This window comes from Diabrotica virgifera, chromosome 1 (genome assembly GCF_917563875.1).
Source record: "Diabrotica virgifera virgifera chromosome 1, PGI_DIABVI_V3a".
In the NCBI taxonomy this organism is placed as follows: domain Eukaryota; kingdom Metazoa; phylum Arthropoda; class Insecta; order Coleoptera; family Chrysomelidae; genus Diabrotica; species Diabrotica virgifera.
Window position 1 is genome coordinate 315,439,963 of NC_065443.1, and position 117,929 is coordinate 315,557,891.

The 117,929-nt window shown below is 33.2% G+C and overlaps 2 protein-coding genes and 1 long non-coding RNA gene across 7 annotated transcripts; 2 read left to right on the forward strand and 1 right to left on the reverse strand.

Moving 5' to 3' along the window:
• Nucleotides 1-5,121: 5,121 nt before the first annotated feature.
• LOC126886405 (ATP-binding cassette sub-family C member 10) lies at nucleotides 5,122-67,130 on the forward strand. Its single transcript, XM_050653340.1, has 21 exons — nucleotides 5,122-5,296; nucleotides 9,574-9,784; nucleotides 13,332-13,777; nucleotides 15,314-15,569; nucleotides 15,793-16,038; nucleotides 18,855-19,078; nucleotides 20,147-20,384; nucleotides 28,599-28,867; nucleotides 31,372-31,620; nucleotides 34,016-34,133; nucleotides 34,272-34,430; nucleotides 36,617-36,880; nucleotides 46,592-46,886; nucleotides 51,445-51,691; nucleotides 51,904-52,036; nucleotides 55,316-55,489; nucleotides 56,155-56,361; nucleotides 60,471-60,693; nucleotides 61,941-62,132; nucleotides 65,051-65,294; nucleotides 66,822-67,130. Exons 2-21 carry the CDS (start codon nucleotides 9,604-9,606, stop codon nucleotides 67,062-67,064), a joined length of 4,608 nt encoding a protein of 1,535 aa, XP_050509297.1. The 5' UTR covers nucleotides 5,122-5,296; nucleotides 9,574-9,603; the 3' UTR covers nucleotides 67,065-67,130.
• A 759-nt stretch (nucleotides 67,131-67,889) lies between these two features.
• LOC126879236 (BAG family molecular chaperone regulator 2) lies at nucleotides 67,890-97,151 on the reverse strand. Of its 5 annotated transcripts, none has more exons than XM_050642288.1 (4): nucleotides 96,862-97,151; nucleotides 88,813-89,037; nucleotides 88,296-88,516; nucleotides 67,890-75,309 (listed from the first exon to the last, which is right to left on the reverse strand). In XM_050642288.1, the coding sequence occupies exons 1-4, from the start codon at nucleotides 96,893-96,895 to the stop codon at nucleotides 75,169-75,171; spliced, it is 621 nt and encodes a 206-aa protein (XP_050498245.1). In that variant the 5' UTR covers nucleotides 96,896-97,151; the 3' UTR covers nucleotides 67,890-75,168. The 5 variants fall into 5 exon arrangements, with proteins under 5 accessions (XP_050498245.1, XP_050498244.1, XP_050498246.1 ...); XM_050642287.1 differs by having other exon boundaries at nucleotides 88,296-88,522; XM_050642289.1 differs by having other exon boundaries at nucleotides 88,296-88,522; nucleotides 96,874-97,089.
• A 12,353-nt stretch (nucleotides 97,152-109,504) lies between these two features.
• LOC126879237 (uncharacterized) lies at nucleotides 109,505-112,464 on the forward strand. Its single transcript, XR_007696010.1, has 3 exons — nucleotides 109,505-109,956; nucleotides 110,514-110,667; nucleotides 112,286-112,464. It is a non-coding gene; the product is annotated as an uncharacterized LOC126879237 (long non-coding RNA).
• Nucleotides 112,465-117,929: the final 5,465 nt, after the last annotated feature.

Here is a 117,929-nt window from a genome sequence, read left to right on the forward strand (position 1 = left end):
TTATTTATCAATAATTAAATAATTTGGTGACAGTGACATAAATCTTTTTTGTTATGAGTGTCTTGAAGATATGAAAATTTGTATGTACAAAGAGGACCGGAATTAAAAGGTATCTAATGGTTCAAAGATTAAAATCCTGTTGTTTATAACTCTGTCGCAAATGCCGGTCAAATTTGACCGGTTATACCTGGAATCACTCCTCGCAATTCAATTTGTTTTTCTTCGAAAAGGACACAGAAGCCGTGCTCTTTTCAACAGCGTTAACTTAATTTAATTTAATCTAATATTTTCTGAGGGGTTCTATTTGTTTATAAGCCAAAAAATTGTTTCTTTATAACATTCCTGAGACCGCTCAAATGGTCCAATTTCAATCCTGTAAGGTACGTTGAATAGGTATAGTGCTTTTTTATATGAAAATCATAGTTATTCTGGTGTATCATAATCTTTCTGGTTATTATTTCGACCGAAATTTTTTAATTAACATTTTAATTATTGCTAAACTATTGGTTAGATTGTCGCCGGTCTCCTGATATACAGAGAGGGGCTAAATTATGGAATAAATTCATTTTCTCTAAAATGGACGATTTTAGAGAAAAATCCCGAAACAGGTCGATTTTTATTTTTAAATTAAATTTCTTGGCATATATTTCAAACTAGTGACGTCATCCATCCGAGCGTGATGACGTAATTATTTTTTTAAATAAATATGGGTTCGTGTTGTAGCTCATTTACAAAGGCGTTCAATTCTCTATTCAGTATTATAAACATTAATATCAATATTTATACAGGGAGGCCAAAAAAAATTTTGAATTAAATTAATTGACGCAAGAAGAAGAATGCATGTAATTTATTTAACTCAAAATACATTCTATTGCTGTCAGAAAATAGAAAAAAATGTTTATTTTGCAAATAAACATTGCTTTTAGCTTAAATTAAAAGTTCAAACTGCCAATAGGTAGGAGGGAGGCTGTTTGTGATTTAATTTAAGCGAAAAGAAATGTTTATTTGTGAAATAAACCTTTTTTTCTATTTTCTGACAGCAGTACAATGTATTTTGAGTTAAATAAATTACATACATTCTTCTTTTTGCGCCAATTAATTTAATTCAAAATTTTTTTTGGCAACCCTGTATAAATACCTAATGATATTAATGTTTATATTACTGAATAGAGAATTAAACGCCCTTTCAAATGACCTACCACACGACCCCTATTCCCATTAACAAAATTATCGATTACGTCATCACGCTCAGATGGATGACGTCACTAGTATGAAATATATGCCAAAAAATTGTAATTTAAAAATAAAAATCGACCTCTTTCGGGATTTTGCTCCAAAATCGTCCGTTTTAAAGAAATTAATTTATTCCATAATTTAGCCCCTCTGTATAATCTACTATAATAAATCTTTCATGTCTTCAATTATTTAATTATTGATAAATAATTAGGTACTTCCCTAAAATTTTAATTGAAAATGGCAGATTTTTTGGAAAAACTCGGATTTTCTGAGTAAAATTTTTGTTGAAGGAAATCGGAAAAAAAATAATTTTGTGCAGAACTAAATTACGGTGAATTTTTATTTGAGTGTTTTTGGCTCAAAGGAAAAATTATAGGAGTTACAGACCACTAATTGAAAAAAAAGAAGATTTAGGAGTGCTAATTTGTTTATAAATAAAATAACACACTTTCTGCGGACTTGTCATACCCCATATTACTAATATATGCAATCTTAAGATTCGATTTTAGCAATAAAATAGCTGGTAAATAATTTTTCCCAAAAATGGTATTATTTCGATAATTTTCCCAGACTATCAACAAAATCCAAGAAACCGAAGCGCCAACCCAAATTCTGAGCAGTCTCAACATGATAAGGTTAATATCCCCAAGAATCGCTATACTCTCCGGCTGTCATGGCGGTGTCGAAATAAAATTGCGACTGTCGAAATGAATTAGAATCAGGCCCCTGATTCTAAATCAAATTTCGACCAAAAACAAGTCGCTTTCAATATGGCGACTGTCGAAATTATTTGACACGGAGATGAATGAATGGCCAAAAGCGAGGTTAGGTTTAGTTTAGATGTGTTTTGTTTATTTCTTGCAAGGAAAACTAAATCAAAAGGTATTATAATATAGCTGGGTTTAATTGAAATTTGCTTGTTTTGAGGAATTAGATAGAATAGTATTAAATTAGAAATATAATAATTGAGAATGTCCACAACATGAATCATCAACTCAATGAAAGATGTGAGGTAATAATCTGGGAAAATTAGTAAAAAACAAGGAAAATTAATTACCAGCTATTTTATTGCTGGACATGCTGCAATCAAATCTTAAGATTTCCTATATTAGTAATATAGCTGTGCAAAGTCCACAGAAAGTGTGCTATTTTGTTTATAAACAAATTAGCGCTCCGAAATCTTTTTTTTTATTATTGCTCTATAACTCCGAAAATTTTAACTTTAAACCAATACACTCACATAAAAATTGACAGTAATTTAATTCTGCACATTGATAATTTATTCCAATTTCCTTCGACGGAAATTTTCTTCGGAAAATTCGGGTTTTCCAAACAAAATCTTTAATTTTCAACTAAAATTTGAGGGAAGTAATTATTTATCAATAATTAAATAATTTGGTGACAGTGACATAAATCTTTTTTGTTATGAGTGTCTTGAAGATATGAAAATTTGTATGTACAAAGAGGACCGGAATTAAAAGGTATCTAATGGTTCAAAGATTAAAATCCTGTTGTTTATAACTCTGTCGCAAATGCCGGTCAAATTTGACCGGTTATACCTGGAATCACTCCTCGCAATTCAATTTGTTTTTCTTCGAAAAGGACACAGAAGCCGTGCTCTTTTCAACAGCGTTAACTTAATTTAATTTAATCTAATATTTTCTGAGGGGTTCTATTTGTTTATAAGCCAAAAAATTGTTTCTTTATAACATTCCTGAGATCGCTCAAATGGTCCAATTTCAATCCTGTAAGGTACGTTGAATAGGTATAGTGCTTTTTTATATGAAAATCATAGTTATTCTGGTGTATCATAATCTTTCTGGTTATTATTTCGACCGAAATTTTTTAATTAACATTTTAATTATTGCTAAACTATTGGTTAGATTGTCGCCGGTCTCCTGATATACAGAGAGGGGCTAAATTATGGAATAAATTCATTTTCTCTAAAATGGACGATTTTAGAGAAAAATCCCGAAACAGGTCGATTTTTATTTTTAAATTAAATTTCTTGGCATATATTTCAAACTAGTGACGTCATCCATCCGAGCGTGATGACGTAATTATTTTTTAAATAGGAATATGGGTTCGTGTTGTAGCTCATTTACAAAGGCGTTCAATTCTCTATTCAGTATTATAAACATTAATATCAATATTTATACAGGGAGGCCAAAAAAAATTTTGAATTAAATTAATTGACGCAAGAAGAAGAATGCATGTAATTTATTTAACTCAAAATACATTCTATTGCTGTCAGAAAATAGAAAAAAATGTTTATTTTGCAAATAAACATTGCTTTTAGCTTAAATTAAAAGTTCAAACTGCCAATAGGTAGGAGGGAGGCTGTTTATGATTTAATTTAAGCGAAAAGAAATGTTTATTGGTGAAATAAACCTTTTTTTCTATTTTCTGACAGCAGTACAATGTATTTTGAGTTAAATAAATTACATACATTCTTCTTTTTGCGCCAATTAATTTAATTCAAAATTTTTTTTGGCAACCCTGTATAAATACCTAATGATATTAATGTTTATATTACTGAATAGAGAATTAAACGCCCTTTCAAATGACCTACCACACGACCCCTATTCCCATTAACAAAATTATCGATTACGTCATCACGCTCAGATGGATGACGTCACTAGTATGAAATATATGCCAAAAATTGTAATTGAAAAATAAAAATCGACCTCTTTCGGGATTTTGCTCCAAAATCGTCCGTTTTAAAGAAATGAATTTATTCCATAATTTAGCCCCTCTGTATAATCTACTATAATAAATCTTTCATGTCTTCAATTATTTAATTATTGGTAAATAATTATTTACTTCCCTAAAATTTTAATTGAAAATGGCAGATTTTTTGGAAAAACTCGGATTTTCTGAGTAAAATTTTTGTTGAAGGAAATCGGAAAAAAAATAACTTTGTGCAGAACTAAATTACGGTGAATTTTTATTTGAGTGTTTTTGGCTCAAAGGAAAAATTATAGGAGTTACAGACCACTAATTGAAAAAAAAAAAGAAGATTTAGGAGTGCTAATTTGTTTATAAATAAAATAACACACTTTCTGCGGACTTGTCATACCCCTTATTACTAATATATGCAATCTTAAGATTCGATTTTAGCAATAAAATAGCTGGTAAATAATTTTTCCCAAAAATGGTATTTTTTCGATAATTTTCCCAGACTATCAACAAAATCCAAGAAACCGAAGCGCCAACCCAAATTCTGAGCAGTCTCAACATGATAAGGTTAATATCCTTAGTTGCTGTCATGGCGGTGTCGAAATGAAATTGCGACTGTCGAAATGAATTAGAATCAGACCCCAGAGATTTTGATCATCGACGTATCTTTGGGGTATTGTTATGCATTGAGTATTTAAAATAAAAACATGAAATGTATTTAAAATGAAGAATTTGTGTACGGTAAATGTTTTATTAAGTTGCTCATATTACGTACATACGTTTCAATACATACATATGTTTTTATTACGAATTTTAGATGATGATTTACTTTATTTTTTATGAAATTTTAACCTTCAACGAACACCCACCACTGGCAACCCATTGTTATTTTTGACGTGACCGCCATGTTTCTGGTGACAAACAAACCAAAAACTGGCTTCACTTTTGGAACGTGTGTTTTAAATGAGTGTTACCCGTCCTCTCTTTTTTCCTTGTCTAAGGGTTATATCAATAACGTATGACGTAGATATATCAATATTATGTGACACATGACAGAAGCTCGAAACAAATGACTGTGAATGAAAAGCCCTATTGGGGAAAACTGAAGACAAATCGTTTTATCATTTTCTGAACACTAGTGGCATCTATCGGTCGTATTACGACTTAAATAGTTCACAAAATTTCGAATTGGGGGCACCACTTTGAAAACATGTCACGTCACTGTCACTGTCACATCAATCAGCTCAGCTGTTTTGTTTTACTTTTACTTTTACTAATTAATTATTAACTAATAATAATAAGTATTGAGGTAATAATGTGACACATAGTAGTTATAACTGAAATTAAGAAACAAAGAAAAGCCATTGCTTGGGACTTCCAGGTATGATTATTACTAATTATTATTACCGTCATTTAAAATCTAACCTATAGGATAATAATTGCTTCATTATCAATATATTAAAAATAATTATTGTCTAATACCTATAGATGAAGAAAAATTACGTATCATTTTAAAAGGTGTGTTTTATTGTACATTTCTTAATGTTAAATAGTACAGGAAATTTATTTTTCAAAGAAAGTGGTTTATCTGTTTGCATTGTTGTTACTTGTTACATCTGTACCTACTTCTTGCAAAAAGAAAGAATTTTTGGTTTTGTGGGTAAACATTTATCAGCAGTTACTAAACTGGATGTACCTAATACAGTATTGGACTCTGACATCGTCATCCCTGGCGTTCACTCCTGTCTCTGGAAACTCTTCTCCATGCTCTAACTCCAATAGATTTTAAACCATCCTCTAAGTTGTCCTGATACCTAAGTCTTGGTCTTTTTCTGCCTCATTATCCAATCAGCCCTCTGGTCAAAATTTTTCTGAGTGTTGCACCTTCCTCTTTCCAGATAACATGCCCTATCCGTTTACAGCAGGCTACCTTAACGAATTTTACAACTTCAGGTCCCTGAAATTATTTCTATACAACTCAAAGTTGCAATTTCCGCACCACAAAACTTGCTCTTCTTTTCCTCCACATATTCTTCTTAGGAGTTTTCACTTGAAACATTTAAGCAGTTACAGATTCTTCTATGTAACTGACCACATATCTACTCCATATGTTGTCACTGGTCTTAAGTATTAGTGTTTTATACAAGGTCTGTTTAATTTTTCTGGGTAGTTTTGAGCCATTTCTCTTCTAAAGCGATATTAGTGGTATCTTTAGTCAACAGCGAGCCTAGGCATGTAAAGGTGTTCACACCTTCCAGTTCTAAATAATCAATTATTATTCTTCTAGGTGGCTGGTTGCTTGACCTAGTAGGTACAACACTTATATTTGGTATTTTGGGTCACTATAGTTTACATATACTCCCCACCCTATATTATCAAACTAGTACATTGATGGCCAATTGCTCAATACTGTAAATAATATCAAGGACTTGGGGATTTTACTAGATAAGTCTCTTTGTTGCAATACTCATATCAATGTTATTGTTATTCAAACATCTCTAAAAATGTTGTGTTTCGTAAAAAGAACAACTAGTGAATTTACAAACTTATCCAGTATTAGAGTTCTTTACTTCTCCTTCGTAACGTCTCACCTCGAGTATTGCTCTTCAGTGTGGTCTCCACACTACTTGGTCTACATGAGAAAACTTGAACAAGTTCAAAATAATTTATTCTGTTATATTGCCTTTAAGCTTCATATTTATCAGGATTACTCTATATGGCAACATCAAATGCAGGTGTCTTCTCTTGCGAGTCGGAAAAAACAAAGAGACCTTTACTATTATTCAGTATCTTAAATGGTGTAAGCTGTTGTTCTCAACTTCATCATAAGATTGGACTGTTTGTACGACCTTGCTCCACTAAACAAGTGCGCATATTTCATGTACCCTTTTATAGATTTAATTATTCACTTTTTTCATTCATACCCATAGTCTTGAATCTATCTAACTCCCTTCACGATTTACAACTTTTTGACTACTCCATCAGTCATTTTAATAGCAATTTACAACGGTTTAACTCTTAAACGCCCAACCTTATGTAGGTTTCATGTATGCCCAAGGGTGGATAAAAAATGTCCACCTCGAAAATAGCTAATATATTTATTGAGAGTGGTTACAAATGTTAGAATAGGATTAAACATAAGAATCTTATTCTTAATAAACACAGCATTTTGCTAAAATAATAATATATACGATGTACATCAAAATTATTATATTAGTAAAAGTGAGTAATTCAGATTTGTCGATTTTCTCCACATTCTTCCCTTCAGTGTCCTCATTAGTGTGGCAGATAATTATGTCGATTATGTAATTATACGTCAATAATTTTGTGGATTATGTTCCTGCCAACGAGAAATCATAATATAGAAACCTTTATTAACAAGTTTTACAAAGGGTGGACATTTTGTGTCCACCCATATTTAACTCAAATATTACTTTTATTTTTAAAAATATCGGTAGAACCAAATTAACATTCAATAAAGTGTTGTCTTTTTAACAATAAATAATTTTTGAAAAATTTTGGAACACCTAATAAATATGCTACAAGGGAATAAGCATTAGGTGGAGATTTTTTACCCACCCTTGGGCATTTAAGGGTTAATATTTGAGTGAAACGTCTTTAATTTGTTTTTATGTTGTTTTCCTCTGTATAGACCAAATTTCTTATGTATAGTATTTTTACTACAAAAGCGATATTACGTAGGTCAAAATTTTTGACGTAAGAGAACTGTCAAAACATTAGAATGTGACTTTTCATTATTGCCATATTTATAATAAATAGAGAGAGAGAGAGAGAAAGAGAGAGACTATATGTTTATTGTCTAAGAAAAAATCTTGTTGACAAACACTGTTTAAGAGTTTTAAATAAATAAATTAAATTAAAATATGACTAAATATGAAATATAACACATAACACATTTACTTTATATAACAACTACAAAATATGTAGTATTGTCAAAAATAAAAATAAAAACAAACTACAAGCTGTAAAACTAAATCACAAACAATAATGAAAAACAAATTGACAAAAAAAAAAAAAAAAAAAAAAATATATACACAAGATCACAAATACATCAGCTCCAATGGTCCTCAAAAAATTCTGTCAGATCATAATAGGCCCTCTTAGCGAGCAGTCTATCTAATGAATTTCTAAACTTTCTAATAGTTTCCAAATTTTTTATTTCACTAGGTAGTTTATTAAAAATTTTGATGCCGTTAAAAATAAATGAGTCTTTGACTAGTGTGCTTCTAGGTGTAATCAAAGCTAAATTGCTAGCAAATCGTCCAGATCGATTATTATTTTCATATAGATGTTTATTCTTAAAAATAATGCTTGCCGTTTCCAAAATGAAAAGAGATACAAGTGTAAGGATACTGTGTAATAAATAAAGGTTTACACGTTTCTCTAGAATTTACCTGGCACAACAGGCGTACTGCCTTTTTTTGAAGCAAAAACACACTACTGAAAAGCTCCTGACTACACGCTCCCCAAAACTGAATTGCGAATCTAAGATGTGACTCTACTAGTGCAAAGTACACAGTTCTTGCTTGGGCAAAACCAAGCTCCCTTCTAGTCGACCGTATTGCATAGCATCCAGATGCAAGTTTTGAATTCAAGGCTTCGATATGCGATTTAAATTTAAGGTCAGGATCAATATTCAGGCCAAGAAACCTGACGGACAGCTGAGGTTCAAGTTCCAGATGTAATTCAGGCATAACATGTTTAAAACACAGAAGCTTGGTTTTAAAAGTGTTTAATGTCAAAAAGTTCGCCGTGCACCAATTTCCAATCATTAAGAGTCCCTACCTACAGATTGGCGTAAGACATTCAAATCTTTAGCATGCCATATAAGAGTGGTATCATCTGCATAAAGGGTGAAATGAGCAGATACATCAAGGTAGGCTAAATCGTTTATATATACCAAAAACAGAACTGGTCCCAATACCGAGCCTTGGGGCACTCCCCAAGTTACATTCATCAAGTCAGAGTCACAGTCTGTTCTAACAAACTGACTCCTACCCGACAAATATGACTCCATCCAACTCAGTGACTTATCTTTAATTCCGTAGTGTTTAAGCTTCTGCAGCAGCAAACCATGATTGACACAGTCAAAAGCCTTCGTCAAATCACAGAACACCGCCGCAACCATCTCGCCTAAATTAATATTATTGTAAGCTATCTCTAAAAAACTGAAAATCGCGTCTGTCGTGCCAGTGTTACCACGGAAACCAAACTGTTTCGGACTTAGTAGTTGGTTAACCTCTAAAAATTGTATTATGTATTGTATAATTGTAAATAAATTCTAATGTTTTGACAGTTCTCTTACGTCAAAAATTTTGACCTACGTAATATCGCTTTTGTACTAAAAATACTATAATAGTATTTGTAATCTATTGAAAAATGTAATTTATTTAAATAATGAATGGGTAATTTAAATAATGAATAATGTAATTTATTTATTTCTGCAGCATTGGGCTTGCCGTAAAATAAATAAAATAAATATGGATGTAGCAGTGGAAACAGTATAGATCTCTGTGGAACTCACTATCTTATTGTCTCATGTTTGACTTATTTATACATTTTCCCTCTGATTTATTCGCAAATATTTATCACACCACATTTTTCTATTAAATATCTTATGTAATTTGAATATTTCAGCTACCTGCAGATGGTGCCAGATGATTTAAAATGACAAGTGATGTCATAGGCCGTAATTGGAACTGGACCAGCCTCTGTGGTCCCGAAGGGTTCCAAATATGGTCACAGCAAAGACACGATTTTGGCCAGTGCTTCCAGCAACTATGTTTCCAGATCCCTGTACTTTCCCTTTTTGCAGTACTATCTTCATATTACTTTGGGCGTCAAACTGGTAAGACCAAACAAAATAATGTTTGCTCCATTACTATTGCTCCTATATTTAAGCTATAAATGTCCTCACAATGAAATTGCCTGCCACGTAAAGCCAATACTACTAAAAGAAGTTTAAGTTTTTAATCTAATAGCACATAAAATGATACCATTTTATACCCTACTAGATTAAAAATAATGGAAAACCTTCTCTGGTTACACCATCCAAGGCCTCTAAAAATGCAAGCCATACGGATTCTGAGACTATATGAAGATGAGGGAATTTTACAATTTATAATTCACATCCCATCTGCTCAGGCGGTAAATTTCCAGCGCAGAACGCTTCCCTTAGTACTCCAAATGTTGTAAATATATAAATTAAAAATGAATAAACATTTTCAATTTCTTTGCAACCCGAAACTGCAGTGGCATTATATTTTTAGTTCAATCAGAGAGCACAGTAAGCATCTCTACCGGTTTCGGGGCTTCTTAGCCCCTCATCAGGAGATACATATTATGCTCTTCTCTCTGAATGAACCAGGATAATACTCGGTGTACCGTCACGGATTGCAACGAACGAAATGGCAGGGATGCGCTAGTGACATCTGCTAGGAGTATTATCCTAGTTCGTTCAGAGAACGAAGAGAAGAAGAACCTAGAGAAGAGCATGTGTATCTCCTGATGAGGGGCTAAGAAGCCCCGAAACCGGTACAGATGCTTGCTGTGCTCTCTGATTGAACAAGAAACAGGTTGCAACGAAATTGAAAATGTTTATTCATTTTTAATTTATATATTTACTCTATTTGAAGTACTAAGGGAACCATTCTCGCTGGAAATTTACCGCTTGAGCAGATGGGATGTGAATTATAAATTGTAAAATTCCCTTATCTTCCTATAGTCTCAGAATCCGTATGGCTTGCATTTGTAGAAGCCTTGGATGGTGTAACCAGAGAAGGTTTTCCATTGTTTTTAATCTGATAGGATATAAAATGGTATCATTTTATGTGCTATTAGATTAAAAACTTAAACTTTGTTCTAGCAGATGTCGCTAGGGCATCGTTGCAATCCGTGACGACACGCGGAATATTATCCTGCACCGAGAGAAAAAAATTCTTGACATAAAGAGACTTCATTAATATTTAAGAAAGATCGACTTGGCATATTGCCTAAGAAATATATCTTTGTATTTTAAGATATAATTTTCTAAAATAATTCAAATAAATTTTAATATACCCAAAGAAATATATCTTAAACATGATTAAACTATCACTTTCTTGCAAAGTGCAAACCCATTTGTCAGAAAGAAATTATACTTGTCATAAGAATATATTTTCTTGGCATTACAAAACTCTTCTTTCTGAGCAATAATATTTCTTAGTAAGGAATATTGTTATCTTACCATTATTAATGAATGTATTTAATGTTAAGAAATATATTTCGCAGATATAATTGTATATTTAGAAGTAAGTTACATTTCTTAAAAATAAAGTGATATTACATACGGCGAAATAAATCATTCTGTTAAGGTAAATTATTCTTTGTTCGATAATAAAAACAGCATATAAAACGTTAGATATTAATACATACAAATAATTTCTCCACTCTTAAACCACTGGCTTCTATAAAATAATAAAAGGATGGAGAGACAAATCCAACTTTCTTAATTTTTCCTTCTTTTTGTTAATAGCACTTTGTATATCAGCATTTACCTAAAACAAAACCGTTATGGAGAAAGAGTAAACCTAATTTAAATAAAATTATTTTTATAAGGATATACGTACATACTTATTTTGACAAAAGGAAATACAAAAAAAAAAACAAATACACGGGCGCACATAAAAACTATTAATTTTTTGGTATAAGAACGGTAGGTATCAGTAAAACAGTCTACAATCCAAAAACATTTCTTGGCATTTCACCAAATAATAATAATCAATCATATTTAGTTCAAACATGGCTTTATTTATTCTACCATCTATGTTAATTTTTTTCTTTTTTTATATGAAATATTAATTATTTATCTGTATAATATCACACAATAGACATTGTTTAGCTAAAATAAGAAGAAAAATACAACCAATGTAAAACATTGAAGCAGACATACATTGTAATTTTATTTATTTATATAATCTGAAAAAGACAGCAAACAAATTAAGAAATTTTATTACAGGAGAGTATTATTAGTTTACATCTTAAGTTATTTTATACCTATTAACTTATTCAGTTTTCGGCAATAAAAGTTCTTAATCGTTAAGATGTTTCTTTTAGACTAACTAATATTTCTTTATGACAAATAAAGCACACGCCATATTTGATATAACGTTGAATTGTAGGATTGTATATAGAAGACGATACATTCAAGAAACATAGTATTATAGTTTATACATAAGTATACACATTTTTATAAAGGAACTTACCTGTATACAGTTCTACCATTTATGGAAGCCCCTAGTTGGTTAATAGCTCCTTTCAATATTGTTCTGAAGCTTTATATTAGATATATTATTCTCTCCGAGGTGGAAGTCGAAACGTCAATAAAATCATTTTTTAAGTTAAATTGTGGCTTATTTCCCAGTTAGAATAAGATCCTTTCTTTCAGAGTTGTCCATCAATATGCATATAAAGATACTATTAGGTTTTTTTTAGAACTACATATTGGGATATGCAACAATATTATTATTACATCTTAAATTAATCAATTTACTTTTATTTAATACCTATCTACATGTACGTACCTTCAAACCATCCCTTAGATTTTAAAGAATACCAACAAATCCAAAATTTATCTATGAAAATGAACTAATACCACGCCATCTTGTCAAACACTGAGATTAAATCACAAATAGTGAATAATGGTTACTGCGCAATTCTTTTGTGGAAGAAAATCTCTTTGCAAGTAACATTTCGGCATTAATGATAAAGTTTTTATTTAATAGCCACAGTTACTACAGAGGGTATTTCTGAAGAATTATTTCTTGTGGTTTAAAATATTTATTTAATTGCAAGAAAATTTCTTGTTCACAAATATAAATATGGATTAACTTAACATATATTTCTTATACTGCAAAATATTTGTAGTTTTCAATTTAAGAAACAAAAACTTTAGGATAAGAAAATTAAAATGTAACCATTAATGCATTTCTTAGTATTGAAGAAATTATCTGTAAGAAATTATTGAGTTGTGTTTAAAAAACTCGTTTCTTTATATGTGAAGCGGTATGTTTAAGTTAATGTGATATGGTAACTTTTAAGAAAGATAGCTCAAAGAAATCAGTGTTTTAGGAGAAAAGAAATTGTTCTCTCGGTGTTGTTCATTCAGAGAGTATTTCCTGATGAGGGGCTAAGAAGCGCCTAAACCGGTAGAGATGCTTGCTGCACTCTCTGATTGAACTAGAAATATAATGTGACTGCAGTTTCGGGTTACAACGAAATTGAAAATGTTTATTCATTTTTAAACTGCTAAAATAATTGAAACAAAAGTGAATAAATAGTCAAAAAGGAAAATTTTATAGAAAGATAGTTACTGAGCCTCCTTGCGTTCACTTAATTCACCTAATATAAATTTTTAGGTTTTGTTTCTCGAGGAAAGCTTCAAAGATACTGTATCATAACCAGAAATGTAGTAAGTCTCCTACTGATGTTCTATCCAATAATGCACGCATACAATACTATTATGACGAAAACTCCGAACAAAGAAAACGCCTCCTTTCTGGTTTGCGCAGTCCAAGCCATTTCTTGGTGTTCCCATTTCCTCTACACTGTAGGACTAAGATCGAGGTTAGGTAAAAGTCAAAGAGGTCCTACTGCAATGGGTATCGTCTGGTGTATGGTTTTCGCGATGACCATCGTATCGTTGAGAAGTGCCTACTTGGAAAATTCGCAAAGACCAACAGAGAATACCAAAATGGAGCTAGGTATTACTTTGTATTACACCGTCTTGCAGATCATTTATGCCCTTAGTTTGATACCAGGCGGTAGCACCACCACATTAAATTTTCCTGAGAGGTATACAGAGGTAAGCTTACAACAGTGATGACATATAATAGACCCAGCACTCAGCTATGCTTGCCATATAATCGCCTATCGCCATATATAAGACCTATCGCTTGAAGATATGTTTACCACTTTCGAACAGTGGTATGCTTGTTTATTTCATTACTCGATAATGAGAATAATTTGTTTTAATAAATTTTAATGAAAGAATCCTTTATAAAAAGTATATTTATTTAAAACAAATCTTAAAGGGCTACATCTGTCACAGAACGTTTCCACTCTAAGTAGACCATCATCAGTGCTGTTACAGGCATCACATGCTGAGTCACCAAAAGTACAAAGGAAAAAACCCTTTAATTATTAGCAAAATGTGTTACAATGAGATAATTGTTGAAAAATTTGATTGATGGATAAAATCCGTAAAGACATGGCCTTTGGCATTATATTATGACCCCCACAAGGCACGTAGTTTGCCTAACCCCTTAATGCACAATTTTTTTTAAAAAATACCGGCCAAAAAAATCAATTTTTTTAATGTAAAAAGAGACAATTTAGAACAATGTTTTGACAAAGAAATTAATTACAAAAATACAAATATAATCAAAATTTTTATTACAATTTTGGATTTTGATAAGATTGCAGAACATACTCAAATATTGTAATATCACACAACAATGAGCTTATTTTTGTAAACATTGACTCATTTTGTGATTACAGAAAGTAAACCTGAGTATATTGGATATTTTGGTATGATTTCTAATTTTCAGAATACATATTAGATACTTTTATAATATATTATATTGTAATATATATGTATAAATATATGTATATACCTATTATATTATAATATGTATATGTATAATATACTATATTACATTGATATTATATTTTATTTGAGTAAAATACATATATTGAAAAATGAGCGAAACAGAATATGAATATGAAGGAGATAAGTCCCTAAGTGATTAGTAGCAAAATGTTATTTTTATACTTAAATAAGTAATAATTGTTGTAGCTTACAATCCCATATAAATGACAAATATCAATAAAACGTTTGTTTTTTTTGCTCTCACATTGTTATTTTCAATTCTTGATTGCATTCGAGTGTGATAAATTAACTCGAATGCAATCAAGAATTAAAAATAACAATGTGAGAGCAAAAAAACAAACGTTTTATTGATATTTGTCAATTATAGAAACATATTATAATATAAGTCCGCTCGAATTATCTCGAGTGTGCACATTTTGGCCAGTTTAGTGTGCTCGAGTTAATTCGAGTGTGTACGTTAAGAGGTTAATTGACAATAATATTGTCGCGACCACAAAAAAGACACCTAAGTGGCATTTTACTAAAATATTAAATAAATTACTGAAAATTTTTAAATATATCAACTTTATAAAATATCGTGAATGCTTCGTAGTAAAAAAGAAAACAATAACAAAGCAAATCATGTTTGTGACTATTTATACATCATTAGATGGGGGTCTACATTATTATATTATAGGTTATTTTCGTACAAGATTGTAATTATTGTGTCTTTTATCTTATTTTCAATAGATCACAGAGCGCCAGCCCTTGATAAACGCCAATGCCTACGGCAGATTCAGTGAAGAGGGAGATCCAAACGATCTGGGGGTTGCTATGGAAGACACTAACTGGTTGTCCCGTTTATCGTTTTCCTGGGTAAAGTCTCTAGTAAACAAAGGAGTTGAAGATAAAATAGTTACATCTGACGATTTGTACGATCTACCGGACTCAATAAGTAGCGACAACAATAGTAATAGACTAGAAAATTACCTGAGGATTGAACACGGTAAGAATAAGAATATATATATTATATCTTGATTAAGATTGTTCTGAAGCTATTTTCTTGTGGCAGTATGGTTAATTTTGTGGTGGTATTTACCCTCGGTATGGGTTGGTCAGCAGAAATACACTTATTCGCCCATCAGTACTTTATTGCTAGTTAAATACAATTGATAGTACCCAGCTGATGATGACTTTATAGTACCTAACCTAAACTAATGATTTTTTAGATACGGATTCTTCCCGAGAAGTAATAGTTATTCAGCCACGCAAAAGTTCTAGTTTGTTAGCGGCGCTTCATAGATGCTACGCCTGGCAATTCTACAGCGTTGGTATCTTGAGGTTGGTAGCGGATTGTAGTAATTTTGCTGGACCAATTTTGTTGAACAAATTAGTAGACTTTATAGAAAAGAGATCTATAGATATCAAATGGGGCTATCTGTATGCTGTGCTGTTGGTGGTTAGCACTTCTATGTGTAAGTATCAAATAAGGTGTACCTACTTATAATTTAGTCGTCATATACAAAAATACCACTTAACCTCTAAAAATCATACGATCAAGCTGAATTTTGTTGAGAATGTCAAGTTTAAGGCCTCAAAAAAGATACAAAAGAATTTGCCACTCCTACCCCGGGCTTCCCCCTAAACGAGAAAAATATTACTGTCCAACAAGAAATGTAACTGAGATAATTTCGAACAAAAATGTTTATTAGTAGTTTTTGTGTAGAATGAACTGTTCTTTCCGAAACAACGCTTGGAACAACCGGCGATTTTGAATGTCAGTTACGCACGCGAAATAATTTTTTTTAATAAAGTTTGTATCAACTTAACAGTAAAAGTTTGATATCTTTTGATCAGAGTGTCCTATTGACCTACATTCAAATGCATTTTAAAGGTGAAGAGTGGAACTTTCGTATGCATTTTTTGCATTTTGCCGCAAATGAAGTCATTTTATGTAAAGCTGGTAAATAAGTAAACTGTCTTGTTGGTTCAATTCCTATATTATGAAAGAATTTTGTAATCGATTTTTAACTCATATAAATCAAAGAAAATGTTTTACACACAATTTTATAGGCAATTCTAAATATTCATTATCTATTACAAATGAATAAAAAATTTAACATGCCAGAAAGTAACGTCATTTATTGAGAAAACCATTTATTGGCAAAACCATCTATGTATTGAGAAAACTAGTAGCGCCATCTTTTGAGAAAAGTGCAATGCATCCATGTAAAATCTGTTGGATATTGCATTGCTGTTGAGTTATGAGCTATTCTGAAAATTTGAGCTCTCTGGCTAGTCGGGAAGTATGTTTAAAATCGATTAAAAGATTTTTCCCCGACAAAGTGACAGAGAAACAGACAATGAACACCGAGGTATATAAAAACGTGGTAAAAAAATGATTTCGCGTAACAAACTCAAAATCGCTGGGTGCTTCAAGCGTTGTTTCTGAAACATTTTTACGGCGTACAGATTTTTGTTAAATCGATGTTTTCCTGATCTACTTAACATCGCACTTAAGCTTACCACAAAAGTTCTAACCAACAAAATCAATAAACTAACAACTTTATCAGATGAACAACAAGCATTCAGATCCGGATGATCCTATATAGACGCCGTATTTGTACTAAGACAAATCACAGAAAAGGCCATCGAGTACTATAATATTATCTATGTTTTATAGATCTGACAAAGGCTTTGGATCGCATCCAAGTCGAAGACGTCTTACACCTACTGTATAGAAGAAACATCAATATTATACAAACCATCGAAAACATCTACTTTCATAATCGAATACAGGCAAAGATAAATGGAAAACTAACACAGTTTATACCAGTACAAAGGGGAGTCAGACAAGGTGACTCGTTAAGCCTACTGGTCTTTAATATAATAATGGGCGAAATAATACAAGCAGTACGTAATGGTCATGGTTACAGAATGGGGCACAAAGAAATCCAAATATTATGTTGTGCAGACGACGCCGCATTAATCGCCGAGACGGAATACGATCTCCACATCTTCAATACAACAGCCAAGAAATACAATATGATAATATCAGCAGAAAAAACCAAAATGTATGACAACATCTAAATACCCATTACGATGTTAAATCGAAATTGATGGGAAAAAAATAAAGCAGGAAGCAAGGTTTAGATATCTGGGAATAGATATAACTAGTTACGGAGATGTTGAAGAAGAAGTACGACAACAAAGCTTAATATCAAGTGAAGCGGCGGGATCTCTTAATGACACAATCTGGAAGAACAACAACCTACGACAAGACACAAAAGCAAGAATCTATAAAGCAGCAATTAGACCTATATTGACATACACGGCGGAGACAAGTCCTGACACATCTAAAACGAGACGACTACTAGAAACAACAGAGATGAAAATACTCCGACGAATATCAGGGAAAAGTATGTTGGATAGGGAAAGAAGCGAAAATATACGAAGAGCATGCAATGTAGAAGACACACATGGATGGTAGATGGGGGTTGTTACCCCCGATGATGGGGTTGATTAAGTTGAAACACTAATTACCGAAATATATTTATTTAAGTCACCATGTATGACAGTAACCAGTTGGTGTCGGGATGGATAATGTCTCTACTCTAACCACGTCGGTTTCTGAATAATGAATAATCCCTTTCTTTACTTTCTACGTATCTATAAATAAATCCCAATTATTTGTTATGATTGACCATACTTGAATGTGACCGTGAATTACTAATAGTAACATAATTGCTGACTCCATTGTTTTCAAAACGAGTGGCCTAGGTACATTGCAGAAGCAATGTCACCCATTTACGTAATGTAAACAGTACATGTAAATAATATTTGTTTGAGACTTTTAAAAATTAAATCGATATGGATCACTCTTATTTTTTGGATGCTAATATAAATCCTGTACAGGAGGATAAGATAGTAGGAATAGAACGAGATAAGTCACCAAATCGACGAAGAAGTATTGGCAGACCAAGAAAAAGATGGTACGGTAATTTAAACAATTTAGGAGGCTAATATTGAAGCGGAAACAGGCTTTAAGCCTACATACAAGAAAAACAAATAAGAAAAAGAATATTTTCCGTTTCCCTCCCCCTTAGAGTAGGTTTTTAGGGGATGCCAGGGGGTAAAAGATTTTTTGGGATCCTTAAATTGACATCCTTGGCAAAATTCAGTTTGTTCGTCTCGTTTTTAGACATCATATCTCTGATAAAAGGACTACAACAGTTTCATGGGTATCATGCGAATTATATTTTGATTATACTTTTGTTTCTTATTGTTTTAGCTGCTCTCTGTGATTCCCACTTTAATTTCAAGATGTCTGTGATCGGTCTCAAAATGAGGGGAGCTATAATCAATACTATATACAGGAAAACTTTATCAGTGAGATCTACGGTTTTAATGTCTAAATTATCTGTGGGGGAGATAATGAACTACATGTCTACAGATACAGACCGGATTGTTAATTCTTGTCCAAGTTTCCACGCAGTATGGAGTATACCATTCCAGGTTTGATTTTTTAATTTGAGTTTAATTTTTTAAATCTGCTCGGATCTTTTTCTTTTCAAATATTTAGGGCCGGTTGTTCGAACGCTAATCAAGAAGTTGATTATAATTAAGTCCCCTTAAGGTACTGGTACACTTTAGAAGACCAAAAATAATCATTTTTTTAAAAAAATTTTTCTCATAACGTTTATTAAAAATGAACATAAAACTTTTTACATATTAATATCTAACTCTTATAAAATACAAAAAATATATCTTTTTTCATTTATGCACGTACACTAATATTGTACAGGGCGCAAAAATCGAGGCCTCGAAAAAAAAATGATGGCGGACAGTTAATCTCAGGATTTTGATATCTGAAACAAAGAAATCGTACTGTATTTGAAAAAGGGAGGTTTCTTACGTGACAATTTGCTACAATTTGATCAAACAAGCGATTTTTTCACAAAAATTTTACAAATTTCCGTAAAATCTTTGTTTTGCGGAATTTTTCACTAACAGTGGTAAATTGTCACGTGAGTAAAATGCCGTACGATTTTTTTGTTTCAGAGATCCCAATCCTGAGATTAGCTGTCCGCCATCGAAACTACTTTTTTTCGAGGCCTTGACTTTGGCGCCCTCTACAATATTAGTGTACGTGCATAAATGAAAAAAGATATATTTTTTGTATTCTCTAAGAGTTAGTTATTACTATGTAAAAAGTTTTATGTTCATTTTTAATAAAGATTCTGAGAAAAAAATCTTGAAAAAATGCTTATTTTTGGTATTCTAAAGTGTACTAGTACCTTAACAACCATCAAATAACAACACGCCTCATTCGTACGTCAATCAGTTGATTGTAATCAATGATTAATTATTAATTAACATGACAATTATTAACATAATTGATTTATGAATCTCATAATTGTCATCAATTGTGTTTTCAGCAACCCAAACAAAGTTGAAAGTAATTACAGTTGGTGACAGTAATTAAATATTTGATAATGATCAGTTAATTCCATTTTTGATTAGCGTTCGAACAACCGGCCCTTAGTCTTATACACTATTGGCACGATTTTCATTTTCTTTCAGCTATTTGTATCCCTTTACCTTCTGTACAACCAAGTGGGCTTGGCGTTTTTAGCTGGTGTCCTGTTCAGCATAATCCTCATTCCCATAAATAAATGCATAGCGAACAAAATCGGCGATCTTAGTACCAAGATGATGGAACAAAAGGACGGCAGAGTGAAGTTGACTTCCGAAATACTCAGGGGCATCAAGGCAATCAAATTGTACGTTTGGGAACAACACTTTATAAGACTTATTACTAGTAAGTTTAAATACTATTGTATAAAACTTGTGGCGGTAATATAATTTTATCGTCTAGAGTACGCCAATGAATTAAGTTGTTTTTGTACCGTCTTGGACGATATAAAAGTCGGATCGAAAAGCCTATGGTTTGTTTTTTAACCAAGAGGAGTGATTCAAATTTACCGCGCTGTATTGCTTGTTTGTAATTGGTCCAACCGCAGGCAAGTTTACTCCACTGTTATAAAATTTTGACACTAATGACATTTATCCAATTTTGACATTAGTGACATTTCATAGGTTAATTAAGTTATATCGGCGATTTTTGTGTTTACTGTGTTATTCCTTTAATTTTTAGATTGTCACATTGTTAGTCTGCTTATACAGAGTGTCCCAAAAGTAGTGGAACGGTCGAATATTTCGCGAACTAAACATCGGATCGAAAAACTGAAAAATACGTGTTCAATCATTTTCAAAAATCTATCCAATGACATTAAACACCAACCCCCACTACACCCCCTGGAGGTGGGGTGGGGGGTAACTTTAAAATCTTAAATAGAAACCCCTAGTTTTTCTTGCAGATTGGGATTCGTTACGTAAAAGTAAGCAACTTTTATTCAAGGCATTTTTTCAGACTGTGGATAGATGGCGCTATAATTGGGAAAAACGATTTATCATGATACCATAGGTAAATTATAGAAACGGTCTAATATCTCTAGAAATACACTTCCAAATGAGAAACTAAAAAAGAGGTTTTTAATATTTTTTGAAAACCTATCGATAAACACCAAACATGACCCTCCAACCCACCCACTGGAGGTGGGGTTGAGGGGTAACTTTAAAATCTTAAATAGCAACCCCCACTTTTTATTACAGATTCGGATTGGTCATGAAAAATTAAGCAACATTTATTCGAAACATTTTTTAGAATTTTTGATAGATGGCGCTTTAATTGGCAAAATACGATTTATTAGCGCCATCTATCAGCAATTTTAAAAAATGTTTCGAATAAATGTTGCTTAATTTTTCATGACGAAATCGAATCTGCAATAAAAAGTGGGGGTTGCTATTTAAGATTTTAAATTTACCCCCCACCCCACCTCCAGGGGGCGGCTTGGAGGGCCATGGTGGCGTTTATCGATAAGTTTTCGAAAAATATTAAAAACCTCTACTTTAGTTTCTCATTTGGAAGTGTATTTCTCTAGATATTAGACAGTTTCTATAATTTACCTATGGTATCAGGCTAAATCGTTTTTTCCAATTATAGCGCCATCTATCCACAGTTCGAAAAAATGTCTTGAATAAAAGTTACTTACTTTTATGTAATGAATTAAAATCGGCAAGAAAAACTAGGGGTTTCCATTTGAGATTTTAAAGTTACCCCCCACCCCACCTCCAGGGGGTGTACCGGGGTTGGTGTTTGGTGTCATTGGATAGATTTTTGAAAATTATTGGACACGTATTTTTCAGTTTTTCGATCCGATGTTTAGTTCGCGAAATATTCGACCGTTCCACTACTTTTGGGACACCCTATATATAAAAAGCAGTTGTTTTTGGAACTCTTTAGCGACATATTAATTTAATATAATATTTATGGATTACCGTTGAGGGCCGACTAGATCAACCAAAAAGGAAGATGTATTTGGTTATTATTCTAGTGACTTTCTTGGGTGTGAATCTGTCTTTTTAGTTTACTCCTCCTGGTTAAAAAATAAACTATAGTTGATTATTATTCTTGGAGCGTTGATCGAAGAATAATAAACAACAGCGAGGTACAAGAGGTGAGTTTATGTAGGTAGTAGTTCTTGACCATTTTCCGCTGTCGTGTTGGCGAGCTAAGCGAATCCGACAGTTTTCCACTTACCTATCCTTATATGAGTGGTGATCGTATATCCCTAATATGTCTTTTCATCTGGCGAGCTGAGCGAGATTCCCTTTCTTCCCTTTCCTTATACATTTATGTCGTATTAATAAAAGCAATTCCTATTTCACGCGATCGTCAAAATCATTCATTCATGTACAAAATATCGTCACATCGGCCCGAACAGAAAGCTCAATGCGTAGATTATAAATATATTTTATTAACGAGTAATTAAGGCTAATTATCTTATCTTTTGTATGTCATGATGCCAAATAAAAAATGTCTTAAGAAAGCGAACTCTTTTCTTCGACTGATTTAGTTACCTGGCACCTGAAGCAACAACGCAACGACCGCGTTACATTGCAGTCCCTGCTCGGGCAATTATTTGGAATTTATTTGGAACTGCAAATATTTGGAATAAACGACTGCAAATATTTGGAATCAAAACATACAAAAGATAGATAATTAGCCTTAACGACGTTCTACACCTTCGGCAAAGAATTAAAGATTTGCATTAAATTTTAGTATGTTATAGTTTACTTCAAAAAACTAAGACTTGATTTTTTAAAAATTGTTTTACCGTGCCGTTTAATTATTATTAAGGGTCAAAGTTAAGTTTTAACATGGGCTCTTATGGGAATTCTTAAAAAGTTAATAACTTTACCCAAATTTACGATTTTTAATTATTTCTGCTTAAATTAAAGCTTTTTTTTGTAAGGAATAACGTATTAAAAAAATGAGGATTGTTTACCGTACCATTTATTTTTAATTTATTTATTATAATTAATTCCGTAATTTCTTCCGTAATTTCCGTAATTTATTATAATTTATTTTTATAAAGTATTACTGAAACATATGATTTGAGTATTCTGCTATAAATGCATTGTTACCAACGTTCGCTTGCATATAAGTTTCCCCCCTTTCCTCTGAGAGGCATACCCTGCAACGAAGGTGTAGAATGTCGTTAATTACTCGTTAATTTCGTTAATAAAATATATTTATAATCTACGCATTGAGCTTTCTGTTCAAGCCGATGTGACGATATTTTGTACATGAATGAATGATTTTGACGATCGCGTGAAATAGGAATTGCTTTTATTAATACGACATGAATGTATAAGGAAAGGGAAGAAAGGGAATCTCGCTCAGCTCGCCAGATGAAAAGACATATTAGGGATATACGATCATCACTCGTATAAGGATAGGTAAAAGGATAGGAAAGAGGAAAACTGTCGGATTCGCTCAGCTCGCCAACACGACAGCGAAAAATGGTCGGGAACTACTACCTACATAAACTCACCTCTTCTTTATATCGTCCAAGACGGTACAAATACACGTTTTACTTAATTCATTGGCGTACTCTAGACGATAAAATTATATTATCGTCACAAACTTTCATTAAGAAATATCATCATTATCATTTATCCCGGATCTATCCACTGGTGGATATAGGTCTCCCTCAGTCTTTTCCATGTATTTCTGTTTTGTGCTGTTTGCATCCAGTTTTTGTCGATCCGTTTTATGCCATCAGACCATCTTGTTGGCGGACGACCTCTACTTCGATATGCTTCTTGTCTTGGTCTCCAGTGTATTATTCGATGTGTCCATCTATTATCCGACATTCTAGCTATATGTCCAGCCCAGTTCCACTTTAGGGTCATAATTCTTTCTATGGCATATGTCACTCCTGTTCTTCGTCTCATTTCCTTGTTCGTAATTCGATCCCTACGAGAAATGCCTAACATTGAGCGTTTCATGGCTCTTTGGGTAACACAAATTTTATTTCATACTTTCTTGGTTATTGTTAAAGTTTCTGCACCACAAGTAAGTACTGGCAACACACACTGATCAAAGACTTTTCTTTTGAGACACATAGGCAGTTCTGACTTAAGGACATAGCTCAGCTTGCCGAATGCCACCCAAGTGAATCCTATGCGGCGGCTTAGTTCGCACGTTTGATTATCTCATGCCCTAAGTACTTACAAGAGCTGGTTTCTGCAATAGGCATGCCATCCCAAGTAACACCGAACGGGTTTATTAAGTTTTTTAAGGATGCTTTAAAACTGTAGAATAAAACTAACATTAAAACCATTTGGTTTTTAAGTAAATCTTAAGGTTGCAATAAAACCGCATTCAGCATAAAAGGGCCCACTCTGAAAGATGTCAATAAAACCAAAAATAAAAACCTTCTTAAAACTTTGTTTTCTTAAGCAACTGGTTTTAAAGCTGCTGTGAAGGTGCTTTTAAAACCATGTTAAAAGACACTTTAAGTACAGGCAGTTTTATAGCAAACTTAAAAAGGTTTCTTGAATGGAGACTTTTAGACAATTTACCATATTAAATGATTCTTTAAACCCGTATACTCTACATAGGCCAACTAATTTTACAAAATAATAAAAAGTACTTGGTTATTTCGGACAGTCAGGGTAGAAAAACACTTGCCCACCCAACTTTATTGATAATGTTAACAAAAATAGGTTTAAATAACTCCAGCGCCCTAAAATTTCTGACTTTGGCGATTAAAAAAATAAAAATAATAAAAAAATTTAAATCCAAAAATATTTATTTGAAAGAAAAATAATTTTATCTACAAGTTTAATGTTTTATTGTTAAAATAAATCGAATTTATGTCTTTAAGTCGCTTAGTTATAATTTTTATGTAAGCCTTATATTGTAATATATCATGGCTTTCAGCATCTCTAGAGAGCAATATGGCCGAAATCCAAATAAAACTATTTGGTCTATCGACATAGAATTATTAAGATCAAATGGTTTTATTTTATACCTTTTCAAGAGCATAATATCCTACATAAAAGCAAGGTTGCCTTGGAATTAAAACCTTTTAGTTTTAATGCTGCTGTCAATAATGCCACTCGGTTTTAATGTGAATCTAACCTACTAATTGCTTTTAAGAAAGCAACTTTAAAGAAAACTAAAAAAATAAGTTTAAGGCATATATTTTACTGACATAATAGTCTTGATATCAAGTAGTTTTAATAATAGGTTTTATTAGTCATATTAGGAGAATCTTTAAAACTGCAATAAAACTAAAAGGTAACAAACTAGAATCTAATAAAACCAAACAGTCCGGTAGTTCTTCATAAAACTCATTAGTTTTAAAGTGAACTGAGGATAAACCATTTTAAAACTACAATAAGACAAATTATCTGTTAAGATTAATTAGTCTTATTCGATAGTCTTATTAGATACTTTAAAACTAGTGACAAATGCTTAACAGTTTTAAAGTTGTGGCAGTATATCTACAAGGTAACTTTAAAACCATTATCTTCTTATTTACTACAATAAAACCTTTATAAACCTTAAATAAAACTAAAATGTTTTTATTGTGCTACTTGGGATTTAATAAACTCTTTTCGCTTAACATAAGATTTGTCATATTTTGTGTTTTTTTATGGTTGATTTTTAATCCAACTTGCAGAGAGGCTAGGTATAGTTTCTAGATGCTGTCAGCAAAGAGAACAATATCGTCAGCGAATCTCAAATGACTAAGTATTTCTCCGTTGACTCTTTTTTCACTCAGATTTCCGTTCTTAAACATATGAAGGGTACAGGGGAAAAAGGAGGAATGTCACTTTTATTGAATTTTTCAAGAGAGCATTTTCAAAGTTATAAGACTAATATTAATGATATGTTTTGAGATAAAAAAGATCAAGGCAGGTTTTGTTTATATTTGATTCAGAGTTGGACCACCATCTCCATATACCTATTTGAGCATCTTTATGCCTCATCAGTGAAGCTCAGAAGTCTCAACTCTGAAGGAAATACAAACAATTCTGCCAATTTAAGGCAAACCATCGCAATGCAATGAACCCACCTCTGAGACGCAACTTAGCGACATCTCTCGATATGCTTTGATAATTTAAAATGATATGTTTTGTTATATATGGTAATTTTTTTAAATCATATGTTTGGTTACACACGAAAACAATGTGTAACAATAAAAGCCTTCTTAACCAGTAACACCGTGACATTCCCTCTTCTTCTCCTGTATAGGTATTTTATTATTCCTGTTATCTCATGACATAACACATTTTTAACTAGTGTTATTTACATATAGTAAAATAAAAAATATAATAGTGTAGGAAACAAAGGTTGAACCTCGCAAAATGGACACAAGTCCGGTTTTATTTTTTGTCTGGTATATCAAGGAGTGTATATTATAAGACTAACTTTTCTTAAAAAAATTCGCCCCGAAAGGGGGTAATTTGTGGTTTTCATCCCTTTAAAGGGGGTAGTTTGTGGTTTTTGTGAAACGTAGCCCTTCCTGTACGTTTTACAAAAAAATTACTTAATAGTAAAATGAAGAGGACTATGGTTCCTACTATTTATTTCCCGACAGCATATGTCTATCACCCACCGTTTAGCGGGGGTGGCGACCCAAAGTTGACAAGTTTTTAAAAGAGATGTTTTTTAAAAAAATTATTTTTCCCTAACTGTAATGAAAATTAAGAAGAAGCCCTGGGGAGATTAATTACAAATAAGTGGCTGATTTTTTGGTATAAGTTTCATTTAAGGACAGTTGCGCATTTTTTAATTACAGGGTGTTACATTTTAAAAAACCCCTTTTTATACCATCTGATCTGCCTATGCTAGAGTAAAAAAACTTTCAGCGATTATCCATGTACTGGTGTTATTTACAAATTTCTATAATGCACCCCCATTTTTTTCCGGAACCACCCAAAAAAAGGAGAATTAATAAAGAGATTTTCTTGGAATCCTTCACACACCATGCCCTTTATTAAAATGCTTCATATATCATTTTGTGCACGTTCTTATTACCCATGCATGGACACCAAAAGCGATTTCTGAATGCAACCCCTGTAGCCAAAAAAAAAATAAATAAATGAAGTGGGGGTTTAAAAAAAAATTTTGTTTTTGGTTTTTGACCCATATGGACATATACTCCATCAATAGGGTTTTTCATAAATATATATGATTATTGCAACATCCCTGCGGAAACTACCCCTATCCTTGAAAATAAACTGCAGAAACTACCCCTATCCCTTGGAGATCATGTTTTGACGATTTTCTCATTACCTATGCATTTTTTAAAACAAAACTTATACAGGATTAAAGACCACAATTTTCTCTACAAATAAGGCCCTATGCATTTTCGTATAAGCAACCGTTACGGCACAGTGGGGCCGTAAACCTCAGAAATGTTTTGGCGGGCTCCAGTTTTTGTTTTTTTTTTCGTCACTTATTCATTTTATGGATAACGTATTTATGGAAAATAAAAGAACACACTCTCTGCTACACATTATGACCCATGCTTATTTTATTTTCTTTGCACCCTAAAGCCACAGTGGTGACCCAAAATCAATTTTTGATTATTTTCTTTATTAATTCTCCTTTTTTTTGAGGTGGTTCCGGGGAAAATATGGGGGTGCATTACACAAGTTTGTAAATAACACTAGTACATGGATAATCTCTGAAAGTTTTTTTACTCTAGCATAGGCGGTTTAGATGGTATAAAAAGGGGTTTTTTAAAATGTAACACCCTGTAATTAAAAAATTTGCAATTGCCTTAAATGAAACCTATACCAAAAAATCAGCCACTTATTTGTGATTAATTTCCGCAGGGTTTCTTCTTAATTTTCATCACAGTTAGGGGAAAATAATTTTTTTAAACATCTTTTTTAAAAATTTGTTAACTTTGGTGCACCACCTCCGCTAAACGGTGGGTGATAGACATTTGCTGTCGGGAAATAAATAGTAGAAAATATAGTTTTCTTCATTTTACTATTAAGTAAATTTTTTGCAAAACGTTTCGCAAAAAACACAAATTACCCCCTTTAAAGGGATGAAAAGGGGTGTTCCGGGGCGAATTTTTTTAAGAAAATGTTAGTCTCATAATAAGCACGTCTTGATATACCAGAAAAAAAATAAAACCGGACTTGTGTCCATTTTGCGAGGTTCAACCTCTGTTTCCTACACTATAACCTGTCTAATGAATTATTAAAACAAAAATTGAAAATTTCCTTGACATTGGAAAATTGAGGACATTCCTCCTTTTTCCCCTGTACCCTTCATATGCTTTAATATTGTTGTAAACAATTTTGGCGACATTGTGTCTCCCTGTCGCGCTCCCCGTTTTATTTTAAATGCGTTGGTCTTTTTATCTGCCAGTTTCACTCTTGCTGTCGTATTTTGATGATGTATTTGATCATGTTTATATAGCGATGATCTATACGGCACTATGTTAAGGCTTTAACATTTTTTGATGACATGGTGTCAAAATCTTTTTCGTAGTCAACAAATATAAAGACTAATGACTTGTTATATTAATTTGATATGATATTAAGAAACATCATTAAGGTAAAATGTGTCAATATATTGGAAGTTTTTGTCTAGGGCAAAGGGACGCCGAACTGAAGTACCTGAAAGGTCGTAAATACCTAGACGCCCTCTGCGTATATTTCTGGGCTACTACTCCAGTGGTCATCTCCATTTTGACGTTCGTTACTTACGTTCTGATGGGAAACAAATTGACAGCTGCCACTGTGTTTACAAGCATAGCCCTTCTGAACATGCTGGTGAGCCCTCTTAACGCTTTTCCTTGGGTACTGAATGGTTTGACTGAAGCCTGGGTGTCGTTGAAGAGGATTCAGAAGTTACTAGATGTAAGTATGCTTGCTAGGAGGATTTTTTAATTATACAATTTGGTGTAAGAAATGAAGAGACACTTAAATCAAAGAATCTCCCCCTTATTCTTTCCCCTTTTCCTGTTCCTTTCTTTTTATGCTATATGTATATCTATGTGTATATCTCCTATTTTCTCGAAGGCCTTCGTGTCTTTCGCGAATTTGCGTCAAACTACTCAATTTCATTCTTCTTCTTCTTCTTCTTCTTCTTCTTCTTCTTCTTCTTCTTCTTCTTCTTCTTCTTCTTCTTCTTCTTAACTCAGGCGAGACTCGTTAGTCTCTGGCACTTGGTCATAAGACCTTTGTACCAAACCCCGTTCTTTTCCCTAAACTTTAATAAGTCCTGTGGCCTCAACGAAGGCCAACAGTTTTCTTATTGGTAGTTTTAGGATCTCTTCTGGTTCAAACCTCATTTGACCAGTGAAGTCCTGCCTTACATCACCTAGCACACTGCAATGGCATAGTATGTGTATGGCAGTTTCTTCTTCCATTTCGCACTTTCTGCACCATGGTTCATTCACCTTACCTAGTTTGTATAGGCGATTTCTTAAACGGCAATGTCCAGTCACCATTTCAGTGACCGTTTTGATCTCTCGTTTATTGATGTTCAACAAACTGTTCGAGAGTTTTTTATCAATATTCTTGATTATTTTTTTAGTCTGGGTTTGCCCTTGAGTGGTTCTCCATTTATTTTAGTGATTCTTTATCAGCCATTTCTGAACCTCGTTTTTCATAGTATCTTTAGTGATGCCACAGAAAGGTTGTGGGCCTTCAAAAGTATCTCTCGAGCCTTGTTTCGCTAACATATCTGCTCGTTCGTTCCCATGCACCCCTTCCTGACCCGGCACCCATATTAAAGACACTTTATTGTCTTTTGCTAGGTTATTGAGGAGATCTTTGCAGTTTCTCACCAGTTTTGATTTGGTGCCGTTTGCATAGTTTGAATAGCCGATTGGCTGTCTGTGTAAATGTTGATTCTCTTAGCTTTAGGGTCTTCATCAATGATTTCATCAATGCAGGCCACCAAAGCAAGAACTTCAGCCTGGAACAACGTTGTATGTTGACCTAGGCTGTAAGATTTATTATAGTTACATGTTTACCGAAAGACTCCTGATCCAGTACCATGGGCAGTTTTAGATCCATCAGTGAACCATATTAAGTCCCCATTAATATTTGGGACTTTTTGTTCTCTAGAGGGTATAGTTGTGTTAATCTTCTCAGTGAAGATTAGTTTTGTGTCATCATATTTGAGTTCATCATAAAGATGGATTCCTCAAGTATAGTCCCAGTAATATTTGTGTGGCTATTCAATACATAATTTGGCCTCCAAGTATTGTTTGCTTTGAGTCTCAGGATGGTCATAAAGGTCACCGCCGAAATATATAATTCCAGCGGAAGGAGACCTGTAATAGCCTCTAATGAAGCCGTTCCTGCACTATTCAAGGCTCCTGTTATATTTAGAAGCGCTTGTCTTTGTAGGATGGTGAGAGTGGTCACACAAGATTGCAAAGCCACCAGAGTACTGACCCATAAGTGACTGTCGGTCGTATCACTGATGTGTACAACCAACATATCACCTTTGGTTTCAATCCCCAGGTTTTATCTACAACTCGTCTGCAGTTCCAGGAGAGTCGCTTAGCCCTATTGGTTATATTGGTAATATGAGTATTCCAATTGATTTTCGAATCCAGGGTTACCCCTTGAAACTTAACCTCATTGGTTCTGTCCAGTACCTCTCCTAATAATTTCAGCTCATTCAGTCCAGTAAGCTTCCTCTTATTTGTAAAGGCTACCAGTTTAGTTTTACAAGGGTTCACGGAGAGGTTCTCTTTCAGACACCAGTTCTCTATGTAGTGAAGGGCATATCGCGTCTGCTGGGAAATTTTCCCCTAGTTACTATTACGATATCATTTGCGAAACCCTGGACCCAGATTTATTGGGCGCCTAGCCCATGAATCAGATCATCGACAACTATGTTCCATAATGACGGTGACAATACACCGCCTTGAGGGCATCCCTTAGTTGCCCTCAGATTTATGGTATCTTCATGCGTATCTGTGGATAGCATGGATAGCATCAATTTCATTATGAGAACCTTGGCTCAATCAGCCTCAGTTCTCTCTCTCTCTTTATAAGCCTCCAATCTGTCGTCTGCTTCTCTCCCTACCACTGTTCTCTTTTATTTATATCTCCTAGACCTTTTTTCACTGCTTATCTTTTTATTCTGTATCTTTCTAGGTCTTCTATTTTATTCAAGAATCTGCTTCCAAGCAGATTTTGCTCCCTATCTCTCTCTCTCTCTCTCTCTCTCTCTCTCTCTCTCTCTCTCTCTCTCTCTCTCTATGTTTTCCGTTTTTTTACTAAGTATCTCAGTATATCTCCCTTCTTACGTTTAAATTTACATCCAATTTATCTCCCCTTCCTTTGTCACCTTCTCTCTATCCATAAAATAACAGATCAGCATTTAACTTTTATTTTTTTAGCTTCCATATATGAACCTAAATGAAATCTACGACCACAAGGAACTAGAAGATAACACAGACCAAAATACAGAAATATCCATCTCCAATGCCAGTTTCAGCTGGGAGAAAGCCACTCCCGTTGTACAAGTGCCTAAAGGAAAAGGGAAAGGAAAAAGAACGTTATCCAAAAGGGGACAAGGCGAAAGCAGTGTCCAAAGAAGAGAAACCATTATTTTCAAGCTCAGAGATATAACTTTGAAGATAAAGAAAGTAAGTAAGCAAGACGTTAAAAAAAGTAAGAGGTGTGTGTTCCGTTTATGCATGTAATATAGTAGAGACATGCCGATTTTTTTTTTATTTTTAAGTACATATTATGATGGCCTATTACTCTCTCTAGTGTTTAATTTATATAAAGAAGATCCTCCATATTTCCATTGATTTTCAACGAAAACTTTTCGTTTATAAATTCGCAAAGTCGGTGTGTTATTGCGTTGCCGTTCCTGCAATACATATAGCAGATTTATCGATGGATTCTTATGTAGTTTTGTCTTCTGAATCCAAATCTGAAAACGGCATTTCGATATCTCTAACCGTCTTCGAGATAATCGACCTCAAAGTCTAAAATGTGACGTCACAATCCTTTTATTTTCTGCCGACACACTAAACGTCATCTGAAATCGTTGCTAGTAAGTAGGCTAGTTTTTAATCTGAATTTGTTAAGCAAAGCATAGGTTATTTACATTATTTGAGTTTGACACTTCGTGAATGTCAAACTAAATTTTAAATAAAGTATTAATAAAATATCAATGAGATTTGATAGTGAATTTAATTATTATATATAATAAATACGATGTTCAAAAATATAACTTGAGTATATTTTGAAAGCAATACTTTATTAACAATTTTAAAAAGGTTTATACGAGTATACGGACTCCCCTTTAATGGGAGTACCGAGTACCTAATGATAAATGGACTGTTCCATTTGTTATGAAATGAAAATTGTTATTATAGTCAGTTCGCTAAACTCAGACACAACTGGCTAGTGATTTTAGTAGGTAATTTTTTTGTTTTTTGCCAATTTTGCCAAAATTGGCAAGATTACTAATTATTTAGTAATTACTAACTATTTAGTAATTTTTTTTTTGCCAAATTGGTAAAATTACTGACTAAAATCACTAGCCAGTTGTGTCTGAGTTAAATGAACCGACTATATGAAATGTTGTTTGGAATAAAAAATTATGGTCTGATATGTGCAATTACATTTTTCTAATGGAAAAAATATTTGAAGATTTTTCTCAAATTATGGATACCAACAACATTTTTACATTATTTTTAATTTGACGAAGAAAAGTTATTCTTCATAAAAAGCTTTTCATGGTCTAAGATTTATGATGCAACCATCATATATCAAATTTTATTAATTTTATACGAGGTATATAAAAAGTATGAATTTCGATCAAGAGTAAAGTACCCTTATAGTTCAAAACATTTAAATTAGAATGATATAATTTTTATTATATAATGATATAATTTTAATTGCACATTAAAACATAATTTTTAATTCTAAACAACTTTTCATAATAGCAATTTTCCATATTATGAATTAAAATACGTAAATAAACAAAGTTTTCGTTATGATAATGCTCGCATTTTCAGCTTGTTCCTTCTTAATTAAGAAAGAGAGGAATACAATATTTTTAATCTTAAAATGTATTTATTGTTTTTTAAGAGTCCCTCCAAAACGATAGATACACTTTTCTATGCGTTTGCACCAATTTTCGAAGTATTTTTCTACTCTGGACTTTTCAAGCCATGAATCTCTTCCGGTATCATCTTAGAACTTTCACCCGCCATTTTGTATTAGGGGAAATGAATCAATAGAAGTCACTTGGTGCAACATCGGGGAATAATTGTGGACGATTAAAATTCCATGTTTTAAGTGCTTGGGTTGTCATAATGTGTACAGGATAATTTTCAGCGGCTGTTCTTTCTCACTTATATGAAAACTTCTGACCAACAAATGATGTAACATTCAAAATTGATGCTTCCGTGATAATGTGCAGATTTTCGATGAAAATGAACTGTTTGCTTTGAGGTTCTTCAGTTTTTTATGTATTTTTATGTTGGATTTTGAGAGACCTTTCCAAAATTCATCTTGAATCGAACTTTTCTTTTTTTTTTAGATGAATTTATGTGCATTATGGGTACGGTGGGGTGTAGTAAATTGTATTTAATGAACTTGCCTTAGATTCTGGTAGTCTTAATGTTCACATATTAGTGGAAATCGATGGAAAGAAGTAACTTATGTTAAATTCGTGAATAATTGTGTATGGTCCTTAATTTCCTGTTTTAAGTACATATCTAAAAAATCAGCTTCTCGAACCGAACTGTAGGAACTTCTATGTACAATGATCAGGCTTCTACGGTTGTTGTTTCTTTAAAGTTATTCACTTTTTTGTTGAATTTTGGTTGACCTTCACGAAATTCACCTGCATTGGACTACAATCAGGCCTAAAGTCAAGAAACCATCGAAATAAGTTAGACTGGGTTTATTCTTTAAGACTCAATGTGGAAACGAACTCTTTCTATTTTAATTAATTCGACAAAAACAAAAAAAAAATATCGCACAAAACTGATGAATCAAGTTCTTTTTTCTTTCTTTTAGGGTGAATTTATTGGCATTATGGGTACAGTTGGTTGTGGTAAATCTACCCTGCTTTCCTCAATATTAGGTGAACTCGCTGTAGAATCCGGCAGTCTTGCTGTACGTCAAGTAGAAACAGGTAAGACAAAGCAACTTTTATTACATGAAGATTTAAATTTAAAAAAACAATTGTAAATATTTTTTGAGCATCTAAATACAAAACTGCTGCCCATTTTTGTTCTTCTTTCATATTTGCAAACATCTAAGTGTGTTTTAGGCTTTGGACTTGTAACACAACAACCATGGTTACAGAGAGGAACAGTTAGGGACAACATTTTGTTCGGAAAACCGTACGAAGAGAAGAAATACAAAGATATCATATTTGCTTGTGGCCTGATCGAAGATATGCAGATCTTACCATCAGGAGACAAAACAGGTAATTTCATATCAGATGTTGTTAATGGACATGGTCCATTCCCTATTTAAAATTAAGGGTTTATGTTCAGAGACATGTTAACAATAGACCAGGCTAGTTATATGCCACTCAATGCATCGGGGTGTAACGCCAATATCAAGTACGGTGGTCTAGCTATCTTTGTCTGTCGTGTGAGTGTGAGCGTATCTACCAAGAGGTGGGAGTAGTGGAACGACACAGACACAGAGGCGGCGGCCATCATATGCTAGAGAGAGAAAGCTAAGCGCCGGTAGAGAGAGATAGATAGACCACCGACCCAAACTGCTCCGCGTTACGCTATTTTTTGGAACTGGCCTAATCTACTTGTTATTATATCTATGTTTATGTTACTGGAAGAGACGATGTTGACAAATGACAGATGTCATTTTCACAACATGCAGTGAATTTAGGATATTCCTTGACGTTTGGGAGGCAAAACTGCCAAACATTGTGTTTGTTTATATTATTTGTACCATGATACTATAAATAAAGAGATAATATATTGCACATCCTGAAGAGAAGGGGAATCGTGACGTAACTGGAGACCGGCAAGTTCGTAATGTCCGATTTGGTCCGATTAGTTTGAATCGTTCACGGTTGTAAGCTAAGTGTATTTTGTATTTTATTTTTGTAAAAGTGAGATGTCTTTTATAAATAATAACACAAAAGTCGCTTAATATTATTTTGCTAATTGAATAATTTCATCACAGAATGCATACAAATCCCATTTAACTTTAACAAGAATTAAAATTCAAATTCCGGTCTCCAGTTACTTCATAATGCGCGAACTCGGACGAATTTGAGCTACAGGAAGATACTAGCTTTTTCTTTATAGTATCATGATTTGTACCACATGTTTCTTAAGTATTTTATCGTTAACAGTTTTTTAGTTGTATTTTCCGAACATTTTGTTGAAGATGTGTAGTTTTTCGTTGTAAAAGTACTTAAACGACTTTATTTAGTTTTAAGCAGTGAATAAATAAACATTAGTGCATGTAAAGTCCTTGGTATACAATACAAATGTTGCTAGTATGTAAAAGCACAAGATTGGCAAAATAAATAATATATGTCCACTTTCCCTCAAGGGGTCTGAGTTAACCTACCGTTCACACAGTTTATGGACATAATTAGTTATTTAGCATTGTTATAGGACGTTTTATAGCATTTAACAATTGTTTTTGTCTCTCAGATGATAACTTATTTAGTTGTTTTATGTTTAAAATGTAGCACTCATGGTAACCGATAAAACTGAACTTTATCATAAATACTTCACATTCCAGTCTTTAAAACAAATAAAAAATGAAGCATATTATCTTTTTAAATTAATTCTTTTAGTAAAAATGTTAAATTAATCCTTGTACAAAACAAAGAATCGCAACTGAAATGATCTAAAACACATTAAGAACTGATGGAATAATATTTATGTTTGCCTCCCAGCTGTCATATTGACTTAATTTTGACAGCATGTTGGAATGTGGTCAACTCTATATACATATAGGATGAGCTTTTTGTGCGACTTTGGCCTGATAATTTCATTGTGGCATAGAATATCGAAAAAAGTTATTTAGAAAAAATGTATAAGTATGTCGAATACATTTTTTTTTAAATATGACCTATTTATATTTTCTCAAATTTGGATTCCTCTCATAATCACTGTTTGACACTGATATACAGGGTATTTAACGGGTTATGGCCATGTTTATTTCTCTAATTTCTAGTTCAATTGTTTTTTTAAACCATCATCAAATTTATACAACGTGGTACAGTACTGTTCTTCTTGTTCTTTAAGTTCCATCTTCTATCGAAGGTTGGAAATCATCATGGCAATGCGGATCCTGTTGACTGCCGATAAATAGCTCTGCACTACTGCATTCGAACCATTCCCTTAAATTATTAAGCCAGGATGTTCTTCGTCTTCCCACATTTCGCTTTGCTCGAATTTTGCCTTGCATAATAAATTGTAATGAGTATTTTTGCCCTCTCATCACATGTCCCAAGTACTCAAATTTTCGTCTTTTGATAGTTAATATTCTTTCCGGTTTATTTCTTATCCTTCTAGTTACTTTCACGTTTGACATTCTTTGAATCCATGATATTCGTAGGATTCTTTTGTAAATCCAAAATTCAAAGTTATATTAATACATTACTACTAATAAATCTATTTACAGAAGTAGGAGATAGCGGTGGTACTCTTTCCGGGGGTCAAAAGGCTAGAATAGCCCTAGCTAGAGCGATCTACCAAGAGAAGCAGGTATATCTTTTGGACGATATTCTATCAGCAGTTGACGTCAAAGTAGGCAAACACATTTTCAATCATTGCATCATTGGACTTCTCCAAGGAAAAACTAGACTACTATGCACCCACCACGTAAAATATCTGCTGCACGCGGATAGGATTTTGTTGTTAGAAAACGGAGCTATCAAGTCAATTGGTAAGTAGTTGCATTCTATCATGTATTATTTTGAGTTACAATTGATTCACACTAGCAGTCACGGGACGATCAGATCACAGTCATAGACGGTACAGTCAAGATTGCTTCTTTGGTTTTCTAATGAAGTAACTCCCACCCACTAGCACCGTACTTCTACTTCTTTAAGTGCCGTTCCCAAATTTTAGGCGTGGGTAGCTTCCATGACTATTTGCCGATATCATTCTCGATCTTGCGCGACATGTAATAATTAATTTGCTGATGAGCCAGTCCATTGATGAAGATTTTGTAGCCATGCATATTTCTACCAATTCCACTTTTTCCGTCGATCTTTCCGTTGAGTATTAACTGCAGTATCCTGTATCTGCTACTTCTCATTATATGCCCCAGATAGATATTCAACTTTTTTTATCATTTTTATTAAGTCACCTTCGCCTTGACCTACTCTGTTTAAGACTTCTCTGTTTGAAATGCGTTGAACCCATAATATTCTGAGCATTCTACGATATGACCACATCTCGAAGGCTTCTAAGTTGTTCATCATGTTAACCTTCATGATGTTAACCTTCGTGGAACCTTCATGTTAACCTTCATCTTAACCTTCGTGGAAATTATGACTCGTTAGAATGAAATTGCAAATTTAGGAAAAAACATCATTATATCATGGATAAAGGGACACGCAGGCATTAGGGGTAACGAAATAGTAGACAGGCTAGCCAAATTCGCCCTAGAAATAGGCGAAGAACTTCCCATGAACTTACTACCCACTTCGGATATTGATATTATTAGTAGACGACACCAAAAAAAATTGACAAAGATATAATCGAAACACGAGAACTGGTAGTAATTACAAACAAATGCAGCCTGAAATTCCCATTAAAAGATGGTTTCATTCTGTATCAAATCGCCATTTCATAAGAGTCATGCTTTTACCCCCTTCATATGTACAGTTTGGGTCTCACAGAGTCACCTAACTGTGAGTGTGGAAAAGAAGGTGATCTACTACATATTCTCCTCGAATGTTCACATCAATCAGTAAATAAACAAATTTTATGATAATCTTAGGGCCGGTTGTTCGAACGCTAATCAACAATGATCATTATCAAATAATTAATTACTGTCAATGTCAACTTTAAAAACATAATTAATTACAATTCTGAGACTATAATCAATTAATATAACAATAATTAATTATTAACATAATTAATAATAAATCTCATAATTGTAATTAATTATGTTTTCAGCAACCCAAACAATGTTGACATTGACAGTTTTGGTGACAGTAATTAAATATTTGATAATGATCATTGTTGATTAGCGTTCGAACAACCGGCCCCTAATGTATTAAAAATTCCACTTCCCGTCTACATGAACAATTTGATATTTTCTGAAGATATTAATATATTAAAAACAATTTACGAACATATCAAAAACTGTAAATATAAATTGTAGCAATAAAATTTACCCTGTATTTAAGAAATTTTGTTAAAACAAAGCAGACATGTTTATTAAAACAAAACAAACATGTTTGTTTTGTTGTTATTTTTTTAAACCCTCTAGATTTAAGTAATTATTGTATATTATAATTGAAAAAAGAAAAGAACAAGAAAAAAAAAAGAGAAAAGGAAAAGCAAAAAAAAAAAAAAACTAAGATGTAAACCTCCGAGATGTTGAATCGGGTTTATGTCTTAGCGTAGTAAAAAAATAATTAATAAAAAATAATAATAAAAAAAACAAATTTACAATATAAAAAAATACAAAAAAAATAATAATTTACAAAAAAAATATTTACAACCAAAACAGTGTATTATTTAGATAATAATTGTAATATGTTAGTGTGTTATGTATTTAGAGTTAGAAATAAAGAAAAAATTCCTCTGATTGAAAAAACAAAGGGCCTAGCCGGGTAAGATGGTGAAAAGTGCCCCCAGCTCGATTTAAATTCCATATAGGCCAATTTTTAGCACATATAGAGGAACTCACTTTCTGAAATTTTTAGCCCCCTAGGTGGTCATGTGACCCCCCTAGAGCCTAATTAGGCTTTTTATGTTTTTATTTTTTATCTCAGGCGCATCAAGAGCTAGCCAAAAACTTTATTAAAAAAAGTTGTAAGTTCCAAAAAGATCTATAAGAAAAAATTTTTTTTAAATTTTTTGGCGGGAAATTCGAATTTTTAGAACAATTTTAAACTTTTAAATGAAAACAAAAATTAAGACACTCGTTTTTACGAAAATTAATTATAATGTGTATTTTTGCACAGTCTTTCACCCTGAATTTTTTCAGACTTTTAAAATTGGTGAAACGTACCTTTAAAAATAAAAAACCGCATTTTTTCAGTTTTTTTTTTTCGTATTTTGAAACAATTTTATACATATTTTTCAAAAAAGGTAACACTGTTACTAGAATAGGTAAAAAACTGAAAAATAATTGGGGTTTGCTTAATAAAAATTTTTTGTAAAGCCATCCATTTTTAAAATACAGGGCGTTGAAGAAAACAAAATTTTACACATTTTTTACGATTTTGCTGAAACTACTGGCAACATTGTAATAAAACTTGGCGGGATTTAAGAGCTGGTTATTGTGCATATTTTGACATACAATTAATGATTTGATATTCATCATTGGCTCGCATAGGGGTAATGGTCTGAACTTTTTAAAGAATAAAGATAGTACGCCACTATATACGACATACACATAGTACGACATATTTCAAATTAACAATCGTTTTTTAATTTCTCGTTCAATTTGTGACAAAAAATGTATCTTCTTATTTTTTCATACGACGCGCCATTTTTATTCAAAAAATAAAAGATCTTAACCCTTACAAAGTATTCGAACTTCTAGTAGTTTCTACATCTACATACATAATAAACTCATACATCCATTATCAAAATTAATTCGAATACTTTGGAAGCGTTAAGATATTTTATTTTTTGCAGCAAAACAGCGCGTCGTATGAAAAAATGAGAAGATAGATTTTTTAGATTTTTTATAAAGGAAAAATTGAAGACGTAATCAAAGGAATGAGACAACACAAGATATCAGTATCCGTTCTTACTGAAACAAGAAGAAAAGGTAAAGGTATAGAAGAAATTGATAATTTTATCCACATCTTCAGTGGCGTACAAAAACATCAAAGAGCTGCCAAAGGAGTATCAATCCTTATCGATAAGAGATATAAAAATAAAATAACAAATTGGGAAGCAATAAACGAGAGAATTCTGACTGTCAACTTAAACATCCATGGACACAGAACCACAGTAATAGGTATATATGCCCCTACCGAAGATACATTAATAAACGAAAAAGACGCATTCCAACAAGAGCTTGAAGACACGATTTCAAAAATCGGAGATCAACGGGAGATATTAATGATGGGCGACCTGAATGCAAGAACAGGAAGACAGAAGGACCACCTAATTGTAGGAAACTACGGGGAAGAAGTAACCAATGATAATGGAGAAAGGCTCATTAGTCTATGTCAACAATTTAACCTAAAAATTTTAAACGGCTTCTATCCCCACAAGGACATACATAAGTTCACTTGGCATCAAGAGACAAGACAACTACGATCGATTATAGACTACACTATAATAAAACAAAAATCAGAATGGAAAATCCAAGACACAAGAGTATATAGAGGTTTAGAATGCGGATCTGACCATTACCTACTAATATCTGGAATCAAAATCCTCTTCAAATATGCAATAAATGAAACATCGAAAGAAGAAAGAGTAGAAATAATCAAAGAACCCAAATACAAACTAACTGGGCTATATGACGACAGCACCAGGTTCCTATACCAGAACAGACTGGATCAAAAACTTGATCAAATTGACCTGACATGTAGCACCAATATAATTTACGACAAAATAACACTTGCGATTAAGGAAGCAGCCAGTGAAGCATTAGGCATGGAGGAGATAACAAATACCAGGAAAAATAACAGCATAGTCTGGAGCAATGAACTTGAACAACAGAAACAAATAAAACAACAGAAATATCCTAAAAGGTTAAAATCACAAAACGCATATGATAAAACCCAATACCGCCAAGAATTAATCAAATATAAAAAAATGTTAACAAAAAATGAGAACAATACCTGGGAACAGAGATGTAGGGAAGTGGAATGCCATCTAGGTGGAAGCAGATCCTCAGAAGCTTGGAGGTTCATTCGAAATCTAAGAAATGAAAACAGAAATAATACAAACCTTCAAATGATTGATTTAAAAAAATGGAAAACCCACTACAAAGAAGAACTTCAAGAAAATAGACAGGAATACATAAATACATCACCAAAGCACTACAATTTAAATGGTCAAGTCGTAGAATTAAATGACGAATTCGTTGAGAGAATGATTAAATCACTAAAAAATAAAAAAGCATGTGGTCCAGAAGGAATACCAGCGGAACTTATAAAAAATGGAACTGCAAAATTGATCAAACTAATAACCTTAATTTTCAACAACTACACAAATGGAGAAAACATACCAGAAAATTGGAAAACAGGATGGATAACCCCAATACACAAAAAGGGTAACAAGGAAGACTGCAAGAACTATCGCTGTATCACTGTAACCAGCACCTTTAGCAGATTATATGGGAAAACTTTAAAAGCTCAAATAGAAAATGGATATGCACCTATAGAGATCGAACAACAAGCAGGATTCCGAGCAGGAAGATCCTGTATCGACCACATCTTCACGCTCAACCAACTCAATGAAAAAAAAGTAGCCAGAGACAGAGAAATACATCTACTATTCGTTGATCTAACTAAGGCATATGATACCGTACCACTTTGTAAATTATGGCAAGTCCTGGAAAAATCCCCTATTAATATAACTTTAATAAAAGCAGTGCAACAATTCTATAACAATATCCAAGCAAACATAAAAATCAACAGCAGATTATTCAATAGCTTCATGGTGAATAAGGGACTACGACAGGGATGCAGCTTATCGCCAACACTGTTTAAAATCTATATAAATGAGGTCTTGCATAAGTGGCGCAAATCGTGTTCTGGAATGGGGATACAGCTAAACGACGACTCAACATTATACACACTGCATTTTGCTGACGATCAGGTGGTGATTGCCCAGGATAAAGATGATCTAATATTTATGACAAACCGGCTGTTTCGAGAATACAAAAAATGGGGCCTATACGTTAATATGAAGAAAACCAAATATATGTGTATAGGAGGACAGAAAAGTGAGTTACATCTAGAGGATGATATGGTTATCGAGCCAAGCTCTGATTATGTATACCTTGGAACGAGAATCCAACAAAGTGGAAGGACAGAATTCGAAATAGAGGAAAGAATTATGAAAGGAAAGAAGGTAATAGGAGCTTTGAACTCGCTACTTTGGTCAAAAACCATATCAAAAGAAAAGAAAACACAGCTTTATAATAGCATCTTTAAAAGCGTGGTACTGTATGGATGTGAAACCTGGCAACTGAATAAGCGAACAGAACAGAAGTTGCTTGCACTGGAAATGGACTTCTGGCGAAGATCGGCCTGCATCTCCAGAGTCTCACATATAACGAATGAACGGGTACGAGATGTTATGAATAGAAAAACAAACATAATTGAAGAAGTCCAACAAAAACAACTTTGTTGGTATGGCCATGTACAAAGAATGGAGGAACATCGACTCCCAAAGCTAATAATGGAATGGCAACCCCCGGAAAGAAGGAAAAGGGGCAGACCGAAAACAACCTGGATAAGTGGAATTCAGAAAGCCATGTCTGAGAGAGATCTTCGACCAGGAGATTGGACAGATCGACGCGGCTGGAGAATAGGAACCGGAAGGCGCAGGACGCTATAAACAGGTGTTATATATATAAGATTTTTTATTGCAAATTGAACGAGGAATTCAAAAATGATTGTTAATTTGAAATATGTCAGTGGCGTACTATCTTTTTTTCTTTGAAAAGTTCAGACCATTACCCCTATGCGCGGCAATGATGAATATTAAATCCTTAGTTGTATATCAAAACATGCACAATAACTACCTCTTAAAACCCGCCAAGTTTTATTACAATGTTGCCAGTAGTTTCGGCAAAATCGTAAAAAATATGTAAAATTTTGTTTTCTTCAACGCCCTGTATCTTGAAAATGGATGGCGTTACAAAAAATATTTATCAAACAAATCCCAATTATTTTTCAGTTTTTTACCTATTGTAGTGACAGTGTTAAATTTTTTGAAAAATATGTATAAAATTGTATCAAAAAAACGAAAAAAAAACCGAAAAAATGCGGTTTTTTATTTTTAAAGGTACGTTTCACCAATTTTAAAAATCTGAAAAAATTCAGGGTGAAAGATTGTGCAAACATACACATTATAATTAATTTTCGTAAAAACGAGTGTCTTAGTTTTTTTTTCAGATTTATTTAAAAGCTTAAAATTGTTCTAAAAATTCGAATTTCCCGCCAAAAAAATAAAAAAAAAATTCATATAGATCTTTTTAAAACTTACAACTTTTTTAAATAAAGTTTTTGGCTAGCTCTTAATGCGGCTGAGATAAAAAATAAAAACATAAAAAGCCTAATTAGGCTCTAGGGGGCTAAAAATTTCAGAAAGTGAGTTCCTCTATATGTGCTAAAAAGTGGCCTATATGGAATTTAGATTGGGTTGGGGGCACTTTTCACCATCTTACCCGGCTAGGCCCTTTGTTTGTTTTTAAAATAACAAAATGTCTGGCTTCATGATCCAGGTTTGACAGCCATATAGTAAAATAGGATACACAAGTTGTAAGTTCAGCTGAGAATTGCTCATTATTGCAACTGAGATTAATAATTTCATATATGTACATGTCTTTATTGCGCAGGTATCTTGATCTTGTTCAACTTGTAGAATTCATCGACCTGCATACTGAAGTAGACTGACAGTGATCTTTCAGGTTTGTGTGTGTGTGAAGAGGAAACAGTAGCGATCAACAGGTAGCGAAAACGCGTTCCAAGATTGCGGCTGTAATTTTGAATATTTTTTCGAGATATTTGGCACACGTATTCATAATATAATAAAGAATGGCGGTACAGAGAACAATTTGAAAAATATATTAATATGTAGAAATTACTCTGTAATTAAATACAACATTAAAAAAAAAGAGCCTGTACCGCCATTAAGAAGAACAAAAAAATACATCATCATCATCATCATCATCATTCTCTTTGCCTTATCCCTATGCGGGGTCGGCTTCCCTAATTGCATTTCTCCACACAATTCTATCTTGGGCCATATCAATGTTAATCCCCTTTACCAACATGTCCTGCCTTATCGTCTCCCCCCAGGTCTTCTTTGGTCTTCCTCTCCTACTCCTTCCAGGAATCTGCACTTCAGCTATTCTTCGTATTGGGTGGTTAACGTCTCGACGTTGAACATGACCAAACCATCTTAACCTATGCTCTCTCATTTTGGCATCAATTGGTGCCACACCTAGACTTCCCCTAATATACTAATTTCTAATTTTATCCTTCTTTGTCACTCCACTCATCCATCTAAGCATTCTCATTTCCGCCACATGCATTCGCTGTTCCTCTTTCTTTTTCACTGCCCAACATTCAGTTCCGTACATCATAGCTGGTCTTATGGCTGTTTTATAGAATTTTCCCTTCAGCCTCATTGGAATTTTTCTGTCACACAACACACCACTCGCTTCTTTCCACTTCATCCATCCAGTCCTAATTCTACTGCATGCATCTCCATCTATTTCTCCATTACTCTGCAATACCGATCCTAGGTACTTAAAACTATTGCTTTTTACAATCATTTCACCATCCAAAGATACCATTTTATTTGTAGTAGCTCCATCTTTAAATGAACATTCCAAATACTCTGTTTTTGTCCTACTAAGTTTTAAACCTTTTTCCTCCAGAGCTTGTCTCCACTGTTCCAGTTTTTGTTCTAAGTCTCTTTCACTATTTCCTACTAACACGACATCATCAGCATACATTAAGCACCATGGAATGTTACCCTGTATTTTCGCTGTTATCTGGTCCAAAACTAATGAGAATAAATACGGACTAAGCACAGAACCTTGATGCAATCCTACTTTCACATGAAATTTATCAGTCTCTCCCACACCTGTCCTAACACTAGTCGTTACTCCCTCATACATATCCCTCACAATCTTTACATATTCACCAGGGACTCCTTTCTTATTGAGTGCCCACCACAGAATCTCTCGAGGAACTCTATCATATGCTTTCTCAAGATCAATGAATACCATATGAGCGTTTGTTTCTTTACTCCTGTATTTTTCCATCAACTGCCTTATAATGAAAATTGCATCTGTTGTTGATCTACCCTGCATAAAGCCAAATTGATTCTCGGATATTTCGGTCTCTTCACGTATCCGTCTATCAATTACTCTTTCCCATATTTTCATGGTGTGGCTAAGCAGTTTTATAGCCCTGTAGTTTGTACATTGTTGTATATCTCCCTTGTTTTTGTAAACAGGTACCAGTATACTGCTTCTCCATTCGTCTGGCATTTGTCCAACTTCCATAATTCTATTAAATAGACCTGCTAGCCACCTTGTTCCTGTCTCTCCCAATGCTCTCCATACTTCCCCAGGAATATCATCTGGTCCTACCGCTTTTCCTTTCTTTATTTTTTGAAGCGCTTGAGCCACTTCCTCGTTGGTTATTTTGGTGACCATTGCTGCTACTGTCTCCGTTGACTCTACAGGCTGTCTGTCAAATTCTTCATTTAATAAGCTGTCAAAGTACTTTCTCCATCTCTTTTTGACATCCCTTTTGTGAACTAGTATTTTATTATTTTCATCTCGGATACATCTAATCTGATTAAAATCTTTTGCTTTCTTTGCTCTCTGTTTGGCTATTTTATATATCTTCGTTTCGCCTTCCCTGGTATCAAGTTGATCGTATAGGTTTGAATACGCTTCTGCTTTAGCTTTTGCTACTGCTACTTTCGCTTCCTTTTTGGCGGTCATATAGTTTTGAAGATCTATGTCCGATCTGGTTTCTTGCCACTTTTTATATAATTTTCTCTTCTCTTTTATTTTTCCTTGTACTTCATTTGACCACCACCAAGTCTCTTTATCCTCCAACTTCTTTCCTGACGTTTTCCCAAGTATTTCAATAGCCGTCTCTCTAATAATATTGGCCATTTTTCTCCAAATTGTGTTAGGGCTTCCTTTCATGTTCCAACGGGAAGCCCTAACACAATTTGGAGAAAAATGGCCATACACTCTTACACTTTTACTATTTAGAAAAATACACTTTCTTAAAATAAACTTTTTTATCCGATGCCTAGATTTTGTGTCATTTTGGAACTACTAAAATTTTTTATTTCATTAGTAGTTCCAAAATGACACAAAATCTCGGATAAAAGGCATCGGATAAAAAAGTTTATTTGAAGAAAGTGTATTTTTTTGTTCTTCTTAATGGCGATACAGGCTCGTTTTATTAATATTGTATTTAATTACATTGTAATTTCCACATATTAATATATTTTTCAAATTGGGCTCTGTACCGCCATTCTTTATTATATTACGAATACGTGTGCCAAATATCTCGAAAAAATATTCAAAATTACAGCCACAATCTTGGAACGCGTTTTGGCTACCTGTTGATCGCTACTGTATCACTATCACATTATCTTGACTTGACTAGGATTTGACTGTGAGTTGTTGATCCCGTGACTGTTGGTTTGAATCAACCTTTATTGTTTACCACGTTTATTTTAGGCAAACCTGTCGATGTACTCCGCAACATAGACGACACTTTACCCGTAGATTTAGAACTGGAGGATAGTATTCAATCTGAATATACATCGTCTGAGTGCACTCTAGAGAATAGTTTGTGCGTGGACAACGCCCAAGAAAAGGATAAGGATATCGAACTGTTCAAAGAAGTCAGCGAACGGGGTAATCTAGATTTTACTGTGATAATTTCTTACTGGAAAGGCATCAGCCACTTTGTCAGCATTTCAATACTGATTTCGATGACTTTAATGCAAGTGTCACGGAATTTCACTGACTGGTAAGTTTTGAGTTTTTACATTCTGATCAGAAATTAATTTAAATAAGTATTCTTCTTTATGTGCCTTGCCCGTTGCGGACGTTGGCTATCATCATAGCAATTTTAATTTTTTTGCGGTGTTTTTGAATAACTCAATCGATGTTAGTCCAAACCGTTGACTAAGTTTTGAAGCCATGAGTGTCTTCTTCTTCCGGGTCCACGTTTGCCTTATATTCGATCCTGTATTGTCAGTTGCAGTATACGGTATTTATCATGTCTCATAATATGACCGAGGTATTCAACTTTTCGTTTCTTAATTGTGAAAGAGATTTCTTTTTGTTTTATACCATTCTGCGCATTACCTCTACGTTGGTGGTGTGGGTCGTCCAGGATATTTTGAGGATACGTTGGTACACCCACATTTCGACTGCCTCTAGCTTTTTCATTAGTGATTCCATAGTTGTCCAGGCCTCTGCGTTGTACAGCAAGATTGGAAATACATACCATTAGACCAGGAACCGAAGCTTTTCACCTCGCAATTTTTACAGAATGGATAGATTTGATTGAAAATTTGAAAATAAGTAGTAGATAGACCAAGGATCAAAATCTATATGATGCGGAAAGGCGCTTTTACCATGGGGGTGGTTGTCACCCCATCTCGGGGGTGGAAATTTTTTATTATATTTTGACCGCAAAAGTTGATAGAAACATTCATTCTAAGCAAAAAATGTTCTATACATTTTTTTGATAAAATTAACAGTTTTCGATTTATTTGCCATCGAAAATCAATGTTTTGATAGGTATATTCATTTACGATTCACTCAATTTTTGCCGTAGAAAAAAAATTTTAAACCAAGTTCTTGAGAATTGAATAACCTACAATTTTATACTGAAACATTTTTTCGTATCTCTGATGCTAATCTTTATATTCTGAAGAAAATGGCATATTTTACCAAGCTTCAAATTTTTAAAAAAATTTTAAAGCTGTTTTTAAAAACTAATCATTCTAAGCCTGTCAAACATCTATTAATAATACATAAATAAATAAGAATGAATAAGGCCAATGACTAAAAACACCGCTAACTTACATGATTATGCTTCCAATTGGATTTCTCCTTTTTTTTTTCAAAAAAATATATTGATTTTTTAACCCTAACATTTTTAATTTTGATCCTAGAACTTTGGTAACAAAGCATTTTGTAGGTCTTTATAAGGCCTATAAGGCTATTAATATTAGTTCTTGTTAAAATCCTTAGTCGCAAAAAGAGGTGACTTTGAAAGGGTTGGTAAAGGTGGTTTTTGCATATTATTACAAGTTTTAATTGTCGATAGCTCACTCAATTTTTGCCGTAGAAAAATTTTTTGCAAACCTGGTTTTTGGAAATTAAATCGGCTACAATTTCATATTTGAACATTTTTTCGTATCTCTGATGCTAATCTTGCTATTCTGAAGAAAATGCAATTTTTTCCAAACTACAAAAATTCGTTATTTGCTTTTAACTCCATTTTTTTTAAACTATTCATTTTAAGCCGGTCAAACTTCTAGAACCTATTAATAATACATAAATAAAAAAAGTCCAAATAAGGTCCATGACTAATTTTAATTAGGGTGGTGAATAGGAGGTTGTTTCCAATCACTTTTTCGCTGAAAAAAAAAATAAGGACTGACATTATTTTCATTATAAGTTAATTAATTTTTGAGCTAGAGACTTTTTTATTTCTGGAGATAGATACTTTTAATACTTTAAATTAGTTTGAACAAGTTGTCCTCGAAAAATGCATAGTTTTCTCGTCTTTTGATTTTGAAACTACAATATTTAGCATTTTACGAAGAAGAGCCAACATATAATAAAGTATAGCTCGATTATTATTGGTCTTAAAGAAAATCTAAAAACACGTTTTTGATTATTTTTTCAAAAGGTACATTTTTGTTAAGTAAAGTTGTTTCGATAAAACGAAAACTTTTGGAGTTATTAGCACAAAACTTATTAAAAACATTGATTTTTTCGATATAAAACCTAAACTTTCGATAGCGAATAAATCGAAAACTATAAATTTTATTAAAAAAATGTATAGAATGTTTTTTGCTAAGAATGTGTGTTTTTACCAACTTTTGTGATTAAAATATAATAAAAAGAATGTGTGTGTACTTTGTACGCACGTAAGAAGATATTCTTCTATTATATAGGTAATTTCAACGAAGTAAATATACTTAACAGATTATTTGTATTTTATTTAAAAATTAAACAAACTTTCTTATCTACCACTTTCAAAAAATTTTTATTAAAACAACCAAAAATAAAAAAAAAATTAATCGCGTCGTTCCAATCTCGGAGCTAACGCCCTACCAACTACTCTAGCAAGGTCATTGCAATTGGCATGTAAGTTTCGGATATAATTACACAACATGGCGACAAATAGTGTAAAAATGTTATGCTACATAATATTTTATTATTTTACTACAGAGAAACACAAATCCAAAAACACAAGAATTATAATAAATAATACATTTACTAATAACACTAATATATTCTTTTAATGACTTATCTGCACGGATACAGATACATACTGATGTGATCTTGATTATTGATATGAGATAATATTCTTATATGTCATTTAATTTAATCAATGCATTTATAATAATCTAATTAATTTACCAGATCACATATCAATATGTTTTCAATCTCAGGGCTTTTTATAAAATTAATTACTTACTTACGTGGCTTCTAAGTATTTCTCAATGGTTCCTAATCGGGATAGGAAAGAAAAGAGTAAAATAATACACACATATGGGTTACAATTATAATCAAAATATGGTTTATTTTATTTAAATGGCAATCACTGCTTAATATTTGCTATATCTTATTATTCTTAAACATAACATTTACACATGGGAATCTTATTTCCTTTTGGTTTCCAATTGAAAGTTTTTATTAACATTTAACTATTAGGATTTATTAGCAACAATTCTATTTAAGTTTGATGAAGCTTTTCTGATATTATTGATTATGTTCTTCAATTTTAAATGTGGTATTTAATACGAAAAACCCATACATTCATGTCCAAACAAATGAGACTGACCTTTTTCTGGTGAACTGAGAATGTCCTCACACAAGACCCGTTTCCTGCTATCCTTGGCTGCGATCAAAACCTCGTCCTGGCTTCCAGTAATGTTCTCCTTTGAAAACTAGCTCGTATAGCTCCCGTTCCTGCTTCTGTCGTGATGCCGTGTTTCTACCTTTTTCGAAACTTCAATCAGCTACCGGGACACTCTTGGCTCAAGGAGGTTCTTTACTCTCGACCTGGCCTACCTCTCGTTCCACGATAGATACTCCACACTCACGGAACTATACCGGCTTTCTCACTCTCCGTACACTACCGTCTACTACTGGACTTCACTTCTCGACAGCTCAAAACATTCTGCTCTCTATTTGTCATTCATTCCCCTACTTTCTAAATATCCCTTCCAGATTCACAAATCAACCTTCCACCACCAACTCTCATTCGCAGTATTCCTCAAAACCAATTTTTAATCTTTCTAAATATGCTTAATGGATTTCAAAAAAAAATAGTTAATTCCCATTCTAAAATTACTTTCTACTATTTACAAAATTTAATGACCTATTATCTACTTCAACTGAGTCTTATTTAGCATAGGCTAATGATCGAACCTTCCGCGAACAACGATAATGACCTATTATCGATTTCACTTGAGTTTTATTTAGCATAGGCTAATGATCGAACCTTCCGCGAACAACGATAATGGTACGCGCCATTCACTTTGTTTATTCTAAGCGCATTGTCCCGAGTTTCGTTTAATCACTTCTTAAAATTAAATATAACAATTTGTTGTATACAGGTTGTTCTAAATTTATATGCCCGTGGTTGAGAAAATTGAAAATATTTTATATTAAATTGAATTCTGTTTATAATTATCAAAATTTAATTTTCATATCAAATAGAAATATAACAATACATACCTATCTTGAAAGATTAGCAAGGAACTACATACTGTCTGTGTGCGCAGGCGCGCAGATTTATGTACAATTTTACCCTCAATCGAATCGCGGCTAAAGAAGAATATCTTCAAAAATTTCCACCCCTGAGATGGGGTGGCAACCACCCCCATGGTAAAAGCGCCTTTCGGCATGATATAGATTTTGATCCTTGGACTATCCACTACTTATTCTTAAATTTTCAAGCAAATCGATCCATTCTGTAAAAATTGCGAGGTTTTGTCCTATTTTAAACTTCATTACTTGGACTACATATTAGCAGCCGTATTTTTAGAGGGAGAGATCTGTCGCAATGTGTGAATATATTTCTCATGTTGTTAAATGTTGCTTTGGCCTTTTCGAGCTGACGACTGTTCCAAGATATACATATGAGTCTACAGTCTACGTGTTGATCAATTTTCTTGAACACTTTCATTACTTGTTGCTTACTCCTATTAATGATACTAATTTTGTTTAATTTCCAAAAAACTTTTAGAGCTATAAGTCAAGTGTCATTATATAATGTCTTCGGCACTATATTTTTATTTTGAGGAACGTTTTTCTTATCTTTTTTATTATTCTAGGTGGTTAGCCAATGGTGTAACCAGCCCCGTTACCAATTCTACCAACTTAACAGTATACTTAGCGACGGCGACTGACTATATCGATTACGTAGAAGACGATGATAACATGTCAGAGTTTTTAAAAGTATACGTCGAGTTGGCGTGTGTCAATACGCTATTCACGCTAATAAGATCGTTTATATTTGCTTATGGTGGAATTCTGGCAGCTACAAAGTTTCATAAGGTGTTATTGAAGACCGTGTTACGAGTAAGTATGAAATATTCTAACTTTTGTTATAAAGAATCTTGTTTTCCGATCAAGAGGATCGCCATGTGATGTGTATTACATGAGCTGAAAGGATCGTCATGTGATGTTGGGCTAATCATGGGACGATTTTCAACATTAATAAAAAACAGAGTAAAACAATGCTTTTTTCAGCGACATTCCAGCAGTATTAATAAGAATCTTCTTAATTTTAGGCTAGATGTACATTTTTCGATGTAACACCAATAGGAAGAATCATTAATAGGTTTTCTAGCGATACCTACACTGTTGATGATTCGTTGCCGTTTATTCTTAATATATTTCTTGCGCAGTTATTCGGATTACTAGGTAAGTTGATGCTAATTATCATTTGTGTATACAGTGATGAGCGAGCTAATAATCGGCAAAATAACGCAAAAGATGGAAAACATAATACATTGTGAAGTAAAAAGAGGTGAAACAAGCAGGGGTTGAAATTATCGATATAAACGTATCAATTAACATTAAATTACATAGTTTTCCACTTCTAGACGTATCGGAGGAGTATGACAACTGTCACTGCGACAGGAGAATTTTATAAAATTGTCCTGTCACAGACGTCTAAAGGTGGGAAACTATGTAATGTAATGTTAATTTATACGTTTATATCGATAATTTCCACCTCTACTAGTTTCATCTTTTTGAAGATATTCTTCTTTAGCGGCGAATCGATTGAGGGTAAAATTGTACATGATCCGCGCGCCTGCGCACACTGACAGTATGTAGTTCTGACAGTATGTATTTCATTGCTAATCTTTCAAGATAGGTATGTATGTATCTGTAACTGTGCAAATAAGTCATTAAAAGAATATATTAGTGGTTTTAGGAAATATATTATTTATTATAATCCTTGTGTTTGTGGATTTGTGTTTCCCTGTAGTAAACTAATAAAATATTATGTAAGCATAACATTTTTACATTATATGTCGCCGTGTTGTGTAATTATATCCGAAACTTACATGTCTATTTCTAGGGCCTCGCTGGAGTAGTGGGAAATGCGTTGGCACTGAGATTGGAAGGTTGCGGGTTCAATTCCTGGGCGATTCATATTTTTTTTTATTTTTGGTTGTTTTAATAAAAATTTTTGAAGATATTCTTCTTTAGCGGCGAATCGATTGAGGGTAAAATTTGATTGATCCCCGCGCATGCGCACACCGACAGTATGGTATTAGTGGTTATACGGGCTCTGATTGGGTGTTGAAATTTTGAAATGATCTGTCACTAATTGTTCAATATGGAGGTTATCGGTAAACAAAAATATTGTATAATATTAGTTTTTATTGATGTGTGGCCAGAAATAAAATCAAATTTATAATTATAGTGACTTTTTAAATAGTTTTGAAAAGCCGCAGGTACGTAATTCTAAATGTTTCAGTTGGAAATACCTAATAGTTTCAATACCTATCTATTTGGAAAATGTAAATAAAATGATGTAGTTACCTATTAGTAGGCAACGCTTTAATTTACATAATCTGATTACGAACAAACTTTCCACAAATCTTCGTCTCATATATCGTTTTCTTACTCTATATTTTGTAGTATTTTATTTCGACAAAAATCAAACTAATAATTTTATTAAATTCATATAAATTTATGGTGTAAACGTTTAGTTTGTGTATATTCCCACATGATGTGTACGAGAGTTTGGTGCAGTTTGAAATGCCGTCAACTTTCGTACGGCGCGGTAGACGTGAAGTGGGTTCGAGCCCCAAGCAAGTTATTATTTTTTTTATAGATTTTATGATTGTAAGTATATTATTATATAATTTTTGAAGATATTCTTCTTTTTTGAAAGTGGTAGATAAGAAAGTTAGTTTGATTTTTAAATAAAATAAGTACAAATAACCTTTTAAGTATATTTACTTCGTTTAAATTACCTATTATATAATAGAAGAATATCTTCTTACGTGCGTACAAAGTACACACACACATTCTTTTTTTGAAAGTGGTAGATAAGAAAGTTAGTTTGATTTTTAAATAAAATAAGTACAAATAACCTTTTAAGTATATTTACTTCGTTTAAATTACCTATTATATAATAGAAGAATATCTTCTTACGTGCGTACAAAGTACACACACATTCTTTTTTTTTATTTTACAGTATTTTTATTATGTTTTCCATTTTTTTGCGTTATTTTGCCGTTTATTAATGCGCTCATCCCTGTATAATGTATTTTTCGCTTTCAAACGGAACTGAGGGACGTTGTACAACTAATCACTAAAATTGCTCCTAGCAGAAGATTCTGGTATCCATCATCCATAATATCGGGTGGTACGTGACGGATAATGTAGTTTTCAGTTCTACATTGGAACTGTCATATGGGAAGCGCTTATTTCACTTAAAGAGTGTGTCCGCACATACATCATAAACGGTGTGGACTGGACTTACTCTATTCCTCCAGATTTTTCGACCCTTTCTCTCCCAGCGGAGATTTTAAAGATTGTGATGTGTAGATGAACGCCTTCACGGAGACAGAAAGAAAATTACTGAGAAGAATAATCGACCAATTCAGAGTCTGTCTGCAAAAAATACGTCCTAAGTAACCTAGAAATTCATCATTCTCTTTGCCTTATCCCTATGCGGGGTCTGCTTCCCTATGCATTTCTCCACACAATTCTATCCTGGGTCATATCAATATTAATCCCCTTTACCAACATGTCCTGCCTAATCGTCTCCCCCGCGTCTTCTTTGGTCTTCCTCTCCTACTCCTTTCAGGAATCTGCACTTCAGCAATTCTTCGTATTGGGTGATTAACATCTCGACTTTGAACATGACCAAACCATTTCAACTTATGCTCTCTTATTTTGGCATTAATTGGTGCCCACCTAGACTTCCCCTAATATACTCATTTTTAATTTTATCCTTTCTTGTCACTCCACTCATCCATCTAAGCATTATCATTTCCGCTACATGAATTCGTTGTTCCTCTTCATTTTTTACTGACCAATATTCAGTTCCGTACATCATGGCTGTTTTATAGAATTTTCCTTTCAGCTTCATTGGAACGTTTCTGTCACACAACACACCACTCGCTTCCTTCCACTTCATCCATCCAGGACCTAAGTAACCTAGACCTAAGTAACCTAGACCTACCAAGCAAAAACTTTTATTCCCGCCAGCTAAACTTTTTAACTTAGCAGGCAACGAACATACACATACTACCAGATTTTGTATCTGATAGTATGTCTTAGAACTTTTCTCTGAGCAGTGCATATACCTTCCTATACCTTATTTCTATCGAGCATCTAGCCTTAGAGCTTCTTGCTTTCACATCACCATCACCTGGAATTCACCAACTATTCCAATCGAAAAAACAATGAGCAGTCAATTACACCTTCAAACGATTTGATATTGTTGCCAATTTTGTTGCATCTGTGCAACACAATTCAAAGTCATGTAATTTGAATTGATCAGTCTTCGTAATATGTACACAAAAATATCTTCTTAGGAAAAGACACCTTGAATGGACAAACAAATCAAGAAAGCAAATAAAATATAAACAGAGCCCTTTCACCACAAGTGAATCTTTAACGCAGAATAAGACCAACAGTATGTAGTTCTTGTTCTGATATTTTTTTGATTTTTAGGTTCTCTTTTTATAACGATGTACGGTTTGCCTTGGATATGTGTCTTCCTCATTCCGTTAGTACCCATATATACATATTTATTAAATCAGTACAGGATAACGTCAAGGGAACTAAAAAGGATATCTAGTGTAACGCTTTCTCCCATATATAACCATTTTAATGAAACTTTGCAAGGTAAGAATATTTTCGTAATATTATATTTAGTAAATGGCGCGGAAAAAAAAGTCTACTCAAAATCCTTTAAGTTTTTTAAGTAGGTAATAAGTGATGGTAGGTTTCTGCAACCTGTTTCGGAGTTCACAATTTATACTCCATCATCGGGCCTATGAAACTAATAACAGGATCACAGTATATTGGACATATCGATCTATAGATGTTGTAGTTAGTTTAGCCACCATAAATCCATCCTCAACCAGCTATATATTTTTAAAAGTTGTTTAAAAAGGACAAACAACAATTTAAAATTAAATAGTGGATTGACCAAAACAATACGTTACAGAATTACAATTATTGCAATTTCACGTTAGCTTCTTTTTTATCTTCGACATTTTAAAATTGGATTATAATATAATGTGATCCGGCTCGAAGGACCAATGTTTAATTTGAGTAGAAGAGTAGATCGAGAAACTTCGTTCCTCCGATGGAAATATTTGGATGTATTGATGATGACCTATATACTAGCGCTTTTAGTTTTAATGTTTAGTCTAAGAAGATTTTAAGAAGCAGAAGATTTTAATAAATAAATAAATTGCGTTAATTTAGTATTACAGTACTGTTTGTGATAGAACCTTTTCTTTTTCGCTACAAATCTTATAAATAAATTTTCGCTACTTTTTCAGGGTTGACTACAATTAGAGCGATGAGAGTGATCCACAAATTCAAACACGACAACAATCAACATCTAGAAGCTAATCTGAAAGCTCAATTCGCCAGTCAAGCGGCAGCTCGATGGCTTGGTCTTAGATTACAGTTTATAGGAGTGATCATAATTACAGGTGTTAGTTTTATTGCCGTCATTCAGCATCAGTATGATATCGCGGATCCAGGTAACTACCAATATCAATGTTATTTATCACATATCGAAGCCTCCTACGAAAAGTATAACTCCGAAAAATGCCGTTAAGAGTAGAACTTTCAATGAACGCCGCGAAAAATATTATTTTCGATTATAATATTGTGAAAGTTATAATCCCTAATAAAGTGTTAGCGAAAAATTTTATTCTTTGAAGAGTATCGGCAAAAAACGTCATTTCTGTTTGTGGGTCCACGAAAATTATAATTACTAAAAAGTTCTCAGAAATAATTGATTTCGTCGGCAGAAACAGAAAGGGAAATAATTGTTTTCGTCGGCATCTATTATGAACTAAATCTTTTTATTCTAAATATTTTGGGAATTATAATCTTCGCGGACACGCGTATAAAAAAATTGTAATCGCCAATACTTATCAAAGAGTTATTATTTTCACTGGAAATGTATTAGGTATCACATTAATCATAGGTACCAGCGATATATCAAATTTTATTGCACTATTTTTGTTTGTCCAATGTTTATGACTTGAAAAGTAATGAAAATAAACAACTTAACACGTAAGTTTGATATTTAATTAATCTTCAGACGGCCACTCACGGTACAGCGGCATCGTCCAATTTGGTCGAATTTGGTCGAATTTTGCCAATGCAAACTGGCCTTGCCTCGCAAGTTTTGAACGTTTTTTGTGTTGAGCTACCTTATTTAGATACATTTTTCGAGGAAGATCTACTTTTGATTTACTTCTCAACTCTGGTTCAGTTTCTGAGACTGTTCTCCATTTATTATAGGTCTGGATCCCGCGTATGAAAAAAAAAATGTGTGTGTACTTTGTACGCACGTAAGAAGTTATACTTCTATTATATGATTTAAACGAAATTAATATACTTTTTTTTTATATTTTGTTTAAATATTAAACTAATTTATACTTACTACTTCTCAAACATTTTTATTAGAACAGTGCCAAAAATTAAAATAATAAAAGAATAAAACACACACAAACACATTAAACAAGCCACAAATGATGTCTGAACATTAATTGTCGAAAAATTTTTTAACTAAATACGTATTTTCTGAAAATACAATTATATAATAAATATACTTACAATAATAAAATGTATTAAAAAAAACAAAAAAGAAAGTTTCTATTGGGACTCGAACCAGCGCTGATAAGAGCGGTTGGTATTGGAATTCATTCGCCTTCTCCGCTTAGCCACGGACACTATGTGTCATTATTTACGAAGATCGACTAACTAAACGGATTAAACGTGATATTTTGATATTTTGAAAATTGATCAATTTATTTTAATTTTGAATTGAAATGATTTAGAATTGAAAAAATACAACAAAACATAGAGTAAAAAACAATATATTAGGTGAATATTGATAGAAAGTTTGATGGTAATCAAATTATATAAATAAAAGTATTACATACTATGTATTTTGGCAGATCAAATAGGTAGGTTTATACCCATGATACATTAACAATTATTACGTACCTGTTGCTTTTAAAAACTATTTAAAAGTCACTTCAATATTATAAACTTTTTTGTTTCTGTCCTCACAAAAATAAAACTAATATATTATACATTTGTTTACCTTTACCTTTACCTCCAAACCACAGCTGGCATATCGGATAATTTTTGACATGTCATTTGAACATCCAATCAGAACAAAGTTATAATGCGCATGCGCCGGGCTGATAGGTTTTAACATATAAAAAAATCACCCTCTATCGCCGGTAAAGAAGTATAACTTCAAAAAGTTGATTAATAGCAAGCTGGAAATTTGTTAATAGCTTAAGGGTGTCTAGTCGGACAAACTTTGATATATAGGAACACTGGAACAGGGGAAGTTTTAGTTGTGGAACAGGTTAAACATTTGGAACGGTCAGACCACGAAAACGTCACATGTATTTTGTCCTACAGAACTTCCAATTGATTTGTTACCCTTTCATTAAACTCTCATGCAAAAATCAGACTGCTATTTATCACCTGTCATAATTCCTGTCATTTGACATGTTCTACGTGTTCCTTTCATTATAATCCCATTTGGTGATAAATAGCAGTCTGATTTTTGCATGAGAGTTTAATGAAAGGGTAACAAATCAATTGGAAGTTCTGTCGGATAAAATACATGTGACGTTTTCGTGGTCTGACCGTTCCAAATTTTTAACCTGTTCCACAATTAAAACTTCCCCTGTTCCAGTGTTCCCATATATCAAAGTTTTTCCGACTAGGCATCCTTAAGCTTGCTATTTTTAGCTTGCTATTAATCAACTTTTTTTTAATACGCGGGATCCAGACCTATTAGTTCTAAATGCCCTAGCCTTCTTAACCTCGTGGCTTTGGCTACTTGGGCTATTGCAGGCTCTTTCATATAAATACATCACCTCAGTGTTCATTCCTTTTTTGTAGAGGTCGTTTCCTTTGACTCTTGACGTTAGTGTTACAAGTTTTATTGTGCATACTCTTTACCTTTCCCATTGATAAGTGCAATTGCTTCAGATATTCGTTTTTCTCATTTTGGCTTACATGGTTTTCAACGTTTGTTTGCTGTGGTCAAGATATCTCCATCTATTCCAGTTTTACTGGACTTTTTTTGCTATTCCTCAAAATCACACAAAATACCCGGTTTTCAGGAAGTGACTTTCAAATTTTCGATTTTTGTTCTCTATATACAAATTACAAATCTAGCCATGTACAGTTACAATAATTGAATAGTTTACAGGCTTACATATCTATAGTCTGTCCCACCATGACTTTACAGTACACGAACATACGGCAATACAATCCTTATGGAGTTTTTAGCGCGGCGATGCCGATTTTCTTCAAAAGAATTTTCAATCGGACATTACCAAGGTCCTAAAAATGTTAAATTAAAACTAACCCGTTACAGTCAAGTAAAACAATATTTTTCATTGTTTTTTTGTGAGTGATAGTCATTTTCGAAAAGTAATCAGCAATTTTATAATCGATATGCGTACTTAGTAACTTTTTTTTGGTTAAGAATGTTAGAATATTCAACATTAAAAGTGGATGTTGTTCTATAATTTATGTATTGACAATTCTGAAGTAATGTCAAGAAAAATATAAAATAGATTGTCAGTCAAGTTTAAGTAAAGTTTTATATTGTCCTACCAGGTCCTACAGTTGAGAATAAATAAAGTATAATAATTGTTGATGGTCAGTTCACCTAAATTAAATTATAACAAAGAATATTAAATAAGCTTAAATTATGACTGATAACATTGTATTAAGTAACTCATTGCTTATTTAAAAAATTTGGATCCTAATTGCAGTTTATTGGGGTTCTTAATGACTGATTTCGAAAACGAAATTAATGTCATTTTAATGTGTTTACACCCTACGACAGTGGCAGTGAAAGTGAGGAAGACGGGATTATAGAAAGAAGCTATAATATATAGTTTAAATGTATTTTAATTAATTCTGTAGGTACCTACGTATTTATTAAGGTTTAATATATTTATGCGCTTAAATACATTAATATATAAATGTTTTATACAAAATTATTTTTATTTTGTTTACATAAAGGTATTTTTCGAAAAAAAATGTTGTAGAACCCCTGACAGCCACAAAATGTCAATAATATTAATTTCTAAATTATTAATAGTTATCCTATAGAAAAAAGTATGTTTGCTTAAAAGCTGTTTCTGATAAAATTTGGCATCACTGTTGGCCATAAGAACCTGTACTGTAAAGTCAAGGTGGGACGCACAATAGGAGCCATTTTTTAAAATTTTTACCTCGTTTAAACCCACTTTTTACGTCAAAAGTGACGTTAACAGTGGTGTATCTACAATAGGTTGTAAAATTAAAAAATCAAAATTATATAAATATATTTTACACAATTTAACAAAATGAATAGTATAGAAAGAAGTTTTTTTGAATAAAATGGATTATGGTCAATAGGTAACGAAAATGGGGAAGTATGGTTTTAAAATATCCATTTTATTTTAAATCTATTTTATATTAAATAATGATAAACAACAAAACACACACAAAGAAAACTTTAACTGAATATAATTGACTCATTTATTTACAATTTACATGTAGAAATACAAAGTTGCTCGAATTTTTGGTTATTCTTCTTTTTCTGTGTGTTTAGGTTTTATCGGATTGGCCATTTCGTACGCTCTGGGAATCACTGGATCACTCAGCGGCGTCGTCAACTCGTTCACGGAGACAGAGAGGGAAATGGTGGCCGTCGAACGCATCAACCAATACGTAGAATCCATTCCAATGGAAAGTAAATATTTTGTTATGGATCCTCCATTCGCTTGGCCCAGTCAAGGTGTTATCTCTTTTGAACATGTCACCTTACATTATAGGTAGGTAAATACTTCACTTATTTTCCACTTGTGTTAACAACAATTATTTATCGGCAGCTAGAACATCCTATTCAAGCTATTTTCAAACTCCTTTGCATAGAATTTTTGTGGTGCTTGTGTGTCCAACTGGTAACAGATTATGATTCTTATTTTCTCTACAATGTCAATCATGAACAATTAATAGATATTCTGCGAAAGACAGGTATTGATGACAAGGCTATTCGGATTGTGGCAAACCTATACTGGGGCAATCAGCAAGAGTAAAAATTGGTAACGAACTTACTGAAAGTGTAGAGATCAAAAGAGGTGTCCGGCAGGGGTGTATCTTATCTCCACTCCTATTCAATAGTAATTCTGAGGAAATATTTAAAAAATGTATGGAAAATGCCAATGAGGGCATAAAAATAAACGGTGAGTTAACCAACAATATAAGATATGCCGATGACACGGTGATCCTTGCCAGTAGCATAGATGAATTCTTAATGACGGTACAGGCTCCTTTTTGCAATATTTTATTTAATTATAGAGTAATTTCCACAACCTAACATATTTCTCAAATTGGGCTCTGTACCGCCATTCTTTATTATATTACGAATATGTGTGCCAAATATCTCGAAAAAATATTCAAAATTACAGCCGTAATCTTGGACCGCGTTTGTTGCTACCTGTTGATCGCTACTGTTGCCTCTTAAATGCTCTAAATTTAAAGGTATATATCATGCATAAAACCGATTTAGAGAGTCTCAAATAATAGAACCTAATTACTGCGGTAATAAATGTCTTAAGATTTATCTTAAAATTGATATAATGATTCTACATAATGACTCTTTTGATAACTGATTTACAAGTTTTGAGATTTGCATGTCTCCAATCTCGCAGCTCAATATTATGGGATTAACTCAAATATTAGGGATTGTGTAAATTGAATCTAGCACACAGGCACTAATAGGAACTTCTATTTTTCTTCTAATTAATTGATGATTTTCAGAAATTGTTGATATTTATCTCTGAATTCGGCTCAAAGGACCAAAAAATTATCTATAAATTGTTAAATAAAATAGATTGGTGAATAAATAAATTGATAGACATTCACACAGTTCTGGGTTCTGACAGACACAAAATGGATTTATAAAAAAATAACTCAAAGCTTTAAAAAAAAGCCACTTAAAGATACTCCTTAAAGCTAATAATCTGTGTGTTTATGTATAATAATAATTTCAAACTAACATTTTTATTTGCCATTTTAGGAAACATTTGCCACCATCACTGATGAATCTATCGTTCGATACCAGGCCGTACGAGAAACTTGGGGTTGTTGGTAGAACTGGCGCTGGAAAGAGCTCCATCATTTCTGTATTGTTTAATTTAGTAGATATAACTGCAGGAGTGATCACTATCGACGCAGTGGATATCAAGAAAATATCGCTTGCAACATTAAGGTAAGCGGTATTTCTACCTCGTCACTGTATAATGGTCTAAATTCTAAGAGCTAGCAACGTTTTCGAGAAAGTATTTTAAGACAGCTGATTGTTTCATATATTGTTCCCTATGCTTCCTAGATCACCGTAAATACATATCCATAAACTTATAAAAATAATAATCTATTCGTACCGCGTATGCCTAGAAAAAGGATCTGCAATCGCCTTCTGCATGTAGTCAGGTCGGTTCGGTTCTATTCCTTGGCGCGATGCGGACCCTTAAGTAGAACCGGTCCTATAATAATCCTTATACCTGATTCTTACCTAGAGGTGGGCTAAACTGAGTATTTGCGATCAAATGTAACTGATCGTGATTTTTATCTGTGATTGTGATTCAACAGAGCAACAAAATAGTCGTATTTTAAACTCTTCATTAAAAATGTCATTATAGACCATCATAAAATTCAACACGTGTTATTATTTTGTCTAGGTCATGATTATAAAATTAGGTTTGCTAGAATGCATAAAAACAATTTTATTCAAAAAGTAGTTTTTTTAATGAAAATAATATTGCATTAATAAATAATTTGATGTTTTTTTCATTGTCTTAATTGTTAATAGAAAATCTAACAAGAGCATAGGCGCCAAATTTCGGGCCAATGCTTTCTCAATGCATTCATTTTTTTTTTCGAATTTTAAGAAAATTAATAAGTATTTTTAAAAAATTTAAACGCGGAATGAAATATTACATTATTATCGAGGGCCGAAATTCTATTAGAATAAACAAAAAGTGTCATTTGAATGATATATTTGAAATTAAAGTACACGTTATAGAAGTTTTCAGGGACTTTCAGCACTCGGTAATAATGTAATCTTTTATTCTGCGTTTAAATTTTTCAAAAATACTTATTGGTTTTCTCAGGATTCGAAAAAAATAAATGCATTTAAAGAGCATTGGCCCGAAATTTTGCGCCTACCCTCGTAAAAACTAAATACAAAGTAAACTTTAAATACCAGTATTTGCTACAAATACTTATTACTTACTATTTGTTACTTTTAAATTAAAATTTCAGAATACCAACCTTTTAATATTTTTATAATTAACTCGAGTTCTTCAATCAGAAATAATTAGACCAGCTTTGGAAAATAACCGTTCCCAAGGCACTGATGTTCCAATGACACTAAGGCGTTCTTGAACTACTTGTGCATGAAAAGGAAAAATATATTTATTTTCTCTCCACCATTTTAACGAATCTTCATTTCGCGGCAACCGATCGCATTCCCTAAATCTTTTTATTTCTATTATTGCCCTGCTTGTCGTAGTGTCTCGTGGTTGATCCTGCGATCCCATAATATCATCCGGATCTGCAGATGTTTTCTCATGTTCTAATAAAATTAGAATCGTAAATCTTTTTGTTCCATTCCAAGTTTTTCTGCAATAAGAGCGATTCTACTTTTTGTGCTATTTCCGCATTTGTTCCTTAAAAGGAATTAGTCGAAACCTTATTGTGCCAAGAAAAGTTGAAATCGACAGGATGTTACTATTTGGGATATCTGTTTAATAAAATTCCACTCATCCATTGTTGAACTATTGTTTATGTACATATTTGTTATGCTTATAATAGCCTTAATAATTTCTTCTAGCCGAATAAATCTTTCCAACATATAAAATGTCGAATTACAACGTGTGGAAACATCTCTTGCAGTAATTTGAGAGGATTCCCATTTCCTGGATATTTTGAAAATCTAAAAGTTTAGCAATTGCTTGTAGAACTCTTTTTAAAGTGGCTTATGGTATTTTTTATTTTGGTTAAATTTTTAATGATTTCCTCATATCACTTCTGATAACGACATCCAAGGTGGAAGTCGAAACGTCAATAAAATCATTTTTTAAGTTAAATTGTGGCTGATTTCCTCATCCTTTAAGCCCTTGTTCACAATAAAGTTTATTTATTATGTGTGCAAAGCATCCAAAATGTTTCATTTTCATATCATTTTATGTACCACCTTTAACATTTTGTGCATTATAGGAAACAATAATGTATTAACATTTTGTTTTCTACGTTCTCTAAGTTTTATAAGACGGCTTTATCTTACAAATATTGCATGATGCATAATTATCATCCAATATAAAAACGTTCCATAAACTACTAAATTTTTCTATTTTTGTTTGGCACTGTTGGCATGGTATGCGTTCTAATAGCAAACCCGATTTTATAATAGTGACCTAAACAAAATAATAACACGTGTAGAATTTTACGATGGTCCATAGTGGTAACACTTTTTATTAGGAGTTTAACATACGAATATTTTGTTGCTCTGTTAAATCACAATTGAATCGGCCATTGCGAGAACAATCTAAGTCCATATTTTGAGTAAAATGACGACGCTTTTCTATGCCATGAGATTTACATTTAAACATATAAACATTTAAACTTTTTTGCCTTTCAGAAAGATTCATTTATAACCCATAATACTTATGTAAAATATAGTAATTATCTCGGAATATCCAACTATTAATGAAAATATTTTTACGTTTCCTGAAAAATTTACACATTGTAACATGTATTGTTTTCGCAATGACCGATTCAATTACAGACAAAAATCACAATGAATAAAAAATCACTGTATTGTAATTTAGCCCACCTCTAGACTCGTTCGGCTGATTTAAAACAGACTGAAATGGTAAATGTAGGCGAGCTTTTGCATTTGCGTAGCTTAGTTCAGAATCCAGCAGTCGACTGAAGTATTGGACTTTTATAATATAATAATTATTTAAAAACCTTTTGTTGGCCAACCACCTAGAGCCGAAATACATGTATTTGCTATGATCCCGTTAAAGCTCGCTGGACCTGTATATAATTTTGCATACAATTTTACAAAACATTTTCCTTGCAAGAATATTTGTTTTATTTCTAATGTTCGGTACACATTTTCAGATCTAGGATGTTCTGCATACCGCAAGATCCTTTCCTGTTCAGCGGGACTTTAAAAGAAAACCTGGATCCTCTGGAAGAGTTCAAGGACGACGAAATATGGAACGCTCTGGGAAGAGTAAACTTGACTGATGTTATTAATTCCTTGGGAGGACTAGATTACAAGATTGACGGAAGTGGTTCGAATTTTTCCGTCGGTCAAAAACAATTGGTTTGTTTAGCCAGGGCTGTTCTTCACAATGCTAAAGTAAGTTTGAGTATCTTTATTATAATAATATAATATTATCTATTAAGTAAAATATTTTTGGAAAATTTTCTCTGAATCGACTTCATGTCTAGGCCATTCCACGAATATACGATTGTTTTGGATTGTCGCGACAATGAAATATGAGCTAAGTATGAAAATAAATGGGTCTAATAATTATTCTAATAAACAATAATGTAATTTGCAATTTACTTTCGTTCTTCCTATTTTGCACAGATGGATATCACACAATCACAATAGGTTTTTACTCAACATATTATTACTCCATTAAAATACCATTTGCTTTTAAATACTTTATGACAATTTCAACAATATTCATTCGTCACAATATCACAACTTTACTTAACTAAATTTAATTTTTCCACTCAGTTAATTTTGAAAAACAGTTTATGATGTCACATAATATATGAGCAGACTTTTGCTTTTAATTTCAGTTTGTACTAATGAATGTATTACAATTCATTAACCTTTACATATTTACAAATTAGAACTCTTAATAAACTTTTTAATACTTGCATACTTCAATATACCAGTTAAAATTAAATATTAATTCTCTTTGTTAAAAAAATTTTCGGATGACAGATGAAAAATCCACCTACCTTCCTTTGACATCTCGTCATACATTTCTGGCACCAAACTGTCTAATAACTAGTTGGTCAGCAACCTCTCACTAGAACACAAGTACCTTGTGCAATTTTCGAGCAAGGATGAAATACATTCACATGTGATCTTTAAAATCTTAAGAAATCGACTTAATGTCGACTACTTTTTAATATAGAATGTAACAATGATGTAATTTAGAGGTTTTTACACCTATTGAAGTGGCTATGCTTTTTCTCATGAGGATCTTTCAGTGTGTCACAGTTTTTCGATTTCTTTCTAACGCATTAAATTGTATGTGACAGAAAAAAACGCACGTCGGTGATTACATTTCGTCGGTGACATTTACAACATTTATTCTAGTTGTCAATAGATGGTGCTATAATCGAAAAAAAAATATTTTACAAATTATATAATATATCTACGAATATAATCTGTACAATTTATAAGACTATACAAATCAAAGAAAATACCATTTTATAAATGCAATAACCTCAATTGATTTATTTTTATGCCAAATTGCAAATACTGACAACTGTCAGATTTAACTATAATGTCATGTTAGAATAAATGTCATAAATGTGTATTATCACGGACTTACCTTTTTTCTATCATTTGTGACGCACTAAAAAATGCTCTTGAAAAGAAGCTTAGTTACAATTACTTGTACACTGGACGTAAGTAACCACATTTTCTTAAATTTTTTTTCAACTGTCAAAATTTCACCCTTTTGCTTTTTAATCTTAGTGGTTAACTTATTGCCAGGTTTACACTGATGATGGTCAGATTGACCGAAAACGTTTTGTACTTCCACTCCCTTGTGGATAAATTTTAATAAATTCATATGCCTACATACAACAGAACTGTTTATTTCATTCCACGTTGTAAAAATTCCATATTTTGTTTCAGATACTGTGCATTGACGAAGCAACAGCAAACGTTGACGAAGAGACTGATAGACTTATTCAAAACACTATACGTACCGCTTTCCGTAGTAGTACAGTCATAACCATCGCTCATAGGATACAGACCATCTTCGACTCGGATCGGGTGTTGGTGATGCATCAAGGAGAAGTGGTGGAATTCGACAAACCCGACGTACTGATGGCTGATTCTAGCACTTATTTTTATAGGCTAGTGCAAGAAGCTTGATTTTTAATGTTATTATTATATAGATAATTATCTAGTTTAATAAATTTTATATTTATTTTAATACTTTTTCCGTTTTTTTTTATTGTGCACCTCTTCTCCTTTTTGTTTTCCGTAAATTGCCAACGTAAATACAGTCGAACCCGCTTATTAGAACAGTCTTCGGGTCAACCAAAAATATTCTTATAAGCGGGATATTCTAATAACCGGTCATTGGTGGCTAGCTGAAATAAGTGTACCGAATATACGTTATAATAGTAGGGGAGGGAAGGGTAAAGTGAAATAGTGTGGTAAAGTGAAATAGCTCGTTTTCAAATTATTCCGTAAACGGAGCCGTCACTGTTTACAATCCAATCACTGTTTAGAAGTAGTACGTGCTTACCTATATGAAAATATTTACATAATCTATATATTGCATACATCTCATATTAATTACTGTATGCATCCACATAATATAATGTAATTTGGTTTTTAATAAATACGTTACGCTATTGTACTATTGACATAAAAAGACCTAAAACCATATAAATTTTAACATAATATGTACTATTATTACGTATATTCGGTACACTTATTACGACTAGCCACCAATGATAGGTTATTAGAATATCCCGGTTATAAGAATATTTTTGCTTAGCACGAAGGCTATTCCAATAAGCGGGTACGACTGTATTCAGAAAAGCATTAGCTAAGGTCATGTTGGAAGCAAGATTAACGGAACCAGCATAGACAACATTAGGTATGCGGTAGTTCGTGACAAATTTACCAAAAATGCTAGGGAGGAATGTGAAAATCCACAAAAACTGAAAAGGAAAGAAAAAAACACTGTTTTTTTAGCTATTATTCTTTATTTACTGTATGTAACAAAGGAACCTTTTGTACTTGTGCTAATTCTGCTCAACTTTACTTCGGAAAAATCTTATCATATAGTTTGCAATTGTATACACTTTAAAAGTTTGGAACGATACAGCAAACTGCATAGAATAATTAATTGGAACCATCTACTAATCTATTTTTGCCAGAATTTTCTAACCTAACTATTATAATCAAATACGAGGGACTGATCATTAAGTACCAGGACTTTTTGAATTGGGTGGCAGCATAGCAAGGGGAGCAGCGAATTGATAAGAGCAACTCATTCCAAGATCTGTGTTTTCCAATGCTTAACCGCCTTAACAATGAAACCAAATTGCACCTTTTTATAGAATTTTGCGTTTTACAGAATGTTATATTAAAACATTGAGAAATTTGTTTAAGGTTGTACAGAGATAAACACTAGAGAGATGACCAACTAGGGACTGTTTTAACATCCAACGTTGCTCATTTACAAATTCTGTACAAAAAAAAAAACGAGGAAACTCATCTCTCAGCCCCCTTGCTCACCAGATCTAACCCCATCGGATTTTTCTTATTTACCAAACTCAAAATATGTTTTAAATGGTAGAGGTTTGATTCGATCGAATACATTAAAGAAAAATAGCTGGAAAAACTAAGCAATAATTCACAAAAGTGACAAAGACGTTGGGCGAAGTATATAAGTTGCATACTGAAAGACTGCGAAGAGAATAAAGTGACATTTATATTTTTCAATAAAGTTTTGAAGCATTAGTCAGGGAACTGTTTGATCATCCCTCGTATATCGGGAACAGATGTGCCACTGGTGCGCTCATTAAAAAAATATGGATATATTAGAGCCATTGAAAGCATTGTATATCAGTATATATTTGAACTATCAATATAGATTTTATTTAAGTACATTAAATTTACGAATAATTGTTGATTGAAGTCAGCAATTAACATTAGCGTTTAAAAATGTTCGATTCAAAAGGTACAGAATGTTTCAAAATGGCTGATAGAAATACATAGTACAGTGCTAGTCAAAAGTCCGTACCCCCCCTCGTATCTTTTGAACGGTTATACCTATAATAGTGAAATTTGGAGGAAGGAAATAAACGGACGTAAGCTTCTTAACTAGTCATGTCAGGTGACGTAATAGTGACAGATGACTTTACAGCGCCACTGTGACAGATAATTTTAAATGGGACCTTATGGCAAGTGATACCTCTTTTGAAAGGTATTGTAAATACCTATTCAGTCATACTAATTTTGTTTGAGTTTAAGCTAATTTTGATGAATAAATGAAATAAATATAAGATTGTAGTTTCGCATTTAATTAATAAAAATTCAAAATTCTGCCTATGACTACTTGTCAAAAAGGTTGACGTTGACGTAAAAACTACTAAAGAATTGAAAACCGTCAACTTTTTTGACAAAAAAACCATAGGCGAACATTTAAATTTTTATTAATTAAATGCGAAACTATAATATTATATTTATTTAATTTATTCACTAAAATCAAAATCAACTTAAACCCAAAAAACTTAGTATGACTGAATAGGTATTTTGAACACTGTTCAAACGAGGTATCACTTGCCATAAGGTCCCATTTAAAATTATCGGTCACAGTGGCTCTGTAACGTCATCTGTCACTATTACGTCACCTGTCATGCCTAGTTAAGGAGCTTACGTCCGTTTATTTCCTCCCTCCAAATTTCACTATTATAGGTATAGCCGTTAAAAAGATACGAGGGGGGTACGGACTTTTGACTAGCACTGTATATATTACTGATCTGCAAACAAATTCCATACAGTCCCGGGCAGTGCCTATCTCGGCCCAAGAAACAGGTAGGTCTTTTAAAAATGTTCCAAGTCGGCACAAAGATTAAAACTGTCCGATATAAACTATACCAGCTCGGCTCATGGGATATTAATGGTTACTATCAAATAATTTTACATTTCAATGGAAAAAAATACATTTATAGAATAACTTTATTAAATAGATATATAGTTATACATACCCCAATAAAAATAAAAACTAATATCAAATAATTTTACATCTTAATGAAGAATAACTTCATTAAATAGATACAGTACGAAAATCGTACAGCTGGACATAGGTAATATACATTGAGATAATAATTGTGGTAACTGCGCTAAATTGTGTTAGTTGAAGCTTCTGTTCGAGTACGAGTTTTGGTGCAATAGAGATGTAGAACGAATATAATGAGTGAGTTTGGAAGCAACGCTGTCCATAAATAAATCAAAAACACAGGTTATAATTAATAAGTTAATAATTTTACTTTTATTTTTAAAATATTTATTTAAAAACTAATTTCAAAATTAAACAGACACAGTTTTCCCATTCCCTTATGCCAAAAATATTTAGCTACTACATTGTCATGTTTTGACGTTTATTTGTGTCAGCTGATTGTTCATTTTGAGGTTAATGCCCCTTAATGCTAACAACCATATTGTCATCGAGACAGCGCAGTTATTATACCATAATTGCCTCAATGTATACTCCCGTGTCCAGCCGAACAATTTACATACTGTATATAATTCAGTGGTCGTTTGCCAAAAGCAGATATGTCCACTTTTGGTACTTTTCGGAAGATTAAATTCAAATTTCCACGACGGCCATAAAATTACAGTTTTAGCTTATATATGAACTTATTTAAATAGCTGTATAAACATTAAACTGAAAACCAAATATGATATTTATAAAACTGCGATTTTATGGACATCGTGGACATTTGAATTTGCTGTCCTGAAAAATACCGAAAATGGACATATCAGCTTTTGGCAAACGGCCACTCAATTATACATAGCCTATGTTTCAGTAGCGAAATCGATTCCACGGTCAACATTTCCAACCAAGAGAAACTGTTTCTTAAATTTGCAAAGAACCCAAAATTTCTGTACAATATTTAAGAAAGGGGTATTGAGGGTAGGAAGCTTTTCTATGTTAATGAGAAATTTTCTATAATCTATAACTCCAAAATAAAATTATTATTATACACTAATGGGGTACTATTTTTTCTACCTACCTGTTTATCTTCGAGCCGACCTGGGCTGTTTTTTAAATGTAGGTACCTGAGGTATCATAAAGGACTAAAGAATTACAGTGAGCCGAGATGGTAATACCCCACAGTCCCATTCAAGACATTGGAAAAATTTCACTGTTTTCATTCTGATTTTAGTAAATACATTATGTGTTTTGGTTTGAGTGTATCTAAATGAAATAAATTGTAGAAACATAAATAAGACCCTTGACTTTAAAGATCACGTAATCATAAAATCTTGCTTTCTTCCATATATTTCGGTCTAAAAGTGTCCACCGAAATACAAAGATGAGAATCTATAAAACCAATATTCGTCCAACAGCTACAGCAGTGAAGCATGGGTCCTGAAAGAAACATCCAAAAACAAACTCGACACATTCGAAAGGAAAGTACCGAGGAGAATACTAGGACCTGAGGGAAAACGGAATCTTCAGAATTCGATACAACAACGAGCTTTATCAACTTTATAACGAAAAACCTTGTTAGACTTGATTAGAATACAAAGATTGCAATGGGCCGGATAAGAATGGGAGAGGATAGGCTACCAGAAAGAGCACTGAATGCTAGAATGCAGGGAAAGAGACCGGTTGGAAAGACAAGAAAGCGCTGAGAAAACACAGTAAGCAGCGACGCACAAGCCCTTTTAGGAGTCCGTGTATAGAGAAAAGCAGCCACAGACAAACAAGGGTGGAGGCAAAAAATGAAGGAGGTCAAAGCTCAATTTGGGCCGTAGAAGAAAAAGAAGAATCATAAAACCTTAATTTATATGCAAATTGCGCAAGATACATACATATTGGTGGTACGTTTGGCCGAACTTACAGAAATGACATATTATAACCATAACCTTTTCCTCTACATTTATTATTTTTCTGTATATTGAAACATTCTGTAGCTATACAGTGATGAGCCAGAGCTGGGTTAATACTCGGGTACAAGTACCCGAATTTTGTATTCTAAGTACATTTTGGGTACTCAGTACCCAGTACCGGAGTACATTTTCAATTAAGTACTCGGTACTCGTACCTGTAGCGTATGGGTAAAATACCCGGTATCCGCGTTTATTGTACGAGTACTTTTTGCAAGTCAACTTGTCGCTGCATGTAGAACAGCAAATTAATAGCAACACGCAAAACGCCGTTTTCAGTATCAGTCCATTTGCAAAATCAAGCAAACGCCCATTTTCTTATGCCATAATAGTTATTAGGCCTCGAAGTTATTAAGCCCTTAAAATTAGTTATCTTAAAAGCCAATAAAATTAATCAGTGAGTGTGAGTGGTGTTATACTGATTACAGTAAAACCTGCGTTACCGGCCACCTGTACTTACGGCTCGTTTCAAAATTCCCCAAACCAATTATTATGTATATTCCCTTATTTATGACCTGGTATTTACGACCACCTTTATAACACAAACGCAGCCAAATAATCACATATTTTTAAAGCCCATTTTATAGAAATTGAATGTGAATGTCGGCCAAAATAATTTTGTCTATTTGTTGATGAAAATTCCCAGTACTATTTATTAGGACCTATTGTATCTACCTAAACAGGAGATTAAATAACCTACAGCGGGTCGATCGTCACAAGGTTCTTAAAATCCTATAATAAAATGTCGTAAAGGCGTTGTAAAAGAGAAACGTTTGTCACTATTTATAAGTATGACTCAAATAAACTCAAATTATCAAAGGATATAAAAAAAATAAAAGTGAGTTGAAAAATTCTTTAAAAGCTTAACATGAATCTGTTTTTCCGTATGTACCTACCTAGTTTTGTTTTATATTAGGATATTAAAGTAGTTTTAGTAGTTTCCGTTTATGTATATAAATATATTTGCTTTTATTAACAAAATAAACAAAGTTCCAATTATCTTTTATGTATTTGTGGACTACAAAAACTGGAAATACCGGCCACCTTTCTATATCGGCCAATAGATCCTTTATTTTTAGTGGCCGTTACTGACAGGTTTTACTGTATTAATCAATGATCAATTTTTAAAATTCTTATTTTTTTTATTTAAGTTGGAATTGTACGTTATTTTATTTTTTCATGACTCACAAATAAATATGTTTAGAGATAATTATTACCTTCTTACCTTTTTTCGGATTCTAGATTCAAATTTACTCGAAATAAGTACCCGAAAAATTCGGGTAATTGTACTTTGAGTGCTTTTTTTGAGCAATGTACTCGGTACTCTGTACTCGTTCCTCAAATATGAAAAGTACCCGGTACTCTGTACCCGAGTACAATTATTCAGTAACCAGCCCAGCTCTAGCGATGAGTGCTCTAATAACCGGCAAAATAACACAAAAGACGGAAAATTAAAATAAAAAGAGATGGAACTATTAGAGGTGGGAAATTATCAAAGAAACTTTTAGAGGTGTCGGAGGAGTTTGGCATCTGCCAGTGTGACAGAAGAATTTTATAAAATTTTCATACGAAAATTGCACAGAAAAGTTGCTGCAACTTGTTGCATCAAGAAGTTGCAGCTAAATAGAATCTGCGCTATTTTTCATGCATTTTTTTCTACACTTTGGTTATATTTTTAGTAACTGTGCTTTTACGGCTACACTGTTTGTTTTTACTTTTCTGTCAACTTCTGATGACATTAACATTTTGTCATCCTCCCAAGACTGATCGTTTACCAATTATTTTACTAAGATTGTAATAAACATAATGATGAAAGGAAAGTACAACAAAATGTTAAATAATCAATATAAAGTGAATAAATTTTTAACCTTTATTTAAATAACTATTTAACAGTACCTAATTATGGTAATAATTATGAAAAAAGGAGACTGAGAAGAAAATAGCAGAAATGCAGAACAAATTATAATCAAGTATATTCAAATGGGAAATAAGCCACAATTTTACCTAAAAATGATTTTATTAACGTTTCGACGCCCAAGTCGGGTGTCATTGTCAAAATACAAAATAATACTAAATAAACAAAAATGTTGTTGCTTAGTAAAATATTCTTCTAATAATTTATTTAATCTGACTCATTTATATCGGCAATTCAGACATGTATTATACATTTTAAAGTAGACGACTTTAAAATGATATTGCCAATATTGATGAGTTGCGTTCCTGGGACGACTTTACTAAAAGATAGTTCATTCGATTACATGAAATCAATCCCAACTCAAGAATATCCGCCACAAAAAAATCATAGCATGTGATCTGTCTTCAAAAAGACAACCAAATGCAACGGTGGCACTGAAATTCTCGCGTTAGAGATTCCATAGTAAATCACGAGGGAAAACCAGGAAAAACCTCGTGATACTATCCCGACATCGTAAGTATTTTTCCTGGTTTTTCCCTCGTGATTTACTATGGAATCTCTAACGCGAGAATTTCAGTGCCACCGTTGCATTTGGTTGTCTTTTTGAAGACAGATCACATGCTATGATTTTTTGTGGCGGATATTCTTGAGTTGGGATTGATTTCATGTAATCGAATGAACTATCTTTTAGTAAAGTCGTCCCAGGAACGCAACTCATCAATATTGGCAATATCATTTTAAAGTCGTCTACTTTAAAATGTATAATACGTGTCTGAATTGCCGATATAAATGAGTCAGATTAAATAAATTATTAGAAGAATTTTTTACTAAGCAACAACATTTTTGTTTATTTAGTATTATTTTGTATTTTGACAACGACACCCGACTTGGGCGTCGAAACGTTAATAAAATCATTTTTAGGTAAAATTGTGGCTTATTTCCCATTTGAATATACTTGATTATAAAAATGCCACAAGAAAATAGCTTCAGAACAACATGCAGAACAAATTTGAATAAAAGTACCTTAAATCAAATAAGAGTTTTTTTTCTCTCTGTTAACTGTCAAAGAAATTTCTGTCTATTTCATGTCAGTTTTTGCAATTAATTGCACTGTGTAATCACTTTATTGCAAAAAGTTAGTTGCAACTTATTGCACAAGTTCTTGAGCAATAAATTGTGCAATGAACTGCGCAATTACTTGCATCGTGTAAAGTGGCTATAAAGATGAAAAGCTATCAATATAATGTAAATTTATAGGTTTCTATTGATAATTTCCCATCTCTACTAGTTTAATCTCCTTTTTTCACAACGTATTTTTTCCGTCTTTTCCGTTATTTTGCCGGTTATTAGCGCACTTATCACTGTATATAGTTAAAACTAGTAAAGTTTAGCAGTCTTCATTGTATAATTATTAACTAACTATGTTTAACAATTCATTTCTTCTAATGAGACTACTTCCAACTTTTCGAAGTAGTTCAGCAGGCCCTGAAGTCGTCTCTTGACCTTTTTCTGATCGTCTACCGTACAGCCTAGAAGAGTTGATTCGAAATTCTTGTCCGTGACGCCCTAGAAACAAAACAAGATTAATAACAGAAAAGTGATATAGCGACACGCTTCATTTATTTTTTTTTTAATTGCTAATTTTAAATATTAACTTTAATTATGTGATATTCCACGTATACAGGGTGTCCAGAAACTCTACCGACAAACGAAGACAAAGATTCCTTAGATAATTTTAAGATATTTTAACTCAATTCACCTAGCCCGAAAATGCTTCCTAAGGGAACTAGAGCTCTTTGAAAATGGCGTCTTGTAATTAGTTTTTCCAAAACGCTTCTATTGAGATAAACAAAAATTGGTACACATCTTTATCTTCCAGAGAAAAATCGATTTCATGCATTGCGAATTTCTAGTACCGGTCATATGCGTCCGTTTTGGGTAGGGCAACAGATATTTTATCGCATAACTTTTTTATCTTTAATTTTTAAGCATTTTTGACTCTGGATTAATAAATTGTGAGGTATTTTACAACTAAAAAGTACTCTTGTTTTAAGTTGATAGGATACACCGTTTTCTAGAAAAATCGATTTGAAAATTTTAGATTTTTTTAATTACCAAAAAAAATTCAAAAAAAAACTATTTAGAAATCCGAAAACTGGTACGTTTATTTATATTTTAGAGATGAATCGATTTGATTAATTGCGAATTTGTAGTACGGGTCATATGCGTCCGTTTTGGGTAGGTCAACGGTTATTTTATTACATATCATTTTTGTCTTTAATTTTTAAGAATTTTTAACTCTAGATTATTAAGTTATGAGGCATTCTAGTACTAAAAGTTACTCTTGCTTAAAGTTAGTAAAATAAACCGTTTTTTTTTTTGAAAACTGTTTTCAATTTTTTTTTTCAAATTCAAAAAACCGAAAATTTTCAAATCGATTTTTCTAGAAAACCGTGTGTCCTACCAACTTAAAGCAAGAGTAGCTTTTAGTATTAGAATACCTCACAATTTAATAATCCAGTGTTAAAAATGCTTAAAAGTGAAAGACAAAAAAGTTATATCATAAAATAACCGTTGCCCTAACCAAAACGGACGCCTATGATCGATACTAGAAATTCGCAATAGATGGAATCGATTTATCTCTGGAAGATAAATATACGCACCGATTTTCGTTTTTCTAAATTGCAGCGTTCTGGAGGTATTTAAGAAAAACTAATTACAAGACGCCATCTTCAAAGAGCACTAGCTCCCTTAGGAAGCATTTTCGGACTAGGTGAATTGAGCTAAATTGTCTTAAAATTATCTGAAGAATCTCCTGTCTTCGTTTGTCGGTAGAGTTTCTGGACACCCTGTAATCGTATATTAAATTATGCTGAAAACGTATTTATTACAAATCTAAAATATCTTTGATCTTTTAATATAATAGGAAAAATAACGGTTTTGATTTTCTCTCATTATGATAATTAGGGATTATAATAATTTCCAGGTATTAGGGAAAGATTAAAATCATTAAATACCCATTAACATGCTTACCAATTACCAATGTTTCTTTATTGGGTATGTATTATTATTATTTTGCATTATTGTGAATAAATATTCTCTTTTTTAATGGAGCAATTTGTATTTCGAGCAATTTTCATGTCGAGCAATTGATTTCGAGCAGTTGACCTAGAACCCAAATAAGGACATGCACTTATGTTTTGTAGACTCTAAAAAGGCATTTGTTAAGGTTCAAAATAAAAAGCATGTATATTTATTAAAAAACAAACATATTGACAGTCGTGAGCTGAACATTACATCAAATCTATGCAAATTGAAAACCAGAACACCCGAGATATCAAAATAGAGAGAGTAGATGAGAAAAGGAGTAAAAAAGGACAAAAAACTAAAGAAAGTATAAGAAATAGCTTAGAAAAAGATTATGTTTCTGATAGATTATCATTGTGTAAACTGCAAAATACACATATGATGAGGTAGAATATGCCTCAAAATTACAGAGCCTCTTTGACTTACGAAATACTTACAAGCTCGGCATTTGTTCAGTGGTGTAAGTACAGTACTCTCTCTTAACGGACACCTCTCTTCGCCGGACACCTCCTCTATACGGACGTTTTTTAAAACAAAAATCATTCGGCGATATATGAATCTGTACCCTTTAACTCCGTTAGACGAACACTCTCAACAACGGACGCGGACAGTAAATGAGGGTAAATACGGACAGTAAATGAAGAAAATTAACATTTTTTTTCAAACATTTTGCAATATAAATGTATATAATACATTTTAAAATCAGCACAGACGTCTACAACGTGATATTTGATACTGTTCACGTAATAAAAATTTAATGTGTGTCCGTCGATGAAAGAAATGCGACACCAGGAACTAATTAAATTATTGTTTTGACTGGAACAAGGATTTAAGAATTTTACCGAAATGTCTGATTAAGATTATTCAATTATTTTTATGAGTGTTTTTGCAACGTGAATAATATGGGGTCCGCCAAAACTACCAAAAGGAAGTTTTAAGTTTGAAAGAAAAAGTCGATTAGGGTGCTGAATTAGACCTAGAAATAACTGTTTTCGATTGATTTTGTAAAGTGCGGTCTAAAAATATTCCTGTCTCTGGTAAAATTATTCAAGACAATGCATTAGAAGTTGCAGGGGAACTAAGCGTTAATGTACAATCTTCTGGTGGATGGCTCGAGAAATTTTGTAAGCGACACCATATATTTCCTTCAAATCTGTGTGTGTCGAAACAGCTCCTGTAGATTTATTAGTAGTTTCTAACTGGAAGGAAAAACTGCTCACTTTAATGAGAAAGTATTGTAGCGTGATTAGTGTAATTACTTCTAATTACAATAAAACTAGCGGTTCGTAATTTATATACGACTTTATTTATATAAGTTACAGACGAATTTATCTTATACACTTTAGCTTAAGACTAAACTCTAATAACAGCGCGCTCCGCTTAAATAGCCAATAGGTCCTGTTCTCGAAATGTCTACATATCCCTCGGCCTAATGAATATTCTGGAGATCTTCACTCACAGCGCCGTCGCTTCTGTGACGTCACGGCTACTGTTATTCCGACGGTTGGAATTCTCCCAAGCCGGGGACTGTTTATTGCGCCGATTCGAAACTCTTTCGTTACACTGCTCCCCTCTTAAGATCTGAGCGTCCCGATCAGCAACTCTAGATGAAGGCTCAGGATGGCGGAATCTACACGACTCTCCAGCTTTGCATACACCCTTCAAGAAGAAATAACAGTCTACTGTCTTTGAAGGGTACGACATCTTCGGGTTCATGCAACACACAGTGATTTGTACACCAGTTCCTCTGAAGACCACTTCAAGCATGCTTCTCACAATCTTCCAATCCAGATTTTCTACTGCATGGCCTATTTTTGGTAAAGCCAAATTTTTGATGTCATAATTACACACGATTTTCTTCAAATTAGTTAGAGCACGCCATATGTTCTCGTAGCTTGGCGTGTCCGTATAAGACTTTCTGGTCACCATATACAGCAAAGATCGAGGACCATCTTCCAATCGCAGTACTCTTCCAATTTTAGGCTGCTGATTTCTTAACTCGTCCAGGCGGCCGAACTTTCTATTGAATACGGACGATATTCCTTTAGTCATCTCGAGGTCTTGGGCAACACAGTGGGCCAGAGAGACGTTTTCTGGAACACCAAACAGATCTTGCTGAACTTCTGTGGTCACGCCGAATCTAGCACTCTTTCTCGCTGCGTAATTTGACATAAATTGATTAAAACTTGGCTGTGCGGCGTCTTTCATCTCCTGTTGGAGGACTCGGGCTTCTTCTGTTTCATTTGAGCCAGCATATGGTGCAAGACGATTTATGTGAATAACTTTTGGTTTACCGTTTGGCAACTTCTTAATTCTGTATATTACGTCATTTATTTTCTTCTTAACTTCATACGGACCTTCCCATTGTCTTTGCAGTTTAGGACACAAGCCGCGACGACGTTGTGGATTATAAAGCCAGACAAGATCACCTACTTCGAAGCTTCCATTCTTGCATCGAGAATCATATTGATCTTTCATTCTGTCACTGGCTATCTGGATGTGTTGTCGGGCAAGTTCATGAATGTTGTTCATTCGTAACTTCAGGCGGTCGACGTATTCTTCGCCTGCAACAGGTTCCTCAGAAGGTCTGCGGCCAAACTCTAGGTCGCAGGGCAAACGAACTTCACGACCCAACATCAGGCAGGTTGGTGTTTGACCTGTAGTTTCATTTACGGCCGAGCGGTAGGCCATCAGGAATAAATGAATGTGTTGGTCCCAATCTCGCTGATTTTCAGATACAACTTTGGACAAGTGTTTACCCATCGTTCGGTTCATCCTCTCGACCATCCCATCTGATTGAGGATGCAGGGGTGTTGTTCTGGTCTTATTGACACCAATCAATTTACAAACGTTTTGGAAAAGAGCTGACTCAAAGTTTCGCCCTTGGTCGGAGTGGATCTCCAAGGGAACACCAAATCGGCTGAAGAATTCTTTAACAAGTACCTCTGCAACGGTAGCAGCTTCTTGATTTGGTAATGCATAGGCCTCGGTCCATTTCGTAAAATAATCCATGGCTACCAGGATGTATTTATTTCCAGCATCAGTTTCTGGAAATGGACCTGCAATGTCGATTGCTACTCTTTCCATAGGACTGCCAACATTGTACTGTCTCATGGGTGCTCTCTCTTTACCAACTGGACCATTACCGGATGCACACAGTTCACATTTCTGGCACCATCTTCTTACATCATCTTTACAGTTCACCCAATAGAACCGTTCTCGAACCTTTTGCAGAGTCTTCGTAATACCAAAGTGTCCACCTGATGTACCGTCATGCAACTGACGCAATACTTCTGACACTTTACTTTTAGGTACAATCAACTGAAGCTTAGATTCTGTACCATCATCGTTCTCAAAGGTTCTGTACAGAAGATCATCTTTTAGTATCAGGCAATTCCATTGGCTCCAGTAGGCCTTGACTTCCGGACTACATGCACTAATGTTTTGCCAACTAGGTCTCTCACCTCGACGCATCCAATCCAATACTCTTTTTATACATGGATCGTCTTCTTGGGCTTCTTGTAACTGTTGTGGCTGCCATTGCTCATTAACGACGGTAGTTCGTCTCACAGGGCAAAGCTGTTCATCTACTTTAAGCCGGTGATTACAACTTTCACTGCATGGCCGTATCGAGGAAGCATCTGTATTTGAACCAACTCTTCCAGCCCTCTTCATGCGTCTCTTCGGCATCGTGTCACGAATCACCCTCCGTACCATTTCCACCAAACGTTCATCTTTTCTCTTATCGCCTTTTTCCACGGTTATTACTCGATTGTTTCGTGAAGCTTGGCTAGCTGCTTCGTGTTCCAAGGCAATAGCAAGTGCTTCATCTAAAACTTTCGGTCTTGCTAGTCGTAAAGCTTTCTGTAGTTCATTATCTTTCAGCCCATTGACGAAGGTATCTACTGCAATTTCTTCTAAAACGCTGTCTGGCACCTCTGGATAAGCCAACCGCACCACACGAGCCACATCTGCTTCAAATTCTTGCAGATTCTCACTTGCTCGTTGACTTCTACTTCGCAGTTGTGCTTTATATACTTGTTGTAGATGGGCATCTCCATAGCGTTTTTCTAGACGAGTGCACAAGGTCTGGTAACAATTTTCTTGACCCTTAGGAATTGATCTTAATATATCTGCAGCATCACCTCGCAAAGCAGCAGTCAAGGAAACAGCCTTTTCCTGTTCGGTCCAATGATTGGCGGTCGCAATAGCTTCAAATTGTCTAAGATATATGGACCAAGAGGACTTTCCATCGAATGGTGGTAATTTGAATCTCATATTATGCGACGTTTCGTCTCTCGGTAGTTCATCTTTCACTAAAGGATCTAACGTTGCTGCATTAACTGATGGTTGTACTTTTGTATCGGTTATCCTGCTCTCTAGCTGTTTGATCTTTTCTTCTACGGTCTCTACACTTTTCTGCATCTTATCGAATGTTCTAGAAACTTCTTCAAATTTCTCATCGCTTCTTCTACTAACTTCTTCAAGTTTCTCGTCGCTTCTTCTAGAAGTTTCATCGATCGTTTCAGAAACAGTTTTTAATTTCGATAAGATTACTTGTTCTGCTGACTGGAAGTGGAACGTCTTTGGGTCTTCTCCGTTCTTCGTGAGGACATCCTCGAGTCGTGCTTGTAGGACTATCTTGAGCCCACTGCTGTCCAGATCCCGTTCCTCGAGCTGTTCACGGAGCTGTTTTACTGTAAGTTCTTGTAGCAACATCTTTGGTCGGCACACACGTACTTTCCAAAATGTCTTTTAACAGTCTTTCCGAATACCGAACAATCAACGCACTTTAACTATTCCCGACGAATAAAGTCCAAAAGTATTTTAAAGTCTTTCCGAATACCGAACAATTAACGCACTCCGGTTGTTCCCGACGAATAAAGTTCAAAAGTCTTTTAAAGTCTCTCTGTAATTCACTTATTTATATCGCACTAAGTTAACCGAACACCGACACCAACTGTAGCGTGATTAGTGTAATTACTTCTAATTACAATAAAACTAGCGGTTCGTAATTTATATACGACTTTATTTATATAAGTTACAGACGAATTTATCTTATACACTTTAGCTTAAGACTAAACTCTAATAACAGCGCGCTCCGCTTAAATAGCCAATAGGTCCTGTTCTCGAAATGTCTACATATCCCTCGGCCTAATGAATATTCTGGAGATCTTCACTCACAGCGCCGTCGCTTCTGTGACGTCACGGCTACTGTTATTCCGACGGTTGGAATTCTCCCAAGCCGGGGACTGTTTATTGCGCCGATTCGAAACTCTTTCGTTACAGTATACTCTCTGCGAGACATTTTTAACGCAGATGAGAGGGGATTCTTTTTTTAGAATTTACAGCATTATCCAAGAAAACTTATATCCTGAAAGGAGAAAGGTGCACTGGAGGTAAGGCTTCTAAAGATAGAATCACAATTATATTTTGTACCAATATGATGGGGGACAAAGAAAGGCCACTGGTAACGGGGAACAGTAAAAGTCCACGTTGGTTCAAGGTTTCACACGCATAACAATTACCTATCGAATGGTACAGCAATAAGAAGTCGTGGATAACAAATGACAAGGGAAATCATGACAGGCTGGCTAAATAAATTTGATAGAAAAATGCAGAGAGAAAATCGAAAAGTTCTTTTGTTTCTAGAGATGCTGCGTCTCATCCACATGTAATGTTAAACTAATATTTCTATTTATATGTATAAGAAATACATACATGTGTACATGCACTTATTTTAAAAAATTTCAAGTTAACATATTTTTTTCTCTTCAACGGACACCTTCTTTAAACGGACACTTTATGCGGAACGACTACTGTCCGTTCAAGGGAGAGTTCACTGTATATGTCTGGTGTTGTTTACTATTGTTTGTTGTTTTGTGTATTCTGCTGTTCAGGTAAACCTGCACCCTCCACTCTTTCACTGCTATGATTTATTTAAACAATGCTGCTCAAATGCTTCACCATTTATTTTGACCTTTACTGTGGATAAAGTTAATGGTAATAATGACACACAACATCGACATGGCGTAGCAATAATACTGAACAATGAAGTCTTACAACACGTCCAGAATTTTCTACCTTTTTCCGAAAGAGTTATGCTACTACAACTAAAAACGACAGACAGAAAAATAAACCAAACCTAATCCCAGTCTATGCCCCAACGGCCGAAAAAGATGACGAAGAGGTGGAATAGTTCTATGAACAAATTCAAGAGGCATTGAGAACTACCAAAGCACGTGACGTCACAGTAATAATGGGTGAACTAAACGCCAAAATTGGAAAGGGTAGCACAAGTAACGTAGTGGGAAATTTTAGATTAGGTGATAGAAATCAAAGAGGAGATACAATTCTGCCAAGATAATAATATGATTGTTACAAACACGTTCTTTGAATTACCTAATAGACGTCTGTACACGTGGAAATCGCCAAGAGATAATGAACATCGGATAATGAGAAATCAAATAGATTACATAACGATCAAAGAAAGATATCAGAATAGTATTACAGCAGTCAAAACACAACCTGGAGCAGATATATCATCGAATCATAATCTCTTAGTAGCTTACATGAAAATTAAAATGAAAAGAATAGAAAAAACAGCAAAAGAAGAAAGAACTGATATAAGTGAACTAAGAAATCCAGATGTTGTTCTGAAGCTATTTCCTTGTGGCATTTTTATAATCAACTATTTTCAATGGGAAATAAGCCACAATTTTACCAAAAAAATGATTTTATTAACGTGTCGAAACCCGATTTGGGCTTCGAAACGTTAATAAAATCATTTTTTTGGTAAAATTGTGGCTTTTTCCCATTGAAAATAGTTGATTATAAGAAATCCAGAAATCAAAGAAAATATCAAAGAACGAATTAACGAACGTCTAAACACCGTACAGATTGAAGAGGAATACAATGAAGAAAATATCAACAAAAACTGGGAAAAAATAAAGGTTGACTTAATAGAACCTTCAAAAAAGTATCTACGCAAACCCAAAGAAAAAGATTGGATGACAGACGAAATACTAAACTTAATGACTAAAAGAAGAGTATATAAGGACAAAAATAAATCGTTATACCAGCAAACACAAAACGAAATACGGCGACAAATTCGCATAGCAAAAGAAAATTGGTTAAAAGAAAAATGTAATGAAATAGAAACGCTACAACATAAACATGACAGCTTTAATGTACACAGGAAAATAAAAGGATTAACTAGAAAACCAGAAAAAAAAATATACTAAGGTGTATTACCAACAGAAAATGGGGTGCAGATCCCAAAACAGCTTTATTGTTAGTCCTGTCGCCAGGTGGGGTACAAAGGCCTTCTTAATTCAGATGGACTTACCCAAGTTTTTTTTTATGTATTTTGGCCCGTAGAACACGAATTTTTTGGGTAACAGTTGATCCGGATGTCGATAAGATTGTTATAAACAAAGAAGTTGAGGAATTACATAACAGCGATTTCTCGCAAAACAAAACATTTTTTTTGTATTTTTTGGGTCATTCTAACCAAAAAATGTTCCTACAAGTTTTTTCGTAGGATGCATAGTTTTCAAGATAAACGCGGTTGAACTTTCAAAAAATCGAAAAATTGCAATTTTTCAACCCTTTCAACTGCAATTTTTAAAATTCTGCTTACTGCCTTTAAAAGTTTGAGTCAAATTATATCTGTTTTGAATATTTGCATTGCTAAAAATTTATTTTTTGATTGTTAAAAAAAGCTATAAACACATAGTGTTTCCCGTGCCTAATACATGCGTTTTAATGCATGCTACGTAGAAATAGGCCCGCTTGCACTTTTACCTCCTCTAAATACTCGTTCGATTTTAAATGAGAAATCATTGAAAACATCACTCAAGCACTAGGTGTTTATAGCTTGGTTTAACAATAAAATAATAAATTTTTAGCAATACAAATAATTAAAACCGATATAATTTGACTTGAACTTTCAAATGCGGTAAGCAGAATTGCTATTTTATTTTTTCATCAAAAGTTATTCGGGTTCAAAAATTGCAATTTTTCGATTTTTTGAAAGTTCAACGGCGTTTATCTCGAAAACTATGCATCCTACGAAAATATTTGTAGGAACATTTTTTGGTTAGAATGGCCCAAAAAATACAAAAAAATATTTTGTTTTGCGAGAAATCGCTGTTATGTGATTCCTCAACTTCTTGGTTTATAACAAACTAATCGACATCCGGATCAACTGTTACCCAAAAAATATGTGTTCTACAGGTCAGAATACATAAAAAAAACTTGGGTAAGTCCATCTGAATACAGGAGGCCGTTGTACCCCCCCCTGGCGACAGGACTATGTTCTACAATGCTTGTATTCGGTCAGTCGTGGACTATGGGTGTTGGATATATGGATCAGCAAGCAATACGAACTTAAAATTTTTAGATCGGATACAATACAGATGCTTGAGAATATGTTTAAGTGCAATGGTATCCACTCCAATAAACGTTATGCTAACAGAGTGTAATGAAATCCCATTAAATTTACGTAGACAATTTTTAGCTCAAAAATACTGCATAAAGCTAAGAAACACTGAGTCAGACCTTTTAACAAATCTGGCTTTATTAAACATGGAAAACTTAACTAGTAAATATTGGAGAATAAAAAATTCACCACCACTAACAGATGCATTCATTGAAACCAGGAATTATACAGATTTACACAAGAGTAAATTATTACCAATTTATAAATTTCCGTATAAAACTTTGATAAAAAACCCAGAATCATAATTCCTAAATATACAGAATCAAATCATTTAAATAATATTTTAGTAAAATCTATACTGAGCGACTTTGTGGATTACACAGTAATTTATACAGACGGTTCTAAAAATCAAACAGGAGTAGGATGTGCTATGTATGTGCAAAATACCCATCAACATAATAATTACAAATTATCTAGTATTAGTAGTATTTTTACAGCTGAGATTATAGCCATCGAGAAAGCTCTAGAATGGATCAAAGAGAATAATATTGAAAAAGCTGTGATAATAACAGACTCCAGATCTGCAATATATGCAATTGAAAATACTGATTTTAGTTCATACAAATCAAAAATTTTATGTAATATAAAAAATAATTTGTCTAAAGTGGAAGTAGTATTTATATGGGCAAAAGGGCATGCCAGTATACTGGGTAATGAGAAAGTGGATAAGTTGGCCAAAGATGCAATAAAAAAAGGTGAGATACTAACTCACATCTTATCGACAGATGCAATAAATGACGTCAAAGTTAGAATAAATAAAATATGGAAAAAAGAATGGAAAAATATTACAAGTATGTCAAAAAATTTATATTTTTCTTTACATCAAGAACTTCCTCCGCCACCTGAATACATATTTAAATATAACCTGCCAAAGCAAGATATTTCTACTATCGTCAGATTAAAAACTCGACACGGGAAATATGAGGCACCTCTGCACAAATTAGGAATAATTAATTCATCAGTATGTTTTTGTGATAATGTTTCGATTAGAGATTTAAACCATATTTTCTTGGAATGCAAAATTAACGAGAGATATATAAATCAATTATATTACAATTTACGACAAACACAAGTTCATTTTCCAATTAGTATAGAATATCTACTAAGTTGTCATAAAATGGAAATATTTAAATTACTCATAAACTACTTGAAAGAAACAAATATAATCATTTAAGTGAAATACGTATAAATATAACAAAACTAATAAATTGAGGTAAAAATAAAATAAAAATCTGTGGCTAACGGACTCGCATCCAAGCCATTTTTTCACACACATAGAAAACCAGAATAAAAACAAAATATACTAGTTGAAAAGGGAGACATAGTAATGGATACAGAAAACAAATTGATGGTATGGACAAACTATATAGAACAGCTGTTTAACTACAACCGAGACACAATAGATAACGAATATTTCGTTGAAGAGACTGGACCAGAAATAACAGAAAGTGAAGTAAAACACACCATTAAAAAACTGAAAACTGGGAAAGCTGTAGGACCGGACGAAATACCGATAGAAATATTGCAACTTATAGCCGACTGCAATATACATGTAATTTTCGAATTATTTAATATCATTTACAGAACAGGTATATTACCTAAAGAATGGCTTCTATCAACATTAGTGACTATACCGAAAATGAGAAACGCCAGACAATGTTGCGAACACCGTACACCGATCAGTCTAATTTGTCACATACTCAGAGTGTTTCTAAAGATTATTCATCGTAGAATATACAAAAAGTTAGAATAAGACATTGGACAAACTCAGTTCGGATTTAGAAATGCTCAAGGAACCAGAGAAGCATTATTTGCAGTAAATGTACTAATACAGAGATGTTTAGATGTAAACCAGGACATCTATGTCTGCTTCCTAGATTATAACAAGGCATTCGATACGGTGAAACATAATACGTTATTAAACTACTGAGAACAAATAACATCGACACACGGGATATAAGAATAATAAATAATCTGTATTATGAACAAGAAGCTGTCATAAGAATAAATAATTTAAACACCAATAAAATAAAAATCAAAAGAGGCGTTAGACAGGGCTGTGTCTTGTCGCCATCACTGTTTAATGCATACTCAGAAGATATATTCAAAAAAGCATTAGAAGATGAAGTAGCAGGCATAAAAATAAATGGCCTACCCATATGTGAAATTAGATACGCCGATGACACAATACTAATAGCAGAAACTATTACAGATCTACAAAGAATTTTAGATAAGGTTGTTGCAACGAGTGAAGAATTTGGTCTGTCACTAAACATAAAGAAAATGAAATTCATGGTTATATCAAAGAAAAATATTAGAAACATCAATCTACACGTAAATAATAAAACGATAGAACGAGTTCAGAATTATAACTATTTAGGGACAAACATTAGTGAAACAAACGATTATACCAAAGAAATCCGAATTAGAATAGAAAAGGCTAGAAGTGCATTCACTAATATGAAACAAATATTATGTAGTATATGTATTTTCTGTTCTTTTGTATGGTGTAAAGACATGGACTCTCAATAAACAATGCCTCAATAGATTGGAAGCATTTGAGATGTGGACGTATCGAAGAATGCTGAGAATCTCCTGGACAGACAGAATAATCAATAAGGAAGTACCTACTAAGGAGAATACAGAACAGCAGGGAGATACTGGATTCCATCAAAATAAGAAAACTTCAATACTTGGGTCATATAACACGTGGTGACAGATATGAACTCCTAAAATTAATTATGCAGGGAACGATTCAAGGAAGGCGCAGCATAGGTAGGAGAAAAATGTCCTGGCTGAGAAATCTCAGAGAATGGTTTGGATGAAGCTCAACTGAACTCTTTCGGGCTGTAGTATCAAAAGTGAGAATAGCAATGATGATTGCCAAACTTCGTCGCAGAGATGGCACGTAAAGAAGAAGTGGATAAAGTTAAAGTTGAATTAACCAAATAAATATACTCACTTGAACAACACTAGCAGAACAGGCATTCATATAACTTTCACATTTAGATCTGGCTAATTCAGGGTCAGATTTCAGCCCCATGACGAGTCCATCAATCAAACGGTTAACTTGGAAGAGGGCTTCTTCTTGTAGTTTATCTCTGTGGGTATGTACTTTGACTTCTACAGTTAGGCATCGGTTCATGACTCGATCAGCGTAGCGGGTTACATCGTCCCTGTCATCTGTGTCAATAAATAAACGTAATAATATTAACATGTTTAAAAAAACTATTTAAGGACGTCATGTTTATATTAAGAGTCCAAGGATTGTCAACAATTATTTTTTTTTATTTTTGCTGCTACATTTTTAAAATAAGCAACTGAAAATATTCGTATCACATTAATCTATAGACACTTGAGGCAAAACTACTCTCAATTTATTATTTGATACATAACTTCTCTCAAAACTTCAAGATAACACAATTACTTTGATTTTAAAAGTTGTTTTTCTTTTATCAAAGATCGGAATAAATACTTACTATGTTCAAGACTATACATAAGATCAGCATTTAGAACGGAATCAAGAGTGCACAAAAGAGCATCTTTATCCTCTTCTATTTGACTAGCATTTTTCCTCAATTTCTCAACGTGGCTCTCCAGTAGATCCAGCATTTCTAGAATCCTCTCCTTTGGAGGTTTTGAACTTAGTACATGATCTTCATCTATTTTTGGTAATGTTTGCAAGACTACTGAGGTGGGTAAACCTATAAGACACCAATTAATTAAGAATTTATAAATATTATTACGGTTCCATATGTCTCATAAATAAAACAGAAAATATTAAGACAAAAATCAAATCACTGACCAACAAAAATCGCAATACCCTGTATACGCTCTGAGCTTCGCTGGTGTCGCCCCTAGCGGCTACTAATTCAACTTTCACCGGTAATTTTTAAATTTATTATTTAATTGTTATCGCTTAATATTTACAACGCAAAAAAGTAATTAAATTGTAATCGATTTTTTTAAGATTTTGCTAATCATTTTGACGTTCTTTTGATAAAATACGAATTTCTTACTTCGGATACTTTCACAATTATCATGTAGATGGCGCTAAGATTAATAGATTAATTTATAATTACATATTACAGAACATTGAAAAAACTTAAATTCAGTATTTAAAACATAAGTATTAGGTCTGGATCCCGCGTATGAAAAAAAAGTTGATTAATAGCAAGCTGGAAATTTGTTAATAGCTTAAGGGTGTCTAGTCGAATAAACTTTGATATATGGGAACACTGAAACAGGGGCAGTTTTAATTGTGGAACAGGTTAAAAATATGGAACGGTCACAGCACGAAAACGGCACATTTATTTTGTCCGACAGAACAGACTTAAACTCTCCGAACAGAGATTAAACTGTCATGAAAAAATCAGACTGCTATTTATTACCTGTCATAATTCCTGTCATTTGACATATTCTACATGTTCCACTCATTAAAACGCCCATTTGGTGATAAATAGCAGTCTGATTTTTGCATGAGAGTTTAATCTCTGTTCGAAGAGTTTAAGTCTGTTCTGTCGGACAAAATAAATGTGCCGTTTTCGTGCTGTGACCGTTCCAAATTTTTAACCTGTTCCACAATTAAAACTGCCCCTGTTCCAGTGTTCACACATATCAAAGTTTATTTGACTAGACACCCTTAAGCTATTAACAAATTTTCAGCTTGCTATTAATCAACTTTTTTTTCATACGCGGGATCCAGACCTATATATTTAAGGTAAAAATATATACCACAGCTTTGACCAACTAATATTTTTTATAATTAATGTTTATAATTTTAATTTTAAATTAATCACTTTGACATTTATGTCAAATTTCCGGTAAAGGTTTACAGACTTGTCACTACTGGCGCTCGCGAATTTGTAAATATCCCCTCTACGTACGAGCTCACAGCGTATATTGTACTATTACGTCTTAGATATAGAAAGTGTTTTTCGGAATATGGGAATCGCATTCGGGTAAAGACATTGCCAGAAAAAAAGAAACATATTGGTTTTTCTACCGGCTAGTTAGATAAACAAATTTTGTAATCCTTTTTCCTGACAAATTGAAAATGTTAATTCGTCTTTAGTAAGAATGACTTACGGAGTTTGATAGTAGAAAGTTTGGTTTTTTGTGAGGACAGGAAAATTTGTTTGTATGGTGGTACGTTCTGATTGGTTGAAAAAAAAAAGAGAGAGGGATGTTTAAGCATTGGATGGAGCTTTGCCACGGGAAGAATCATTATTTTGATTTGAATACCTGGAGGAGAACACTACAGTTTTGCCGGAGACGACGCCGACGGTGCTAATTGGCCAAGTTTTACAAAAAGGTATACAGGGTGTTGGTAAAGAACGGGCCATAACTTAACCTTAGATTCCTGAGCTTAAAATTGGTCGATTTAAGCTAACTTACCTTAGTACAAAAGTTGATAATAACTGAAATACAGGGTGTCAAAGTTAAACTTTTATTTTATTTATTTTTGAATATTTCCTGACAGGCATGGGACAACAACACGAAATTACATTTTAGTAGGGTGTACAGTACCAGCACCACTTACCAAATTTTGTGTTGTTATCCCATGCTTATCAGGAAATATTCAAAAATAAAAGTTTAACTTTGACACCCTGTATTTCGGTTATTATCAACTTTTGTAATGAGGTAAGTTAGCTTAAATCCATAAGGAAAAACTTCCTGTAACTGGCTGTATACCATTAGTTCTGTCTTTTAATGTAGCCCTTTATTGGGGTTTTAAATAAATATACCTTTTACACAGAAGATTTTCTTCAATTTTTAGCTTAAATCGACCTATTTTAACCACAGGAATCTGAGGTTAAACTTTCCAACTGTGGTAGCAGACAGAAGAAATTGAAGAAATAACTGACATGCTGTAAGTAATAAACACATGTATAGTTTTTACCATGTCGATTAGTTGAGATATCCTTGTGACTGGAGAGAAGGAGTTGTTCATGTAGTTGAGATTTGGAGCAGAGGAGTTAGCAGGAGTATTTGGAGAAACTGAAAAGTACGAGCAAGGTGGACAAGTCACAATCCAAGGAGAGTGAGGTGAAGTCGGCAATTTTGAGGACAAAAGGTTAGTTTTGTCATTTTAGTAAACAGAGACTATTAATCACAACCACCTAGTAAAATTAGAGTTATTCGTTTTTGTTGGTTTTTTTTATTGAGAATTAAAATAAATTATAATTTATATTGAATCACTAAAATTAAGAAATCTTTGATTTGGATATAAGTTTAATTTGATAATTTTGGGTGTATGATTTAATGGATGTTTGAATTTCTTATTATTTTGATCATTGTATATGGTATAGGTTTATTTGATATTTTTTTACTTTTAATATTTTATTGATTTTAAAATATAACATATCACTAAGTCAGGGGAGTAATGTGTAGTGTGTGTGTTGAGTAAGTGTCTTGTTACTTTGCAAAGACAATGACGTCGACTTTGCAAAGTAACAAGACACTTACTCAACACACACACTACACATTACTCCCCTGACTTAGTGATAAGTTATACAATTACGTGGCTAAAGGTTCTAGTTCTAAACCAAAGCCAGAATCAGACAAAAAAAAATATATATATAACATGTTTTGTAATTTCATAATATTGCTGTAAATTTATTTTCCTATTGTCTGTCCCTTTCCTCAAAGGCAACTAATAGCAAAAAAATACTTTGAAGCCACGTTTAGTTTTAATTAGTGAAAGAGCCCTGAGATATCATATTTATTTGTTTAAAAAAATAAGTACAAGTAGGGAGAAGTTTAAAATAAATATTATAAACACACATTTGGGCAAATGACGACAATATATATTGCAATAAACTTTAATTTGAAACATTTACTTCTTTTCCCCTGTGTACACAAAAAGTGAGTCCACCTTCAATTTAAAAACTATCTGGCAATCACAGGACAAATAGTTGTAGCAGTGCAGTTTTCACAGACAGAAACCAGATGTTGGTCTTAAAGCAAATCCAGACAAGAACTAGTGAATTTAATTTAGACACATGTGATCTTTTCATTGATTTTGAGCGTGGATAACATCAATCAAAGATATTGTAAAAAAACCTAGAACAAACTTACAGATACAATCCAAGTTAGAAAATAGCCTTAAGACAAGAAAATGTATTGTCCCATATTCTCTTAAACATCACATTATACCGAAAATTTTCAGAGTCAGGAGTCAATGTTAGAGGAGCAATCACAGCAAAAAGTATACAAATACGAGCATTTGCAGATAATTTCAATGTCATAGCCAGAAGTAGATTTATTTATTTGTTAGAATCAGTATTTGAAAATATAGAACTAAATTGTTTGAAGAATGTAAATTAATACATACGACTAAAAGGAAGAAAAAGAAAGTCTTGGAACAGACCACCTGAAAGTTATACCAACTTATATAGAAGATTTAGAAATGGCTTTGCTAACAATTTTTTCATCTACACATTTTTGTGACACGTTATTCTTAGAATTAAATAATATTAAGAAAAACAAACCGAATTGGTTAACAGGGTACCCCGTCAAAATAGCCTGTCGAAAAAGCTCCGACAAAATAGCCCCGATATAATATCCCGCACACAAAATAGCTCCGACAAAATAGCCTGCAGACAAAATACCCGCGCAATAATAGCTCGCCCACAAAAAAGCTCCCTTCAGAATTCATCATGAAAAAATACCTTAAAAATACATTTTCTCGGAAATGGTAATTATCCTCTATTCAGATGTTTACCTTAACCACATTAAATAAAAATGGTCTTTTCAGATACTCGAACCCTGTCTTCTGTTTCGATTGAATGTGATCTGCTTTTCGATTGGAAGTATTTAATTTAAGCGAAAATGAATGTTTATTTGTGATATAAACATTTTTGTCTGATTTCTGACAGCAGTAAAATGTATTTTGAATTAAATTAATTACATGCATTCTTCTTTTTTTGTCAAATAATTTAAATTAAAAAAAGTTTTGGACACATATAAAGATAATTATGTAAATGTTTATATTACTGAATAGAGAATTAAATAAACTTTCAAATGAGCTATCACACTACCCTTATTCTCATTTAGACCTATCATTGAATGTCATCACGCTCAGATGGATGAGTCACTAGTATGACATATATACCAAAATATCGTAATTTAAAAATAAAAAATCGACCTGTTTTAGGATTTTTCCCGTAACATCGCGGGTTTACGAAATAACAAACTTATTCCTTTCTTTTGCACCATACTGTATGTCTCAATTGCCGATATGAATGAGTCAGATTAAATTAAATTATTAGAAGAATTTTTTTACTAAGCAACAACATTTTTGTTTCATTTATTAATATTTTGTATTTTGACAACGACGTCCAAAGTGAAAGTGGAAACGTTAATAAAATAAGTTTTTAAAAGTTAAAAGGTAAAACTTTTTATTGGGGGTGTTGTCGCCGGGGCTTATTTGTGTGTGATCTATTTTGTTTAGGGGCTATTTTGTCGAGGATATTTTGAAAGGGGCTTTTGAAATTCGCAAATATTATACAGATATCCCTACTTTTTCTGTCTTTACATGGCAAATTGCGTGTAGTAAAATTCACACTGGTATGGATATGTAAACATTTATTATTATAATGTCATTCTACTTGACAATGTCATCATTAATTTAAAGAGATGGCTTTTGAATGTTCTTGGATAACTGTTATTTTTATAATTGCAAATTATTAATTCAGTTAATAAATGTGATAATTTTATCACTAACTATGTATTCAGTGATTGTAACAATTTATATGTACAACAAAAACTAATACTCAATTGAGAAAATAGGAAAAGCGTTTAAGTTATTTTTTAATAATACATTGTTACTATGGAATGCTTACAATTTTGAACATCTTTAACAACAAAATACTTGGATCACAGAATATATTATCCTAATGTATTCTCTGCTTGGATCTTCCACAAATAATACACAATAAATAACTTTTTATTAAGTTCACGTCTTAAATCAATTATTTATCAAATACACTATATATCAATATTATTTAATCAACAACTCAAAATATTCCTGATGTCATGTCAAATATTTAAAATTGTCACTGATTGTCACTGTCTGACTGACAGTATGCTGACAATATTCTATTCGACTGAGTGCGTTGTATGACAAAGGTAGAATTGGAAATATTACCACAGACATTGTGTTCATTTTTTTCGAATCCTGAAAAAACTAATAATTTATAAAATACTAAAATTAAAATCAAACTATAGCCTCATGTTTTCTCAACATTTTATTTTTTGATGCATTAGCTTACATTAAACCATAAAAAGTTAGGTACTTTAACAACTAGCCATGTTTTTCATCAAAACTTTAAGGGGTAATTAAAAGTATGGCAAACTTTAAGGGGTAATTCTGCATGAAAAAATAATGACAGTTTGCTTTATAAACGGTATGTCAGCAAATGCTTCGTTTCCGAGATAGAGCGTGTTCAAATTTTTCTTACAAACTGACGATTAATTTATTGCTTTAAAACCGGTTGAGATATGCAAATGAAGTTTGGTGGGTTTTAAGACATAGTGATTGCTTATTTTTTGACATACAATAAAGAATTTAATACTCGCCATTGGCGAGCATACAGGTAATATGATGTCTCATATTACCTGTATGCGCGCCAATGGTGAATATTTAATTCTTACTTATATGTCAAAAAATGTACAATAACTACTTCTTAAAACCCACCAAATTTCATTTGCATATCTCAACCGGTTTTAAAGCAATAAATTAATAAATCGTCAGTTTGTAAGAAAAATTTCAACACGCTCTATCTCGCAAACTAAGCATTTGCGGACATATGTTTAGAAAGCAAACTGTCATTATTTTTTCATGTAGAATTACACCTTGAAGTTTGCCATACTTATTTAAAAACACCCTGTATTAATGAGAAATATGGCTAATTGTTAAAGTACCTAATTTTTTTATGGTCCAACATAAGCGAATGAATCAAAAAACAGAATGTAGAGAAAACATGAGGCTATAATTGGGTTTTAATTTAAGTATTTTATAAATGCTAGAATATTCCACAGGGTGATGCGAAGTTTGAGAAAAAAACATAGTTTCATTGGTACACCCGGTATACAATGAAAATTTACCTGTTTAAAAACAATATTATTACAGCGATATTGTTAAAGAATAAGGCTATAACATATTAAAAAATCACTTTAATCGGACAACAGGTTTAGGAAATTCGAGACATCAAAAATGACCCATTTTTAAGGTGTGTCCGGTTAATTTTGCACCCCAATGTACTATAAGTTTTTTTCATATAAAATCCAAAATATTGTAGAAATTATTTATTAAACAATTGTATAGTTTTTGTAAGAATTTCCATACCTAATTAATTTAAACATTTTTTCAAAGCCATTAACAGGTAAACTACCATGAGAAGCATGCACAGGCAATTTGATCCTACAGCCTCAAGAATCCACAATTGATTCTCGCTTGTATGTAAATATATAGGATAAAAATATTTGCAGCTGGAAGGAATTTTTTTGCAGTCTAAGTGATAAAATACTTCAGGAACCATGTTTTTATTGAAATAAATACCAAACACTGAACTACACATAAGCAGATATAATATTCTATAAGGATTGGAAACTATACTATTTAAAAAAAATACACTTAGTGGAAAATTTTGTCTTTAGAGAGGATGAATCGGCACTATTTCAAATGGGTATAAAATATTCAATATTTTGCAACCACATACACACTCATATCCAAACATAACTTACGAGCAAGAGCAATTTGACCCTTGAGCTCAGGTCAGCATAAAGTGCTACTACGATGGCAGCAGTAGCAGTACTTATGTATGTTCTAAGTGCTATTAAATTTTATTTGGTATGTTAATCCATTCGCAGCCTATTGAAAAGGATGGAACTCGGCTAGGAGCCACTATGTTGAACCGCACCTGACTGAAATAAGCATTTCACTCGCTGGAGCATGAACAGCACCTGACTGAAGTAACCATATCACATGCTGGTGCCTGATCGGCAGCGAATGGGTTAAGTTCTTAAGATAACCATATCCCTATGATTACTGTTTCCCTTCTTTTTCCATTTACTTTTTGTTGTTTGAGGTTATATACCTTTCTACAAAAGTAAATAATGTTAAGAATCTTCCAAGTTGTCTGGCACTTGCTGGATAATGACAAAAGGTAGTTAACATTTGTATTTTTAAATACCTGGTGCCTAATTTTCAGCGTCATATCTTTAGAGCGGTCAACGCTCCTAGTACTTGGAACTAATTCTAAAACATGACACTAACAGACAAATTAACACACCTGCTGTTTTTTATGTATTTAAATATATGCTCTATACTTTAGGCAATAATACACATATTACGATAATAAAGAAAAACTTATAAACAGGCATATTTCCACATTACACTTGATACAATTAAAATGTACTCTTCACATAATTGAAAACAATTTGATTATCATGTTAAGGCTTTGCCGACTTCTTGTTTTGGTTGGTGTACAACAAAGAATTGAAAAATATATATAGGTACATACCACCTGAATTACCTGGGGTCGGATCAACATCCATATCGCCGTAATTAGCCAGTTTTACTTTTCTAAAACGGAGTTTTTGTCTAAAAGTTGTAACTTTTTCAAAATCTATAATTCTAATCTGTCAAAATTCAGGAGCAAAAAACATATAACATGCATAGGGATTACGTACACTCGATACGCATCGTATCCGCCATGTTTTCCCGTAAGGCGCTATGGGAAAACATGGCGGATACGATGCGTATCGAGTGTACGTAATCCGGGCCCAGTAACAGTAACCAGTACAAAGTACAAGAATGACATTGACAGTGACACTTAGAAGAGAAGCGTCGTTGTCTTTGATAGGGCTTTTCATCGATTGTCATTTGTTTCGAGCTTCTGTCATGTGTCACATAATATTAATATAACTACGTCATACGTCTTTGGTTTCTATCATTGGATATACCAATAACGTATGACGTAGATATATTTAGTGACACATGACAGAAGCTCGAAACAAATGACTGTGAATGAAAAGCCCTATTCTTGATTCGTCCAAGATCATTCGAGAAAGTGGAAACTTCCATGGAAACTTCCTAATCATCGATTCAATTAGTTCAAATAAAATTTTTGTATTATAATATTATATAAATATTCTAATAAAATAAAATGCATACTGAGACTGAGAAACAAAGTGAAAATATATAAACAAATTATAACAACAGACAATAATTTTTAATATCAGAATAAGAGTCGTAATTTGTGTTGCATATATCTGGCGTAGCTAAAGTGCAATTTTAGTTTTTAAGGGTGTATGCGCAAAATTTCGCCTAGGACATGCATTCATTGATTTTTGTCGAATTCTGAGAAAACTAATAAGTATCTTTGAAAAATTTAAACGCAGAATGAAATATTTAGGACCGAAAGTACCTTAGAATAGCCAAAAAGTTTATAGTTATAATTTTACATAATTGTTTTGCTTTTGTATTGATTTGGCACTCTTATAATATATTTTTCTTCACCCGTGTTGAGCTGCCCCCCCCCCCACTTGCAAAAATCAAAAAACAAATAGCCCTGATTTATGAGCTATTTATGAGCTTTCGTATTCCGCAAACTAAAAATTTTGAGCTCGTTGCACTGAGCAGGAATTTAATACTTTATTGGGGGGGGGCTGACTCAGGCTACTTAAAAATAGGAATATTGAATCAGTTTTTGCGGCAGAATTACGAGCTATTTATGAGCTCTTGAAATTATATAGTTTCGATTTTTGAGCTCATCCCCTTCACCCCCAAACAACCCTTTAATTGATTTAACTTAAGAGAAAAATGCTGAGAAAACTTAAAATATATCGTATTGCGGATATAATTCCTATAGCTTATATACTCTAAGAATAAACTATTAAATCACGTGCATTTCGATTATTGAGCGACAACCCCTTCGCAAGAAAACCACCCTATCTTCCCGGCTTAAGAGAAAGTTGTACCTACTTAAAATGCATTAAATTAATTATTTGGCGACTACATATCAATTAATAATTTATAAGCTTTCAAATTACGCGCATTTGGATCAGTAAATTGCAATTTATTTTGTATAGTGCAGTCACTGAAGGTAAAAATCAACGATTACCTTCAATTTCGGTGAACCTTCATCGATTTTCACGAAAATTGGTCAGTGGTTAGAGGATACGTCAAGAAACAAAGGTGACATGGTACCACCTTGCGCCTTTACCCTGAGGGTGGATACCGCCCCTTCTCGGGGGTGAAAATTATTTTATAAAAAATAACTGCACAAATCAATAAAAGAACAAAGTAAAAGCAAAATTTATTATATAAAGTTATTAAAATAAGTCAATACTTTTTAAGTTATTAAAGATCAAAGATTTTAATTATTCGTGAAAAAAATGCATGTTTTGAAGCGGTTTTTCGTAAATCACTGAAAAACTGTAAGTTTTTACAGAAAAGTTAATAGTAGTTTAATTCGTATAGCTTACATTCTAAGAATAAACTCTTAAATCACGCACCTTTTTCGATTATAGAGCTACAACCCCTTCGCAAGAAAAGCATCCCATATTCCCGGCTTAAGAGAGAGTTGTACTTAAAATAATTTAAATTAATTATTTGGCGACTACATATCGTTTAATAATTTATGAACTCGCAAAATATACGCATCTCAATTATTGAAATGCCATTTTCTTTCTATAGTGCAGTCACTGAAGGTAAAAATCAACTATGACCTTCGATTTCGGTAAATCTCCATTCATTTTCACGAATTGACAATAACAACTTGCGGTTTTAGCCTGGCGTATATGTCACCCCTTCTCGGGGGTGAAAATTACTTTATTAAAAATAACCCCACAAATCGAGAGAGGGACAAATTGTAAGCAAAATTTTTTATATAATGTTATTAATAAAACAATACTTTTTGAGTTGTTAAAGATCAAATATTTTGATTTTTGTGAAAGAAAATGCATGCTTTAAAGCGATTTTTCATATATAACTCAAAAACTGTAAGTTTTTACAAAAAAGTTTTCATCACTAAAATTGAAGCTAATAAAAAATATAATAAATTGCTTACTTGAAAAACCCTTTAAATGTTAATTTAAAGTAAGTTATTGGTAATTAAATGTAAGTATATTTTTTTCTGCGACTGTTCAAATCTAAGGATTCAAGCTTAAATAACGGGAAAGAGATGCATTTTATAACACTTAGGTACTAAATACTTGTCAAAGTACTTAGAAATACCTATCAAAAATGAGCTCCAGAAAAAGTTGATAGCATCAAAATCCGCTCACCAATTTTCGTGAAAATGAATGGAGATTTACCGAAATTGAAGGTCATAGTTGATTTTTACCTTCAGTGACTGCACTATAAGAAACTGGCAATTCAATAATTGAGATGCGTATATTTTGCGAGCTCATAAATTATTAAACGATATCTAGTCGCCAAATAATTAATTTAAATTATTTTAAGTACAACTCTCTCTTAAGCCGGGAATATGGGATGGTTTTCTTGCGAAGGGGTTGTAGCTCAATAATCGAAAGGCGCGTGATTTAAGAGTTTATTCTTAGAATATAAGCTATACGAATTAAACTACTATTAACTTTTTTGTAAAAACTTACAGTTTTTCAGTGATTTACGAAAAACCACTACAAAACATGCATTTTTTTACGAATAATTAAAATTTTTGATCTTTAATAACTTAAAAAGTATCGACTTATTTTAATAACTTTATATAACAAATTTTGCTTATAATTTGTTCTTTTATAGATTTGTGCAGTTATTTTTTATAAAATAATCTTCACCCCCGAGAAGGGGCGGTATCCACCCTCAGGGTAAAGGCGCAAGGTGGTACCATGTCACCTTTGTTTCTTGAGGTATCCTCTAACCACTGACCAATTTTCGTGAAAATCGATGAAGGTTCACCGAAATTGAAGGTAATCGTTGATTTTCACTTTCAGTGACTGCACTATACAAAATAAATTGCAATTTACTGATTTAAATGCGCGTAATTTGGAAGCTTATAAATTATTAAGTGATATATGTAGTCGCCAAATAATTAATTTAATGCATATAAGTACAACTTTCTCTTAAGCCGGGAAGATAGGGTGGTTTTCTTGCGAAGGGGTTGTAGCTCAATAATCGAAATGCACGTGATTTAATAGTTTATTCTTAGAGTATATAAGCTATAGGAATTATATCCGCAATACGATATATTTTAAGTTTTCTTAGCATTTTTCTCTTAAGTTAAATCAATTAAAGGGTTTTTTGGGGGTGAAGGGGATGAGCTAAAAAATCGAAACTATATAATTTCAAGAGCTCATAAATAGCTCGTAATTCTGCCGCAAAAACCGATTCAATATTCCTATTTTTAAGTAGTGGGGGGGGGGGGCTGACTCAGTGGGGGGGGGGGGGGGGGGGGCTAAATGTGCAAAAAGAAGAAAGAAGACGGAAAACCAGCAAAATGTATTCTATGTGGGGGAGCTCATCCTGCGAATTATAAAGGCTGTCAAGTCTACGTTGAATTATTAAATAAGAGATTTCCAAAGAACACGAACAACAATAATAATAAAAATGAATTCCAAAAAACCGAATCAATTTATCCATCTACATCGCAGCAATATATTGGCCCTAGACCTACGTCAAGCCCGAACCAACCAAAAACTGGATTAACATATGCACAAGGTACATCAAAAAATATAGCTACAAATGATATCTATTCATATCTAAATCAACAAAACATGTACCTGCAACAACAAAATCTATTTCTTCAACAAACTTTGGAAAAACAGCAAAAAACCATAAATGAACTTACACAAGAAATCAGAGAACTAGAACTCAAACATGCACTCTCTATGAAAACAAATGGGTGAGTTACAGTAGCGGCTCGTGATTTTTACAATAGGGGAGGCTATACCTAACTGTAAAATATCTAGACAAATTTGCACTAGCAAAAAAATGCGCCAAAAAATGTAATTTAAGGCCCCATTTTTTGACCATTTTTTATTTACATTTCATAATATCATCCTAATTCATAATTTCATGATATCATATCATTTTAAAAATAGTTAGTCTAATTGTAAAAGTTTAATACCAAAGTTTGAGTCGTTTATTTGTTAACAATTCCATCTATTTGTAAATAGATACCTCGCATATCCAAATAAATACAGATTTGAAGTTTTGCAGTCCATACATAATGAAGCTTCAAATTTTTTAAGATACTCAACTGAATTTTTTTAATTCTAAACGCGGCCTACTGCGAATTCAAAAACACCATAAATTACCGATATTTTGCTTTGAGTTAGAGATATCGGAAAAAGTTATTTGAGCAAGATGTTCCAAATATTATTATAACCCCACATACCAAATTTCATAACAAAATTCGCACTTTTAGATTTTTCATTATGTATTTTTAGTCAGGACCCTAAAATTCGTTGTCCCGAGACGCACGCAACCACGCAACGGAGCCGATAAGCTATTCTGCCTCCCTTGGTATATCTCCGGGCAGCGTGTGATGGCACCGTAGATGCCACTGTTAGGAGACCGGGTCTCCTTAAACGACTCTGCGCTGCACGGAGCATTAGCAACGGAGACTGTTGGGCTTCTCGGCTCCGTGCTCCGTTCATGCATCTCGGGATAACCCAGGGTCCTGCCTACAATAATAATATGTAATAAAACTGAGACGCGATCATGCGTTCTAATGCTAATGCTCCGTACGTATTGATAATTAGTGATAATATGGAATTTACACGTTGTATAATAGTGAGAGTTGTACTTGTTGTTTTCGCGATTCATGATAAACAAAACAGTATAGAGTGTGTAAAAAATTTATGGGGAGGCTGAGCCTCCCTTGCCTCCTCTGACGAGCCGCCACTGGTGAGTTACTTAAGGTAGGACTCTGGAATGCAAATGGACTAGCAAATTATAAAAACGAATTGCAATATTTCCTGTTAGAAAACAATATTGACATAATGCTAATATCAGAGACACATTTAACAAACAACCACAACCTTAAATTTTATGGATATATAATTTATAATGCACCACACCCTAATGCTGAAAGGCATGCTAGAACAGGTGCAGCCGTTATTATTCGAAATGGGATTAAACACTATCACCTTGGTAACATAAAAGAGCCACACCTGCAGGCAGCAAGTATTATCATAGAAGATTGGCTTGGACAAGTAGCAATATCTGCAGCATATCTTCCACCAAACTATCCACCGAATAAAGAATCATTTACTAATTATTTTAATTCACTAGGTAATAGATTTCTTGCCGGTGCTGACTATAATGCAAAACATGTGAGTTGGGGCTCTCGACTTTCTCCACCAGGTAGAAGTAGAATCCTCTTTCAAGTGATGCAGGAACTACATCTCAAACACTTATCTAGTTACACACCTACTTACTGGCCCACTGACCCTAGTAGACTTCCGGACTGTCTTGACTTCTTTGTAAGCAAAGGTTCTGGAGGAGGCTATCTAGATATTGTACCAAATTATGAAATTGCTTCAGACCATACCCCCGTAATAGCGACGCTAAATTCAAGATTTGTTTAGAAGGAACGTCCAGCAAAACTGCACAATCATAAAACCGACTGGAATGAGTTCAGGGAAGAAATATATCAAAAAATAAATCTTAATATTTCTCTCAAAACAAAAGATGAACTTGAATTGGCAGTATACGAATTTACTACACTTCTCCAAGAAGCTGCTTGGAATGCCACTCCAGAATGTAAAGATACACATAAAAGAAACAATCCTATTAATATAAGAAATCAAATTAAAGAGAAGAGGAGACTAAGAAAGATACGGCAAAACACAAGGCAGCATCAAGACAAAATGAACTACAATAGAGCCGCAAGACAGCTGAAAAATACAATACTACAGCACAAAAACTCCTACATCGAAAATTATCTTCAAAATTTAACACCAACAGCAGATACCGATTATTCACTTTGGAAGGCCACCAGGAGATTAAAACAACTCAATAAACACATACCAGCATTAAGAAATCCAGATGGCTCATGGTCGAGAACAGATCAAGAAAAAGCAGAGGCATTTGGAAAATATCTTGAAAAAGTTTTTCAACCTCTACCCTCTGTCAATGCTGAAGAAGATGAGGCTCTCTATGAAAGTCTAGCAACAATCCAACAGCCAAGTGAGCAAATTAAACCAGTAACAAAAAGAGATGTAAAAAATACTATTCAATATAGATTAAAAACCAAAAAAGCTCCTGGCTATGACCTTATAACAGGAACTATCTCAAAAGAGTTACCAGATAAAGGTGTAGTTATGATAACACAACTATTCAACGCCGCAATAAGCCTCAAAATTGTACCAACGCAATGGAAAATTGCTGATATAATAATGATCCATAAACATGGTAAACCACCTCACGAACATACCTCTTATCGTCCTATTAGTCTCTTTAGGCCATCGTTCTTTTTCGCTGTGTATTTGTGATTTCCTTTATTTTCTTGTGCATGTTAAAGCTATCGTACTTTTTAGAATATTCTTCTATTTCTGTAACACCACATTTCAAATGACTGTAGCTTATTTATGTGTTCTTGCTTCAATGTCCAATGTACAGAATATTCTGTACAATAATGAAATTATTCGTAGCACTAAAAACCCAACCTGTATAAATTATTAGTCCAAGTAATGAAGCTTAAAATAGGACAAAACCTCGCAATTTTTACAGAATGGATCGATTTGCTTGAAAATTTGAGAATAAGTAGTGGATAGTCCAAGGATCAAAATCTATATGATGCTGAAAGGCGCTTTTACTATGGGGGTGGTTGTCACCCCATCTCAGGGGTGGAAATTTTTTATTATATTTTGACCGCAAAAGTTAGTAAAAACATTCATTCTTAGCAAAAAACGTTCCATACATTTTTTTAATAAAATTAATAGTTTTCGATTTATTCGCTATCGAAAGTGTTAGTTTTATATCGAAAAAATCAATGTTGTTAATAAGTTTTTGGCTAATAACTCCAAAAGTTTTCGTTTTATCAAAACAACTTTACATAACAAAAATGTACCTTTTGAAACGATAAACTAAACCGTTTCTTTTAGTTTTTTTTAAGACCAATAGTAATTGAGCTATACATTATTAAATTTAGCTCTTCTTCGTCAAATGCTAAATACTGTAGTTTCAAAGTCAAAAGACGGGAACACTATGCATTTTTAGAGGATAACTTGTTCAAACTAATTTAAAGCATTTTAAAATATCTATCTCCAGAAATAAAAACAAAGTCTTTAGCTCAAAAATTAAGTGACGTATATTGAAAAGAATGTTAGTCCCTACTTTTTTCAGCGAAAAAGTGATCCGAAGCAACCTCCTATTCACCACCCTAATTAAAATTAGTCATTAACCTTGTTTGATCTTCTTTATTTTTATATTATTAATAGGTTCTAGAAGTTTGACCGGCTTAGAATGATTAGTTTTTAAAAAAAATGGAGTGAAAAGCGAATAACGAATTTTTGTTGTTTGGAAAAAATGGCTTTCTCTTCAGAATAGAAAGATTAGCATCAAAGATACGAAAAAATGTTTAAATATGAAATTGTAGCTTATTTAATTCTCAAGAAACTGGTTGGCAAAAACTTTAACTACAGCAAAAATTTAGTGAACTATTGATAGTTAAAACTTTTAATAAAATGCAAAAACCACCTTTACCAACCCTTTCAAAGTCACCTCTTTTTGCGACTGAGGATTTTAAAAATAATTAATATTAATAGGATTGTAGACCTTATAAAAACCTACAAAATTATTTTTTGCCAAACTTTCTAAGATAAAAATAGAAAAGTTACGGTTAAAAAATCAATATATTTTTTTGAAAAAAAAAAAGGAGAAATCTAATTGGAAACATAATAATTGGCATAATAGTTGGCGATATTTTTAGTCATTCGCCTTATTCATTCTTCTTTATTTATGTATTATTAATAGATTCTAGAAGTTTGACTGGCTTAGAAAGATTAGTTTTTAAAATACTGGAGTTAAAAGCGAATATCGAATTTTTGTAGTTTGGTAAAAATGTCGATTTCTTCAGAATAGAAAGATTAGCATCACAGATACGAAAAAATGTTTAATTATGAAATTGTAGGTTATTTAACTCCCAATAAATTGGTTTGAGAAAATTTTTTCTACGTCAAAAATTGAGTGAACCGTAAATTAGTATATTATTGAAAACCACTTATTTTTTCGATATAAAACTAACACTTTCGATAGCGAATAAATCGAAAACTATTCATTTTATCAAAACAATGTATAGAACATTTTTTGCTTAGAATGAAAGTTTTTATCAACTTTTGTGGTCAAAATATAATAAAAAATTTCCACCCCCGGGATGGGGTGGCAACCACCCCCATGGTAAAAGCTGTAATAGGTAAAATTGTGGCTTATTTCCCATTTGAATATACTTATTATAAAAATGCCACAAGAAAATAGCTTCAGAACAACATGGTAAAAGCGCCTTTCAGCATCATATAGATTTTAATTCTTGGACTATCCACTACTTGTTCTCAAATTTTCAAGCAAATCGATCCATTCTGTAAAAATTTCGAGGTGAAAAGCTTCAGTTCCTGGACTATATGTTACGTATAGTGTGACTAGCTTTGAAAACAAAGATATCCTTTGCCTTAATATTACTCTTTGTAGTAAACAGATAATAATAATTGTCGCCTCTAAATTACTCATTATAATAATTTTAAAGAGTTATCGATTGGTTGGTAGCCAAAATAAACAGTGCAGCGGTAGGCGTTTTCAAATCACGATTTGACGAGCAGCCATCAAGAATAAGGGCAGTAAGGCCCTGCGACACACACAAAAGAGTTAATTAAGCATTTCGAGAAGTTCGATCGTCTTTGAAATAGAGAAAAAAGGACTCGCGGAAGAGGGAGAGAACGAGAGAGAGGAATAAAGAAAGATCCTCCGTTAAAATTTTTCATCGAATCGTTCAGCATCCAAAATGATCGTAGTTCAAATGAAATTGGTAGTTCAAATTGGTGCAATTTAAACAATTGGTACTTAAAAGTCTAATCATATGGCAGTGAAGTTTGGCCAATAAAACAAAGAACAGAGAAAATGTTACTAGGAACAAAAATGTACGTGTGGAGAAGTTACCAAATGAGAGAATACGAGAAATGATGGGAGTCACACATACAATAATTGGTGACATAAAAACAAAACAACTAATGTAGTACGGCCATGTACATAGAATGCCAGATGACAGGATCAGTAAACAGATTTTGACGTGGACACCACAAGGGAGAAGGAAAAAAGGAAGGCAGAGAAGAAGCTGAAGGGACGAAATTGAAAGACAACTAGAGGAAAGAAAAATCCCTCCAGGTCTTTGGTTAAACAGAGAAGAATTGCGGTTAGGAGTAGGAAAGCCTCGGAGAACGCTGTAAATCGATAGTAGTAGCAAATAATATAGACGTTAATAGAAGGGTACTGCCCTGTAACGTTTCAGCATAGTATTTTGTGCACCAACTGAGTTGGTGCATGTGGCCCGACAATGACAAATCATTCTGGCAATTATAATTTTGTTGGTAAAATAATTAGGTGACACTAATTGCCCAACATAGTGCACTAGTTTTCAAGACCGCTTTGTCAGCTATTCGATATTATTAAGATTTCACGGTGGAGTCGTGTCAACAATCAAAATAACAACATTTACAAGTTTATTTATAGATTCAGGAGAAGCATCGCTGATCATTATTTTATCATTCATTATTCGTGATTCATTATTCATATTCGATATTTAGACCTCAAGCACACCAACTGGTTACTGGTATGTTTAGTAGTGTTGAATAAATAAATAGATGTTATGAACAAATAGTGCCTCCAGTTAATTAACCCGATCACCAGGGTAGTAACCCCGTATTTCTTTATATTACGGCATTTTCAAGGGATAGATAAACGTGCCCATCTGTTTCATTCAAACCCTTCTTCTAGGAGAGTATTATATTCTTTGGTAGTAGTAGCAGAGAATATCATTGCTTACATTTTTTGAAATAACTTTTCTGAATATTCTGTACCATAATGGAACCAACCTGTATTATGTTACGTATAATGTAGCTAGCTTTAAAAACAAACATATTCTTTTGTTTAAACAGTGTTGTAGTAAACAGATAATAATAACTGGCGCTCTTAAATTACTCATTGTAATAATTTTAAAGAGTTATCGATTGGTTGGTAGCCAAAATAAACAGTGCAGCGGTAGGCGTTCTCAAATCACGATTTGACGAGCAACCATCAAGAATAAGGGCAGTAAGGCCCTGCGACACACACAAAAGAGTTAATTAAGCATTTCGAGAAGTTCGATCGTCTTTGAAATAGAGAAAAAAGGACTCGCGGAAGAGGGAGAGAAAGAGAGAGAGGGATAAAGAAAGATCCTCCGTTAAAATTTTTCATCGAATCGTTCAGCACGCGAAATGATTGTAGTTCAAATGAAATTGGTAGTTCAAATTGGTGCAATTTCGACGTGTCAGATGAGAGCAGACACAACCACCTGACATTCGAGTGGGTCCTTCATTGCGGCATCGGCGGCGTACAACAACGGGGAATTTATCCACAGCAATTTGCCACAAGAGGCTGCAATACAAATTGGAAAATAAACAGTGCTGTATTTAGCACGCTACTACCACTAGCCAAAAAAAATAAGGAACAAATAACTTAGAGGACCACAACTTATTGTGTCGAGTTACTTCTTGATTTGTTGGCTCTTGTGGAAAAATCTTTTTGATGTGATAAACTCGAGTGGTACAGTCGGAGACAAGATTAATTTTTGTTAAGACATTTATTTTGATCTCTAAACAATCTCAGAAGGTTAGAGTTACGATATTTATAATACCTACATGAGTAATAAACGGACGACTGTCGGTAATTAATTGTGAGTCCAAGGGCGGATCCAGGACCGATTTTCGGGAGGGGCCATAAACTTTTTTTTTTGTGGGGGATACCCGGGAGTCTGGGGAAATTTTTTTAAAAATCATGGTTAAAATATTGACTTTTAAGGCACTTCTTTTCACATACTTTTGAGTACCTTAAAAATATTTACGTCACAAACGTCAAGCACCTTTGTTACTTAATCTGGCAATAGAAGAATGTTTGTCTGTGTATCACCAATGTCCATGATAGGTGAAAACTGTTCAACTGCTTTCTTCAAAGGTTTTAATAGTTCCACTTCTTTTTCTCCTTAGGAATCAGCTAGGAGTGTGGAAATAATGCCCCGTAGCCACAAACAACTCAGTGAGGTGACATATAGTCTTGACGTTAAATCGGTACAACATTCTCTCGAAGAGATGATTGGCCGGCTCCCTTGGTAGTCTGTCTACCCACAAATCTAGGTAACATTTTAAGGTCCAATTCGTCTGCCAATTCTTTATTTCGGTAAAGATCTTACTAACACTTTTTTCGCAGTTAGATCTTCTGTCTTTCAAAGTCAACATGGTATTGGAAACAGCCTTAGTCTCCAGGTTAGCATCAAGAGATTTTGTTTATAGAAGTCGGCTTAGTGGTAATATTAATTTACAGTGACATCATTGACGCTAGAAATTCAAATGTGCATAAAGATTAAGCAACGTTAATGCAAGTGTACCAGTCTTGGATCCTTCCATGTTCATGTTGAGATAGATGTTAGTGCTTCAGTTATATGTAAAATGCCAGATCTAAACTGGATTACGCTTTCATGGCGCTCAACCCATCTTGTACACATAAACTTGTTAAATTTTGTCAGAGTTTAAGTTTTAAAACTTCAGTTCACTTGGTTGACATGTTAAAACATTACTGACTTCATTGTTTCCACAGTGTTTCTGATGGACGATACATTAATAGGAGTTGGAAGGGAATTGTTCAAAATATGATTCAGGCAAGGACATCTAACCAGTGGCGGATCTAGAGATTTGCCTTGGAAGGGGAAATTTGTCTTAGAGGGGAAATTCCAATAAAACATCAACCAAAAGACATAAAAAAGATAAACCCAAACTACATAAAAGACACAAACAATAACTTATATGTATTAAGTTCCCTTAATTTTACTAACTAGCGTATTTATTGAATCGAATTGGTCTCTCTGTGGTTTGAGTTGCATGTCAGCTAATATATTTTTATGTGCAACAATGTTTTTCTCACGTCAAAGTCATCACGTTCCCGCGGGACTCCTATACCCTAACAACACACAACATTCCAGGAATGTACTACCAAAGTTCTATCAATATTTGAATGTCCTGGACATTTAGGGAACATTCGGTGAACATCTGATTAAATTATTCGTGGAATGTTACCATAAGACATTCTGTGAACATACTACCAATGTTCCTGTTCATTTTCAAATTCACGGCGCATGTATTTGTGCATGGTGCTTAGAGAGGGCATCACGTGACTAAAAACGACCAATGACCTCACTTCAGACTTCGGTTCGGCCATCTTGACATGCATCTTGCCTTGGCCACCTTGCCGTGCGTGATCGTTGTTTGTTTTTATTTGTGCTTTTTAAGAATATTTTTTAATTCGGATACTTTTATAATAACTTTAATAGTATTATTAATATAGTGCATAAAATCAGTTGGAGTAGCAGAAGCAATGTAGATAAAAAATCTGCAGGAATAATGTTTCAAAGGTTAGTATATTATGCAAATATGTAAACAAAGGCATGCCCCTATTTCAGAAAATATCCATTTATTATTTTAGTAATTGCGAATAAGCCACAAACTTGCTTATTCCTAATTAAAATAGTAAATAGAGATAATAACAAACGGATTATTTGTAAAATTAAATTTTTTTTTGCGTTTTTGCTAATGTATGCGTTTATAAACAGGATGGTAGACCACACACTATAATAGTACCAACTAATGAATACACAGTATGAATAGTACAGTCGGTTCGCTAAACTTAGTCTCAGACACAACTGGCTAGTGATTTTAGTAAATAATTTTGACAATTTGGTAAAATTGGCAAAAAAATAACTAAATAGTTAGTAATTTTGGCAAAAATGGCCAAAAACAAAAAAATTACCTACTAAAATCACTAGCCAGTTGTGGCTAGGGAAACGACTATACTAATAAACAATTTCTAAGCTGCTTTTTATAATATTTTGTGAGTTCATTAATCATATTTTTTATTTAAAACTAAAATTTGTTAATAATGCTCAGTAATGCATATATTTTGTATTTTTAGCTTTCCAGAAGATCCTGCGAAGAAGGCATGAAGTATTGATCAGATTTGTTAATAGAGCAGTATGTTCAAAACATTTTTTAGAAAAAGATATTGACAGAACTTCACTTTCAACCGTTTGAGAGACTGTGCTGTTCCAATAGCTTATATCACACAGGTAATATGCTTAACCCAATTAATAATACAATTACAATATACAGTTGGAAAAATTAAAGAATAGGGCTTTTCATTTACAGTCATTTGTTTCGAGCTACTGTCATATGTCGTATAATCCGTGTTGTATTAATATTATACACAGATTATATAACATATGACAGAAGCTCGAAACAAATGACAATCGATGAAAAGCAATATAGGGCTTTGTTCATTGTCATTTGTTTCGAGCTTCTGTCATGTGTCACATATATTAATATATCTACGTCATACATCTTTGGTTTGTATCATTGATTATATCAATAACGTATGATGTAGATATATTAATATTATGTGACACATGACAGAAGCTCGAAACAAATGACTGAATGAAAAACCCTATAACCATGAACGATCACATCAATCACTTATTTTGTATAGGGCTTTTCATTCACAGTCATTTGTTTCGAGCTTCTGTCATGTGTCACACAATATTACTATATCTACGTCATAAGTTATTGGCATATACCAATGATACAAACCAAAGACGTATGACGTAGATATATTAATATTATGTGACACATGACAGAAGCTCGAAACAAATGACAGTTGATGAAAAGCCCTATTTGCTGTCTTTTTCTATAAATCACAAACGTTTGTTACCTATAGAAAAAGATCATCATCATCATTGGCTCGACAGCCCTTTCTGGGTCTTGGCCTGTTCCAGGATTCTTCTCCACTCTGATCTGTTTCATGCTTTTTTTCTCCAGTTTTTTATTTTTAATGTTTTTATATCATTTTCTATTTGTTCTAAAATAGAAAAAGATAGCAAATACAACATAAGTGATTGATGTGATCGTTCATGGGTATAGGGCTTTTCATTCACAGTCATTTGTTTCGAGCTTTTGTCATGTGTCACATAATATTAATATATCTACGACATACGTTATTGGTATATACAATAATAGATACAAACCAAAGACATATGACATAGATATATTAATATTATGTGACACATGACAGAAGCTCGAAACAAATGACAATTGATGAAAAGCCCTATTCTTTCATTTTTCCAACTGTAGATACCGTTGTTCTTCATTATCTACATCAGAGATCTAAGTTGACATTGTTGCCCAATTACAAAAAATTTTTGAATTCATTTTAAGTCCAATATATCACATAATTATTGCGAAGTAGATTATACAAGAAAACAGATTAATGTTGAATGCAAATAAATAAAAACATCAGAAATAGAAAACAAGAATTAAGTTATAATCTTAAGTTAAAGTAAATAATAAAAACAATAAATATAATAAAACAAAATACTTATTAGTTTGTGAAAAAGCTATTTCTTTGTGGCATTTTTGTAATTATTGTAACTATTTTAATGGGGAAATAAGCCAGAATTTACTTGAAAAAATAACTTTATTATGGTTTCTACTTCCACATCGGACGTCGTTGTCAAAATACAAAATGTTTTATTATTTTCTTTATTAAATATTATTTATTATTTATTTAAATATTATTTAATTTATTATTTATTTTATTATTATTATTATATGCATATTATTACCTGTAAATATTTCTTCTGATTGTTAATTGTAAAGGATAGAAAAATTACCATTTATTTTATTTTCTTTTAGAATCAGCTGAGAGAAGTGGTCTACAAAAAACCAGGAAGGAAATGGAATATGTGGCTATGAAAGGCAAAAGAAAGGTTTACAAAGCAAATGTGACACATTTTTTTATAGGAATATCAGTAAATTACATTAAAAAAATGTATGAAAAGATTTTTTGCAATAAAAATGTTTATATTTATCAAGCATGCATTATTTGGTATGGCCACATATCGTCAGTGATGTGACAATACCTCCTATCTGTTTTTTCATGAGATTTGTAAGATAGACTAAAAACTTGTTTGGGCCACCTCCTGTTTTCATATATTTTTTGACTTGTTTTGCAGTAAATTTAACTATCTATTTACTACAAAACAAGCCAGAACTTACGTATGCAAACAGGAGGTGACCTTAAAAAATGTTTTTCGTCTCCTGCAAACCTCATGAAAAAAGATATAGGAAGTATTGTCACAGCACTGACGATATATTTCAGAGAATGTCTAAAAAATATACTGTGAATGTTCAAAGAACGTTCGTAGACATTCATGGAATGTTCCAACAAGACATTTAGTCTAAAAAATATACTGTGAATGTCCAAAGAACATTCATGGAATGTTCCAACATTCATGGAATGTCCCAACAAGACATTCAGTCTAAAAAATATACTGTGAATGTCCAAAGAACATTCATGGAATGTTCCAACAAGACATTCAGTCTAAAACATATACTGTGAATGTCCAAAGAACATTCGTAGACATTCATGGAATGTTCCAACAGAACATTCTAAGAATATTTAAAATGCTGACACAGCACATTCCAGGGACTTTCCAGGGACATTCGTGTGCATTTGGGGACATTCCAGGAATGTTTGGAATGTCCTGTGAGTACATTCTAGGAACATTCATGGAATGTTTTGTGTTATTAGGGTAAATCCTATAGAAATAACTTAATAAGTTACCAATCCACCCGTTCCACTGGAAAGGTTCAGCTACGCCGCCTGGTTCCCCCAGAACCTTAATGAAACCACGTGCAAGCAAATCCAGGAAACTACAATTCACCAAAACTCCAACACAGTACTACAGCAAAATATGCAATCTGTTTGCAAAAACTCTCATCAGAGATAAAAGTATACGGGAAAACTGTTCCCCTTAAAAAAACCCTAAAATAACCGGTGTTACAAAAGTACCACGATCACATGGTCAAATCATGGAGATACGTAATAAAAAACACTTACTCAAAATAATGCCGCAATTCAGATTATTTCGAGGTTTTTTTACAATTGGTCTCTTTTGATCAAAATAATTGAAAATTGAAAAAGGGTTTGGTCCAACCACACTCACCACCCTTTTAGGTATGCTACTGCCTTTAAAACCACCATCTGGTGAAGAGAACACCTCTTTTCCGAGCGCCGTACACAAAATAAAAGACCATACTTTCCACTTTCCACTTCAAACAAATTCCTTCGTTCTATCAAAAATGTCAAACGCCTACGACGTTGCCAAGCATCTACAACCACCTAGAATACTAACCATTTATACTAAAATACTCTACAAGTAGTTCCAATATTACTAAGATATGGGAAATTATGGAAAAACACGCTCCGCGAGAATTCCTTTTTCCTTTAGTAAAACAATGACCATGAACAAATACAATAAGATAACAACGTATCGGTACTTCGAACAACAAAAGCCCATCTGTTTTCCAATTAACGAAATAGATGTACACCAGATTTAGGAATTATAGTTGACAACACCTGCGTTCTGGGTTTTTGACCTCAAGGTAACACCATCATCATTCTCTTTGCCTTATCCCTATGCGGGGTCGGCTTCCCTAATTGCATTTCTCCACACAATTCTATCTTGGGTCATATCAATGTTAATCCCCTTTACCAACATATCCTGCCTTATCGCCTCCCCCCAGGTCTTCTTTGGTCTTCCTCTCCTGCTCCTTCCAGGAATCTGCACTTCAGCTATTCTTCGTATTGGGTGATTAACGTCTCGACGTTGAACATGACCAAACCATCTTAACCTATGCTCTCTCATTTTGGCATCAATTGGTGCCACACCTAGACTTCCCCTAATATACTCATTTCTAATTTTATCCTTCTTTGTCACTCCACTCATCCATCTAAGCATTCTCATTTCTGCCACATGCATTCGTTGTTCCTCTTTCTTTTTCACTGCCCAACATTCAGTTCCGTACATCATAGCCGGTCTTATGGCTGTTTTATAGAATTTTCCCTTCAGCTTCATTGGAATTTTTCTGTCACACAACACACCACTCGCTTCTTTCCACTTCATCCATCCAGCCCTAATTCTACTGCATGCATCTCCATCTATTTCTCCATGACTCTGTAATACCGATCCTAGGTACTTAAAACTATTGCTTTTCATAATCATTTCACCATCCAAAGATACCATTTTATTTGTAGTAGCTCCATCTTTAAATGAACATTCCAAATACTCTGTTTTTGTCCTACTAAGTTTTAAACCTTTTTCCTCCAGAGCTTTTCTCCACTGTTCCAGTTTTTGTTCTAAGTCTCTTTCACTATTTCCTACTAACACGACATCATCAGCATACATTAAGCACCATGAAATGTTACCCTGTAGTTTCGCTGTTATCTGATCAAAAACTAATGAGAATAAATACGGACTAAGCACAGAGCCTTGGTGCAATCCTACTTTCACATGAAATTTATCAGTCTCTCCCACACCTGTCCTAACACTAGTCGTTACTCCCTCATACATATCCCTCACAATCTTTACATATTCACCAGGGACTCCTTTCTTATTGAGGGCCCACCACAGAATCTCTCGAGGAACTCTATCATATGCTTTCTCAAGATCAATGAATACCATATGAGCGTTTGTTTCTTTACTCCTGTATTTTTCCATCAACTGTCTTATAATGAAAATTGCATCTGTTGTTGATCTACCCTGCATAAAGCCAAATTGATTCTCGGATATTTCGGTCTCTTCACGTATCCGTCTGTCAATTACTCTTTCCCATATTTTCATGGTGTGGCTAAGCAGTTTTATAGCCCTGTAGTTTGTACATTGTTGTATATCTCCCTTGTTTTTGTAAACAGGTACCAGTATACTGCTTCTCCATTCGTCTGGCATTTGTCCGACTTCCATAATTCTATTAAATAGACCTGATAGCCACCTTGTTCCTGTCTCTCCCAATGCTCTCCATACTTCCCCAGGAATATCATCTGGTCCTACCGCTTTTCCTTTCTTTATTTTTTGAAGCGCTTGAGCCACTTCCTCGTTGGTTATTTTGGTGACCATTGCTGCTACTGTCTCCGTTGACTCTACAGGCTGTCTGTCAAATTCTTCATTTAATAAGCTGTCAAAGTACTTTCTCCATCTCTTTTTGACATCCCTTTCGTGAACTAATATTTTATTATTTTCATCTCGGATACATCTAATCTGATTAAAATCTTTTGCTTTCTTTGCTCTCTGTTTGGCTATTTTAACAAGCTTTTGGCAAGGTAACACCATAAGTACGAAATAATTAGTTATTAATTTACAAATATCAATGTTGTGATGAATATACAGGGTGGAGTGTCGTAGTAGGATTTTGAAACGTAACAATACTTAAACAAATTATAGAACAATAAAACTAATTAGACATACTATGAAAATATAAGGAAAAAGAGTAAAGAAACACACGCATGCCATATTTTCTGTTCCTGATCGCGTTTCTTAATTTACTTCCTTTTCGAAGATATTTCCTTATTCCTCATTAATATCTACAAATTGGAAAATAAACAATGGTGTATTTAGCACACTACTACCACTAGCCAAAGAAAATAAGGAAAAAATAAGTTAGAGGACAACCACTTATTGTGGAGGTTCTTCTTGATTTTTTGTTAGCTCTTCAAACAAAACAAAATAAGTGTTTCAAAAGAAGTGTAATTCTAATGATGTACGATAATATCAAATGAAAACTCATACATACGTGTACAAATTATACAACAATAAAGCTGCTTATAAACACACTGTTAAAATTGAATTTTAAAAAGTTATTAACCACGTGGGATGTACCATTTTGAAATCCAACATAGACTTGGTATAGTGACGAAGTCAACCTTAGATAATGGATGTCCTCTTCACCACCCTCTTCTCTTCATTTCATCCTTCTGTTAGATACGCTCTAATCTGAAATTACCCTCTTTTTATTAAGCTCTAATCTCCAACTCATTATGCAGGGAAAAATTCAAGGAAAAAGAAGCATACGGAGACGAAGAATATTATTTAAGTTATGTGTTTTTCACGTTGCATCCCTTATTTTAAAAATTAATTACTCAGTGATTTGACAACCGATTTTAAAAAACTTTATGTCGTTGGATAGGTGAATGCCCGTTCTTAAATTTACACAAAAAAATACTAAGTGTTCTATTTAAAAAAAGCCAACAACGGTTTTTTTAAAAATCCGCCATTTTTTTTTCGTAATTGAAACCGATGTAAAAAATTCAATTCAATCAAACAAAACTTTTACTAAAATAAAACATTTCAGCGAAAACCGCATATTTCTATCGTGAGCCGTTTAGAAGTTATAGGCAGTTAAAATGAGGGAAAATATAATACTCTGGGCTAATTAGCAAAATACAAGGAAAAGTTATTTACCAGCAATTTTATTGCTGGAATCGAATCTTATGATTATATATATTAATAATATAGGTATGCAAAGTCCGCAGATAGTGTGCTACTTTTTTTATAAACAAAATAGCGCCTGAAAATCGTGTTTTTTTCAATTTTTGCTCTATAACTCCAAAGATTTTAACTTTATACCAAAAATACTCAAATAAAAATTCACCGCAATTAAATTCTGCATAGAGACGTGTTTTTCCCGATTCACTTGGACGAAAACTTTCCCCGGAAAAAGCGGGTTTTTCCAACAAAATCTTTAATTTTCAACTAAAATTTTAGGTAAGTAATTGTTAAACAATAATTAAATAACTTGGTAATGTAAAATCCCTTTTTGTATAGATTATAATTCCAGAAGCTGATGGAAATCAAATGAACAATTTAGCAACAACTGAATTGTTAATTAAAAATTTACGGTCGCTATAATAACGACAATAATTATGATGCATAAGAATAACTACGATTTTTTCATAAAAAGACACTATACCTATCTAATGTACTTTACAGAATTGAAATTAGACTATTTAAGCGGCCTCGGGAATATTTTAAAATTATAAACAATTTTTTGGCTTATAATCAAATAAAATATCTCGGGAAATATTAAAATAAATTAAATTATGAAAGCGGTATTCGAAATACAGCAGTAGGACGCTTCTTTCAAAAGAAAAACGTTTAATTATGACGAGTGGTCCCTGAGATACGAGCGGTCAAAGTTGACCGGAATTTACGGTAAAGATATGAACAATAGGATCATAATTCTTAAACCATCACCTTTTTATTTTTGTCCTCTTTCTCTACACCAATTTTCATATCTTTAAAATACTCATAACATATATTATTATAATAAAAACTATCGATAATACGCGTGAAAATTGCCAAAAATAGCAAAATTCCAATCAAAAATTAGGTTGGAGACAATGTAACCCTCAAAGTTCAAAATCGGTATACGTTAAAAAAATACATTTTCTCGGCTTCCCATGGAGCAATTTCCTTCATTCTTTTTTTGTTCCCCAATAACT

Excerpts from the sequence above, each read along its gene's own strand:
- LOC126886405 (XM_050653340.1), top strand. The coding sequence starts at position 9,604 with ATGACAAGTGATGTCATAGGCCGTAATTGGAACTGGACCAGCCTCTGT. Across the intron at positions 20,385-28,598 it reads CTTTATAAGACTTATTACTA|GGCAAAGGGACGCCGAACTG; the intron begins GTAAGTTTAAAT and ends GTTTTTGTCTAG. Across the intron at positions 31,621-34,015 it reads TAACTTTGAAGATAAAGAAA|GGTGAATTTATTGGCATTAT; the intron begins GTAAGTAAGCAA and ends TCTTTCTTTTAG.
- LOC126879236 (XM_050642287.1), bottom strand. The coding sequence starts at position 96,895 with ATGGATGTTGATCCGACCCCAGGTAATTCAGGTG. Across the intron at positions 89,038-96,861 it reads GACCCCAGGTAATTCAGGTG|GTTTACCCACCTCAGTAGTC; the intron begins GTATGTACCTAT and ends GGTGTCTTATAG. Across the intron at positions 88,523-88,812 it reads TATGTATAGTCTTGAACATA|ACACAGATGACAGGGACGAT; the intron begins GTAAGTATTTAT and ends GTTTATTTATTG.